The following is a 140,876-nucleotide window of genomic DNA, read 5'->3' as shown; positions in this document are numbered from 1 at the left end:
CATCTATGTATGTATGTGTGTGTATGTGTGTGTGTCTGTGCGTGCCTGTATGTGTGCTAATGATAAGCACTTAGCCATTTGCCTGGCATATGTGAGCAGCATAGTGCACTGTGCGGCAAACCCTTTGAGGGCTTCTGTGTGTGCTTAAGCTCTGCGGCCCCAGTGCTCTTATCACAGCAAATGGCAGACAAATGGAAATGAGATTAGGTTATTTAATCATTAATTAAGCAAAATATACTGCTGAGCTTCATATTAATTATTTGCCATGTTCTCTCAATGTCAATCAGAAGTCACATTTTACATGTACCTAAATTCGTAAATTCATAAAGATGAGAGAGTTTTTTCAACTTACGCCTAACAATGGGCAAAAAAGCAATTAAAAACTTGGCCTGTTTTTTTGCTGTTGCTGCCAACAAATTTTCCACAGACAGAAAAATTTGCTTAAATGTTGAGTGGGTGGCCGGATGTTGGGTTGTCGGCCTGTCGGCCATAATCAGGGCTGTGGCTCGGCCTCTCCCTCCCTCTCTCTCTGTCTCTGAGTGTATGGCAGCATAAAACCTTTAAGCATTTTAGTACCTGCACTCGGATTGTACAGGATTACACTTTGTGTGTATGTGTGTGTGTGTGTGTCTGTGTGTGGCCAAAGGATTATGCTATCTGAACAGAAGGAGGTGCTGGCAGCAAGGAGCTGACTTGCTTTTAGGCCAAACTTGGCAAGCAAAATGTTTGCCAGTTGGCAACAACAGAAAAATCAGCAGCAGCAGAAGCCACCGCAGCCTCTGAGCCGCCGACTGTTCTACTTTTCTAGCATCAATGGCTCGTGACATTGTTTGTGTGCGCTCACACACACTCGCACAGACACATACAAACTGCGTTTATGCATTGTGCAATTCATGAAAATCTGTGCATTAGCAACATTTTCTGGCATTTGTTAGCTTTAAAGCCAAATAAATTGAAAGCTGCAGCCAACTTCACGCACTGCCGCTGTCAACTTCACGCACAGCCGCAGCTAACTTCACGCTTATGCACATTTAATTAAAGCGTTTTCCTGATCAATAAACTTTCGTTAATTGCGCAGCATAAACGCTAACATAGAACTAGGTAAAGCAGCAAAACATGTTTATAACAAGTTGAAAGTGCTCGAGGCGAACGAGCGCAGCTCTTAGATACTCTATGGACGCTGGAGCAGATGAATATAGTTCATAGAACTTGTTTTTGTATGTGCTACGCTGAATAGCTAATATCAAACGCTGCCCAAACAATTGATTAGCCCATAGACAAATATTTATGTACGTATTCATATACGAGCTAGGAGAGACAAGTGAGCCTATGCATAGCTTAGAGCATAGGGTATCTGAAGCATGCTGCTGCTGCTGACACAGGCAGCTGAAAAGAAAAGTGCCTATGAGCGTCAAAGCGTGTTTATATGAGCAGAGAGAGGTGGGTAGACAGAAAGCGAGAGAGAGAGACACAGAGGGAGAGGGAGAGGGCAATAGCTAAGCCAGAACCGCTCTAAAGTAGTTGCTGCTTTTAATGAGAAAGTTCATTTGGTTTATGAGAGTGTCACAGCCAGAGCTTGAAGTCTGAGATTGAGTGAATGACGAATTAATTAAACTAGTTAAATTCGTTAAAAATTAATCACGTTAATTGCTGAAAAAATGGTTGCGATAGGGTATAATGCCTCGGCGAAGCATAAACAGAAGCTAAGATAATATGGATAGAGAAATTTGAGTTTCATTTGTATTTGGCTATCAATGAAACTATATATGATTAGTCTTACAACTTCATTACTTGATAAATATATTAACTGTTAACGTATTCTAAAGTTAAATTTTTACTCAGGTTTTTTCCTTTCCTGTTTTACTTCATATATGAAAATTTGTTCGCTTGCCTCACATGTTAATTTATTAGGCACGGACACGTACCACATTTAAGTTGATAACAACTAAAGTTGTCACACACATACACGCATACATACACAGTTTTCTTGTATATTTATTTTTCTCTTTAACATTTTTTGCATTTTCGGTGTTGCACTTGACATGAATGCAGAAACATCTCAAGATGATTAAAATGAAATACTTTTACCATTGTTAGTGTTTTTCATATATTATATATATTCTAACTGAGTTATTCTCTTTTGCATTCTTCTAATTGCAGCTCCAGTTTGTATTAAAAACAGCCACAAAATTTCGAAAACATCGAAAATGGTCTTCGATTGTGGTGTTTGGTGTGCAAAGTATTTGCTTTGCATATTAAATTTTATATTTTTTGTAAGTATTTCAAATAACAAACTGAAAATAAAAAAAAAATTTGGATTTATCTATATATAGCTTTACTTATTTTTATAATTTTGTTTCTATATGTTTTCTCCAGAGAAAATCATTTTTATGCATTTTTTTTTTTCAAAATATTTCCTTATCAATATTTCAAATAAAAATCAATAACCTAAATAAATATTTTAACTGAAAACGTGAGTAAGTAATTTTTTAGTAAACAAATATTTTTGTAAGCATTTCTCAGAAGAACAAATTCATTTAAATAACAGCGAAATAAAAAAATAAAAACAAATATAATGTGCTTTCATATATATCAAATCAGACTTTTTTTGTGAATTAGCTTTTTTTTGTAATTTTTAAAGCAGAAATAAAAAATGTGCAAATTAAATGATTAAACAACGCATGAAAGATACTTTCAAATATTTCTCTGAAAAATATTTGCGTGAATATTTCCCAAGGGAAAACCGTTTGAGTTGTGGTTTTTCTATTATTTGTTTTTTTTTTTTCGATTTATTTATTTAATTTTTGTATTTTTATCTCTGTCTCTCGCTCACGCTCCCTGCTGGAGCTTTGGTTAAATTGCATTGCAAATTGTTGCGTTTGGAGGCGCGGCTTCAGTCAATCAAGCAAATCTCTGCGCATGCGCAGTTTTTTCCACATTTATGTGGCGGTTCATTGACTTCCAGCAATTGTTGCTCTTGCTCTTGCTGCTGTTGTTGTTGTTGTTGTTTATCGTCATAATCATGAACAACATGAAATGCAATCAACATGACCGAGCAACATAAACACAATCATGTTTTGTGTACGCTCAGTGTTTTATGCTCACAATTTGCATGCCAAGCTAAGCGGAGGGTTACTTTTCCATACTGTGAATTACCTGTGAACACCTTTTTTGATATCTTGCAGGTGCTAGGCACAATTATATTCGGAGTTGGACTATGGCTGGCCGTGGACAAGCACTCGCTGATTGCTCTGCTCAAGCTCGTCGAGAGCGAACGCATTGAGGTAAGTGCTCACAAGCAATACCAGGTGAAAGTCGCGGGGGAAACACCCCAATAAAAGAAAAACCCCCTAAGAGAAGGAAGCCCCCTCCCCCAATCATAATATTATTACCTACTTTTATTTTTAATAAGCGAGCGAACTGCATGTCAAAAAACCAACCCCAAATATAGGATATATCAATCTATTTGTATAGCTCAAATCTAATTGCATAGTCCCCAAACAACATCACGTGCAGAGTAATTGTTGGCATTGCCCCAATGGAAAATTAGACAGAATAGCTCTGGGTAATTAAAGTGCAGCTAGCTATAAATATATGTTTTAATATAGAACGGAAAAGAGCTTAGTAATGCTTGACTAGGAGACATCTTCGTCAGCAAATTAAATAAATTTAATTTAAGCGATTTACCGAAACAAAATCAAACGAATTTTTTATACTAAATTGAGGCCAATATTTTAGTATAACTTTGGTATAATTCAAATAGTTGCTGAGACATTCCAATTATGTCTAAGGCATTCGCTATAAGTAAACTTAAAGCTATCTTATTTATTTATTTTTTTTTTAATTTCATTTTTCTATTAAGGCCCATTTTTATTGAGCAAACTCTAGAGTAAATCGAGCATAATAATAATAATTCTAAAATGATTTTTATCTGCAAATTTCATATGTGCAAAACGTTGTTAATCGAATTCCAATTTTACTAAATCTAAAGTCTTTGAGGGCTTTTAAAGATTGATTTGAAATTAATGAAACACGTGAATAACTTTCAATTAAAGCTTCAACCCAAACCTTATATATATAATTCTCTTATAAACTGCCTACAGTTTGGTAGTAAATAAAAGGTATTTAGGCACATTTACATTATATTGCTCTAGTTTTAAAATGGAAATTGCAATGAATAGTATAGAAAAGTACCTTTAATTATAATTACAATGCATTGCGAGCTAAGCTTTTGGTAAGCACTATAAACCGCAATTTCCGTGACATAGGAATTGCAAACATTCCTGCGGATGGGAGTAGAAATGAAAAGAGATAAGCTCTCTGGTTAGCCTTCATTAGAGAAATTGCATAGCTAATCTACCTAGCAATGAAATATTTGAAATACTCGACTTTGGTATATATAGAGGGAGAGAGAGAAAGAGAGAGCCTGACTTATTGACAGTGGTAAATTCTGCTGCGCAGTTGCATGTCATGCGGCAACCACAGCTACAAATTGAACGAAAGTTCGAGTCACTAATCAACCTACATTGACAGAATGTTGGTAGGAACAGTAAACAAATGCAAAGGCAAGCAAAGTGCATGTCCTAGTTGAACGTTTAGCTAATGAGAAACTGCAATTGAAACCATGTCCAAAGGCTAATTGACTGACTGAACTCTTGCGGCAGTGCGTGGGTGTTGCACATTTTTGGTCAATGAACTGCGTTTCTCTGACGGAAACTTTCAATTCAAATTTCGTTTTATAGATATTTTCGATATTTATGGCCCACACGCTCTTTGGTGAGCACTTAAGTATGTCGTAGCTGTCATTTGTGTGTCAATTGGTTGGGATAACTTTATTTAATTTAATTACAAATGTTGCGAAAGCTGCGCCAGTCGAAAGGTTAATTACAATTACGTATACGCCGCATTGTACGCATGCCTATGCATTTACATACAGGCCGACGAGTGGCTGACTACAAATTCCATTTCAATCATGCCCAACCTTTCTCGCAATACTGACAAACTCTTCTTCATCATTCGCTTGTTCTCTTTTCATTTAGCACTTCACACAGCCTCAGGTCATAGAGCAAATGGCCTACGTACTGCTCGTCATCGGAGCCGTGATGTTCTTCTTGAGCCTCTTGGGCTATTTGGGCGCCATGCGTGAGTCTCGCTGTCTACTCTCCACGGTAAGTGTTTAGATGTTATTGTAAAATAAGCAGAGGAGAGAAATCGATAGAGTGATATAGATACAGATGCCGTATCTTTTGACAACTGTAGTAGATACAATTATATGAGACATTAAAGATAGATATAGATAAGCTGAAGCACAAATATGCAGATGCAGATAGACAGATAAAGAAAAAAACTACACGGATTTAGATACATAGATATAGATAAACATATATATAACCAATGATTCACATATAACGACTCAGATATATATTTTTACGTATACAAAGATATATAGATACAGACACTGAGATACTCTTATTCAAGTCAATTGATACAGATACATACTTATTTTTATATAGGGAGACAGATATAGCATCCCAGTCGCAGAACAGTATCTCAACTATAGAATATAAAAAGATACTCAGAAACTCAGATATAGATAATTTGTAGAACAGTATTTCAAATATAGAAGAGTAAAAGATAAATCACATAAACAGATATAGACACAATATCTCGAATATACAATAGTCCAGGATTCAAAGATACTCGGCTAAAGATAAAGCAGCTTAGCTATGAGTAACTCAGAGATACCCCTACAGATAAGCAAAGTCTCTGTCAGTTCAGATAGAAAGATGCAAATACAGATATATGCATATATTGACATACAGATACAGTATTTGCGCAGCTGCATATACAATTCTAATAGAGTAACAGAGTAACATAGACATACAGATATACAGCCACAGACGTAGCTACATTCATCTCAGCTGTTGCCCAATCTGAGCTGTTGCATCACAAGATTGGCGCCGCGGGAGACATTTAACACAAAAATTGTTATTCATTGCACGTTTATTGAAACGAGTTGTGAATTTTCATAGCTTAAGACATTTGTTATTGGCTTTTCATGGCAGTTGTCAGTTGTCTGGAAAAACGTTTGGCACCCAGTGAAAGTTGCGGCAGTTGTGGGTACACACATGTTGTAGGCCTTCTTCTCGCTGATCTTAACATCTGGCATTTCCATTTCGGAACGTGTTTTCAGCCGCTGAACAAGTGTCGTGACAAGCCCTTCACTTTTGACTCTGTCTGTACTTGAACTTGTGTGCTTGGAATTGTAATTTCACCTGAGCAACAAATAAACATGAACATTTATATTATCTATGTATATGTATATCTAGATATCTATATATCTGTTGAGGGCCCAACCTTAAAAGAAATTTCTACGATAGAGCTCGTCGTGTGTCGGCAATTAATAAACAGTTTATCACTTGGCTTGGCTTGGCTTGGCCATTACGCGTACTTTACACACTATTTATAAACGGGGCTAGACTTAGCTTGGGGCTTGGCCATAGTTAATTGTGGGTGTCACATGCGTACGAAGTGCTTGTGCCCTTCGTTTGAAATGCTCTGAAAAATTTGAGAAATCTGTATGCACAAAATTGAGCGCAATTTGCAGTAATTGAAGCGAGGGCAAGGCCGGCGTGGCTGAGCATGGCCAAAGCTGTCTTAGCATTGCTTATTTTTAGAGAGTGCGCCAATTACCACTCCGGAGTCTCGCGAGTCTCTTTAAAATGCCATTTGCGAGTCGATGTTAAATATATAAAAGCAATAAATGCTCAATGATAAACTGCAGCATGGCACACTGAACAGATTGGGCCATTCTTTTTTTTAGCTGTATTCATTGAGATAGATTCATTAGCTGCAAATGCTGCCAGGCGGAACATGGAACTTTATCAGCCCGAAACCATCGCGACAACAGCGGCAGCTAAAAGCAAAGAGAGCTTATAAAACATGCATAGCAGCATTTCGAATTGACCTTCAGCATTTAAGATTGGCAGCGCGGCCTGCAGCGCACATCTCCATAAATACATATGTGTGTGTGTGTGTGTATGTGTGACTCTGTGTTTGACTGTGTGTGTGCTGGTATCTAACGCATGCTGCACATTTGGCTCAGGGTCAGTTTTATTTTTTGTATGCAATGCGCACGACTCGCCTACATATATCTGTGTGTAAATTGGGTCAGCGTGGCGTATGCGTAATATGCGCATTCTTAAGCATTTACCAACACTGTTTTGCGGTTCTTTTTTTCTGTCAACAGTACGGCACCTTTCTCATACTGCTGCTGGTCGCCGAGCTGGTGGCCGGCGGCCTGGCCATCTTCTACAAGGAGCGTGTGCGCAGCGAGAGCAAAAAGTTTCTGCAAACAACAATCACGAGCTACACGCTGGGCGAGAATATGGATGCCACTTCGCTGATGTGGAACCAGCTGATGGGCAACTTTGGCTGCTGCGGCGTCAATGACTATCATGATTTCGACGAGTCCGAGGCGTGGAAGAACACCAAAGGCAATCGCACCATTCCCGACGCCTGCTGCATGCTGAAGGACGTTGCGCAGCTGGTGCCACGCGACGAGGACTGCACAACCAATCCCAGCGATAGCAACAGTTTCTATAAGAAGGTGAGTGGCCAACGCTGAGCAGATCACTAGAGTTGCTAGCTAATATATTGATCTCATTGCAGGGCTGCTATGAGGTCTTCACTGAGTGGTTGATACGGCAAAGGGAGTTGATCATTGGCGTCATCATCGCAGGCATTGCCCACCTGGTTCTGGTCATACTCGCCTTTGCGCTATGCAAAGCATTTGCCAAATATGACGATATGCGTCTGTAAGTTGAGTTCTCTGCTTAGACTAGCCAAACATAACATAAAACAGGACATGCTGATTAAACCAAGACAGTGAATGGCAGAGTATAAAACAACAACAAACCCTAACGAACATTGAGTTGTGCTCAAGAACTTCAAATGCATTTCCCAGCCCTCACACAAGAAAACAAAAAGAAAAACCAACTTTTACTCTAAAAAAAAATAAAAAGAAGAAAACATGAAATAATGAAACGATAGTTAAACAAAAATATTTAATCACTTTGCTAGAAATGTTGCTCAGAAAATATTGAAAAAATGGAAAACGTTTTTATGAGAAAATGCTAAAGAAAAGAAAAACAAAAATTGAAAATATTGCTACGCATATTTATTTGTGAAGGAAACGAAATAAAAACCTGTTTTGATAGCAGTTTTAGTTCTTAAGTAGTATTCTACTATATACATACATACACACACTAACACACACACACACACACACACACACACACACACACACATACATACATACATATATATGTAATAATTTTTAGTAATATTTCATTTAAAACATGTATGCAAAACTAACTCTTCGCAGAGGAAGCAAGCAGCAAAAGCCACTCAAATGCATCACAAGAAATATAATAAAAACAAAAATGAAAACGAAATATTTGAAAATTTTTGAAACACATCTTATCGATGTGAACATTGAAATATTGTACTTTGTGTATTAGATCGTAAGTCCTTCATATATATATATATATATAAATATATACATAAATATATATTTAAGTTCTAATTTTAGTTGTTTGCTATGGCTATATTCAAGTTTTTAACTACGTATTGAGTAAACGCGAAACATCAACGTGTTTAGCTCTTTTTTTTGTTAAAAAATGAATGTTGTACATTTTTGAATTCTATATATATATTTATATATATATATATATATATATATATATATGTATGCATATTTACACGTACATTATATATATATATATACATATATGTATATATACATATATATATATATAACTATTATTAATGCATATTATAAACACGTATGTCTGTAGTTTACTTAATGTACTTTTGAAAGCAAGTGAAATCCCCTAACTGAAAATTGAAAAATTATATTTAAAAAAGAACACAAATCCAGGGAAAATAAATTCCAAAATACAACAAATTTAAAATGTAAATTTCTTAACGTGAAATAAAAAAAAAAACTAATAAAAAAAATTAAATAAACGAAACATCCAATAAAAGCTAAATGCATTTTGAAAATTATTTTTCATTCGAAAACTAAGAGTGACTGATACTTATCTTGGTAAATATACTCTAGTGAAGTATATAAAGATCTTAAAATCTAGCTGTAGAATCAAAATTAATTTCAGTTTTTCCCAAGTTAAGCAAGTCACAACGAATTAATGGATTAATAGCCATTTATTTATTTATTGTTCATACATTTACATAAAATATATATATAGATATACATATATATATACATATATATATATATATATATATATATATATATATATATATATATATATATATATATATATATATATATATATATATATATATATATATATATATTTATATTATAGCTTAGCTTTTATATTTTGTTCAGTTTTGTTTTGGAAAAGTGGTCAATTTACAACGACCCTCTGCATTGTTCGACCAACCTTGTAAATGATATAATAGTTATTTGTTCATGTTCGGAATAGTTATACTTTGGCTCATCTGTATATGTTCCACACCCGGTTTAAATCGTATGTTTACTTTATGAATGTATAAAAAAGAATCAAAATCTTCGATTTTTCTTAGCTTACGGTTAAGCAGTTAAAATTCACACGCATGCTTAAAAATTAGCTTGGAATGGACTTAAGGAACTAGGCAGAATATATTTATAAATATGTAGTTGTTGCAGTATAAAGATATATATATATCCGTAAGTATTTAAATACATAACTTTGAATACTATACGTAAATAGTTGGAAAGAACGTATGTTCCTTAAACAGATCTTCAAAAGAAATCATATCTTCAGCATGTGTACAAAAATAATTATAAAGATATATATATATATATATATATATATATATATATATATATATATATATATATATATAATTGGTGGTTATGAGATAAAAGATCAGGTTTTTAGGAATAAATATTTGGAATTTATCGTTAAGTACATTTATATGGTAAAACACTTAAGCGAGATCGGAACCAAAGCTAAGCCCGTAAAATTCGTTTAGACACATTGTTGTGTTCAATTCAGCTTGAAATACGTTTAGAAAATGTCTACATTTATTATTATTGTGGGGGCCAAATAATAAAACAAACATTTCTATGGTTAACTAAGCAGGCAGGTCTTCGCCATAGTTCGGCTTGGCCAGGAATGGTATTGAAAAATCGACCATATTGGGATAGACTAAAAACTTATTAACTGCCTCGCACAGCTTGCTCTCAATCACATTCGTTACAATGGACCAATCCACTGACTTGTCGCCCACTTGCGGTTTCGTCGATATCCACAGACGAGGCGGACCTCGAAAGCACATCCAGATGCGATCTGATGGCGGTGGCGGTATATTCAATGTGCCTCTTGCCACCAAGCCCTTCAGATCCACCCGCAACGTAATATTCGCACTCATATTCTCCATGGCTCGTTGGACGTACGGCAGCTCTGAGGCATATTGGAATATATTCGACGTGGCTATACGATCCACAATCTTAAAGATGCGACGAGCATTGCCCGGCGAATTTTGAAAGAACCTGAGAATATTGAAAGAGAGAACGGTTTTAGATGTTCATATACGATTACTGGTTGTTGGCACCTACTCGGCATTATTTGTATTTTCCACAGTTGCGCCCGATGCCATACTCTCCGTTTCCGTTGAGGAGCCACCCGTGCTCTCGGCATCGCTGTCAAAGATCGACTGACTGCCATCCTGTTGAGCATCGTCGGGAGCACCGCGTGATTCCCCTGCTAAATCCTGTGCTGCTGCATCCGGATTGAGCGGCGATGCTTTTGGTTTGCTGCGCACGCGCAACAAATTCAATTTAGTGGTCACTGTAATATTGGCGAAGCCCTCGTAGGTGATATCCGCATCCAGCCAAACACCGCGCTCATCCAGCATTGGCTGCGATATGCGATGGAACAGCATTGGTGATTCACCCAAATATATATTGGTTATGACCACCTCTTCCATGAAACTGGGCAGCTAAAAACGGACAGAGATCAGAGACAGAAATCCCGGAAATTGCAGTGCTTACAACTGACCTTTATGGAATTCAGTTTCTTTTGCATAAATTCCTGTATCTTGAGGCGAAGTTCATTGTTATGTAGACAACTGAAGAGGCAGCGACCCATCAGCACGTTCGCCCAGACCACGCTGCCAGAAGGGCCCAGAAAGAGAGATTGATCTATGCCCTTCCATAACTCGTTTTCCTGCCGCCTAGACCTTCGGTTCTGCAAAGGTAGCAAGAAATTAAGACTTCGGACTCTGCCATAACATCAATAGTATATCTAAAACTAGATTAAATAAAGCAAATAAAAATCGAAACCTACTTTTTTATGGTGACTTCCGTGTCTGTGATTGTGCGGACGTTTGACAGGAATTGTACTTTGAGTGCAAGCTCTCTAAGATAGAAATGATAAAGGAAAAACTCATATGGAAATCAAAATCGAAACGAAGAAGTGACACAACAAAAAGGAGGGCAGCTTGGCGTGGTCAATAGGGCTCTACCTGGTAAGTCGCCATGAATTTGACATAATCCGCCGGATTTCGGGCCACATCAGCGCTCATGATGAGGCCTTCATAGCCCTCGTTATCGGGGTCGGGCGATGCATCCACATCTAATGTCTCTTCCATGACATCGGGCGTAGTGGTGCCTGTTTCATTGGACATCAGTGAATTTTCATCGCTTTCCCTATAACGTATATTGCTCTAAAACAATTCGATTCGATTAACAAAGTAGCAGAACTCGGTAAGATCGCTAGCTCACCTTAGAGCCCTTGGTTAGATTAATGGCCTGTTGCGCGGCGACTGCCTGCAAATCGCTTTCTTCTACAAATTGTGTCATGGGTACCTGCAGCTCTGATTCGTGCACGTAGCCACGACTAGCGGCCCGGAAGCGACGATACCAATCCTCCTTCTCCCGATCGCAACGCGCAAAAAGAATCAGGCGTACCTCATCGCCACATGGCATGGTTATATCCTTCAAGTCATTATCGGGTGTGCGAACTCTATGAAGCTGACGTAGCTGCAAAGCAAATATATTCAATGAAGCTACATAAATTTTAGTGGTACACTTGGACCTACATCAGCTAACATAACTGTATTGGCAAACTCGAGAGGTTTGATGGTTTCATTAACCTGGTTGGGTGTCGAAGGAAATGTAGTGGGATAAGTATCCGCAGTATCGTCATCATCCCCTGGTGTTTGCATGGTACTTCCGGCGTTATTGAGGATCAACTGTATGGGATATTTGCGATTGAAGAAGCTGCAAAGGTAAAGCACTTAAATGAGCAACTGGAAACGCAGAGAGCGGAATCCTTGCACTAAAATCCCTTAGGTCTTCCTTAAGGTGTCTACTCACCGCTTTCTGGCCAGACCCACGGGTAATAGCTCGAGGCGTGCGTCGCGCATATCATAAGATCGATGATCGACAAATACAATCTTGGAGCGATCGATGGGTTTCTCGTTCCACATGCGGCGCTTGGGTATGCGCGCATTGGTGCTAGAGATCTTCAAGGCAGTGCCATCCAGTCGTACATAGACTGCCCTGGTCATGGAGACGGAAAACGTACTGGGATCATAGCTGTCGCACTCATTCATCCAACCCGCATATGTCTTGATGGTCTTGTGCTCCTCGGCGGCGGGTATTTCACATATGGGCATACCCTCATAGTTGGGTATCTGGAAAGGACGACGCTCCGGATGTGTGCTAAACAGCAGAGTGTCAACCACATACCGTATATAGACGCTCAAGTAATTGATCGTGCCAATGAACAATGTGCTGGCTAGGACGCCCCGCCAAAAATCTTTAATTGGCAACACCAGCACCACAATTACGCTGGCGCCCAAAAACAGGAGGGGACGAGCTGCAGTACCAATACCGAATCTACTGCTGAAACTCGCCTCTTGACCATCTTGGTTCCGGGCAGATATCGAATTGGTTTGCAGTGAGGCCTGTGAGAGCGTGTCATTTGTCAAAGGCAACTCTAATGCACTTCGTCGCTTAGTGACAGGATCATCATTGAACTGAACACTTCCAGCTGGCTGCGCTGTTGAATTGGCTGCTGCGCTTGTTGTGGGCGCCATGTCCTCGAGCATCTCAACGCCAGACTCGATTTCCGCATCCTTGGTAGCAAGCAAAATACCACGCTTTGCCTTCCCACAGACCACAGGTATTTCGGGTGCATTGCTGCTGTCCTGCGCCGTCTTGGCTTGATCAGTTTGGTCTTCGGGTGGATTGCGACGTCGCAGAAAGCTGCCACGTACATAATCGGAACTGGTGCTCGTGCCCTGGTCCTTCTTAGTCATAGCGGCTTGTTGCTTGGCCTTCACCCGAGACTTGATGTGTGCAATGCCGCGTCGCAAGCGCGACCGCTCTGTTGAAATGGCAACAGGCAAAACACCAATGTCGGTGCCTCCCAGGGAAGTGCTGTCTACCAGCTCAATCTCTGGATCCGAGTCAGAGTTGTGCTGCTTCTCTACGAGAGCGACCTCCTCGGCAATGCTTGTTGTATTGATCGTTATGCACTCCGTGTCGGAGTCCGCGTCGTTGGTCCAGCCAACTGTTGTCGTCGGCTCAGCTACAATAACTGGAATGACACTTGACGTGTGCTGCTGCGGCTGATGATGTTTGGACGATTTAATCTCTTCGATAGTTTGCGAGACCTTGCCCTTGATTAGCTTCCAGGTGCCAACTGGAGCGGCACCGCTGTCAATGACGGTGCCGGTGCCGGTGCCGGTGCCGCTGCCACCAGCAGCAGCTGTCACGCTGCTAGACAGCGTCGATATCAAATTGGGACCACTCGTGGTCGGCGATACTCCCTCAATGCTGCCCGATCTGAAAATGTATAAGCGTCCAAATTTTAATACAAACATGTCAACTATTCAAAAGATTCACTTGCTTGCTAAGGCACACAATTATTATGTTCGGTACTCGAAACTATAACTAAGCTACATAATACCAGCAAAGCAGAGCAGCTGAAGCTCTAATCTTAATCTTGTGTCTTAGCTACAGACAATAGATAATAAAATTTCGAGCAAAAAGTGCGCAAAATCTATAGTTTGAGTATATTTTAAGCCTCTCTCTTCCTAATCAGGTCACAATTTCGAACAAATTGAGGTGAAAGTATTTAGCACCTTTGGATGCCTCATAAAAAATTAGTGCGAGGTGTTAATGACTTTTAAATAAGCTTCTTGAACTTTATATAGAAAATTTTACATCAGTTTTAGAAGCTAATTAATTGTCTGTTCATAGGAACTTCAATCAACTCAAAGAATAAGCTTAAAGCTTAAATTAAAATCTGGCTTCTAAATCAAACTCTTAAGCTAACTCCAAGCTCAAGTGCCAAGCTGAGGTTTGTTTTAAAGCATGAGAGGCTTCAGGTGCGATTCACTTATTCTAAAAATTTATTTGAAATATATTATCATTAAAACTTGTGATAAAAATGAATGGAATTCTGGTTTTAGAAGCTTTACTTATCAAATAAAAAAAATATATACAAATTATCATTCAAGCCGTCAGACGAATTGAGCAGCAATACATCCCAGTATAACCCCGATTTTAAACATTATCCAGATACAATTATTGAATACACTTTGTTAATTATTCCAGAAAAGTTATTTTTATTTATTTGAATGAAGATATATGTTTTGTTTTCCATTTGTTCTATATAACCTGTCTGATTTTTTACTTTTTATTTTTTATATATATATTTTTTTGTTTTTGGGCGCCCTTTTCGTTCTGGGGATTGCCTTAGAAAAGTTATTGGAATATATTTTTGTGTATATAATCGTAGTTCGTTACGGTTTTACATATTTCCATTAATTATTTTTTTGGTTTTTTCGGTTTTTCTCTTCTTTTTTGTTTCATAATATTGCATTGTATTACTGCTGATATATTCTGTAGTTTCGATTTCGATTTCGAGTTGGTTTTCATTTAATTGGAGCTATGTATGTATATATATGTATGTATATATATATGTATGTATATATATATGTATGTATATATATATATGTATGTATATATTACCATGGATTCTCTAGTTATATAACCTATTTGAAGATTACTTTTTATTTTTGTTTCTTTGTAACATTTAACTGTTTTTAGCTGTTTTTCAATATCGATCGAAGAACGTCGTTTGGAGGCAAAATATGATTGGAAATCGAGAGTTTCAGTATTTAGAAAACTACAAATGTTTTTTTTTCGTTTTATTTCTTTTCTTTTGTCAACTTTAATTTTGTAAAAATTAAAAAATTTTACGTTTATTGAAAATGACTATAAAATATGGAATATTTTGCTAAATTTTCATATATACATATAGATATATATATATATATATATAATATTATTGTATATAATTATTTTTATTTGGTTTACTTTATAGTTTATATATATATATATATATAGATATATATATATATATAGGTTTTACTATTTTTATTTATACTTTTGGTTTGTATAATGCTAAAAAATTATATGCTCTTGCTTGTATTTTTTTCGCTTTTTTAGTTTTTTGTTTTTGTTTTTGAATATTTAGCTAAAGGAATTCATTAATAAGGGCGCTCAATTTTTAGTTAGATCGAAGGACTAAATCTTACAAAAATTAAAAAATGGAAGAGCGGACGCTTAACAAATCGCTTTACAGGCTACTTTTTCACATCAATCAATCAACCAATCAATCATCAGTTATAAAATTCTTGTAATAAGTTTAAAAAGGTACCAAATTGTTTATAACCTTGTTTTGTTTTGCTTTTTTGTTCTTTTTGGTTTCTTTTTGCTTGTTGTCGATCGAAGCGCTTTCCAATTAGAATTCAATTTGAAAGTTAATTGGGTCTTCTTTAAAAATTTTCTATTTAAAAGTTTTGCGTTTGATTTTGTTTGTTTTTCTTTTTTCTTTTAGACTAGCTACAAAACGAAATTCTGTACATAAAAATTGTGCTATGAAAATACTCAAAAAATACTAAAAATTTGATTTACTAACAAAAAAATTATAGGAGCTAAAGGTTTCCTTGCTACTTTAAATTGTTTTTTTTGCTTTTATTTATTATTTTCAATGCCAATTTATTTATATTTAAATATATGTTTTATGTAAACAAAGCAGAGTTTCTTGTTTATGTAATTATTATTTATATATTTATGTTTTTTAATATGGTTTCTTTTTAGCAATTTCTTGAAGCAAATTTTCAAGTTTTGTCTTCTTCAAAAATACAATAGATATTACGTTTTATAAATTTCATCAATTGTACTACGTGTAAATTTCATATATTTCTTTTTTTCGATTTTTATTTTCAAATATTTTTTGTTTTCCTGGCTTTAAATATTTAATAATAAGTTCGAGTTCCAATACTTGTGTTTGTAGTCTTTTTTTTTTTGGGTTTTTGTATATCGTAAAAGTATTTTTTATTTATTTATGTATTTACAATACTTTATAGTTAATACAAAAATAAAAACAACACTAATATTAATAATAGAAATAAAAAACACAATATAATCGGATTTCGTTTATTTTTCAGAATAGCAAAAAGGTTCTTTGTATAAATTGCATATATCAAATATTTTCTTTTATAAACATACTTCAGACATATATATATGTAGAAAATATAAAAACAAGTTAAAAAAGTGTAACACTGTGACGTGTGTGTGTGTGTGTGTGTGAGAACGCAATTGTTTAAAGCTACTAAGCGACTACAAACTACAAAACATATAAAAATATATATAAATATATATCAGATATTTAAGAGCTAGGCATACAAAATATAACAAAAATAATAATATATGTATCAAAGAGAACACTGACATCCGTATGTATACGTACACCTCTAACAAAACTTGTATATAAAACAAAGTAAGAATAAAAACAGAAACATACGGTAGGGCGTATCAAAAGATGCTCTAAACGCAAATGTCTTTGACTCTTCTTCCTTCTCCTCTCCTTCGTCGTCTTCCTCATTCTCATACTTTATCTTTTTTTTTTTTGTGGAATACTTAAATAACAAAGAAAATGTTGCTTAAATCAATTGATAGCAATGCTAAAACATTCCAGTTAAACATTGAGCGTTTTGCTTACAAATTTCTTCAAAGACTTCAAATGTTTATAATTTTATTTTATTTTTTTGGTTTTATTTCCTTCAGTAGTATATATGTAAAATATTTTTGTCATAGCGTATTTATGTAGATTTTTGTAACAGTTAAAGTATAAAGTATATATATATATACATATATATATATATATATACATATATATATATATATATAAATTTATATAAAAGTATAAAAATCTATAAAATATTGAATTTTACTACAGTTAAAAAAACATTCCACTTTCGACCTTTACCAACACTGTTTTTTTTTACTACTTCTTTGTCTTCATCAGTTTACAGACTAGCATTTCTTGACTCAGTATATTCCATTGTTAATAATATTAAAACATTTTACACTACAAAAAACAGGCTGCAAATTGTTTTTGGATTAGATTCTTTGTTTTGTTTTGTTTTTTAAATACAATTAATTTTAATTTGCTAACAATTTTTATTTTATTTATTTTTTAAACAAACAAACGCTTCAAGTTCACTAATTATTCAGTTTCAAAAATATATATATATAGATATAGTACATATATGTATATAGAGTTATATATATATATATACCGTGTCATTTGTTTTTGTTTTTAAATATAAAAATTCTAGAAAATTGCTATTAATTTCCATTACTGTTGCCTCTTCTTGTTGAAAGTATTTTATTATTAAGATTTCGTTTAGTGTTATATTCATTTTCATTTTGATGTAAACAAAGCGCGAGCAAAAATTTGCTAATAGATTTGACTATCGTTTAATATACATAAACATTTAAAAGTCCACAAAGCTTGTTTAATAATTTTTTTAGTATTTTTCTTTTTGTAGTATAGAAAAAATATCGTATTTTGTTTCGTTTGGTTTTTGTTTCCGCTCTTTAAACATGCATCAAAAACATTTTCGTATATAAATTGGAAACTAAATTAGTTTTCACTAAATTTTTTTGTTATTTTTTTCTACATATTTAAAATTTTTTTTAGCTATGTTCAAGTTGAGAATCGAGTTTATATGCATATATATATATATATATATAATTATACAACTTTTTTTACAGAAATATTGCTTTGATATTTCGCAAATATAGTATTATTTCTGTGTACTTTTCTTTTTGGTATTAATTTGGTATTTTTTAAAAGCTAAGTTTTGGTTATGCGCTTTGCAAATTTCTTTAATATATATAACGCAATTAACATATATATTCATTTATTTATATGATATCCCATAATATATTAGTATTGCACAAAAGATTATTCAGATTTCAGATTTCAGTTTTATATATGTTTTGTGGTTGGACTAAAAAACAGTTTATACAAAAGTTGCTATATAAAAAGTTGTCTAATATATCATGTATTAAGTTAAGTATTTATAGATTTTTAATGCAATTTACTTTCCGTATAAAAAACTGTTTAAAGATATCTTTTCTTTGTGTGTTTGTGGTATTTTTTGCAAGACGCTCAGCAAATGAACTTAAAGTCGAATAACTAAGGCAAAGTGTGACAAAAAATATTAAATTAAATAAACAAAAATAACGAACATAATACTGAACACAAGTTATATATATATGACTTTTTTCCTCTATTTTTGCATAGTTAATTATTTTTGTAACTTTTATTCTCTAGTTTTTTACATTTCGAACAAAAAATCTTTCCTTGTTAAGCAGCATTTTAGAAGTGTGTGTCTGTGTGTGAGTGTGCGTATGTGAGTGTGTGTTTGTGTGTATGGAAGTATGTGCGTGTGTGGGTGGGTGTGGCTGTTTGCGTGTGAGTACATGCGTGTATATGCGTGCGTGTGGGGGTGTGAGTAGCTTCGATAATCGACTGAGTAGTTCTGGTGTCGTAGGGTTTACAGGGGAGTATGATGTATCGTTAGTTGTGTATCCGATCTGACTAGGCTCCAACTAGAAATGAGCACAGATTTTATTGCGTTCGACTATCGGCTATTCGATATATCGGCTCAACATCTTGGCGATTGTTGCTTTTCTCGAGAGAGTTTGGAAAAATCTAAGTGAAATTACGAAGCATGGAAAAATCGTAGTGTTAGAAAAAAAAAGTGTTATTAAATTGGAATTCGATTTATCGGCTATCGATTTCGGAATTATATCGGGCAGTATATTGAAGTTAGTATAATGTTTCCAGCTGATTTGTTTATTCTATGTTGGGATCAATTTTGAATATGTATATCTCATTCAGTATATAGTGAAATATGACCGTAAGGGCCTTTTGGCTTGTTTACTCGTACGATTTTCACATGCAACGTAATTTGTCTAGTAGCAAGCATAGTTTCAAGTTAAATTATCCAATTGTATATAATAGAAGAAAGTCTTTAAAAGGAAAATGTTGCAAATATACGATTCTCCTGAGCTAAAGCCGCGAAAATTACTTAATCACCAAGTAAATAAATTATATATATCTTCACATATAATAAGTCGTTGGTCGTAGTACTGAGTGTGTGGCTGTGTATGATAACTCTGATGATTTGAAATGGCACGTTGTTGATAAACGTGTATTGGAAAACATAATATATACGTATATACAAATACACACATATATAGAGCTTTCTCTGTGTTAAACAACAAAAATGCAACTAAAAATGTGGAGTTTACGATCTCTAACTTAAATTGTGTTTCTTTGTGTGTGTGTGTGTGTGTGTGTGTGTGTGTGTTCGTGTGTGTGTGTGGCAACAATTTTTTTTATTTGAAATTTAACAAAAAGTGTAGAGCTTCTCTATTGCCTTGCCTTCCTGGACACGACAATAAACACGCATGTCTAGCCATATATCAATATGCAAAACACTAAAATTTTGTTGTCTCATCTCTCAAATCAAAAAATATAGTTAGGAACTTAGGGTATTTTTCTCTTTTCCGTTTATGACACACCTCGAGCTCATTGACAATTTGAAGACTAGTCTCTAATTCTGGCATATCTATATTTGCGAGGATAGTGTAGATTAATGTGAATACTCTTAAACTTTTTAGCTTCTGTCTTCTGGTGGTCTTGGTAATTGTGTTTCACCTAATAAAATTCTTACTCAATATTCCATATATATATATATATATATATATATTATAATATATATATACAATTATATAACAATGAAACAAAAATTATAAAAAAAAAACAAAAAGGTAAAAAAAAAATAAACAAATACTGTGCTTGCGTTTCGCTTGAGAAAGCTACTCAAAGATTCCAAGAAAAAAGGGGCCTTTCTTCTTCCCTAACTTAAACTATGCTGTTATACGGGCGTAGACCCTTTCCTTTAAGCTGTTGCGCCAGACAAAGTTACCCTAACTGGGTGAGTTGCTACGCTATTGCACCTGGTTTTATGTTAGCCTCGCCTGCGTGTGCTTGCTTGTGTGTGTGTGTCTGTGTGTGTGTGTCTGCATACGTATACAGGATATACGCCCATCTGCATGTGTGTGTTGTGTTGTGTGTGTGCGTGTGTGTGTATGTGAGCTTGTCTTAGATATTAATTACAACTTTCTCCTGCGCTGCGGACGTATTCGTTCGCGTCCTTCATACTCAGCATGCTGGGCACGAGTACTTAGCCGCTGCTGCCGATCCAGTCGATCCGGTCGCTCCTGTCGCGCCTGTGTATGGTTGACTATGTCTCTGGGCATTGCCAGCGCTGCGTCCAACAACCGATGTCGTTGCTCTCTCTGTTGGCGTCTCTCGTCATGCAGCGCGGCCTACCAGCGCCGCCGTTAACACCAGCGAAAGGGCACCGCACGCGGCCGATCGGCGCCCTCCTTGACCAGCGGCTTGTGATACTCGCGACCAGGACGCGAATGGATCACGGCCCAGCAGTGCTCGCAATAGTACTGCAAACAGGTGACGTTCGCGCAGAAGAACGGCGCAAACTTCCCGCCACAGCGCTGACCCTCGCACTCATCGCACATCTGATCGTCCAGCACATAGGGCTTCACCTCAACTCTCTTATCGATGTCGCCGTGCTGCAGCTGCACAAATCGCGCCGAGATGGCCGCTATGTAGCTCTGCTGATTGGAGAAGGCCACACGGCCAGCGCCCTTCGGATACTTCAGCTCGGGATCCGTGTCAATGCCTGCGTAGCAAACGCCGCCATATAGACGATCCATGATCATGGCCAACTCAAATGCCTTCAGTGGGCGTGGCACGCCGCCAACAAAAACTGTCTTGCGCGGATCGAGCGACATGGTTGCATCGAGCACATAGTCCGCATCGGCTAAGCGCCAAGGCCTTATCTGCACGGCCTTGTCCTTGATGGTGGGCGAGGAGACGCACAAATAGAGTTTGTCCTCATCCGTGATGCATGAATCAATTAACTGCTGCACGCTGCTCTCATCCTGGAACAGCAGAAACGCATAGCCCTTGGGCGGAAAATACGACTTCGACTCTGCCTTGTGCGGCCAATCCACGACCAAAGGTCCAAAGCGACGAAACGATGTGGTTATCTCATCCTCGTCAATATCCGGCGGCAAACCGCCCACGAAGACCTTACGGGAGAAGCGCGCCGTGCAGTCGCCAGCATTGCCTCCATTGCCGCCCTGAATGGGCGAGTGTGGTGAATGGGGCGATAGACGCGAAGGCGAGCCCATCTTCAGAGCATTCAAATACACCGTCGGATCATTGCCCGCGGCTATGGCCATGGCATCAGCTTCACTCAGATGCTTCGAGACGCCGCCGCCGCCAGTGAGGCTGCGCATACGATCATTCATCATGCCCATGTTGTCGCCACCGGCACCGCCGAGCGACATGCCGCGCATGTAATCACTGAGACTGTTCTCCATGCCGCCGCCAGCGACATGATGCAGCTGCCCATTGGCGTTCATCATGTTGCCATAGTTGTTGCCCAGATAAGGCGCATCGCCGCCACCTGTAGCACCTGCTGTGCCCATGCCACCGCCGCCACCACCACCACCATTGCCAATGGACAAAGTGGGTATGTTCATGTGACCGGGACCAGGTCCAGCGCCGCCCATGCCATCCATGCCACCGCCGCAACCATAAAGCGCCGTCGGTGAATTGCCCTTGATGGGAAACGATATGCTGCGTCTGTATTTGGGCGAAACGCCCTGCATGTTCATTTGCGGTATGGGCGAAATGCCGCCGCTGCTGCAACCCGCTTGAGAGCCATTATATGGCGAGCCAGCGCCACCGCCACCACCACCAATGCCTCCGCCACCAGGCGAAGAGGGACTGTGTGCACCGCCACCGTCCCGATGCTGGTGCTGCTGCTGTTGATGATGATGCAGTGCACTCAGATTGGGCGACAATTGCTGCTGCTGCTGCTGCTGCTGCTGTAGCTGAGGCGGCGGCTTGCTGAGATTCAGATTGGGCGGCAGACCGCCGCAGCTGCGTGGAAGGTAACAAGAGAGATGAGGCTTTTTACAAGTCGTTTGCATTTGGCTTATATTAAATATTATATATTTATAAAAAGGAGCAATTTGTTCAAAGATTTGCTTCAAATAATACAGTTTTCGAATTTACATATATATATATATATATAGATAGGAGTTTGTAATAAAAAGAAATTAGTTTGTGTATGACTTTTAGGAATATATATATATATATATTTAGCTGCTTTTGCTCTACTAAAACATTGCCGCCCAGCGTTTGAAAATATAATGAAAAAGCAAATTTGAATAGAATAAATATCTATAAAAGATTATATATATTTTTATAAAATATTTGTTACACTGGGCGTGGCTGTCTTTTATAAACGTTTTATTTATTTATCTTTTTCTAAATCAAATCTTGAAATTGCTCCTTTCTCTGTTTCTCTGTTTATAGAACGTTGAATTAAAGTTGTTGCTGCTTTAACGATGTTGTTGGTGTGGCAAACATTGTTGTGGTTGGTAATGTTGTTGTTGTTGGTGGTGGTGGTGGTGGTGGTGGTTTGGTGGTAGGTTGTTTGGTGGTGTGAGTGGTGCGTGGTGGTGATTCGTTTCAATCCAATCAATCAGATTTCATATTTTATTTGTATTTTTGTTGGCAGTTTTAGCAGCACTGTGGCACTGTGCACTCGCTTAATTGTAAACAGAATTCCAAACACTTTACACTTGGCACGATAACGATAAACGATTAACGATACACACACACACATACATTTATGTACAATCAAAGTTTCTTAAGCTGCCCAAAAAGATAGCAACGGCCCAGCATAACAAAATGTGTTAAATAAAGAGGTAAATCGAGTAGATATCGAGAGAGTTATATTGTGGGCGGCAATGGGTTAATAGAAGTAGATATATATATATATATCTATATATATAAATATATAGAGAGAGGCTAAGGCCAATGTTATTAAATTTGAAACTTATTCAAAGTATTGGTTTGTTGTTGCTGCTGCTCGCATCTGTTCGCTAATTGATTTGAGGAGAAAAAAGCGCAGTACATGTCAAACTGTATATGGAAAAGTTTTTAATTTAAAAGGGAAAAGAAGAAGAGCGTAGTCTCTCTTGAATAGATTGCCAAGGGCGAGGGAGAGTGCGAGTTGAAACTGGTAAATGGAGGCTGGGCTGTTAATGAGAATGAAGATGCGGATGCTGCGCGCTGCTGCCGTTGATGAAGATAATGATGAAATGTATAGCATGCTGAAACGTGTACAAGTGTAAATAGATAAATAAAAAAATTAAAGCAGAGGGTAGGTGTAGCTAGCTTTTGCTGCTGTTGCTGTGCGTCTGCCTGGCTGATAAGCAAAGAGCCACGCAGGTGTCGCTGTGCCTAACGTCATTTGCCAGTGTTGCAAAATGCAATTATGGAATGCAATTAGCTTTTCAGTTGAGCGAGAGAGGAAATCGAAAAAGGCACAAACGTTCAAAAAATTGTTATTAAAGATTCAAATCGGAAACACAGCCTGATTGGCAGGCAAATCGAAAAGCTGACAGCAAATAGGCTTGCAAGAAAATCAATAAAGCAAGAAGAGTGCTCTTTGCTGGGGAGTGCACGACTAGGATATACTGAATTTGGCAACTGCGGAGATAATGGAGTAAGCATGAAGTCTGTTGCTACACCAAGGCGTGCAGACATACAGACGGAAAGGTCTTGATCTTGATCTTGATACAGATTCAATATATAGTTTCGCCAATATACCCCAAGCGCGCATATAAAGAGGTATTCAAGTAGGCAGCACAAGCTTAAAGCGCAGACATTTTCAATATTTTAAATGTAAAATGTAAATGGCAAAAACCAGACGTGCGTCTGCCCACACACACACACCATACACACACCACGGCAAACGACCAAGACCCAGACGACTGACGACCCGGCACTTAAAACCAGGCAAAGTTCTAGACGTACTCTCGCAACTGTACACAAATGTGTACGAAACACATGCGACATAAACAAAAGCCCAGTCGGCTGAGTGTAGTGCACTTAAAAAAAAAAAAGAAAGGGTTGAGCTGCAGGTGGAGTCGAGCGCTTTTAAAGCCGGTAGGCCTTGAATGCATTAAAAATGCATAAGTGCAGCAAAAACCATCGCAAACTTTACACAAACTCTCGGTCAACGAACCGTCTGCAATGCCGCGCAACAGGCTGTTGTCCGTTTTCTAACACTGCAAACCAACAAAAAGGAAAAACGTGAAGTTGGCTGCGCGTGCTTATTCAAAAATGCCTCGAATTGTCACTGGACACGCACCAGTGCAATGCTGATGATATCAAAGGGAAATACGTGTAAGCAAAGCCTCTTTTTTTGGCAGTCCGATTGCAGCCAACTTAACAGAGCTGCAGCGCAGCCAACTTAGCGCTACGTGCTGCCGGGTCTTTTAAAGGGCATACGGTAATGAAATTTTATGAGCTATCAAAGAGCAGGTGCTGTAAACGAGAAAAGTGTTTGTTTGTGTGTGTGTGTGTGTGTGTGTGTGTGTGTGTATCTGTATTTATGTGTGTGTGTATTTAATTTGGCAAATATATGCAAATTGTAGCAGCAACAACAAACAACAAAGAGAAGAAGAACGTGTGTTCGAGAGGGGGTTTCTGATCAAACTGAAAAGTTCAGTATTCTGTACGTCAGAGTTGTGTGTGTTACAAGATTTCAGTTGTTTCACTCACCTTTTGCGATTGAAGAAGCCTCCGCCACCGCCTCCGCCATTGTTCCCGCCAGCGCCGCCTTGCAGATAATTGTTGCGCAGATTCACCTCCTCGTTCTGGTTGGCATCAATAGAGAAAGAGAGCGGCGGTTCAAGGGGGAATAACATTTTGCAACAATGAGTCAATAGTGCCAAATGATTTTGCAATCAAATATCAGCGCTGAAGCTAAGGCAACATCTGTCGACAATTTTTTTCTCTTGTTTTTTGGCAGTCTTGGCACACTTATAAATAGCTGCTCAAGTTATTTCAAATAAAACAATTTGTATGACACGAAAATAAAGCACAGCTGATTCGGCTCTCTGAAATTCTTGCTAAAAAGTGAAAACTACGAGACACTAATTAAGACGACAACGAAATGCTAATTGAACGCCGTCGCACGGCCAACTGGATCTCTAATTCCACGCCCTTTTAAATCTGATTAGCGCCAGCCGCGCGCCGTGACGAATGAAAGTGAATCAACTGTGCGACATTCGCCAGCTGCAGCAACTACTGATAACGCTACACAATACAAAATGCACAATTACTAAACGTCTCCAGACAAAAGTATAATATTGTAAGGAACCGAAGAATTGTAGTAAACTGCGTCAAGCAGCTGCTGTGTATCTCTATATTTTAGATACGGATATATATTTTAGATATATTACGGGGAATTCTCGAACATCGTATGACGAATAGAAATGAAATGAAGAAGAGAATATATTGTAATGCATCGCATATATATGGAGCAATGTAAATACCAATTAGATTTTAGTATTAGATTTAGAATATTTCAGGGAATTTTTCGTAGTTCTGAGAATACTTCAGATCATTCTTATCTATTCGAGTTTCTATTTTGGAATGCTATAATACATATCATATTAGAGCTACATAAGCACAGCATATAATATAAAGCTGAAAATATATATTGATACAGAAATACCAACGCTAAATGCCAATTATATTTTAGTACTGAGAATATTTCTATCTATAATAAATGCCCTAACAAACCTAGCTCAAAAAACGAATACTGTCGATAGACTTCAGATACAATATTGAATACTTACAGCAAAGAGTTGCTGCTGCTGCTGCTGCTGATGTAGATGCTGCTGCTGTTGTTGCTGCTGCTGCTGCTGCTGCTGCTGTGAGGGACTGCTGGAGAGCGAATGCGAGTCACAGGGATTCACCAACATGCCAAGGGCAGCGCCCACGCTTCCATTATTCTTCATGCCCAGCAGAGTGGGCGAGGCATCGCCACCGCCGCTAATGCCGCCACTGGGGCTGTGGCTGTGGCTGCTGTGCTGATGCGCTGATGTGCTGTGATGGAACGATTGGAGTATGTCACCGAGCGACTCCTGATTGGCATTGAAGCGGACCGCAATGGGTGTGCTGCTGCTTAAGCCAGGTGGTGTCTTTATTGTGGCAGCCACCGTGGGCGGCACAGCCGATGTGGGCGTGGTGGCCAGGCTACCAACAACAGAAGTGGATGCCGAGCCGGAAAGATTGCTGTTGCTGCCGCTGGCGCTGCTAGTGGCGCTGTTGGCTGCAAGAGTAAATGGTTCTTAGTCACAGCTTAAAATATATTCCTCTCTCGTACAGTCATCAACAGGGTATATACGTACTTTTGGGTAATTTAAGCGAGTCCATGCTGCTGCTGCTGCTGCTGGTCGTCTTTATATGGCTGCACGTGAAGAGCTGCGTTGACGGGCGTTGCGTTTGCCTTAGCCTACATGCAAAGTGGGCCAACGAATCGTATCCAAAACATCAATCAGTAGCAATAGGCAGCGACAGCGACACAAGTAGAGAGGGAGAGCAAGACAGAAAGAGAAAGAGGGAGAATAAAGAATACACATTAAAGTAAATTGAAAAAGGACAGACACAAAAGTAGAGCGAGTTAGTTGGAAACACGTCACACGATTAGTTTATCATATTTCTCTTCGCAAATGTCAAACGTTGTCACAAAGCAACGCGTTAATTGCGTTCAAAAATAACAGAAATAACAAAAACCATTTCCCATTACATTTCTGCGTTATTTTGTTCTATTTATAAAAGCTTTAAATATATTTTATCTACAATTCTGCCGTTTGATGTTGCCAACAGAACTTTAATGGATTATAATATATCATAATTGGCACACAAATTAAAGGGGAATCACTTTATAGGAAGAGTGGGGAAACAATGTTTTTTTATTATCTCTCAAAATTGTATTTTAATTAACATTACTAAGCACTTGAGTAGATAATAAAACAGAACCGAAAACGCGCTGTTTTTGGTTCGAATCCCATGTTCTTGCGGTTGGTTGTTTAGATTATTTGTTATCTATTGAGTGAAATACCCTCGACTTTTTTTGGATTTTAGCATCATAGTTTGCTGACTTAACTACTTTACAAAAAGCTCTTGAACTAACATTTTGCTACTTTTTTTTATTATCTCATTGAGATCTCCCTCTACGAGCCGCAAGTTAAATTTATTCATTGCAATCCGTACTTTATAAGCTGCCCTCAATTAGCTCTCATTGGCTGCCTTCAATAAGCAATCCAAGAAGTCAGGCCGAGTGCTACATTTAAGGTTACCAATTTAGTGGAACAAGCTCCAGGTGATAGAGAGGCTACCTTTAAATATATATATTTTGAGTCAGTTCACTTCCCGCTATTTTATTCTAAGGCTATTCATGTAGGTTCATATTGCACTTCTCATCAGAAACTATTTAATGACAAAGCAAAAGCTCTATATAAATGTTTGCTCTACATAAACAAAATCTACTTCATATGACAATTTCCACTCGACCTTTATAAAGTGCAAGTCTCTTTTGAAATTCATTCACTCATTTCCTAATCTATCTTTTCTATATAAACCCTTTCATAATACCACGAAATTTAATACCCAATTAGTTTCAGACATGGCGTTGACCATCTGATGCGCTGGCTAACTGCATTTGCTTTGTGACGAACGTGTTGCCAATTTTTTATGTCCATACGAAATTTGGTATCAGTGCACGTTTTATCGAGGAACAACGAAACGGTTGATAAAAGTGCCCATTAAATGCGCCTTGCTTGTTCAATTGTTGCTGCCAGCAATCATCAATAATAATAATAAACAATAGCAAATATCAATCTTGATAAAAACAAAAACTAAGCGAATGAGTAATACGAGATAAAGAAAGAAAAGAAAGAAGAAATAATATGTTTTAGAACATGTTTAAAGCTGCAGCCATGAGAGGCGAGCAAATATACTCGTATAACCCATTTACCATACGGTGTCCAATCTCTTGCAAGCTCTATGCACGCACTTCACTCTGAAATTGGAACTTGTCACCGGAAAGCGCCTATTGTTGTAAAACAAGGCAACCAAGCGAGAGGGGAAGGGGCAGAGCGAGTAGCAGCCAGCGGCACGTTTAATTAGTTAAATGCAGAGAGAGACAACAAAATTGTTACGCCACTGAATATGTTCGCTCAGCCATTTTAGAGTCTCGCGGTGCCCCTGCCCCCTCGATAATGCAACGCCTACAACTGAAATTTGTAGAGGGAGTATATGCTTGGAATATAAGTGATGCTTTCTATGTTCCTAGATTCACTGCTAGATTCTTGCTAAAGCTAAAGCATATTTCAGTTACTGAAAATCGCATAGAGGGGCGCTTGACATTTCGAATTTGGTACTCCTACGCACACAAGGCATATTTATTAAGAACGATACTGCATATTTTGACCAAATATAAATCGCTTCTAAATCTAATGTGCTCTAGGAAATCCACCATAGTTTTATACTCAACTCAAATTGCATAGAGCGGAGTCACTCTTCTTCCGTAAAGGAGTTTTGCTCTAGCATAGCTTTAATATAACCCCCTTTTACGCCGTATATTTACCGAAAGGGTATAAAGAGCATAATCAATACAGAAAATTGTCCTACAAACGAAAGAGCGACCCCCAAAAAAGGCAGCAAGTAAGCAACTTGAATTACAGCATAACGCAAGAGGCAGAGGCCGAAGTAGCAATAACAATGACAGTAACGCCCCCATCCTGACTCACACACACGCACAGACTCTCGAGTGTAACATGCCGCCAAAAGCAAAAGCATAGACAGCTTGGCTCACAACCCACAAGAGAGCAAATGCTGTCTGGGAGAGCGAGTGCTGCAGCTATGCGTGTGTGTGTGTGGGAGAGTGTGCGTGTGTGTTTGCGCAAACATATTTATCTGCATTTAAGGTACTTTATGAACAAATAAAAATTATTTTCTAAATAGCTATGCGAGAGGAACTCGGTATTATCACACGTCTGCAATTAGATTTAGTAACTGGGCCAAATTGCCGTGCGAAGTGTTTTCCTCTCTTTATACCCTGTTTGGGGCTCTGGCCTGAGATTTAGGGGTTATTATGGCCTTTGCTTTGCTCAACTGTTTCGTTGCTGCTGCTGCTCGGTCGCTCGCTGGCTCGGTTACAAACGCTCGTGCCCCAATTTCAATTGGTTACGCACAACAGAGAAAAAGGCAACCCTGCTCTACGGGGTTGCTTCGTGAACTGCACGAAATTAGGCCAAATGCTGCGCACAGATATGTAGTTAAATATATATACACACATACGTATATAAATGCATGTGTAGTGACATTTTGACAGGTGCAAACGAGGCGAGCATTAAATATAAAATTCTATTTATTTTTTTTGTATTTTTGTTTTATGTATTTCCTTCCACTAACCTTTTGTACTCGAGAGAATTTCTGTTTGGCCTCGTTCGGCAGTTGGTGCAACGACGCACGAGCGCACACGAAGGCGCGCCACGAAGTCACGAACAAAACTTTCAGGTGCAAGTTTTTCTTATGCCTTCGTGTTTATGTGCGAGTGAGCGTATGCGTGCGTATGTGTGTGTGTGTCGTGCGTTACATTTCCGGGGGTGCAGGCAGGCAGCAGGCCGTCTCACTCACACTTTCGCACAATTCTGTGACGTAGATCGCACTGTATTTTTTCGTTTTCGTTTTTTTTTTGTTTTCTGCAATGGCAAAATTCCTTTGCTGCAGCACAGAATTTGGTTCTCCTTTTATGTAAACGATGCGAGTGTTTGAGGCAGCATTTACATTATGTTGTTTTCGTTTTACTATTTCATTTGTATTTTAAAAAGACATTTACAACGCGTTTGTTTCTCCACTTAAAGCACAGTTTTATAGACAACAAATTATTCACACAACACGCACAGAGCAGAGCACACGACTTTTCATAGCGTAGAACAAAAAATTTTACATTGCACTAGAAATTTTGGGCATTAGGAAACACACAATGTTTACACTAGAATTTTAAGCTTTAATTGCCAATAGATGTAAAATTTATTTAATCTTTTTTTTGTTAATTTTGGAGAAAAACAGCTCGCGTCCGCTCGCTGGCGCGACGATTGTGAGACTGAATTCTAAAACTTTTCGCTACTGCTGCTTAGCTTTTCACAAGCTTGTTTTGTCGTTGTCGCTGCTGTCGTCGCCTACTTTTCCCCGACGCACGACGAAAAATCAATCATTCTTCCTTGTTTTGCTTTCATACGGTGTTTCGTGCTTTTCTGACAGCCCACCAACGACAACAACAACAGAAGCACTAACAGCAGCAGTAGCAGCAGCTGCTCGAAATGCAGCGTTGCCGTTGTGCATCTATACCGATATATGTATATATATCGATAGTTTGCACAATAGTAATTCAAACAAGGAAATGCGCAAAAAAAAAAGAAATTAAGCTTCAATTTTCGTCGCATTACATAAATATCTATGACACATTTATACATTTTATGCAAATTATTATTGCAGCCATCTGGCAACACTCCCAACAATGTATGCAATGGCAACGGCTGAATAAAGTGAATATAAGGGAATTACATAAATGAGCTCTACTTACAATAACAACGCCAACAATGTTCCTGCTGCTGTTCCACAATTGTTTTAGGTATACAACAATAAAAACGGCACAAACATCAGCTGCGGGGTTTTGAGTTTGTTTTCTAATGCACACACGCGCGCGCGATATTGACTTTTGATGTTGTTTTTTTATTTAGGTATTTGGCTTTATGTATTTTAATGTGTTTACAAAATATATTTATGTGCACCCTTTTGGTTTTTGTTACCCTAGTAGAAAAAGCTGTGTCAGGGTTTTTTTTCTCACTTATTTATGAGCATTGCTTTTAATTTTTTTTTTGTGGGTTTTTGTGTTAATTTTTATACAAGTTTCCCTAGACAACTACGATGGCTGCTCAGACAAGCAGTCGACCTGCAACTAAACATTCTATGGCAAGCTTTTCACAGCTGTTTCGTCGCCTATTTCGATCAATTTAAATCGATGTGGCTACACTGGTACGATAGTCAGAGAACGAGCATATGCGCGCCATTTGAGCGATTTAAAATTTCGATAACTGTTTCTAAATTAATATTTTCTCATTTAGGTACACAGCCGTTAAGATTTATAATCTGATTGTTAGCACATACTATGACTTTTGAGTGCAATCAGTCAATTCGGCGTTGTCAGACCGGTTTATGTTTGTTATTGAAAGTAGACAACTATATTGTGTGTGTATATACTCAAATGAAGACCGGTTTTTTGATAAGCGGCTTTATATACATATGAGACTCTTCCCATCAGTGCGCATTCGTTATTCTCAGAACCGAGATGTCGCACGGCTTGCTCTGTGGGTTTTTCCTGCTATTATTAGCACTGGCTAGTGGCTACACGGTGCCAACTGCCAAGATTGAAGTATTTTATCCAAAAGGCTTCGAGGTGTCCATACCACACGAGGAAGGAGTAACGCTCTTCGCCTTCCACGGCAAGCTGAACGAGGAGATGGAGGGCCTGGAGGCGGGCACCTGGGCACGTGACATTGTCAAGATGAAAAATGGACGTTGGACTTTCCGAGATCGCCAAGCTGAGCTAAAGCCAGGCGATGTTCTATACTATTGGACCTACGTTATCTACAACGGCCTGGGTTATCGCGAAGACGACGGCGCATACGTGGTAAATGCATATAACGGCAGCACTCCCATTTCAACGACTCCAGCAACACGAGTGACCACTCCAGCCTACGTTGTGCCAGATATTGACATCAGATTTGGCAACTGTGAGACGCCTAAAACTCTAGCGAATGGCGCTCCAGTTCGTTGTGCAAATCAACAAATCTTTGTGGACGACTTCAATGGCGGCAGGCTAGACGCATCTAAGTGGACGCTGGAACATCGGTTCGCAGGTGCTCCAGACTACGAATTCAACATCTATGTGAAAAATGCACCCCAAACGTTGAGCCTTCAAAACGGACATGTTACGGTGCAGCCGTTTGCCACGAAACGCTTCTTCAAGCAGAAATTGGAGGAGAAGTTAGATCTGGGCGGCGAATGCACGGGCGAGAAACACTCGGCGGATTGTGTGCGAGATCCAAGGAGAAGGCGTGACAAGCTGCCTCCGCTGGTGTCTGCACAATTCTCCACCAAGCAGAGCTTCGCCTTCAAATACGGCCGAGTCGAGGTGAGAGCGAAGATGCCGAGAGCGAAGTACTTGGTGCCACAGCTCTGGCTGCAGCCCAAGGATAACGTGTATGGCAAGGAGGACTATCAGTCGGGCCAGGTGCGCATTGGCTATGCTCGTCAGGTGCCGGGCGGTCAACTGGATCTCTACACTGGCGTCTTGCTCAATGCTAAGGAGCCCTTGCGTTCGAGCAAACTGTGCCACAAGTTGGGCACCGGCGACAGCAACGACGATTGGAGCGATAGCTTCCACAACTATACGGTGGAGTGGACGCCACGACACCTGAAGTGGTTCGTGGATGGGCGAGAGATATGCTCGAAGAGCAGTGATACGGGCGCTTTTAGCGGCACCGTCGTTTCCGACCAAAGACTGCCGAACGTGGACGAGCTAGAGAAGGGCACAGGAATTGCTCCATTCGATCAGGACTTCTATTTGACAATAGGTTTGGGTGTTGCGGGATTCAATGAGTTCTTTTACGACAGAGAGAAACCTTGGCTTGAGCAAGATACCATTGCCATGACGCAATTTTGGAACACTATCAAATCACGGCAGGATCAATGGCTGGATGATGCTGAGCTCAAAATAGATTATATCAAAGTTTATTCTGTATAAAATTTATAATTTATAAAAATAAAACAGATTAACATTTAAATACATTAAATTTAAGTGTTTTTAAATATTACCATAATTAAAATTAATTAATATTATAATTAATATACTCAAATTTAAAAAAAAACCTTAAATTATTTTCTTATTTGCTTTTTCAAAGTTCGATAGTTTATTTAAAAGCTATGGCCACATTACGCAGTGCGCACATCGATAACTATCACGAACAGCTGTGCATTAATTGAACGTGTTTTTGGTAAACTACCATCACTAGTGCTCACATAACCCTCTGCGGCTTTTGCCTAATAGAAAAGAACACAAGTAATTGAAAATATCATTGTATAAAAATGTTTTTCTAACTTAAAGCACGTTTCTGGTTTACAGCTGTACACAAAATGCAAATCACACGTCTTGTGCTGCGTCAACTGAGACGTCAAATCAATGTTCAACGTCAGTACAGCGCTGCTGCTCCGGCTGCAGCTGCCGCAGCTGAGAAACTCGTGCCACCAGTGCCGGAAGGTGTAGCCAAGCCACCTAATCCAAAACTAGACAGCATTGTCAACAACATAGCCGCCCTCAATCTGCTCGAGGTAGCTGAACTTAGCACGCTGCTAAAACAGAAGCTAAATCTGCCAGAGACTGCATTTGCGCCGCAAATTGCGGCTGCCGGCCCAGCTCGTGGTGCAGCAGCCGATGATGAAGAGGAGGCAGCGCCCAAGAAAGTGCAAACCTCCTTCAAGGTGAAGATGATCAAGTTCGATGAGAAACAAAAGGTGGCGCTAATCAAAGAGGTCAAGAATCTGCTCGAGGGCATGAACCTGGTGCAAGCCAAAAAGTTTGTAGAGAGCGCGCCAACCATAGTGAAAGAGGACATTACCAAAGAGGAGGCCGAGAAACTGAAGGAGGCGCTGGCCAAGGCGGGCGCAGTCATTGAAATTGAATAAGCTAAAACTAGTTATTTGTTGTAATAAAAAACCCATACAGCACATCTGCTGTCAACTAAAATAGAAAAACCTATGCATTACCTATGCATAGCTGCACATGTATGAGTGCTAAGAAGTGTTATTTGTAGCAACTTTGTTGCAACTTTCTAGCAAACAATTCCCTGACCACTTTTACCTTTCTGAATGAGTCTAAGCCTTAATTAGTGTACTAACTGGTTGTAATTAGTGCAATATTGCTAATGAAAGTCGTGCGCTATGTCCACCACTAGCCGATGAATGTAATTTCGGCAGTGTTGCCACCAGTGTGCCAGCTAAATCAGTACCGTTACATCATTTTGTAATAAAGCCCAGTTGGAAATGAGAGTGCTAACTAATATAAGTAAAATTCAAATTGAGCGATTAATGCAGATCGAACGAGTCACACTGTTTACTCAAATCCAATCGAAAGCAAGCACGGCGCACTTTCTACGCTGTCCGGGCCATCATGCGAAGTTTGTTCACGCGTGTTCTCAAATTAAGTGCGTATGTTGGTTCGCTATTGGATATAAGCTTGGTAAATCACTTTCATCGACCCGTTCATTTGTTTGCTGTCATTTATAAATGGTATTTTTTTACAGAATGCTCCAAATATTTGCAGCCTCCGAAATAAACTCCACACGACTTTGCCGCCATGGAAAAACTTAGCTTAGGGAGGCTGGAGCAGAGCGTCGCGGTCTATCAATTAGCACCTGCGTCGCTCAGCACCTGCGTCTGTAGCACCTGTATTTCATTGTGGCATAGTAAGCTCCTCAATTGTAGCCTGCCTCAGTCTCAGTCTCAATCGAAACATAGACGCGTACAATACGTTCTCTCTCCCGTCTTTGGGGTAACTGTAAAAACCGAAAGTGGAAGTGAACAACAAATATAAATATATATACATTTATATATATTTATATATATATAGATTTATATTTATATAGTTAATCATGTCGGCTCACACACATTCCACGCGTATCTTGGCCATTGTTGCCATCTTCTTCAGCAGTTACATCGTTGGCATTTACAGTGCGGCACGCGCTAGCCATCAGTTGGCTCCACTGAATGCGACTCACAATGAGAGCAGCTCACTGGATGCAGTGGATGCCAAGGCCTCCTCAGAGACGAGCTTAGCTCGCAGCAGTTCGAGAAATCCTCGCTGTAAGTGAAAAATAAAAATTTTTTGTTGTTGAGTGGTGTTTGTTCCAATGTATGTATGTGGGTCAGTTCTTAATTATCACCCAGTGCGCATTTCCGTGCAGAGCTCTTTAGTCTTAGGCACGCATTGTCACCGCCTGACCGAGCAGAGATTCACTGTTGATACTGGATTTATGGGTTACTTTCTGAAAATGCCAAAAAAAAGGAGATCAAATCTAAGCAGATCCTTAAGCTCTTAAGGAGAAATTTTATAACTAAAATAGCATTCACCTAGTGCGATATTTATATTTTCTTATCCAGTTTCCAGCGGTTCCTGAAGCAGTTCTACTATCTACTTGATTGATGTTTATTACTTAATCCTTCAGCTAAGGATCATAAGATTATAACTACAATGTTATTTACTTTCTTCTTCTAGACATACCTTAAGCAATGTAATATTTTATCTACTTGATTGAAACTGGTGATTCCTCCTTTAGAATATTATAAAATCATATACCCGACAGGCCTAGGTGCTAGTTTATCGCTTCGTATTCTTATAGTGTCTAGACCTACCAAGATTTCTCTTCTACACAATCAGCTAATAGCTGAATACTATAGAAATTCTAACTTTGCAATTTAACCCTATTTTATATAATATTAACAAAAATAAGTTTGATCTATTACATATATATTCCTTGTAGATAGTTATTTAAAATTTCTAAATATGCCTTATATATCACTTCTATACAACTTTTCAGTTTTCCAATATTTGTCTTGATTAGTGATTTCTTAACTTATAAGAACTTATAAGAATGTACTTATATAAGATAAAACGATAAAGATATTCACACCTTGCCATAATCTTACAGGGTTTCCCTTCTACACAATTGGACGCTTCTCCAATGACATTTGTTTGGGCAACAACCTGCTCATGGGCACCTGCATGATAAACGGCGAGTGCACGGACAACAAGGGCGTTGCGGCGGGCAGTTGCTCCACAATAACCAACCAAGCCGTTTGCTGCATATGTAAGTTGACCTAAATACAATCTCATTCAATGCCTAATTCGGCTGGCTCTGGCTCTCTTTTAGATCAACGCACTTGTGGCGCGAGTACCAGCTACAATAACACCTATTTCTACAACAGCAACTACCCGGCGCCTTATGCCGGCGGCGGACGTTGCACCATTGTGGTGAATCCGCCGGACTCGACAATTTGTCAGCTACGCATCGATTTTATGGCCTTGTCGCTGGCGCCACCCACTGGCGATGGTTTGTGCACGACGGACGCGTTGACCATATCGGGTGGCGCCTCACAAGTGCCCACCATTTGCGGCGAGAACTCTGGCCAGCATGTCTATGTGGACTTCAATGGCGTCAGCCCCATAACTATTTCAGTGGCCACGTCTGCAGGTTATACGTTCAATCGTAATTGGCAATTGCAGCTACGCATGATGGCCTGCACCTCGGCTACGTTGGCGCCCTCTGGCTGTCTGCAGTATCACATGGCCTCCTCGGGTAATATTGCCAGCTTTAACTACGTTTCGGCGGCCTCCTCGGCGCTGAACTCCATCGGAGTGCAGGGCACTAGGCAGCTGGCCAGCCTGCGCTATGGCATTTGTATACGAAAGGCTACTGGGATTTGCTCGATCACGTACAGCCAGGTTGGGTCGGATACGTATTCCTTTACGATGACCAACGATGTCGGCGCTGTGGATCCCACGCTGCTGGCCACATCAGCGGTGCAGAGTCAAGACTGCACCACGGACTACATCATCATACCAGCGCCCACGCAAGGCGGCATCAATATGCCCAGCGATAGATTCTGCGGCTTGGGCCTAGTGCCCACCACAACATCTGCGAAACCATTTGTTGTCTATGCTGTGACGGATGCAAATGAGGAGATGGATATATCGAATCGAGGCTTCTATTTGGCCTATTCACAAAACGCGTGTCCCGTGCTGTAGTCGTAAATGATATCAACTATAATAAAAGACTTTAAGAACAATAAGAATCACATAGGAATACATTAACTTATAGCACACATTGGTTTTATCATATAGTTTCATCCACCAATATTTTAAGGCAATGCTTTAAATGTACATTTTAATTTAACAACCACGAGAATGACTAGATTGGGGTAGGACTACGCCGCCATGCGTATCAGATTTTCTATCTCGGCCTGCAGTTCTTTGATCTGTGAAAAAATACGGATTAGCTGAAGACAGATATAAATAGAGAGGTTTGGAGACTTGCCCGATTATTGAAGTGTGTCTTGGTAGCAGTGTCTGCCAGTAGCTGGAACGCCTCATTGTCCACGCGTACTTTGTACTTCTGCAACTCGTTGACCAACTTCTTCAGCTTCTTCTTGTTCGTTGTTTTGATTTGCTCGCGTTTCTCAACTGGAATTGTGAACTCCTCTTTAATGGTGATGCCAAAGGAGCAGAGTGCGCCGGCAGTTGAAAAGAAGTTCAGTTTCTTGGAGAACTTTGAATCCTCATTGAGCAGCTCTAGCTCCACGTTGCCGCAACGCGTGAGCACACCAATTTGCGCCAGATGACGGCGCAGAATCATTTCTGCTTCCTCATTCTGAGCAAAAAGAGATAGCTTCGGGGAATGACGGTTGCTGATTTGATTACGACTCTTCATCTGGCGCACATTGGTGCAAACGTTGACTATGTCAGCGACCTCCGCTTGCAGCTTGGGATCTTGATAGTCCGACAGCTTGAGCTCAATGTTCAGCGGCACATGCTGCAATAGCTCAGAGGCTACGAAGGGTGTAAATGGCGCCAAGGCCTGTAAGCCCCAGCTAAGGCAGGCGGTCAATGTGGCCACGTTCACATAGGCATCATGGCTGCGATTCTTGATCGCATTCTTGGTGGTTTCCTAAGAGCAAAAAGTGCAACATTAGATAAAACCCAATAGAGTAAGGAGGAGACTTTACCAAATACACATCACACAGATTCTGATAGAAGAAGTGCTTCAGAGCCGATGTAGCCATATGGAAATTGTAGTTGGAAGAGCTCTCGGAGCATATGGATAACGTCTCAGCCAATCTGCCAATAATCCATCGATCCCACATATTGAGCTGAACGCCCTCCAAAGTCTCAAATTCATCTAGAGTAATTCCGAGAATTTGAGCAGAGCCAAGTGTAAATCGCATAGCTTGCCAGATCTTGTTGAGGAACAGCTTGTTGGTATAGCAGGTGGTTACATCGAAGTTGATGAAATGATGCTTGATGTTGTGACTAAGCAGCGTGAAGCGCAGGGCATCTGTGCCGCACTCCTGAATGCCGCTTGGAAACATTTTCATCATGCTCTCTGTAGATGTTTTCAATTCTTGAGGTTTGATTACGCCGGCATCGCTTGATTGCTGCAGTACAGCTTTTAAGCTGTCCAAGCTGGCGCCCTGCACCACTTGCTGTGGAGCCACAATGTTGCCCAAGCTCTTGGACATCTTGCGGCCGTGAGCATCGCACACGATACCGTTGAGCAGAATACGCTGAAAGGGCGCCTTGCCTGTTAGCTTCAGTCCCATCATCATCATGCGAGCAACCCAGAAGAAGAGTATATCATGCCCGGTCTGCATTAGATCGAGTGGATATTTCTCCTTATAGCTCTCATTGGGCCAACCAGCCACGGAGAAAGGTAATAGCGATGAGGAGAACCAAGTATCAAGTACATCTACGTCTCGTGTTAATCTCACCTCCTTCGTGCCCAATTTGGTAATTGCCTTCTCCCGTGCACTTTTCTCATCGGTGGCCGCCACCCAGCAGCTGTTGCCCCTGGAGTCGAAGGCCTCGTAGGCAGGCACCTGGTGACCCCACCACAGCTGACGAGAGATGCACCAATCCCGCGAATCCGTCAGCCAGCGCTCCCAGTCCGTCTCAAATGTCGACGGCATTATTTGCAATCTTCCACTCTTCAGCTCCGATAAAGCGGACTCACACATAGATCTGGTATTGAGGAACCACTGCGGAACCATCATGTATTCAATGATATCCTTTGAACGAGAGCATATTGGCAATTGCATGCTGTGCGAGCGCACCTCGCGCAGTAGCTCCAGCTGCTCCAAACGCTGTACGATGCAATCCCGTAGATCGAAGCGACGTTTGCCCTGAAACTCAGGATATGCTTCGTCGATCTCCCCGTTTTCGGTAAAAACACGACGTCCCTCCAGTTTGTGGCGTGTGGCCACCTCAAAATCGAACTTGTCATGGGCTGGCGTTAGCTTAACAGCGCCTGTACCAAACTCCGAGTCCACAGAGAAATCAAAGATTAGGGGAATCGTCTCGTCTCTAAACGGATGATGCAGCTTCACATCGGTTCGATTGCGATATTTGGTATAACGTGGATCAGTTGGATGCACAGCAACCGCTACATCTCCCAACATGGTTTCCGGCCTAGTAGTGGACACTACAATCTCCTCCAGCTTGCCATCATTTTCGAGTTGGGCATCGACAACGCGATAGGCAATATCAAAGATGCGACCGAAGAGGACATTCTGCTCATAGCCGGGCACGGCTATTTCAACAGGTTCCTTAATATCCAAATTTTCCACTTCGATATCAGAGATGGCAGAGCGCAGGGCACAGGACCAATTGACGAGCGAATTACGTCGCGTGATAAGGCCCTCATCGAAAAGCTGCACAAAGGCCAAGCTCACAGCTTTAGCCTGCTGTTCGTCCATTGTGAAGTATTCTTGATCCCAGTCGAGTGAGCAGCCCAGTTGACGCAAATCCTGAATAATTCCTGCGCCCTTTTCAGCCTTCCATTTCCAAATCTCCTCGAGGAAGGCTTTTCGACCAATTTCCTGACGTGTTTTTCCCTTGGTCGCTAACAAGGTACGCTCTACGACCACTTGTGTGGCAATGCCAGCATGATCAGTGCCTGGCACCCATTGCACATCGTAGCCAAGCTGCCTTTGCTGTCTTGCAATCACGTCCTGCACCGTGGCCATCAGTGCATGGCCTAAATGCAAGTTACCGGTTACATTTGGGGGTGGCAGGATCATGCGATAGGGTCCACGATTGCAACCGCTTTTCACCTCGTTTGTGGGCTCCTTTTCACGTTCCCAATATGCCTCCTCAACGGGCTTCGGCTGATAGCCCGAAGCCAAAGGCAATTTGGAGCCTGTTTGCGAAATTTTCATTAGCCGACATATTTATGAATGAATAACGATTTACTCACCTTTGACCGTGCTACAGTGAAGCCGAGCACTGACATTTAGCAATTTTGGCTGGCATAAGTGTTTGTGTATGACTAAATTGCGGGTAACTACTTTAATAATTTGCATTATATCAATTCCAATTTGTTGAGAACCCTCAACAGTTGTTATTATATCAACTGGCAGTGTGTACACAACTTGGAGAGGTTTAAAATATTCAAAAAACACAAAACAGCTGATAGCTAGAGCTGAGAGCGATAGTTTTGCCTTGCTATCGATAAGAGAATCGAATTATAAAGCGCCTAGATTGAAATAAACTGAATTCCTTGACAATTGTTTGGCTCTTTATTGATGTTAACTGCATTTCGTATATTTTTGTGTATAGAAGCGACCGAAAAGAAAAAGAAATGACAGCATGTAAGCAACTCCCGTATAACTGAGCCAAGGCTGGTATTCACATCTGCTTACAATTGCCTGAGCGCCCCAAGCCAGACCCAATGCAAATTGCAACAGCTGCAGCGCTGTTAAATAACGTTTCCACCATAGATACGGGTGTAAACGAGGTCCCAGAGCGCTCAGTGAGTAATATCCGTACATAACGATGTGCACAAAGGAATTCATCAGAGCCGGCACAAAGGCTGCAAAGGCAAGTCTTTAGAGGTATATAAAGTATATGAATTAGAAAACTCACTTGAGCCAGTGGGTATCCATTTGATTACTATCCAGCATATGACAAACATGCTGCTGTGATGATAGACATGCAAGAATGTCAATTGGGACCACTTCTTGCGCAATATGAAGAAGATAGTATCCGTAAATTCCAAAATCTTTGATATATAGAACCACCAAAAAGCGGACGCAAGCTGCGGAAATAGTTCGATAAATAGTTTTACTTCGAATTCTATCATAAAGTTTATCTACGACTTACGCGAATTTCAAGCGGATCATAGCTCACTTGACAAGGCTGACACTGTACGCTATAGTTGAGGGCACGCGATGTAGTGTAGAGCTGCAGGCAAATATAACCATTCAGCAAGGCCATGAACAAATTGTAGCCGAACAATGGAAGGCGCAACTGAAATGCCTTGCGACTGCAAACCGAGAGGAAAGCCAACATGAATGAAAGGGAATATGATGGCATCTGACGGCATACAGCTACCCACCTGGCCATCCATTTGGGCGCAAAGTGCAGCAGCAGCAAGTACAAGGCCAACAGCAAGGCAGCATGCCAAGGTGATGCTACCAATGGCCAAGATTGTGTGCGCTCATCCGCCAGCTCAGCGAACGGATAGCTGTCCAGTAAGGCAATGGATGATGACATGACCTGTCGACCCATAAGAATGCCAAAACGTTACTAACTTCAATTGCTGTCTCTACGCTGACTTTTTATAATGTTTAGCTGAGCAACGATGCGTATATATGTACATATCTATAACGTTTATCTATATATATACATATATAGTGGTTCATATAGTGATTTTCTTTAATTAAAACTCATTTGACCCCTAGAACGAATCAAGCATGACTGAGACTGGACTGAGTTGGGGTCACAGTAGCTACTCTTATACAATATAAGACTATATGACAATGATATAGTATATATATTTGACTTAATATATCCATAGATTATCTTCAATCTTATTTTCAATTTGATAAACTTGACATTTTGCTTGCTTTCAAGCGCGAAACGCTTAATGCATAGTAAATATATGTATTTGTATACTCTATATTAACTTGGGCTAACAGGGTATATTGGTTTTATATAAATGCATGTGACAAGTAACAGTTCAAGTGGAAGAACCCATAAAGTATATGTATTCTTCATTGGGTAGGCGAGCTTATTCGTTATGGTCAAGTTCATGAGGGCCTCTTCGCATGTACGAGCCCGTCGAGCTCGTAGCTAGAGATTTGAAGTTTGAAATATATTACATTATACATATTTACAATTGACTAATAGAGATAAGATGGACAGAATAGAATGCGTAAGCCATCAACTCCTTAAACGGCTCAGGGTATTTGCTAGTCGATTACTCTCAGCCCTGCTCCATATAATTTCTATTTGCTTCATCGTAAAAGTGCAGTTGGCGTAACAGATGAATAAATCAAACGTGAGCGGAAAATTAAAAAGCCAAAATGTTAAATAAACATTTGTCGATGCAACACCAAGACCTGCCTGCATTGGTCCTACACAGCGGGTCAGGTATTTCTATTTTAGCCAAACATTTATGTTACCTGTGCAGCTCAGCTGCTTGCTGGGGCTTGTAAAGTTATCAATGTGTGCGACTCGCTCGTGTTTGGCCACGCTGCCGCCTTACAATTGCTGCCACAAATAGTGACTGCATTCAGCTCCGGCTTCCTTCACCTTCCAGCTTAAACGTAGTGAGAGCATTGCAGTCGGGCGTAATTGACTGCGGAATACTCGTTTAAGATTTAACTAAATGGAATGAAATATTAGTTTTAATGCATTTAAAGTGTCTCAATGGAATGAGCATATAGGCTTAACTGAGCATACCCAATAATTCTTAACTCCTTATCATTCAGAGATGATGAGCCCAATATACTCTTCTTTTACACTTCTCGAACGAGTGGAAGTTAGAGAAAGAAAAGTCTTAATGCTCTGCCCAGCTGTTGTACTTTTAGCAGCCCTTTGGCCCTCTTTACTTATTCTGACTTTGGCTCCATTTTCTATTATTGTTTTCTTTATTTGTATTGCTGTACGTGTCTCTGCACCTAGGGCACTTTGTGACCTACTCTAACTCCATATACCCTAACTCTCTCTCTCTCTGCTCAGCTGCTGTTGCTATGCAGCTGTTAGTCAGAAGGGCTAAGCCTTGAGAGCATTATATATGTATAAAAATGTATATATATATATATATATATAAATATATCTTCTAACTGGCATTGACTACAGCTAGGAGCCAAATAAAAAATGTGTCTCGGCCAAACGTCAATTTTCATTAAACAAATGTCACAAATGTCATAGATTCAAAATGGGCATCGCCAGTGAGTGTCAGCGTAACTGTGTGGGTGTATATATATATATATATATATATATATATATGTATGTGCTCTCCCACATGGACTCTGAGGTTAACCACTTGGCTTTGCTTATCATAGAGCAAAGGATGCTGCCATGCATGCCTCCTTCATATCCTGTGGCTATGCTTGTCCTTTTATCATCTGTGCCTGCCTGCCCGTGTGTAAGTGTGTGTGTGTGTGTGTGTGTGTGTGCTTATGTATGCATGTAATTAAGTTAGTGTGATTGTTGTAATCAGCTGCGCCCACAAATTTAGCTACCACAGCAACTATGCAAACTGAAGATCATTTTGGACTCCCTCGCCTTCTCTCCCATCTCCCTGGACATTCCTTATGGCCACCGCATATGCATCCAGCCATGCAAGCACTCATCCACACATTTTTGATAGATTTGTTGGCTGTGCAGTTCATCATTTGGCCAAAACACCTCGTTCTGCTCGTCCGTTCCGCAATGTTGGCTCTGCCATTGCCAATGCTCGATGTGGTTTGCGGATGCCATTGTGGCGGGAGGGTGAAGGGAGGTCATCGGGTGTCGTGGCAGGACATGGTTTTTGTCAGCTGAAGCTTATCGCGTCGACATTGTCGCCGAACCCAATGTGCTCCACGTGAGTTATTAAATAGATTACAGTTTTGTGTTTTGGGTCGGACTTTTGCATACATGCAGACAATGTGTCAGCGAGCATGTTTTGCACTAACATCATTCAGCTAGAAAGAGAGAGAGGGAGAGATAGGGAGAGTGAGGGGAACACACACAGTTGCGGCACATGCATGAGCGCTTCATGAAATTGAGTTTCTATTTTGTCCAGCTCGCTGCTATTTCTGAAGTCTATAGAAAAGCTTCCATTGAAACTGACCAAAAAATAGTTGAAATTGATACGTCCAATATTATATATAGACTTGAATTTATTTTCAGACTGTTTATGTTTGATAAGAAATATTAGAAAAATAAGTTAGATAAATATATAAAAATTGATAATCTGTAACTGTGGCAGACATGAGAAGAGGTTAACCTTAGCAGCTCGATTACTTGGAAACGTGGTTCAATTGTTTGCTTTGACATTATTTCTGATAAATTATTAATTTATTATTATTATTATTATTATATAAATGTTTTCGTTTTCTTTTCCTTATGTAAACTTAAATTCAAATCAGGCTGTGCTAACGCAAAATTTCGTCACATAGTCTCTTTGGTCACATTTTTAAACATAAATAAAAACAGTCAATAAAAAGTAGGTGTATAGAAATATACAAATAAAAAACTAAATAAAAAATTCAGAAATATAAATAAAAAAATATGTGAAAATATAAAAAAAAAATAAAAAGAAATACATAAACAAAACTTAGATTCATTAGGAAAAAAATATTTTTTTTTCACTTTACTTTACTTAATTTTCACATTATCAAAATATTTGTGATTTTATATACATACCTCTTATATACATACTGCGAGCCTGTGCCTTTAAGCACACTTTCTGTAATGGAATTTGTAAATATAAATAATAAAAAAAAATAATAATAAATAATAATAGTCCAACTGTATTAGAATTTATTTATATTTCTATTTATATCAATATTTATATCAATATCACATTTAGATCAATATATTCTTCGTTTCCCATTGCACATAAATTTGCTTTGTTGCAACAATTGCTGCCATCGAGCGAGTTGTCTATCAATTCTCTGGGAAAAAGTCTCTTCAAGCTTTTCTTTAATGATTGCAGCAAGTGGCACGCTTCGTTGCTTTTGTTGTTTGTTTGTTTGCTGTGGCAAGTGGCAGATTGAAACCGGATGCGCAGACAGGTCAGTGGCATCGTTGGTCCTTGGCCATTGCAACTTGGCTTTGTTGTTGTCCGCAACATTTCCGGCTCAAAGTGACAAAGTGCTCGCCGCTGTATTAAGAAATCATTTTGAAAGCTGTCTCAAAGGATTTATTATTACTTACTATTGGTTGCTGCTGCTGGTGCTGCTGCTGCTGTTGCTGCTATTGTTGTTTGCAGCTGCTGAATGCACACATAAATTGCATAACATGACCTGCTCCACTCACTGCCTTTTGTGTCCCGCTCTTCTACTTCCCTCCCACTCACTCTCCCACCCACTCTCCCCCTCACTCTGTCTCTCCCTTTATCTCAACTTGGACGAATGCAACTGTGCGTGGCAAAGTGTGCAACATATTTTATTTGTATTTCCTGTATTGTTGAGTTGTCGTTAGATCCTCTGCTTCTGCTCGCCTTCTTCTGTGCTTCTGCTCTCACTCCAACTTCAGCTTCTGATTTTGCCTTTGTTCAGCCACTAGCTCCAGCATCACAGCCTGCTCCAGCTCTTATTCATGCTTCAGCTGCTGCTTCTACTGCTGTTCCAACTGCTTTTCCTACTTCAGTTCAAGTTCTTACCTCTTTTCCATAAACTTCTCGTTTTCCAGTTCCATCTTCAAAACCATTTCCCTCTTATACTCTAGCTCCAGAGTCGTCTCCTGATCCTGCCTCCATCTTCTGCACCTACTTAATCTCAAAATCATGTCCAAGCTTCTATTTCCGCTGCTGTTAATGCCTAATTCTCCTGCTTCTGTCTCTTTCTTGTGCTCCGTCTATGATTTCTAATGCATCCAGCTCTATCTTCAGATCTGGTTTCCTACTCTAACTGTATATTCTGATTCAGCTCTATCTGCTATTCCTAGTTCAGTTTCTGTTCCACCTCCTGCTGCTGCTCCTGCTGCTGTATATCCTGCTCCCATTTCAGCTACAGCTGCAGCTGCATCTCCTGTTTCTGGCTATATCTACCTTTGCTGCTCCTTCTGCTTCCCCAGCTCTTCCTGTAGCTCCACCTGCTCGTCCACTTATCCAACTTCGAATGCCGTTGGCGTTGTCACAACACTTTGATACGCGTTATTTACAACACATTTGTCTTGGCTTCGGTTCGGTTGGCTTGCAACCAGCAGCAATAGCAACAGGAAACAACAAACAGCAGCAGCAGCAGCAGCAGCAGGTGCTTTGCAGCATCTTTATTGCATTTTCCTTTTGCTATGCTCACTCAAGTCAGCATTTGAGGTATTATTTGTTTTCTAGCCAACAGCGCATATAAATGGTTTCGAATTTAATTTGTACCCTAAGTTGCGCTCAATTGTTGTTTAGATTGATGAACTCTCCAAAACTGTGAAGTGAGAGAAGACAATCTATTGTGCTCTGAAGTGAGTTGGAAGACCGAAAGTTAGTGCTCAATAGTTTAGCTTATGTGCGGCGATAGATAGATCTTCTGTTGGCTGTAGTATATCAAGGCTGAAGCTGCTTGTTTATGGGATTCAGGGTTCGAATCTTGTATGGGAATAAGTCTCTTAGTAACTAAAGTTTTAGAGGCGGAAATTTATATAAGTGTGTTTTTTGGACTGCAATGTCAGAGGTCAATCCAAGAAGTGGAGTTGGAATTGAAGCTTGGAACGAAAGGAATTCGAATCTGAAATTAGTTTCAGATTACTTAAAAGCTGTCATAAATCTTCTCTGCACTGTTCTCTACCTTCAAATACATTTGAAGAATTGTAGTCTCATTCTTGGTTACCAAATTCTGTTGGCCTGTGTAGAGCTGCCTGCCCAACTTCTGTTACTTTCTCCACTTTTCTTCTTCCCAAAACTAGTTTCATTTGCCAACACTCGACAATGATCATTGAACAGCAACTGAGCAACTGAGCAACTGCAACGCATTAATTTTTGCCGTTATAAAATTAGTTGCAACATTTGCCAATTTATTACCGTTCGGACTGCCTCACGCTCGACGAGCAGAGGGAAACCCTCTTCCAGTCAAATTATTGCAGCCATCAAGCACCTGGCAGCTTCACACTTTCATTTCAGTAATGAATTAAATTAAGCTATGAAAATTGTGGAAACCCCTTAAAGCTACGACAACAGCCACGGCCGTTGAGTCTTTACCCACAAATATTAATTGCATTTTAATGACTTTATTTTGTCGAATATTTTGCCACACAAAAAGCCATTAAACTGATTACTTAGACACAGCCATTGACACCTCAGGGCCAACGATTTTGTTGGACTCAGGAAACTCTGTTCGAACAATCAGGAAGTATCAGAAGGTGCACTGGACGGGTGTACACGATGCGCAGATACCCTAACTAAGAACACTTTCTATATGCATGTTATTAGCATGTTGAATAGGCAGAAGTTAGAGCTTAAAGAAAATGTTCTAATTGGAAAATGCATAGTTCTGTAAGAGGATTTGAGCTCGGGGTTACGCAGCCTGCGTCTCCATACACACATTCCCTCCATAACCAAACTATATGTAGCCGCTCTGTAAATTATTTGTAGGGTATAACAACAAGACAACTCCGAGCTTCTTCAGTGTTCAATGTGAATTGCTTTTCGATCGAAAAATGGGCACCATTTGGCAGCTATGAGAAACGGGCCAACAGCAAACTAAGTCCAAGTGGCAGTTGCACAAAGTAAGTTCTGTGCTGCCTGTGGCCAAAATATATATATATATATATATATATATATATATATGTATATATATCGACCGATGGACAGTAAAACAAATCGCACAGAACTTCATTTTCTGTGCCGCATTTGACATTCATTGGGCAGTGCCATAAAAATGTCCGCAAAGTGCTGAAGGCAAAAGTCGCTCTTTAATTAAGTTATAAAAATGTTCGGCTCATTTGTTCTAGTTTCGCTCAGTCTCTCTCAGCGCTTTCTCTTGGCCTCATCTGGATCTATTTTAATTGCTTAGATTTCTGGTTCATTATTGGCAATAAGCGGGTCACAAAAGTAAATGCTTTTTAAGCCAAGGCTGACGCTTTATGCAGGCAATATTTGGCAGCAACTTTAACATGAAGTTAATTTGCGAAGCATTTTAGAAGCTTTAAAGCTACTGTGAGATAATTATTGTTGAAGCAGGTGCGAGGAATACAGATGTGCATTTGAGGGCTGAGGCTTTCAGACAGACGGAAAGTTATTTAATATTTACAAGTGAAGTTGCACTTAGAGCTGAAATGGCTTAAGTGCACTACTTGAGTTTAATTAAGCTTTCATTGTTTAATCAAGTGTGTGAAAAACTTGAACGGAATTTATTAATAAAGGTTGCCAGACTATCAAAATGTTAATCAGGAACTTTAACAGGCAGTTAAATTAAGCTACAGCTTTATATATTGCAACTTTTATTTTTATAGCCTAGAAAACTGTATTTTTTAACTATAACTTAATTCAGTTCAAACAGCAAACTTTAATTGTTTCAGCTCAGATAAATTTAACGCTGCCAGATTTCTGAAACATGTATCCATAAATTTAACGTGAAGTTAAACTTTAAAGCAGTTAAAGAGCTTAATTGCTTTTGTTGGCCAAGCTTTTATTAGTACTTGTCTTAACTAAATGGCAGACTGCACAAGTTCTGGCTGCACATATCATGAAGTTTAGCTGCCAGCTATCTGCAGACTTTTAATGCTTTATTCTTTCACTTGAAAAGTGTTATTTATAGGAGAGCTCTTTAAACAATGCTTGGCTATATTTTAGTATTTATTTTTCGATTTCAGTTTTCTATTTTCAACTTTTTTCGTTGTATAATTTATGAAAGTTCGCATGAGTTCGTGCAACTTATTTTACAACTTCTTTATCCGTTTCCTTATTTGTATGTATGTGCATGCTTAAGACACTATCTGCCTCACGCTTCTCTCTCCCCCTCTCATACGCAAACTGCAGAGCTAAGCTTAACTGCTTGCATACTAGTTTCAAAGTCAGACAGGGCCAAGGCGCTGCATCATGCTGTGCGTGTGTGTGTTGTTTTATGGTCCAGTCTGTTGTTTTGTGGCCAAAATGCGACCGAGCAACCCGCGTGCACATGAGCAATGCTTCGCCTGCGGCGCTGCGTTTGCACTTTGCTGCAATTTTTAAATGCCTTTCTAATGCACTGCAGCAAGAGCTCCAGCTGCAGCAGAGGCTGGTTCATTGGCCAAGCGCCTGCTCGTAAATCCAGTCTGCTTATCGCAGACGTCAGTGTGTGTGTGTGAGACTGTGAGCATACTTAAAGCAACAATTTGTGCTTTGCTTCGATTTATTTGATTTGAAAATTTAAATTCAGTTGAGATAATGCAATAGAAAGCGACCAAATGCATTTCAGCTGTGCCTAAGCAGTTGATTAAGTAGATCACAAATGCAAATACTCGCATGGAGTTATGCAGCCAGCACAGGCTAACAAAGCAGCAGAAAAGCGAGTTGATTTGCGTGAGAAACTCAAATCAAATGAGTTCGTTTAATATATAAATGAAATGCTATGAACTAAAATTATTTTTGTATTTTCATATGATCTTTACAGCATCCGAAAATAAGACTCCTTCACTCTAAGTGAGCTTTATGAATTTTTAAAAAATCTTTACTTATGCCTAGATTATGAACTGCAGCTGCTGAACTGCCCGTCAAGAGAAGGCGTAGGCAGGCACAGGAACGTCTTAGGTTATATCTCGCTTTGAATGAAAGGTAAAAAGAGTTGTGAGGACAAGAATTACTGTTATCAGTTAACTTAAAAGTTTGTTAAGTTAACTGAGAACAGCAATTCTTGTCCTCACAACTCTTTTTACATTTGCTTAAAATCTTTGCATGCAACTTAATATTAAAGCAACTCAAATACATGCTTTTAACAATTTATAAATTAATCGAAAAATTGCTCAAAAAACTTGAGAGAATTCGAAAGTTGTATTTGCACTTACGCAATTCTGTTGACCTGTGTAATTAAGCAACTGATGGTGATGATGATTATGCAATTAGTGGCAGGTGTAGCATAAGTATGTGTGAGTGTGCGAGTCTGTGTGTGTGTGTGTGTCTGCATAAGGACATCAAGAGATATATATATGTAAATGTATATATGTATGAATGCATATCTGAACGACTCTTTCTCTCCCTCTCTGTGTGTGTACTTAGTTCTGGGCCTCATCAGGTGTTGCGACTAATTGTTTCGCTCTTTGAGTATTAATTCGATGCTAATTATGGCACAACATGCATAACAATAAATGCAATTAATATTGTGTAGTTACAACAACATCAACAACAACAAAGTTATACGCCAATTAAAATTGCATAATATTTGAGCTTTCGTTTTTGTTATGCAGTTCATATATCAAACTCCCTTTTTTCCTACTATTTCGTGCGGTTTTGTTGCTCAATTAAATTCGTCAACAGGTATTAAATTTGCTGGCCACGTCTATTTAGGTATGCAAAGCTAAATTGTATTAAATATTTTGGTAAATGCAATTAGAATACAGCTAAAATCCATCGGCTTTAGCCATTGTTAATTGAGTGCACAAAAATGTTTGTGCGCTAATTGCTTTCGGCCATGGCAGACTAAATTTCCAGCTTAAAGTCAGCCATTAAATTCACATATTTAATAAATATTAAATGCCCAAAAACAAATATTATTAAGATAGCCCACATTATTTGCAGCGAAACTGCACAAAAGCAAAAGACCTGCTGGCAAGTCACAAAAGGCTTTGCTGCAATCACAATGCCAATCAGAAACAAGTCTGGCAGCAAGCTAATAACAATTCCAATTCAGGCTTTAGCAGCAGTTCAAACAGCCTTTTGCAGCAGTCTGGCAACACTCATTAGCAAGCCCATTTGAGAATGTACAATTCCAATTAGAATTAGCAGCAATCGCTTAAGCAAGTGAAAAGTAGATTTGACAGCGGTGTGGCAACGCTGCAGTCGCGACGCCATTTTGGTCTCTGCTGTTCGCCGCAGCAAATTCATTGCATACTTTTGAGCGCGGCTTGCAAATGACATTCGCAGTGTCTTGAAAACTGTGCAATAAAGTTGCTTTCTTATTGGATTTTTGAACGCATTTTCCTTTCTCTTTTTCACTTATCAAATTACACGGGTGCATTTTTGCATTTCAAGTCGCGGTCGCCGCCGCCGCTGCCGCCGCTGCTGCTGCTGCTGGTTTTATGGTTTTTGTGTTGTCAACGCAGCGAGTGGCAAAGTTTTGCTACCTTTGGCAACGCACAATAAAAAACAACAAGTTATTACCATTGCTTTTAGTAGTTTTTATAACTTTTACGACTTTTTAATAAAGTTGCAATGCATTTGCTGTCGCTGGCTGCTGCTGCTGCCGCTTTCGAACGCAAGACAAAGTTTCAAAGCCCCCGCTGGCAGCCAGCGCATGTTGCTTGTAATTTAAGCGCCGCACAGAGAGACAGGCAGAGTGTGAGCTGGAGGCAGACAGAGTGAGTTATACCGTGTCACATGCACACGTATGTCGCTGCATTAAGGACTTAAAGCAAGATGCGCTGACATTCTAAGCTTAAACAAACAAAGACAAACAGCAAACAGCAGCAGGCAGCAACTAGAAGCCAATGATACTGATACTGCTAGCAACTTTTCAGTGGCAGGAATGCTAATTTGTCAGACACACACACACAGCGCAGTTGCTTCTGATTACTGGCCAAAACTTTGACGCTGCAATAGCAACTATTGCCTAACAATAACAACAACTGAGCGTAAAGTCTGACTTGCCAAATGCATTTCGCATCACTTTGTGCTCTCTCTTTCTGTGCCTCTTCCGCTCCGTTGTCTGTTAGCCTTTGTCTGCGGTCTGTCGTAACTTTTGGCCACGTTTTTTGGCTAGATATTAAAATTTAGCCACAAAATGTCAAACAGAAACCAAAAGTTATGTGCAAATTATTTGTGTGTCTCCCTCCAGCGCTCTCTCGCTCTGTCTGCTTCTCGCTTTACTCCAGTTTGAGCCAAATGCATTTGACGTGCAGCAAGTCAAGCGCTCAACGCATAAACTTTGATTTTTATTGAAATGTTTTGCTTTCATGCAGATTTCCGTTGCATTCACTTGTCTCGACAGCAAAGCCCCTCCGACATCTTGGCCAAGTTGAGCTTCAGCTAGTTTTATGTAGAGCATTTTGCTAAATGCTGACATCAAGCTTAACCAGCGTGTGTATTTTCCATATTGCAGTGCATAAGCCATCTGAGTTGCTATAAGTTAGCTATTGTTTTTTACGATGCTCTCATAATGTTGCTTGATTGGCTGCGTGGACTGCTTTTGTCATGACTTTCAATTGATTGACTGCAAACTCTGCTTTTATTTGAGTACATGCAGCGCCTTTCTATGCGCTTTTCATGAGCTTCAATTGTTTGTTTATGAGTGATTTTCTCTGTGTAGATTTTTAGTATAAGTTATAGAGTCGCGGATTTCCCTTTTGCTATCTGTCTCTTTCTCGCTGATTTGTTTTTCTGTTTCTTCTTAATTCAATATCGCTTCATACTTTTACCCAAAATGTTGCCTTGATTTTTATTGAACTTTTGCTCAGTGTTTGACTTCAGCTCTCTCTCTCTAATGCCTGTCCGCTGCTCTCTCTATATACATCTTTCTTTATCTCTCTGTCTCTCTCAATTTCTCCCTACCTCTCTCAGCTTCTTTCAGTTCTCTCAGCTCCTCTCAGTCTTTCTTTCTGATGATTATCCTGCAAGACTTGTCTCTACTATAAATTCCCAACTCCACCCAAGGACACCATTTACATTACCCATTTGAGCACACTTTTTTTGAGCAGTGTATAATTTGTAGGTAAAAGAGATTTCCATTCGCATTTGGCTCTGCATTGGCGTTAACCATTGGCATTTCCGGCACGAATACACCAAATGCCATTGTCGTCGATTGTGTAAATGACGCCGCTGCATATTCGATTGTCGACGGTGGCATTTCTATTGCGGCAACTGGCAGCAATCAGCTGGACGGGCGGACAGCTTGTCGAAATTTGCATGCATTGCGCTAATGCCAAGCTGTTAGCGCGTCTAACTGCCAGCGAAAATTGTGGCGCACTTTTTCGCGACTGTGAATTGCCATTGTGAATGACTTTTAATGAAATTTCATTTTATTTACGCGCTGGACATGCACTTGCCTGGTCATTTAAACAGCTCTCAGTGTGCTGTAAATTGTGTTTAATATATGAACTCTATGTGTATGTGTGTGTGTGTGTGTGTGTGTGTGGGTGTGTGTGTGTGTGTGTGTGTGCAGCGTGACATGCGTATAGCAGCAATTTCAGCAGCTACATGTCTTCAGAGTGTATTGGAAGGGAACATCAGTGCATGAATTTATTCAGCTTTTACTTTGGTTGAATCAAATCTGTGAAATCTTGAGCAACTCTTCAAAGAGTTAAACTTATGGACATATATTAGGTATGTCTAGTCTTAAATGCAGCTAGATGAGCTCAGTAAGAAATTAGGCTATGAAGATATGATTTAAAGACAAGCAGAGCTAAGCATCTGATGAGCTTTTTCTCAGGCGCTTCTCTAACAGAGCAAATCCATGACCAACTTTCTCTATATATAAAAACTATTATGCATGATATATTATTAATAAATATTCCATTTTGGCAAGGCTTCCTTTACATGCACTCAAATCAGGCCGCAGCCAACTGATCAGCGCTCTTCGTGAGGGTATCTCAGAGTCCATCACATGGGCACTTCAGTTTATTGTGTTTTAATTTCAAGCGACATCAAAGAGTTGACGGCGCTTATCGTTGGCAGTTAACAGGTTAAGAGCATGACAAAAAACAAGGGCGGGCAGGATGCGAGCGGACAGACAGGATATGCTCACTTGTGTATACATATTATGCACGTATAATTGGCATGGCGGGCTCTTTGTAGTTAATGCTCGTTAAAGAGCTCTGGCACATTGAACTGGTCATTTAATAAAGCAGCAGCAATCGAGGCTCTCCACAGCGCTCAACAGCTCTCGGCGCCAGCACCTGATGTTCTTTTGCTGGTTATGCTTGTCCGCGGCAAAGTTTTTTAATTACTAAAGTTTTGAGCGCGCTGCAGCTGCAAATTAAATATCAACTTAATATTGTTTGTTGTTGTTGCAATTCGCTGTTCAATTTGAAGTGCGAGCCACGCCCAAAGGCGACAAATGAGACGCGTTTAATGCTACTTGTCAAGTTGACTTATGGCCGTGTTGAAATCTCATTCGCACCTGAAGGCGCGCCCACGCCAGTCCCGCTGCTCCACTCTAGGCCCTGGGCATATCTATGCATTTGAAGCTCTTATGCACAAATGAGCAAAACTTAACAAGCGGCAAAGGACATGCAGACAGACGGAGAGGCCGAGAGAGACAGTCAGGCAGCAGCAGGCTGGCAAACGAGCTGTCTTATTACAGTTGCTTCAGCTTCTTGCTGCTGCTGGCTGCTGCTGGCTGCTGCTGGCTGCTGCAGTCTGCGGTTGCCAGCGTCACGCCATTTGCCTTAAGCGTTAAGCATGCGGTAGCAGCTGCTGCTGCTCATCCTGATGTGCGCCTTTTAAGTGCTTCCCCCGCTCTCTAACCATCTCTCCATTCTCCACCACAACCGCACTCACACACACACACACACACACAGAAGCCGCTCCATGTGCGCGTGTGTCTGTGTTTTGGTGCGCGGAACCGCAAGCGCAATTATTACTTTAAACAAATGGGCTAAGAACTTTTTGTTAGCAAAGTGCGTGAAAACTTATAAGAAAAGGATGCAAAGCACTAACAAAAACACTTGCGTTAGCTTTGCGATGTTTTGATTTGAATAGAAAACGTTTTAACAAGTCGCGCTGTCTCTCTCTCTCTCTCCCTCAGCATCTATCTCTGGCGCTCTGTCCTTTGTTATGGATAGCTTCGAAAAGCGGAGAGCAAGACAAAGCAATAAACAATGAAAGTCGGTTTATAATTGTGAGTTGGGCAGAAAGGGAGAGAGGAAGAGAAAGGTGGTGGTAGCAAAATATACAGAGAGAGAGAGAGAGAGATAGAGAGAGAGAGAGAGAGAGAGAGAGAGAGAGAGAGAGAGAGAGAGAGAGAGAGAGAGAGAGAGAGAAGGAAGAAAAGAGAGCGAGAAAGAGTGAATAAGGGAAACAGACTTATATAGAATAAGAGCAAAAAGAAAGACCAGACAGAGAGACATATAAAATGATAGAGAAGTAGAGAGAGAAATGGCGAGAGAGAGAAAAATAGATAGAGAGAGAGAAATAGAGAGAGAGAAAAAAAATGGAGAGAGAGAGAGAGAAAGGTAGAAGTAAGTAGTCATGGTACTAGAGTTATAGAGACAGAAAGGAAAGAAAGGAGAAAAATAAACCTTGAAAAAGAAAGAAAGAGAATAATTTGGATAGAGAGAAAAGACACACAAGAGTAGGGGAGATAAGTAGGGAAAAAGATATAAAGAAAGGAAGAGACAGAGAGAAAAAGATAGATATCAGAATAGAAAGAGAAATGAATGCCAACAGAAACAGACAGAAAGAGAGAAAGAGAAAGAGAGAGGGCTACAACCAGCCTGGAGCTAAAACTTGCAATAACCTAGATCGCTGTCATCTAAATCTATGCTCTGCACACACTTAAGCAACTTCTATGTAAATATGTGAAACCTTAAAGGAAAAGTCGAATCGCGTAGATTGTCAATTAACACAAAGGCTCCCCAGTTGCCTGGCCGTTGCTTGGCGGTTTGCTTTCATATGATATTCACATAGCAAACTTCAATTACAGCTCTAATGCCATTTGTGGTAGCGGCGCTGGCAAAAGTCGCTTTCAATTATGGGCAACACACACCCAGCTGAGTTGGCCCGATTGCGCATGCAAAGTGCAAATGGTGAGCATCAAAGCCATTTGGTTGGCCTTCGAGTCGCAGTTGCTGCTGCCTCAATCAATTTCAATTTATCAATTTTTACAATCAACTGATTTTTATCAATTTTATGGCGCATTTTAAGACCGCGTTGCCAGACAGCGGCAGACTGGCATGTGGCAAGTGAAGGCGTGTGGAGCGTGTGGCATGGAGCTTGGGCAAAAAGGACACGCAAAGGAAATTTAACTGCCACGAGCCGCACGTCCAGGCTGCTAGCTAAAGTAGGTAGTAGTATGTAACATGTCAATAAAATCAACAAATGCCTCAGCTGCTGCTGCCAACCCCACTTCCTGCTCCTGCTCCCACTGCTGCTCCTACTCCTGCTACTTCTCCTTGCCCTTGCCCAATTGCCATTTGTGCTGCGGCTGCTTATTCCTTTTGCTTCTCTTTTTATATGTAAATAAGCATTTGGCTGACATTTTTTCATTGTTATTGCTGCTGTGCTTGGTGCGTGCTAGTTGCTGGCGCTGGCGCTGGCCTTTGTAACCTACTTTTATTCTGGCCACAATTTCGGCTCTTTAAGAAACTTTCATTACGCATACGCACTGTTGACATGCTAAAATTATTATTTATATATATATATTAAGCGCTTTGTAGCCTGGCAACGTTTTAATTCAACAATTACTTTACTTTTATAAGCTTTTTCAGTTGTCAATACTCGTTCGGTTAGTGCTTAAGCGAGTAGATTTGTTAGCTGTCTGCCTCTACTTTTCCCGCTGTCTGCTAGAGACTGGGCCATTGTTTAGATAGTCCTTAGCTGAAATGAAATTTTTGTAGTATAAAGTACATTGAGGGCGTGGCAATTTGAGTCATACGAAGATCGTGGCAGCTAGAACTGCTCATGTTGTCTGTTGATCTCAACTATAGATCGACTGAAATGGATATGGGGCAGTTTGCAGCTCTACAAATAAATCTAGGCTTTGTCATGAGCGTGTATTAAGCAGTCAGTTAGGCTCGACGGCCATATTATAACTTGTTTTCAGGTGATTGAGCTGGTCAGCTCTTAAAAAGTAATCAAAATTCATGCTTACATAAGCCTTAATGGTCGCTTTGTGCCGCAATTCGATTTATTTAATACTCTTCAAACAAAAAGAAAAAAAAACAATTTTATTCAATTGAAAATGAAAAACTTGATGGCTTTTTATGCGAATGATAAACGTTTGTCTGCCCATCGACTGCGCTCAATTTGATGTATTAAAAGAACTCATTAGAGCAAGTGCGACTGAATATTATTATATTATATGCGAAGCATTAGGAGCTGGGCGCTCTTTGTTGGGCGCAATTAACGCATAATTTGTAGGCGAGGCAGCGTCACATGGCTCTAAAACCTCATTTGCTTGAGATGTATAAAAAGCGGTGCGGCAGGGAGGTGGGGAGGGGGTGGGAGGGGGGCCGGCAAGTCCCACTAATTAAAGTCAACACTTGTTACTATGACCTCATTACACGCAAATCTGCCGGCTCAACTTACCAACGGCGGGCGGTGAAGCCACCTGGTGTATGTCTTCGGCGTGTTTCGACTCACTTTGTCTCTGTACATCCGATACTTTTTCAAGTTCATTAGGGTAATGAAGCAGCCACAGACACGACCCCATGGCTGCCTGCAAAACCTGGCGCTGTTGACTCAAATAGTGCAAAGGCGGCAAAAAATAAAGTTGTGTATGCTTTTAGTTTATGGTCGGCCATAACTGTGCGACTCGCCTGCGCCCTTTTGCATAATGAACGGACACGAGGCGAACGCACACAAAGTTTTTCACAGTTTTCACAGTCGTCTTTTAGGCGCACATGGCCCTAGTCAGAGAGAGAGAGAGAGTGAGAGGGAGACCTAAGCAGACAGACACTTCTCGTTAAACTTTGCCTCGCTTCTCCCTTGCCATTGTCCAAGTGCGCAATTGGCATTCATTTTAATGGCCCACACATACATTCATGCATACTATATATAGTATATATACATATACTATAAGGAATGTACAACTATTTTATCATATCTGAGCCAATTTGCTTAATTAATAATAAACCTTGTGGCCGCCCAGTGGGGGCGAGGCGTCTATTGGACTTTCTGCTGTGAAAGTTCAGTTGAGCAGAAATTTATTATTTTTTTTTTCATTTTATTTAGCAATTAACATAGTTTCTGAGTAGCTATCGATTGCTTAGTAACGAGAGTTTTGTTCATGAGAGAGACTTTGTCGAGTACAGGAAAGTAAGAAATGAAATAATTCTCTAATGATATAATAATGTAGTAAATATATATCATGAAGTTACCAGATGTGAAATAAAAATATTTGAATACATTTATTCCATCTGTAAAGGCGCTTAAAGTGAGCCCCTGAGGGCTTATAACTATTTGGATCTGCAGCTCCAACCACAGAATACAAAGTGTTCGGTGCGCTTTATGGACTGGCGAAGTCATGGTTCATATGTCCTCAAAAATGATGGTGTGCATAATTGTAAAAATTGATTTTCCAGATTGCATCTTGTTAACATTATTGTCCTAAAATTTTCTATCTAATAAAGAACATTTTATTAATATTAAAAATATATTTTTATATTTTAGTATGCTTTAAACTTGTGTAACTATAAAAAAATCGAATACATCAAGTCTTTTTAAATAATGCCCCTCAAGAGTTTCTAAGACAAGCAGCCACATTAATTAATTAATCAAATATAAAATTCTCTAGCTCACAGAGTCTTACTCTCATTTTTTTATAGTTGCAAGCAATGCACAGTGGGTCAAAATATATATACGTCCTGCCTAGAACAATAGCCAAAAGAAATAAATATTGCCTTAAAAATTTTAGCCATTTTATTTCATTTGAGCATTTCTATAAATGGTAATGACTCTACCTATATATACAAAAATTATTTAATTAATTTATATATTTTTAGATTTTCTTTATATTCAATTTTAGTTGTTGGTTTCATTTGTTTTGCAAATATCCCAAAGCCAATTTCGGCTTTATTCATACATTAAATATTTATTTAAGTCAATTATTTTGCACAAATTTTCATGCATCTTGATGGAAGCCTGATTGACACATACAGGTTGCCTGGAACGGCTGCCAACATTTGGTTGCATATTCGTTTCATTTGAGGCAAGCATAATTCATGGCCATAAATAATTTGGTAAGTGCGTCCGTGCAATCTGGCACATGGCATTTGCCACTTGTTGTCGAACGATTGATGACTGAAAATAATATTTTGGAAAATATTCGAAATGCCCAAACTGTGAATATTTATGAGGCATGAGCAAGCCCGCAACTAAATCACTAGAGTCAGACAGAGAGGCACACACAGAGGCAGGCAGGCAGACAGCTCGCTAGACAGCTGCCTGGAAAATACAAAACCGGATGCAGAATTTGGGCTAAAGTTCTTGTCGCTGCTGCTGCTGGCATTTGCATTAAAGCTGCTTATGCATTGCAAGTTGCATTACAATAAATTACAAGCAGTTCGCAAAATTTATGCAATTTTGATTGTTTTCCTTATTATGCATAAGCAGAAGCCGTAGCTTGCGCCAACTGAAGATGCTGCAGAGCAGCTGACAGCAGAGCTGCAGATGAATCAAAATTAAAAATTTAATTAGACTAATTCAATTTAATTCTGTAGTTTTTAATAAGGGATGAAGTTGTGATTTATATACACTAGGTATATATATATATATATAATTGGGCTGCGTTAATCTAGCTATGTCCAGCTGAATGTCTATCAACCTCTTTGTCTCTTCGTCAGCTAGAGATACTTAATTGTTCATAAATACTGTAGCAAGAACAAGCACAGTAGCTACATGTATATATATTATATATATATACATATGTTCATATATGTGTATGTGTATGTGTGTCTGTGTGTGTTATGTATATGTGCTTACCGAAGTTGAAGTTCATCCGCTGAGTGCTAGAAATATTAACACTGCAGAGGATTCAATATATTTTCTGGTCAGGCAAACCCCAAAAAACACTCTTACCTGTTTTTTTAATGAATATTTATAGTAACAATTTTTTTTTATTTTTTATTTTTTGGATCTGACTTGCTAGAATTTTATTTTAAGTTTTTGTTTGAAGATTTTGCCTGCAACGGCTATAAAAGTTAGCCAAATTTCCCACGATTTATTGCAACGTGTTGAATCTTTTTAATTTGTTGTTATTTACACAAATTGTCTACAATTTCGAACCTGCTGTATAATTAGATTTGAGTTTGTTTACGCTTTCATCTAGTCGTATATTTAAGCAGCCAGAAGCCGTTGCTATCTTTGGTCTAAAATAAACTTAAAGTGTTTATGTAATTTATTTCTTGCGCCCTCTTCTCTCTCCCTATCCAATTAGCTGTTTGATATAAAATATGTATAATGAAAAAAGCGACAGGCTGAAGCGTCTGGCACCTGCAGCTGCTTAAGGAAACTGGCATTAAATATGAATTAGCCCGAGACAGTGGGAAGGTCAAAGACAAAGGCAAAGCCAGCAGCAACAACAATAGCAACTACAACAACTAACTACTCGTGCGCGTTCTTGTTGTCGTCCTTGCGCATGCAAATGGCTTTGCTTTTGACGGCCAAAAGGATAATAATATTGATTGAACATTGTATGTAGCTGTATGTGTAGTTGAGTGTTTACTGTAGTTTGTTTGTTTGTCGGTCAAGTTGCCAGGACAACGACATTGAAACGTGGCCTTTGTGTCTCTGTGTGTTCGCCTTTTATAATGGCTTTTTAATTGAAGCACAAAATTCAATGAATAAGCAAAGGGCAAAAGATTTTTCGTGTTTGTCTGCCAAGGCGAAAGTTCAAATGGAAATTTCCTAATTGATTTTAAGCAAGTTCAAAATGTAAAATGCGTGAAACTTTGAATTGAGCTAACATAGTTATTTATAACAATTTAATTTGTAAAGCTTCTTCAAGATTTGCCCATTCGATTGAGCCGTAGAACTTTGGCTTTTGCTAAGCTAATGACACTCACTACGGATCGCCTCTCTCTCTTTCTCTCTCTCCCTTGCCCACATACACTAGCCACATGTGTCCGAGTTTCCATTTTGGCAATGACTTGGGCTGAGTCTGTAATTTTGCAGTTTGTGGCTGACAAGACACACGAGTCTTGGCAGCTGGCCGAAATGCCTTTCGGCAGCCGCAAAGATAGCTCATTATGTTAAGGACGAAAACTCAAGCTGACATCCGATAGCTTGGCTATAATTACACGTGTTGAGGTTACAGCTGTAGCTGGCTGCGTGTCATATTTGAAATTTAACACTGCTTGACTTTGGCTGTCCGACTGCTTCTATCTATATGTCCGATATATATGTGTACATAGCTGGCCTTGGCTAGGCCGAAGGCCTGGCAACGTGGCCACGTTTTACAGTTCAATTATTGTGGCATTTATAATTAAAGTTGCGTGTGACATTTTTCCTGTCGATTTTCAACCTGAATCCCAGTTGCGTGACCGAACCCATGGGAAATGGTTAAACAGGGTATATTGGTTGTGGCGAAGCGTATGTAACAGGGTCAATTATCAGCTCAAGTTCAATTGCAAATGAAGCCTTTGCTTCAAAATGCTTTCCATTTTTGTTTAATAAAACATATTCCATAAAACATTACGATTTAGTGCTAAAAATCTCATTAAAATCCGTTAGATAACGCGTCAGTTATTAATAAAAATGTTTGATCATATTGGCGCTAGCCACTTAGCGTCAAGCGACGGCATTTGCTCTATGCATGTGCGCACACACACCGACACATTGAAATGTACGCATTCCTTATGGAATTCTATTAATAGATTCGTAATTGCGACAGTATTTGTGTCAGCCGATACATATCTGCCTGCACGAGCACCCATACATTCCAATGCGCGTATTCTGTTTGGAATTCTATTAATAGCATCGTAATTGTAAATTGTTGTTGTTGGGTTTTAGTCTTGGTGGAGTGGCTGTGTTGACTGAGACGTTCGTCAATCTCTCACTCTGGTGCGAGATGTCGCGAGTTCGAGTCCTGAAAATGATTTGCTTTTTTCATTCCTGCAATTTTAAAATTAACTTACACTTTTATATTATTTTTTATTTTTTGTATGTCTCATCATGAAATTCAGTGTATCTCCAAGTCCCGCAAACCCTACTAGAGCACTCTGACTTTGTTTTTCTTGCGCGTAGGCGTGGTCAAAGTTGCTGCGCCAACGTAGTTTCTGTGGTCAGCGAAATGTTTGGCTGCTTTGTGTCAGGCCGCTTTTAATTTAAAATGTACGTGACTTGTTTTAATTAGGAACAGCGAACAGAGAAAAAAACCTAAAAATAAAAATAAGTCGAAGCCGAATTTATGGACATTTCTGTTTGTAAACGTAGAGCGCGTCCATTGTTATTGCTACTTACAGCTAGGCAAAAACATTGCGACAGCTTTAAGGCCATAATAAATGAGCATAATGCCCTAAGTGGCTTATGAATCATGTGGCCAATTAAAGGAGTGTGTACACGTAAAATATATATATCATAAATATTTTTTAAGAAACTTGCCCTGTTATTGCCTTCTAAGGTCGAGATACACTATCGCCTGATGCACTTCAGCTGTTGCTCAATATGTTCACTCAATTGTGCATGAGCCATGCTTAAGAAAACAACAACAACAACAGCTCATAATAATAGTGGTCGTGGCTGAAAAGACGACTTACTTTTAAGCTCACAAATTTTCAAGTGCTTTGCGCAAGTTTTCCGATAAAACGGCATAACATGCAACCGCTGCCACAACAAGGCTTTCGGCCAGCTGTCGATGGGCAACTGAGAAACTTGTTAAATAAGACTTCTAAATTCATTTGCTCGAAACGCAGCTTAACACCCAGCAAAGCGCATAAAAACTTGGGCCAAAAAAACGACGTTGAACAACTTCATCAAACGGCGACTACTTCGACTTGTGGTAGTTGCCTTTGCGGCTGTTGTTGCTGTTGTCCTTGTTGCTGGCCAACATGTTTTTTCGGCAATCTGAAGGAACATAAAGAAAATAGTACAAGAGTACAGCTCAAAAGTTGGACAAGCTGCCGAAGCAGCTTAAAGCAAACAGCAGCACGCAGCTGCCAAGCAAGCAACCAACTCGCCTGCCCGCAAAAGTATGCAACACTTTTCGACAGCCTCTTAATACTTTTATTTCTTATGCCCATGGAAAGTGGCCAAAGAGGGTATAGTGTTTCCGACAGCATGCATGTAACAGGTACTAGAGTATGTTTATAAAATATCTATAATTATATATGGGTCAGGGTATCTCCGAGTCGTTCACTCTCTGCTCAGGCGCTTGCTTGTCTTTTTTTAGTTACTTTCGGTTCGGTTTCTTGCTACGTAGAAGTACTTTCATTAAATATATGCATTGTAAATGCTGCTGCCTGAGCCTTGAGCTCGTTGTTTCGCCTGCTGCTTTGCATATTTCAAGCAGCTTCAGAGAGAGAGACTGAAAGGCAGTGCGAGGAGGAGCGAGAGAGTCTGTTATTTGTCTAGCGGCACATTGTGATAAGAAACTTTGTAGAAAAACTAGTTTCATGTTGTCATCTTATGTTCTGTGTGCGCTTGTCAATTGTTCGCGTTGCAGGGTATACGGAGGGCATATTAGCTACGCAGCTCAGCTTGTTTCAGAGTTGGTTTCTTCGAGAGTTGAAATTTTTTTCTCTCGTTATTCCTAACTCAAATATTTATTTATTCTGTAGTTAAAACCTCTCTTTATTTTATTTAACCTCTATTTATTTTATTTAAAACCTCTCTTTATTTTATTTAAATATTAATTTCATATATTTATTGAGTTGACTTCATTTGCATTTGTCTTCGCGCTCTAGGCTTGGCCTCTATAATTTTATTGGCAACCCGCCTGTTCTATTGCTACTGTCTCATTTTCTACTCTTCTTCTTCTGTATTTTTTCTTTTGATTGCCCATCGGACTGCCATTTGCTTCATTGTCAATTGTCTTCATTTCTGTGGACGCTCTTGGACTTGCTTTTATGACTTTTACCCGCAACACTTTTATTGCCCCAGACGTGGCCGGAGAGCTCGGCGGCTCGCCCCTCTCCCTCCAACCGTCTCTCTCTCTCTCCCTCTCGTTCTCACTCTCTCCTGGAGCTAAAAAAATAATGCCCAGCTAGGAACAATGGCGAGTCGAGTGTTTTTACAACTTAATTTGCAGTTTGTGTCGAGAAATTGTAGAATGCTTTTAGGTGTGGCTTGGTTCATTCTGTTATAGCCATTGTGGCTGTTGCTGTTGCTGTTGCTGTTGCTGTTATTATTCGTTGCCTTTCAGTTGCTTAATTGGTATATGGAGTGGAGTCTACCCGTTGAATTAATTTGTGCATATTATAGCGATTATTATAAATAACCAAGCAGCGCGCACATACTTGGCCAATTAAAAGCCATTAGCGAATAGAGTAAACACACAAAAGGCGAGAGCTTGTAGTCTCTTAGCCTAACCAGAAGCTTTTAATTAGCATTAAATTACTTTTATTTACAAGTCAATAAACAGACGGGGAGAGTGAGCGAGGCAGGTAGATAGTGCTGCACCCTCTTTTGGTCAGCCATGTGGCAAGTCCTGTCAGTGCATCACAGCCCCAAGGGACAACATATATGCTATCCATGCGTGATTTAATGCGATAGCAACTCTCTCCACTCTCCCACACTCTCTCTCTGCCTGCCACACTCTAGTTCTGCGCAGCTTTGCTTTTTTGGCAATTAAACGAATAATTGTAGATGCTTCGAGTTTTATGTTCGACCATCAAGGAATTAACAGCTAATTAGATGGCAACACGCTCGAGAACAACTTTTCTTGTCACGACACAGGATCAAGTTGTAAATTGAAAGCGCCAACTAATGGCAGAGTTGATTATTTGCGTGGCTCATGTGGCGTATGCGCAATTTGCTGGCTAAAATAAATGAAAAGCGCGTTCGAGAGGCTTAAAACGCTCAGCGCACAAACTAATCCAAACACACACAGGCACACACACACACACACATAGTTAACATTTTCGCTGTTTTTAATTAACAGCTCAGCAAACTAAATTGAAAAATTTGATTAAAAAGTTTTTCATGCAGCTGCGAGGGCTGCACAAGGGCTGGGCGCACATACAAATAGCAAGAAATGAGATTTTTCAAGTGCACTGAGTGTGCATCCATGTGTGTGTGTGTCCATGTGTGTGTGTGTGTGTGTGTGGCATATGCATTTGGTTTGCTAACGCTGGCTAACAAAGTTTCAGTTTAGTTTGGCTTCACAAATGTTTTAACATTTATTTTATTTGTAAAAGGCAAAAATGCGCAACACTTGCAGCTGCCTGTCGCTGCCTCTGTGTGCGTGTGGGCGTGGCCGTATTAACACTTGTCGTGTCAGTGTCGCATGTCGTCGCTTGCAAGCTGTTAAACTAAATACACGATGTCTGGGGCTTCTGCATGAACTCATAAGCAAAATGTTTCAACTTGCTGCAACTGTGTGCGTGTGTGTGTGTGTGTGTGTGTGTGTGTGTGTGTGTGTGTGTGTGTGTGTGTGTGTGTGTGTGTGTGTGTGTGTGTGTGTGTGTGTGTGTGTGTTGTGCATGTGTAAGTGCAGCGAAGTAGAAGCGCGATTCACTCACGCTTGCCTGCTTTATTCATAGTCAAATTATAAGCAGAGCTGCCAGCGCATGTGGGCGTGGCCTGCAATTAGACTTTGTGTTTTATGTGCAAATATTTAATCTTTTTTTTTCCAAAGTTTGTGCCCCATTTTAATGGGTATCTCGCAGGCAGGCAAATGACAGTTTACTTTAATCAAAACTACTTTCTGTTAGTCACTGCAGCTGCAACCTGAGCAACTGACTTGCGTCTTTCGAGTTGCGCTTATGACAGCTCAAGGATTGCCTACGCTGCACTTTTGGCAAGTGAAATGCAGAATTAGAATTTTGAGCAAGTTTAATAAAGCAAAGTGCAGTTGAGACAGGGTTTTGAGGAGCTTTAACTGTGCTAGCTGAATACTACTGCAATTTTAAAGCTTTCATTTGCCAGCTTAATCAACATTTGTTTGCCAATTATAAAAAGAACTAGAGCTCTTCAAAGCATCTGCTGGGCAGACTTTGGCAATGAGATCAGCCTTACGAAGCTGCAGCTGAAACTGAAACTGAAATTTAACTGTCAGGAAAATCATGAAGCTGAATATGAAATCAATGCGACGCATCAACAAGCAATATAAAAGACCTATTTAATATATATGAAATTGCCTATCAAAAAATTTATAAATTATAGTTTTAATTATTAGTTCCAGTTGCAGCTCATTCAGTTGCCTGCTTCGAACTACTTTCCTAATTGAACCTAATTTGTTTTCAATAATAGCAAATGCCTTGCTTTGCGATATCAATTTACCTGTATTATAGTATTTGATTGCTGTTAATAAAGTCGAGAGGAGCTAACAATGGTTCATAAGCTGCTAGACAGCTGAGAGGCTGGCTGACAAACAGAGGCGTTGCAATCAATTGTTGGTGCGCCTTATCGAACTGCCAAGCAGCGAGCCAGGCCACTGGGAATGAATACCTTCAGCTGTGTGACAAATCAATGGGTAGCTTGATGGATGTCTGCAATCCAATTTGGAGCACAAAATGGAGCCTGCAGCTCAGGGGGTCAGGTGCGATTGTTTAGCATGCTTATTGGCGCATTTGGCAGAAGCAGCTGCAGCTGCTGCTGCTACTGCTGCCGAGTTGCATGCAATTTGCATTTGCGAATACCATGCAAATTACCAGAGCATGATCTATGTGTGTGCACAGTACTCAGTGTGTGTGTGTTTGTATGCAAATACAGAGGCGGAAGTGGCGGCGGAAGTGCTGGGGAATTGAGCATAGTTCGCTGCTTTTCGCAAATTTCGCGGTCGCTTTTTATGCCGAAAGTCAAAAATGGAAGTCTCTGAGGCAGCTACAAAACATTACGCATGCAAAGAATGTGCAACAGAGCAAGATATATGAAGAGTGAAAGAGAGCGAGCGAGCGGTTGGTTGGTTGGTTGTTTTTGGCTTGTTTGCGGCGCCTGCTTGAAATTCATGACTGTTTAGCACACATGCCGCATAATGTTGCATACATTTTGGTGGCACAGCTGCCGCGAGCGCTGCGTCTGTTCTGTGCTGCTGCACTTGTTGTGCTCCCCGCCACACACAGCTACTATTTATGCATTTTCACATAAATGCAGAGTGTGTGTTAGTTGTGCATTTATAGCTGCAACTTGTTTTGCATGCTAATTGGCTTTCGCAAATATCTATCGGGCTGTCTGTCTGTGTACCTTCAATTTGTCGCATGCAGCTCATTAGGCACGAAAACATGCATCTATTTATTTAACTGCTTAATGTGTTCAATTTTATGAACTGAGGCAACACGCCCGCTCACGCCCACAATTTTAAATTTTAAATTATGTTTAGAAGATGCTCCAGCAATGAGAATAATGCCTAATGCCTAATGCCTAATGCCTAATGCCTAATGCCTAATGCCTAATGCCTAATGCCTAATGCCTAATGCCTAATGCCTAATGCCTAATGCCTAATGCCTAATGCCTAATGCCTAATGCCTAATGCCTAATGCCTAATGCCTAATGCCTAATGCCTAATGCCTAATGCCTAATGCCTAATGCCTAATGCCTAATGCCTAATGCCTAATGCCTAATGCCTAATGCCTAATGCCTAATGCCTAATGCCTAATGCCTAATGCCTAATGCCTAATGCCTAATGCCTAATGCCTAATGCCTAATGCCTAATGCCTAATGCCTAATGCCTAATGCCTAATGCCTAATGCCTAATGCCTAATGCCTAATGCCTAATGCCTAATGCCTAATGCCTAATGCCTAATGCCTAATGCCTAATGCCTAATGCCTAATGCCTAATGCCTAATGCCTAATGCCTAATGCCTAATGCCTAATGCCTAATGCCTAATGCCTAATGCCTAATGCCTAATGCCTAATGCCTAATGCCTAATGCCTAATGCCTAATGCCTAATGCCTAATGCCTAATGCCTAATGCCTAATGCCTAATGCCTAATGCCTAATGCCTAATGCCTAATGCCTAATGCCTAATGCCTAATGCCTAATGCCTAATGCCTAATGCCTAATGCCTAATGCCTAATGCCTAATGCCTAATGCCTAATGCCTAATGCCTAATGCCTAATGCCTAATGCCTAATGCCTAATGCCTAATGCCTAATGCCTAATGCCTAATGCCTAATGCCTAATGCCTAATGCCTAATGCCTAATGCCTAATGCCTCTCCTTCTCACTCGATTGTCATTGTGATTCTCATTATCATTACCATTACCATTACCATTATCATTGTCATTATCGTTATCATTGAAGTGTCCTTAAATAGTTTCAACCAAAACTCTACTTGTTTATGGAAACTTTTTGGCTCTCAAGTTTAAGTCTAGCAATCTCTTAGCAAATTATAGAATACAAGTTGCAAAAGGCACAGACCAACCCAATTACAGCCAAAAAACTTTTCATATCGATGAGCTGCTTTGCCTTGCTTCGCTTTTTGATGCAAGACCAAAGCAAAGTAAATCAAAACTGAAATGAGATACACACAAAACTTTCGCCCAACTAGTATATATATTTATTCAATAATAAAACTTTAAAGCGTGCAGTCCTAAGCTGCAAGGCAAGCGAAGCTCCGACTAGCTGCTGCTGCTGTTGTCGTGCACAATGCGTGCACACATGGCGTATGCGTATTGTAATCATGTTGCTATGGCATTTTAGCCGCGCCCGCTGGCTGCCTGTCGCTGCCTAATGCCTAATGCCTAATGGCATTATGCATATTTCATTACATTAAGTGGCAAAACAACGCATAATCAACTTGCGTTCACCCTGTTCCTGACACTGCACACAGCGTGGGCGTGGCACCTAATACCAACCGCCCCTCCTCTAACGCCGTCCACTCAACCCAGCTAATGCACACACAGAAAAGAAGCCTAAATCGTTTGGAGCGCCTGTTGGGGGTCAGAGGAAGTGGTCATTGCCACAAAATTTACAAATTGGAAATTTTGCTGCTTTTCATCAGAACAATGGAACACAGCCTGTCACGCCGCACACCCCTCTAAGCCCCTTCCACCCGGCCAATAGCTTCACGCTGCGTGCACTAATTGTATTGCTAACAATTTTGGTATTTGCAATCCTCGAGCCTTGTAGCTGAACGCTTAAAATTAGTTACGTCAACATTTGGGCAAGTTCAATTTTATTTTGTAGTTGGTTATTTCCGTTGGTAAATTAATTGATTTATCATCGATTTAGTCATTAATCATTGCGAGGCTTAAATGAACTTCCTTCAAGATGATAATGATAATGATAATGATAATGATAATGATAATGATAATGATAATGATAATGATAATGATAATGATAATGATAATGATAATGATAATGATAATGATAATGATAATGATAATGATAATGATAATGATAATGATAATGATAATGATAATGATAATGATAATGATAATGATAATGATAATGATAATGATAATGATAATGATAATGATAATGATAATGATAATGATAATGATAATGATAATGATAATGATAATGATAATGATAATGATAATGATAATGATAATGATAATGATAATGATAATGATAATGATAATGATAATGATAATGATAATGATAATGATAATGATAATGATAATGATAATGATAATGATAATGATAATGATAATGATAATGATAATGATAATGATAATGATAATGATAATGATAATGATAATGATAATGATAATGATAATGATAATGATAATGATAATGATAATGATAATGATAATGATAATGATAATGATAATGATAATGATAATGATAATGATTTTCCTAGCTATTATGATAACAATAATGGTGTTTGCATGGCTTCGAAAAGTATTTTTCAGCTATAGCACTCAGGTGCAGCTGCCAATCAAATATTAGATCATTATTCAGGTGGTTGCAGGCGGAATCTATCTGAATGTGTTTGCAGATTTATTTGCTCCATAAACTGCGAACAACATGTGGAAAAACATAAACAAAATGTTTGCTGAAATATTTGCAAATGAAATGCAGGCGAGAACTGCGAAAATATTTTATTTGTAAATAAAGAGCACAAAAATACCCCAGCGTGCGCTCCACAAGATAGAGATTAGAATTAATGGTAAATAAATAAAGGAAATTAGTCAAATCACAATTCCATTGAATATCATTCATCAGACTATTCCAACTTCACATGCAACTTCCGACTTGAGTAGTCTTTCACGTGAACACCCTTTAGCGATAAGTGGTGTCTGGTACTGAGCGCGTAAGATATAAAACAATTTATGACTCCACATTTGTAGGCAATAAATATAGATCTTTAGTCAATAAATTCTTAATCATTCTGTACTTAATCATCATTTTGTATTTAATTTGCCGTTATAATACTATTTTTCATTTCAATTAATATTATTTAATGGTAATATTTATATTTAAAAACTTCTAAGGAATTCGAAAGTTTTACAACAATTAGATATCATTAGAGAGATAATCTTTGATCAACACATTATTAAGACCATCTAATTATGTTTAAATTACTTTTCTGACTTATTTTTAAGTAAAGATGTACATTATTTTCATTCTATGTTTATAGTTTATTTTTATTAATCATTTAAGGAAAAGTCAAAAGGATTAGGCGCAAGAAATATAAGAGCATACTCATATATGAGAAAACTCGTTATCTTTTATATCTACGTGGGACTCCCTCTCTCTCGCTCTCTCTATAATCTCCTTCTGGGCTTACTTACATACGTAATTCGTAGTTCGTCTTTGGCTCGATTTGCGTTCCAGGCTTTTCTCATGCATGTGGAAACTCCCTTTGGAGATTAGCACATGCCATAAATTCATTTAAGTCTGCCTAATCCTGGCACACACACAACTCTTATATTAGTTTGGGTATTGCTTACAGGGCATAGGGTACAGGGTATATAAGAGAGAGTGAGAGCGTGAGCGACTGTGGGAAAGAGGGAGAGAGAAGAGAGTAAATTTGCATGCAATGCCTGCTGTAAAATTTATTTATGACTTTGTTTTTGCACACGAAACGTTTTGCTGTCTGTGCAACTGAATATTAAAAATGTTTGCATTGTCTTTGAGCAATTTTAGCTTGCAGCCAATGCATTTATCATGAGCCAGCTTAGATACGAAAGTACACAAAATAATTGTATTCAAAGGAGAACAATTTAAATTGCTCAAAGAACACATGCAGAAATCAATAAAAATATTTAAAAAATAGAATCGAAATAGAAATGCAAATAGAATAGAAATTTTGAATAGCATTGAATCTAAACACATGTTTCAACGCTTCGTGTGTGGCATTTTGTATTGACGCACTTTCATATATTTCAGATACTTTCATTAAATATTTTTGTGTTTATGCCATAATTACCGTATTGAGCGCTATTTCTGGCACCACATCAACGCAAAAATATCTAAACAATTTTGCAAAAGAAATAAAAAACAAAAAAAAAACAAAATCCCCATTTCAAGTGCATGATTATTTTTTATTATTTATTATCAATCTCCTGGAAATCAAAGAAAATAATAGAAATAAATCTAGACAAAAAAACGAGCTATATTGTTATTGGTTTTTGTTATTTGCGTATTTGATAAGTTGGTATAAGCGTGCAAGCAAATTGGGCATCGGTCACTTTAAAGAGCTAACATTGAAAACGCAACGAAAAGGGAAAGTGATTAAACATGTATTGAAGCGCGCTCTCGCTCTCTTCCTCTCTATCGTTTCCTCTCTCATAATCCGCTTCTCTTCTACGAAATTCTCTCGCAACGTGCCTTGCTTACATAGAGTGCACATTAGACCGCATTAAGAGTTTGAAGTACTTTCGTTATATCATATTTGATAAAAACACAATTGTGTATATTGTTTACAGTTCCATGCCGCGTGTTCCCCTCTTCCACCGCCTGACAGCGTTTGTTGGGTGCATGGAATCGAAATCAGAATCGGAATCAGAATCAGAAATGGAATCGGCTGCGGCTTTTTGGTTGGACCGCTCGTTCGTGAAACATGTCGGCCCCGAATGATCAGTCTTTGGGACGCGTACTTGGCGTGCAGATCGTGGCCGAGAACTTCGCATCGAAATTCCACTTTCAGTGGTTGAATTAAAAAGTGAATATAAAAAAAAAATAAATTTAATTTGTGCATTTAAGAGGCTTATCAAACTTTGCGGCATTAGCTGGATTATTAAATAATCAACAACATAAAACAAGTTTTTTCCTCTGCCAAGCATAAATACATTAATTCAAATTAATTTTTAACACAGAAATATTCAACATAAATAAAAACTCTGTTGTTTAATATAAACACGATATATTTGTGTCTAGTCAGCTTTTAATAAAACCCGCATATTTAACGACTTTAATTTCACAACAACAAAAAGAAACAAAACATAACTGCGTATTCAAATTAAACGCCAATTTGGCAGCCGGTGCCCAGATCTAGGAGCGATAAAGGGAGACAGCGGGTATTACGGTATTAAGGTTTTTGCACAGTGGGACAGTGCAGCTGGACTGGGCTGACCAGCTGATTTGTATTTATATTTATATTTGTTTTCGGCTTTGCGTTCAATTTGGAGTAGTTGTCAGCCACGAAACGCGCGCGACATGCTATGCAGAGTTCATTAGCCCAGAGTGCGGCTGTGAAAGAGGGTGGGTGAGTGAGTGCGAGTGTGAGAGAGCCGTATCAAGTGTATAAGACATTCAAATAACTAGTTCTATGCTCTTATACGTCCCAACATAATATATACGCACTAAAGCACATGTCTATCTTATATGTATAAGAACTTAGATTTGTCTTATTCAATTGTATTGGTCACTCAGCTGATATTTCTAATTCTTGCATTGTCTTTGTCATAGCATGTTCAGCTCTATGCTCTTATACGTCCCGACATAATATATGCACATGTCATTCTTATATGTATAAGAACTCAAATTTATCTTATTCAATTTCAATGTTGCTCAGACTGCTGATATCTCGCCTCTGGCAGTGTCTTTGACATGGGCCTTGCGTTTACCGTGCTTTCTCTCCCTTTTCTTGAGTTTTCTCTTTGTTATTTTTTGTATATTCTTATCACACGTTATTCGATAATAACACTTAGGGAGAAAGAGAGTCAGAGGGTGATAGATTATGGTATAGTAACTTAATACCTCTCGAATTATTATTGATTGAAAACCTCATTTGAACTTGGTTAGAACTTTAGAATTATATTGCCTTGCTTATAGGGCAACCCCAAGGCCTTTATATCAATTATTGCAAATTTTTGCAAATATTGTTAAATGTGGTAAGAAGCAAATATATATAGCCTCCCTCATATGATTAATTATTGATGTGCATATATTATAAATATATTTTCGTATATCACATTTGCCATATCTTGCATATGCGCAATTTGTTGCTACTTAATTGCAAACGATGATTTCTATCATGGGAAAAATTACTTTTGGAGGGAATATAAAAAATTAATGGACAACAAATTTTTTAATGGGCGAAGAGAGAGAGAGAAAGAGAGCAGTACTAAAATGAAAAAAAGTAATTTGGGATGAATATTTAATGACTAGTCGAAATAGTAATATAAAAATGTTATATGTCATTATAGAATATACTATATGTCTCGGTATAGTTGAGAATTGGACTGGAAAAGAGGATATAACCTAATTGAAAGTATATATATTACCTACATATATATAACATATATATATTTATACCGATTTATATATGTATAGATCACTAAGATTTATTGCACCACAAAGAATTTAGTTGTTACGCCTGATAAGCGACTTGAATAATTGCTTTAAATAAATGTCGCGAAAACTTACTCAAGCTAAGCATTTTCTATAATTGAAAATAGTGGGTTTGCTTTTTTTTGAATAGTTAATATACATTACATTTAAGCCCAATATTCAAATGCTGTACAATTTTAAATTCTATAGGATGGATTTCTTAAAGGGACAATCAGTTAATCGGTAGGCCAAGTCGTTCCATTGTAGATCTTCATCTTGATGGGCAGGCCAAAGAAGTTCGACTCATGTGAATTGATATCGGCCGAAAAATTGGAATAGTCCTTAGGGAAATGCACACATATACATTTGTATATAGATCATATCTGTAATTGTATGGAATACATACATGTGCGTGCGGCGTGGAACCATAGGATTGCTCGGCTTTCAGGAAGGCCAGCACTCCATTATTGACTTCAGATATGTTCTTTGAACAGAAATGTCGATCGATGTTATCGTAGTCCGCGCTGAATGGCAAGCCCTTCTGAGAGGACGAAACGTGTTTTGATTTGTCCGAAGATGCCCCCCTTTGGCTTTTTTGGCTAGAATAATATTTTTGTTTTGGTTTTTTGCCCTCATCATTGCTAGTTTCTGATACAGTATCCAAGTCGCTTCGGCGTCTACGGTAAGTGTCATAGAACGGACACTTTTTCCGTATCTCCTCGCGCTCGTGGTCGATTCTTATTTGAATAGCCTCAATCATGGTGATGGGATCGATGGGATATGGCTCATCCGGTATCTTGCCCGCAAACGCAATATCGAAAGCATATTCATTGAAGTCTTCCCGACCATTAAGCGAATTCTGTATAATACCCGGACAGGTCTGATCCATGACCAAAGCGTTGAAAAATAGCGCATTTGTGCGCTGTATATATCGTTGCTCAGCTGCAGATAGATTATTACCAATGGAGCATATCTGTCACCGGATCACAATCTCTAACTCACGTGTTGTATCATCGATAAAGGGTACTTGTCGTGAATTGCATTGCTCGGATTTGCAACTGGGCCCCGCCTGAGTAGTGCTAGTAATGTGTTTTGGAGTCGAATTCTGGAGGGGCGAAAACGCACCTCGACTTGTGCTCGGCCAACTATCAGAACGAATTGGACCACATGACTGACTGCGATTGGTAGGTGAATACAACGAATTCCCATCGTAAAATGTCACCTGTGTTTATGTTAGATAAATTAATGAGTCCGATTCGAAGAGTCGTATTCAATACTGCTTCATTTCTGTGCCAACCTATCTATATATCTCTATCTATCTGTATCTAATTTTGGCAAAATGAAGTGAGCCACACTTCAGGCAAGGGTATTTACTAGTCGGATATTTATCAGCGTTTCCCTAACTCCTATTCTACTTACATTAGTAGGTTGCTGGACGGAAGTTCTCACAAAATTCGACCTCTGTGGCTGCGCCTGAGGCAATTGAATGTATTCCGTAGTATCATAAGCTTCGGCTACGTCACGCTGATTCTGTTGAATTGCATTGCCTTTAGGAGTTGCTAACAAGGACTAAGTCGACTTTAACTTACCCTTCGTGCAATTAGACCTGGGGCATATGCTTGACTTTGATTCGGATCAGCATGCTGGCAGCATGTATGTTGTTGCTTCTGCTGCTGCGGCAATTGCTGCAGCTGCTGTTGCTGCGGCAGTTTCTGTTGCGGCTGTTGCTGTTGTTGCTGCGGCTGCGGCTGCGGCTGCGGCTGCTGCTGCTGCTGCTGATTTTGTGTGCGCAGATGTACACAGGACGAAAGTGAACAAGGCTGTCTGCTGCTGCTATTCATAGTGCTATTAAGTGTAGGTTCCTAGAAACAATGCCCCAAAGGGAATAATAGCTCGTATGAGGGCTTTCAGTAGCACTCGAATTTCTTTGTGTGCTTGGGGCTCTACTCACAAACTTTTCATAGGTTTGATCGTTCCTGGGCCAGTTATAGGACTGACCCTGTTGCAGCTGTTGCAGCTGCTGCTGCTGCTGCTGTTGTTGCTGCAGCTTTTGCTGCTTTTGCTGGCGCAGCCATTTCTCATAGCTCAGGTCAAAGCCTCTGTCCTCCGGCGGATTTGATGTTTGCGGTCGCATTGAATCATAAGACAATCCATTGTTCGATAATATATAACCACCATTGCTTGGCCTATTGGGACACTGAATGCCAAAAAAAATAATTATGTGAAAGAAGAGTAAATGATGTGTTTATCAGACTGAGCCGCGCCCGTCCGTCTATTCGTTTTTCGTTCCGTCCGTTGTCAGTCAAAATTGTAATTTTAAGGTATTTCCTAGTCGAGCACAACCAATCGGAGCACTTTAGAACTTACCCTTGAACATGATCCCCCTTCTTCATTTGAATGACTCGATTTTCGTTTCTGCAAAAGTTGTGATTCTTTTATGGGTCTTTAGATTAGATAGATTAGGGAAAAGTTTGCTCACGTAGATCTCAGTTGGCTGTAAGCCCGTAAAATTACAGGCTCTTGTTGGATCCGTTGTGCACTGTAGTTAAAGTTAGGTAAAATGAATTTGTTTCGCTAAAGCTAAGTTATCTAGGTGCTCACAAATTTATCGACGCATCTTTGGCAAATGCGTTGGGACCCGGTTTGAGAAGCCGGCGCGCTGAGGGAACGACTGCGCCGATCGCTTGTTCCCTGTACAGTAGATACATTACTCACCGAGCTCCAAAACTCCCGAGGAACTAGCAAGGGCTTTAAGCAAGATAGTTGGAGAAAGCGACTAAATGCTTGGAATACGACAAGAATCAAGCTTAGGTACCTGGACTTGTACTGAGGGTTCGTTCTGGGTGCCATTCGTCGGACTGGTGGAACGGTCCCGTTGCTCACACTTATCTAAAGGATTTTTCGCACGCATATTTACTGAATATCTATGTAAGCGCTTGTGTCTTGTATCCGCGTAACCTCCTTCCTCCCAACTATCAGATCCGCTCTTCGTATAGGTTTGCCTCGAGACGGTTGTTTTTTGATCGTGCTGTTTTTTCTGCGAGTCCAGAAATCGACTCAATGCAAAGTAGAGATCTGCGGGCAGCACCGCAGTATTTCTAAAATAATCCATTCGAGGTATTTTCTTGTCTTACAAAACGTTGATTGTAGTTACAGCTGCTCAGACTACGTCGACTTACATGTGATCTCTACTTAGAGGGTCTTCGTTCCGGATTGTCGTAAGCAAAGATTGGACACAAAATTTTGATTTGCCTTCACGCAATCAATATTAAATAACCATCTTCTAAAAAATTAAAAATTGTGTATAAAATTGAATTTTAAATATCTAAGGAGAGTCAAAGTTGACTACAGTTGGGGCAGAGTTAAATTTTATTTTGATTTGACAGAACAAGACAAGAGCCAGACTTGCTGTATTCATAAGAAGTGTAAAGTCTTACTTCCAGGGTATTCTCTAGGTAAAATTACAATTTTATATTTCTTCATCAAGTTTCAGCGACAAATTGAACTTGTCTGTGCAGGAAAACTCATGATAGTAACCGGCTTATACCCTGTAATCTGCATTAAGAAAAACTTTAAATTAAACAAGCTTTTCTCTTAGCACATATATTTTAGTTAAATCTTAGTTTACTTATAGACTGCTTTACTTAAAGACTGAGCACGCACTTAAGTCTAATAATTAGTCGCATATACCTCGCTGCATACCCTGTTAGAAGAACAGTTCGCCTTTTCATTAGGCAACTGTTTCAATAGCAAACTCAACAAAGGCCAAATCTTTTTTGTTGTTGTCCATATCCGTTTCCTTCGTGCGCATCCTGGCCTTGGGGCAGCCGTCGTGCCACACGGCGACATTGCCGCCCATTTGCTCGGCGAGCTGTGTTAGAAATGTGGACGTGGCATGCACATTATGCGTAAAATCCAATTCACGCAAACTGGCCGACTGGCCGACAATAAAGCGGAGCAGAGCGCGCGGCACTTGCAACGCCTGCGGCAGCCACTTGATGCTGCCATCCGTGGCATCATAGTGCACCATCAGCTGCGAGTGCCAAGCGAACCGTTGCAGCTGCACCACACTCAAGTGGCCAGCCAGTAGACGCGGCAGGCTGGCATCCAGTTGACATTGCAAACGCAATGCCACAATTTGACAGGCAACACCACCGACACAGCGAACACCACCGGCTCCACCGGCACCACCTTTGCCAAGTGCCGTCAGGCAGGCGGATACGGTTGCTGTGGCCAGCGCGCCAGCATTCGCTTTCTCTTTGTCAGCGTTGTCGATGTCGCTGCTGCAGCAGAGGAAGCCTGTCAATTGGCGCAGTTGCGGCAGTTGTGCAATTTCCTTGCTTGCCGCACGCAGCGCGCACGCCGGAATTTTCAGCGTTTGCAACGTTTGGCAATATTCAATGTCGGCCAAGGCTGCTGTCGCTGTGGCGCCACAGATGCTGCCTGGCAACAGCTCAAAGTAACTCAAGCGCGTCAGCTGCCCAAGCAGCAGACCGATATCCGCGGGTCCCACGCCCACACAGGCGCTCAGCTGCAGCTGCGTCAGGTTGCGGCAGAGCTGAGGTAGCTGCCGCAGCAGCCTAACTGAGTGGCATGCCCCGAAGCTAAGCCTTTGTATATCGGGCAGACATATCTGTTTCTCTTGCTGTTTCCGCTTCCGCACACATTTCCGTTTCGATTGCAACCAGTCCGGCAGCTCGTCCTGCCACACATTGAGATTAAGCAGCGCTCGCGTCAGCCTGGCCATGTGTCCGAGCAGCTGGCTCTGCTCGCTGACGCGTAGGCCTTCTAATTGCGGCTCCTGCTGCCAATCGAACTCGTTGGCATATTTACGCTGCCAAATTCGCAGCACCAGCGGACGCAGTCGGCCGCCCAGCTGCAGCAATGCGAATTGGTCCTTAATTGCGAGCTGAGCGCAGATCAGCAGCAGGCAATCGTCATTCAACGTTGTCAGCGTAACGATAGCTAGCGGGGAGCAAGAGAGACAAACACAGAGAGAGAGAGAGAGAGATAATAGACGGAAGCTATTTGATTAATTTCGGCTTAGGCCTTCACTGAATGTTTGCTTTGATTACCGTGCTGCCTTGGCTGCATTTCGATTTCGCTATTGTCTCGACAAAAACGCGCTTCCAACTGAAGTTGCGTTGCGTTGCTGCGGCTTTGTTTGTACTGCACCCTCTGCCTGCAATCACTGTCCCAGTCAGCTGCGACTCCAGCTGTGCGTCAAAGGCGACATCGATACCAACCCGACAATAGCACACATGCACCATTTGTTGCAAGCCCGCGGCGGGCAGTGGGCTGAGTCGTATTGTGTGGATAATGAAAGTCATTAGAGCGCCTTTGGCTGTTTACCTAGCTATTTATCTATATATATATCTTATACCTATCAATACATCTCTCTATAAATATATATATATGCCTTAAAATATTGAAACCTTTCAGAAATTGACAAGAACTTGATGAAATCTAATATAGAAATATTATAAAATATAAAATATGTATAATTTTATAAAATGGAATATTAAAAATTTAAATATTCTTGTAGAAACATTTATATACGAAATTCATTAAATATAAAGAAGTGCTTAGAGAACTTTAAAAAAACCCATCTGTATATACTGAACTCTTTATGTCCTTCAGCTGAAATATATAAAAATAATATTTATATATAAATTTTATATAATTTTTACTCATTTCCGACTTCATCTATATTGATTAAGGGTTTTAAGTATTTATAAAATAGTTTTACTACTAATGATTTCTGTGACATTATAGATAAAAACTTACTCAAGAACTCAACAGTTTTCACTTGATTTTGCCTATATGCTATATATATATATATATATATATCTGATCCTGACTCACATATTATCATATCACATACAGCTAAGAGTATGCATTTCACATAAACACTTTATTTATAAATTCAGATAAGGAACATTTTGAGTGACGCACAGACCACTGTGCCGCTGTTGGTGGTGTTGTTGCTGCTGCTGGTGGTGGGTGCTGCGGGCTGTTTACAAAAATAAACGCAACCCCTGGCCGGCACACGCCCGCCCAAAGTCCGCTCGCTTGCTACTTGAAGCGAAGGCCATCGCAGCTCGATTCTTTTTTATCGCTGTCTGTTTTGGGTTATTTTTAAAAGAGCCGCAAATGAAGTTGCCACATGATAAAGAAATGTGGGCATGTGGCAACCACGGCCAGAGTATGAGCAGATCAGGCAGGCAAGGCAGGCACTCGCCTTGAACTTTGCTTTTTCAATCAGCAGCGCCCGATGGGATAGGCTCTGTAGCTGGGGCAGCCAGTCATGATTTGTTTTTAGCATAATAGTTGTTGGAAGAATATCAAACAAAATTCGAAATTTCCTAAAATTGAGGTAGTTGAAAAGTTGGTTATGGCGACTAGAGGCAATAAGTGGCTACTGCGCTTACCCAAATATCCGCCGCGCTACTGCACGACGCGTGTCATAGGCGCGCCCGCCCGGACAGCAGGCAACACGGATGAGGAGCGCAATCGAAATCGGACCTCGGATGGCGATCGAGACCAGCCCACCAAATATGCCACCGTCTGTTGGCACATCAGCTTGGTCATATTGATTAGCACGATGATCTTGGCGCTCGTGTGGACGATCTATCTGAGCGTGGAATACTATGCCTGCTCGTCGGAGGAGCGTTTCGAGAAGCTGAGACAAGACTTTGTGGTACGCGAGCGCCGTCGACGCGTGGGCGGCAAGCTGAAGTTGAACGATTTCGAGGAAATGGCCAATGCCCGTTTGCTGGCGATTAAGCAGGTGGACGAAGAGTTGCATCACATCTGGAGTGACTATCAGCCACGACCGCATTTCCTATCCAAGTACAAAATGAACGAAACCGATCTGTACAGTGTGCTGCGCGCCATGCCCAAAGGAGGGCTATTGCATGTGCATGATGCTGGCATGTTCCGGGCGGATCGTCTCATTGAGCTAACGCAGTATTCGAACCTGTGGGCATGCGTGGGCAGCGATGGTTCCTTTGAGGACTTCCGCTTCTCCCAAAACTATCCGCTGATCGAACCGCAAGGGGATTACAAATGCAACTGGATGCTGATGAGCAATTTCAGGCAGCAGGACGGGAACATTACCAGCAATAAGCTGCGCGAGTGCCTGACCATCAATTCCAATAGCTTCATGAGCGCCACCCACTTGGCCAATCACATGAGACGTGCGCATCGTCTCATTCACGGCCTGATCACATATCGCCCCATTTGGCCCACTTACCTGATCTCGATGCTCGAGGATTTCTACGCCGATGGTGTTAGCTATGTCGAGCTACGCTCCTCGCTGCCCATTGTGAGTACCAATTCGCTACGACAATTAATTAGTACAAATGCCAACTGCCCTCCCCAGATGTACGATCTCGTGGGTACGAACTACACCATTGCAGACACGGCCAACTCGATTGTGAGCACCACAAATATATTCCGTTCGATACACGATGACTTCATTGGCATTAAACTGATCTATGCACCTTTGCGGGACTACAATGACAGCAAAATGGATACGTATATTTCGAATGCACGGTTCTTGAAGGTAGAATCATGTGGTTTTTGATACTTTCTACAGAGGGCGCTTTAGAGATAAAGATATATGTATATATATATATATGAGTGATGCAGCTAGTTTTAGAGAGACTAAACAGCACTTATTCAAATATTAATAGCTGAGAGCCTTACACAATATTTTCCTTTATCTAAATCTGTAAGATTACATCTCGCATCATACGCTTTCCTTTCCACAATCTGATCTACTTCCGCCTTAATAATCTTCTATATAGTTTTCTGTGTGTTTCTATCCCTAATGTCGTCTTTCACAAGTGAAGAGCAGATATCCCTCATATAGTTTCAGCGTTGACAACCCAATCGTAAATTCCTAACTCAGTCAATGTCTCCTTGCCCTTAGGAAAATTTCCCCAGCTTCTTTATTGGCTTCGATCTGATCAGTTTGGGCGATGAATGCAATATGCCGCCACTTGGAGATTCTCTGCAGCTGCTACACATCAGCAAGGAAATCGACTTCTATTTCCATGCCGGAGAGTCGCGTTGTGTCAATTCCACACAAGACAGTTCGCCCGATACCAATATCATTGATGCTTTGCTGCTGGGCAGCAAGCGACTGGGCAACTCTTTCAAGTTGCCTTTGCACTCGGAGATACTGAGAATCATGCGACTGCTGAAGGTGGCCGCCGAAATGTGTCCGTTGTCCAATCATTATATGCAGTATGTGAATGACTTCAGTCAGCATCCGGCGGCGTATCTGATTGCCGCGGGCTATCCCATTGTGATCGGATCGGACTATCCCTATTTCTGGAATGCGGCGCCTCTGACCGATGATTTCTACGTGGCCTTTGTGGGCATCGCCAATGGCCAGGCCAATTTGCGGTTACTAAAGCAGTTGGCCATGAATTCGTTTATGTACAGCGCCCTAAGCGAACGGGAGAAGCGAAAAGCTCTATCGATTTGGCAGCACAACTGGGATCAATGGATCGCGGGCTTAGTTAGCCAAGTGTAACGCAACCGACTATTTCATGAATTTGCTTCGTTTTATTTTTAAGGCTTCACTGTTAAAGAAAAATTCATTTACATATAACTTACTTCAATAACTCTTTGTCTGAAGCGCATTCTTTGGTAATTGAACACTTACTTCGAGTGCTTTATAGCACATTTCCTTCAGCTCGACTGGAGAGTCATTGAAGGTCCATAAAGTTTTGTGCACTTGACTTTGTGTGAACTACTGTTGTATCGGACGTCACTTGTTAGCCGCTAATCTAATCGCTGGCTTTCATAAATCAAGATGCCTGTCTGATTGGGTGCGATTAGGGCACCTAGTTGCCAGCTATGATCCAAGCCCGAGTGCAGAAAATGTATTCAATCAGATCATTTTGCTTTCCAGCTATCGCCGCAAGCAGAAACACGTGTTAAATCAAAGATAATAATTGTGGTTTCACTCTTTGCAGATAAGGAGCACACGGTCCACTTATTGGTTGGAAAACAAACTAAATTGAACAGCAACAGGTGCTAGGGTCTCAGTCGTTTTACGGCCTTTGGCGCGCGTACACATAAGATTCCTTCGAACAATCTGTGAGAATGCTGCGAGCTAATCTAATCGGGCTATTGTGCCTCTGTCTGTCTCTGGGGCCGGCTGAGTCACGCACGCGGCCCAAAGATCTGACCATTACGAAATTCGTATCAATCAGCAGTATCGGCTCATCCCACGTGGAGTCTCTATTGGGCAACAGTCGGCCCAGTCCCGACACGTATAAGACGGTGCGCAATGCGTTCTTTAACTACGAGGAATCTAGAGCGCTGGGCTACGACCTGGAGCTGAGCTCGCGTGAACTGAAGGCCAACGAAACGATCATGAAGGCCAAGCTAACTGAGTACAAAGAGGGCGAGATAGCACCGTACCTCTTCAAGCCATCACAGCATATCTTCAACGTGCTCGCGGCCATCAATAAGACAGAGCTCTTTCAGCTACTGCAGCGCATGCCCAAGGGAGCCGTGCTGCATGCCCATGACACGGCTTTGTGCAGCACCAAGTCCATCATTGAGCTGACCTACTACGATAATCTGTGGATTTGCCAGCAGGCTGGTGACCTGAGTGCTGCAGCCTTGCGTTTCGCCAAGGAGAAGCCTGACGCTCTGACAGAATCCAATTGTGACTGGAGCCTGCTCTCGGAGGTGCGCGAAAACTATGGCGCAGATAAGGTGGATGACTATTTGGCTGAGCGCCTTACACTGTATCCGACTACAGACTTTCAGGATATCAATGCAGCTTGGTCTAGATTCATGCAAATCTTCCAGCTGCTCGATGGTCTGCTCATGTATGCTCCAGTCTGGGGTGATTACTACTACAAGGCGCTGCAGGAGTTCTACGCCGATGGCGTTCAATATCTCGAATTTCGTTCAACGTTGCCCACAGTAAGTTTTGTCACTTCAAGATTGCGAACAGATCATAAATCTTTGTTTTCGACACAAGCTCTACGATTTGGAAGGCACTGAGTTTACCCCACTCGACACAGTGCGCATCTATGTTGAGACACTGGAAAAGTTTAAGAATAATCCGGCCAACAAGGAGTTCATAGGCTCACGCATGATCTATGCGCCTCTGCGCAACACTAATGCTGAGGGCGTGGCACGTTACATTGAGACCCTCAAGCAGGTTAAGGTAGGTACTCTCACAAGTCGCAGTGGGTCTAGCTAGGTGTAACCTCTTCCCTACCTTGCAGGCAAAATACCCTGAGTTCTTGGCTGGCTTCGATCTGGTGGGTCAGGAGGATGCGGGACGTCCGCTTCGAGATTTTGTTGACCAGCTGCTGGAAGTGCCTGAGGATATTGACTTCTATTTCCATGCGGGCGAGACGAATTGGTATGGCTCGACGGTCGATGAGAATCTGATTGATGCACTGCTGCTGGGCACCAAGCGCATTGGTCATGGCTTCGGTCTAGTCAAACATCCTGTGGTCCTGGACATGGTTAAGAAATTGAATGTAGCCATCGAAGTGAATCCTGTGTCGAACCAGGTGCTGAAGCTGGTCAGCGATTTCCGCAACCATCCCTGCTCTCAATTCTTTGCCGATGGCTATCCGGTTGTCATCTCATCCGATGATCCCAGCTTCTGGAAGGCCACGCCACTCTCACACGACTACTACATCGCCTTCCTGGGCATTGCCTCACAGCATGCAGATCTGCGACTGCTTAAGAAGCTGGCGCTCAACTCCATTCAATACAGTTCGCTCTCTGCTGATCAGAAGTTCGAAGCGCTTGCCAAATGGCAGGCCAAGTGGGATCAGTTCATCGACTTTGTCAACGACGAGACGAATGGTGCGCCCACCCAACAGCTCGATTGACTAGCACGGGTGGTGACAGCGCTTCTGGTTACGTTCTCCCTTCTGAACAACAGTTTTTGGCGCTAGTCTGGTTAATATATCAACGAATTCTGGCCGACCTATCCTGCATGACGAGAATAGACGATATCCCGTTTAGACTCAGCTCTGCAGCACAGTGTATGGACGCTCTTACGCTGCTCTCCCACTCGCACACTCGATCATCCTAACTCATATTCCCATTCACGCTGTTTTACTTTAAGCTAATTAATATTGATTAGTGTTTAGGCATAGTGTTAAGTTCCACTGAGCACTCGACTTCCAAGGTTACTCACGCTAAGTACACTAAGAGTTTTGCACTTTCATTTGCTCTGTCATAAGCATTTGTACTAAAACATTTTGAATAAAGAGCTCGGCTTGCCAGGTCGAGCTGCCGCAAATCCTGTGCATGTTCTGCGCTTGCCAGCTAAAAGCAACCTCAGGATAGCAGTAATGAGCAATGCAGTCAAGCATGGACCTCTCTGCGCTTAGAGATGACAACGTGAGCTCTCACGAACTGGATATGGATTGTGATGTCCATAGCTCCTGATCTGTATAATCAGTGATAAAGCTTACGGCCGTTAAATTGAGCTTAAATTTAGCATGAACTTCATTTAAAGTTCTTATGTTAAAGTACATGTTAAATGTGCAAAGAACATAAAAATGGCGTCTGATAAAATTAATTTTTATATGCAAGGCACTTGCCATAAGGATTAATTTATTCTGAAGCTTAGTCACACAGCTAAAAGTATCGCATAGCCATTATTTGACGTAAAACAGTGGAACACCATGCCAAAGCGCATGCTACATTTACAATGTACCTGATAAACGATGTACTTCCGTACTTGAAAGCAGCATATTTAACCGATTAATAGCGCTGCGCTGAAGTAGTCGAGGCGCTCACGTTATCTGAATTGCATCGCTAAATGATATGCCGTGTGCAATGCATTTGGCAGGCTAACATACGACCTGGGCATAAATCTCTTCTCTTAGCCATTCAGAGTTGTTGCTGCTGCTGAGTGCACAGAAAAGTGGTCGATGTTTAATGAATGTGGAATGCTTTGGGCCAGGGGCCAAAGCAATGATTGCTTTGAGCACTGCTCCAAATGTATCAATTTTACGTGCTTCTGCTTAGCGGTGCTAACAGCGGATCTCACTTTCTTTCCCCCTCTCCAGCTCTCTCTCTCTCTCTCGCTCTGGTTGCGTGGCCCCATTGGTTCGATTTTGATTTTGATTTGAGCTCGCGTAATGAGCAGAGTTTTATGGGGCACAACGCAAAATGCATTCGGTGGCAGGACAGCGGGTTGGGCTTACGCCTCGACGAATATGTATGAGGCCATAAAATTGATGGCCACATATATGTCCGTGTGTGCGTGTGCTGGCACAGCCTGTGGCAGGCTCATCAATTTGATGCTGGGCACAGCCACATTTAATGTGGTGTTGAGGGCGCGCGGGCATAAAAACCGGAGCCGTTCACATAAATAACTAATAAAGTTCGCGTATAGTAGTTGCCGGATGTGTTATCACTCCGTCTCGCTCTCACACTTACCCTCACTCTCTCTCTCAGTGGCAGCCTGCCTCACATTGACAAATGTACGTTGAAAGTATACATTTCGGACGTACTCTAAAAAATTTCAGTTTCAATTCTAAATTACTCTAACAATTATATATTTTATTTATTTATTTTTTTTTGGAAAAACAAAATTATCGAAGATGTCTTCGAGAGCGCAATTGAAATTCTTGCGCTGCATGTGCGAGATGACTGCAGCTCAGGGGTACACGCCTGCAGCGCTGAGCCGCGGACTGAGGGACATCACGCCCGAGGCGTACAGTAGGCTGCGCAAGATACTGATACACATGGAACGCTCTTCCTGCTTGGGGGACAGCTTGGTGCTGTCGTCGCAGGAGTTGGCGGCAAATAAGGTGCTGACAAGGGTCAAGACAAAGGAGCTGGAGGCGGGCTTTCAGAATCCGAGTAAATTTATGCCGGGTCAACATATATTCGATGTGCTGCAAAAAGTAAAGGAGTCTCCGCTTTTTCGCCTGCTGAAGACCATGCCAAAGGGCGGCCTTTTGCATGCCCACGATACGGCGCTGTGCAGCACCGACTTTCTCATTGACCTCACTTACCGTGAGAACCTGTGGATCTGCGTCGGGGAAACTGGCTGTGAGGCAATAGCCTTTCGCTTCTCCGAGTCGAAGCCAGCAGACATTAAGGTTGACGGCTGCAAATGGCAGAAAATGTGCGAGTATCGTGAGTGTCACGGCGAGCAGAAGGTGAGAAGCTATCTTCAGAAGCGGTTCACCATGTATCCCTTCACCAATTTCGTGTCCGCGGATGAAGCCTGGTCTAAGTTCGTTAGCATTTTCCAGTTGCTCGACGGAATGCTGCTCCATGAGCCCGTCTGGGCGGACTATTACTACAATGCTCTCACCGAGATGCATGCCGATGGCGTGCAGTATCTGGAGTTGAGGTCCGTGATACCCAATTTGTATGCTCTGGATGGCTCAAAGCTGCCTTTGGCAAATACTGTGCAGATATACAAAACGCAAACGGAACGCTTCCAGGAGCTGCATCCCGACTTTATTGGCGCCAAGCTGATCTATGCGCCGCTCCGTGGCGTCAGTCCCAAAGTAGTCCAGAAATATGTGAAGAATTGCACTGACCTGAATGTAAGTCAAGAGAGATCAGATTTGCCTTCATTTTCATATTCCTTACACGATCAATAGAAACAATTTCCCAACTTTTTGATTGGCTTCGATTTGGTGGGCCAAGAGGAGTTGGGTCGGCCTCTCGTTGATTTCATAGAGCCATTGTTATCGATGCCCGAGCATCTCAACTTCTATTTTCATTCGGGCGAGACGAATTGGTACGGCACCTCGATCGATGAGAATCTGATTGATGCCATTTTGTTGGGCACCAAGCGAATTGGACATGGATATGCCCTGGTCAAGCATCCTGTGGCCATGGAGCTGGTCAAGAAACTAGACATACCCATCGAAGTGTGTCCCGTGTCGAACCAAGTTCTGCAGCTGGGTTTCGACTTTCGCAACCATCCGGCTTCCATGCTCATTGCCAACAATGTGCCCATTGTGATTGCCTCTGATGATCCTTCGTTCTGGCATGCCACGCCCCTAACGCACGACTTTTACTTCGCCTTCCTGGGCATAGCGCCCTACTCGGCAGACATCAAGTTGTTGAAGCACTTGGCCATAAGCTCCATCAAGTACAGTGCACTCACCAAAGAGGAATACTGCGAGGGCATGGAGAAATGGCAACAGAAATGGGACGAATGGATTGCCAACTTGACGAAATGTGATTTAGAAAAACCTGAATAAAATCGACAAGTTTTGAATTTTTTTTTTATATATTTAAATTTTCATTTGTTTATTATATTTTATATAGTATTATCTGCTTGCGCTTGCCTCCCCTAGAAGTTGTCGTACGATACAATTGATATGGGTATGGATATGAGTGTGCACAAGCTGTGATCTCTCGTAAACTATAGATATATCTATATATTTAACTTGTGGGATATGTTTTACTTTGTGGAACGAGCGATAGTTACTCAATGTCGGCTATTCTATTATCTTGTTTAACTGATCTGTTCAAGCAGAGTCTTCAATGCGCCTCTTGCACAAGCATCGGAATATAAGCATCGGAGTATATAGCACAATTATATAGTTTAAACATACATACAATCAACTCTTCGTTTTAAGTTAAGTTAAGCCATTTATTGTACATCTATATAAGAAAATTACATTTATCCACTTCGACCAACTTTTTTGCTCGTTTGAAGTTTTCCTTTATTATTTTGTGTAAGCAGCTTTCTGTATATGTGTGCTCGCAAAAATACATATTAATGCCATATATATATCTATATATATATATATTTAAATTGATTTTTATTCATATTTCATAATTGAAATATTACAAAATATTGTTTTTGCCTTTCTGCTGTTTAGGTATTTCGTATCGTCAGCTCTCAACTCGCTTTTTTATCCACATAATTACACTTAATGCTTTTTCTTTCAGCTCAAATCCTAAACCATATCCCAAATTGGTTTTGTTTTTTTACAAGCTTAATCTCAGTTTAGTTCAAAATTCAAAATACATTTATATATATATCAATATATCGCTATGCTGTACAAATCTTAGGTTCTACTCAACTGCTTAGCTGAATCAATCAATCATGTTTCTTTTTCTTCTTTAGCTTGGAAAATGTTGCAAGTCTCGCTTGACGCTATGTGCGTTGCTGCCACTGTTGCCCTTGATCAGCTGCTTCTTCTTTCTCTTTTCTTTGCCGTTTTTCCTTCTTCCAGCTGATCTCGCCCACGCCTAGCGGATAGGGTATTATATCTGGCTGTTGTTCCGATGATGAATTTTCCTCATTGCTCTTCGCATTCCTAACATTCGCCCCCTGCTGCTGCTGCTGCTGCTGCTGCTGTTCGACTTCATATCCTGACACATCTTGCAGTTCGTCATATTTGGATTTCAGCTCATTTTGTAGCACCTTGGTTGCATGTAAACGTTCCTTCTGCTGCCCCTTGCTGTGCTTGGCATATTTGGTTGCATTTGAAGGCAGCTTTCGATTTTTGTCCGCGCTGCAAAACTGTGAACAAAGAAGGAAGCTCAATCTAATTGGTATACAGGGTGCATATATGTCTGAGAATTTAATTGAGTTGTGAAATTGATAATAAAAATATGTTTGGCAGCAATTTAATTGTGCTTCAGCTTCTTTTGCATACGTCACTAATTGATAAGAAATGCTTTTATTATTTAAGGCTCTTATGTAATTGGGCTTTGCGGTTATGTGCCTGAAAATACAATTAAATTAAATTGCATTTGCAAAATAATATTGCTTGAATGCACACAAATAAAAGCCAAGGCCAAGATAAGATAGAAAACCACAATTCCACCAGCATTAAGCCCAACTGGGAGCCGCCTTCAGTGGGGCGAACCCCACAGCAATAACCATGAAGACAAAACATTTAACAATAATAAATAAAGTATGCCTTAATCGTGTTTCGCTGTTGCTGTTCCTATTGCCATTTCTTCCAATGGGTCTACCTTTCCAACTGATAAGCGATAAGTGTGCCAGGAGAGCTGCGACAGCACCTCGATAAGCCCTCAGCTCGATCGAGCATACTTAAGGCAAGATAAGTGCGATAAAGCTAATAATATTGGCTAAGAGCGACTATTACTAAGCGAATTACTTAATATTAATATTTAAATTAGTGCTGAGAAAATAAAGTTAATTTCAATTTAAAATTACAATTAATATTAAAATAATTTAAATCTTTTATACTATAACAAAAATTAAAAATAAATTAACAGTTATCAATAAATTTATTTCTTTAAATTTAAACACAATTAAAATTGAGATTAAAAAAAAAACAACAAATTAATGTATATTTTGATTTCAATTACAAATAAAATTAAAATAAAATTAATATAAAAAAAATGATACAAAACTTTTTATATACTTATAAAACTAACCAAAAACATATATTAAATTAAATTAAAAAAAAAAACAAACTCTTAAGAAATAAAAAATATATATTAATATATATAAATAAAAATTTTTGTTTAAATATTTATTGGACTGACCTACATTAAATGTAATATAATCTCTAAAATGTTAATTTAATTAAAAAAAATGTAATTTCAATAAATCAATATGAAAATTTAGAAACAAATTTGAAATATTTTCAACATTTTCAATTAAAATTTAAAAAGGTTCTACAATAGAAATGTATAATTCAATTTAGCATACAAAAAGTAGTCAAAAAGATAAATTTAACTTTACTCAAAATTTAAATTAATTTAAAATAATTAATAAAAATGAAAATTGAGCCCAAAACAAGTAAGTAAAGTTTATTCCGAAGCAAACGACTGCACAATACTCGCTCACGTGCAACAGCTGCGATAAAGTGTAGAGATTCATATCTAGATCTCACAGATCCACAGATTGATGTGCTCAGCTCTTAAGATTTGGATGTTTGCAATTCGAAAACTCACTGTGAACCTAAAGAAATGTATATTCTTTTCTCCCCAATAGATGTAGACTTTCTGAGTAGGTATTCTTATCTAGCAATGGCATATTTCACGTTCCATGTCTCGAGTAGCAAGTCAAACACCGCGCTAAACCAGTTTATCATTTTCACATTGTTGACGAATAATAAAATGTTTACAAAATATTGCTTGATGTCCGTATAGTTCGCTGCTATCAAATATAGCAAAACTACTTTGAGATATGTGAGCTGAAAATACTTATATTATATAGTTATAAAATAGAGAAGCACTTGTAAACTCTCTATCAATTGGCATTGACATTTGCCTTGAGTACGAATAGAATACAAAAACACAAACTGTGTCGCCTATGATTAACAACAATTATAAAAGCAACAACAATGCATTTGAAGGTCAAACTAAACTTGACTAAAACTAAATATATGTATAGACTCTATATTAAATGAACTCTACAATTATGTCGTGTAAATCATATTAAATCTAATTATTTTGACGCAAGTTTTGCCTATATTCTAGAGCAAGTCCAGCGCTTGGGGTCATCGTAATATTAGTTTTAACTATAATTGTCGATCAGTAAGTCTAGTCAGAGCGACACTTAGCTCAGACGCTGAGAGAGAGCACAGATTAGAATATAAAACAGCTAAATTGCGGCTGTTTAACTCAGTGGCAAGCGAATCGCCAAAGCAAACGCTAAAATAAACTCTGCGAATTTGTTTTATAAAATCTAAAAAAAAAAACTAAAAGTCATGAGCACGCGAACGGCAGCTGTGAAAAAGTCGAAGCAAACTGCGCGAATTGTGATCGTTGGAGCTGGAGCTGCGGGCATTGCAGCTGCGACTCGCCTGCTGGAGCAAGGCTTTCAGAATGTTAAGATCTTGGAGGCAGAGAGTCGCGTGGGCGGACGCATCAATACCGTGCCGTTTGGGGACAGTGTGATCGACAAGGGCGCCCAGTGGTGCCACGGCGAGGGCACCAATGCCGTCTATCAGCGGGTCAAGAATTTGAATCTATTGCACGCCACGGGCGATGCCCTAAAGGCGACGCACTTTGTGCGCTCCAACAAGGAGATCTTGAGCGACGAGACAGCCCTACAGCTGGCCACTGCCGTAGAGCTGTCGCTGCCCGTGGAGCCCAATGAGGCCAACGGCTCGCTGGGCGACCACTTGACGAGCAACTATTGGCAAATTGTGGCCAAGTCCCCAACTGTGAATCGTACAGTGGCGCAGGAGATGCTGGATAACCTTCAAAGATTCAGATGCTCCTTCACAGCGTCCGATCATTTGTTTGAGGTCTCGCGCCGTGCGCATCTGGAGTTTGTCAAGGACGAAGGCGAGTTTATGCTCAACTGGCGCGACAAGGGCTACAAGACCTTCCTGCGCGTGCTGATGAATGCCAAGGCGGATCAGCCCGAGGATCTGGGCGTGCTCAATGGGCGTGTGCAGCTCAGCAAGCGCCTCACTGAGATCAATTGGGATGGCTCCGATGAGCTGCTGCTGCGCTGCTGGGATGGCGAGGTGCTCACTGCGGATCATGTCATCTGCACCGTCTCCCTTGGCGTGCTCAAGGAGCAGCATGAGAAGCTGTTTGTGCCAGCGTTGCCCGTTACCAAAGTACGGGCCATCAATGGACTCAAGCTGGGCACCGTGAATAAACTGTTCCTGGAGTATGCTGCGCTCGTCTTGCCCAAGGATTGGGCTGGCGTTAATTTCCTCTGGCTGGAGGCTGATCTTCTGGAGCTGCGCGGCACCGAACGCTTTTGGCTGGAGGGCGTCTTCGGCTTCCATCGCGTTCTGCACCAGCCACGCCTGCTGCAGGGCTGGATCATAGGCGAGCATGCTCGCTACATGGAAACTCTAACTGAGGAGCAAGTGCTCAGCGGTCTGCAGTGGCTCTTCAACAAGTTCCTGCCCTTCGACATGCCACAGCCGCTGAAGCTCATGCGCTCGCAGTGGCACTCGAATCCCAATTTCCGTGGCAGCTACAGCTCTCGCACCACCTACACGGATCAGCTGCGCACCGGCCCCTGGGATCTGGAGACGCCACTACTCAATGCCGACGGCACGCTGAGAGTGCAGTTCGCTGGCGAGGCAACCAGCAAGACGCACCATTCCTCAGTGCACGGGGCCACAGAAACCGGCTGGCGCGAAGCCGACCGTCTCAATGCCTTTTACAGCGCTCGCAATGCATCGTGAGATGGGCGTGACACGATTATTATAAAATAATTGGCTAACAATCGTCTAAGCTTGTGCTGGCTATCGAGACTTTTAGCTCGTTTTCATTTACATTGAAAAAAATATAAAAATAAACAAAGAAACGTAAAAAAATGATTAAATTATTCAATCTATATGGGGGAATAGGGCGAGGGGTATATTTAAGTGTATACAGACATAGAGTAAACATAGCCAATATATTGAAAACAGATGCAGGCTCTATTTAATATATTTCTTACTCTAAGAGCCAGTAGTAGAAAACAGCGAATCTTCGACTCGGAACATACATGAAAATTCATGCTCAAAAATATATTCTTAACAGATAAATCCAGGGTATTACCTAGCTGCCATTCATAGAAGTGCTTTTATTTATTTTTATATTATTTCTATTACCTACTCGGCAATCAATTTGTTAAGTCTCGCTGGCGCAACTGCATAGACACCCTGTATTCTGTATTGGAATCTCTATCAATTTATTTTGAAGCAAGCTCTAAAATCATGACACATTAAAACGATCAAATTAGAAATAAAATTTATAAACATATGTACAAAGCTCAATGCCAAACTACGAGTAAGAATCGAATAAGTAAATGCAGCTGCTGATAACAGAAAGCCACAGCAACAAAACCAATTAACCCCACTGGCCCTTATCGAAACCCAAGCACCAACAGATACATATAAATAGGAGTACTATTTGCTCTGTCTAGACAGTCGCTGGTCGCAGTCGTCACTATCTGTGAACCTGACACAGGTAGGCAGACATTAGTAGACATACACCATGATCAGTTGTCGCCCAGTTGCTATTCAGGCTAGCCTGCAGAACAAGTCCAAGCAGACAGCGCGCATTGTCATCGTTGGATCAGGCGCCTCGGGCATTGCAGCTGCCACACGGCTGCTTGAGCATGGCTTCACGCATGTGAGCATCTTGGAGGCAGAGAATCGCATAGGCGGACGCATAAATACGATTCCATATGCGGACAACGTCATCGATCTGGGTGCACAGTGGTGCCACGGCGAAGTGGGCAATGTGGTCTATGAGCGGGTCAAGGATCTGGATATCGTGACAAAACCGGGCGACTTAACCAACACTTTTCGCTTTCTGCGCTCCAACAAGCAAATCGTCCCAGAGGCAATGGCCAATGTCCTGAGAACAGCCGCCGGCAACTCTATACCAGATGGACCCAATGCCTACGATGGGTCCATGGGTGAATATCTAACCCAGCAGTATTGGCAGGAGGTAGCCAAGATTCCCGATGTGGATCGCGACATAGCCGAGGAGATGTTTGAATGCTTTAAGCGAGGCGAATGCGGCACTGAGGGCTCGGATACTCTATTCGAACTTTCGGGTCGTAGCCACCTGGAGTTTGTCGAATGCAAGGGCGAACTGTTGATCCACTGGCGGGATAAGGGCTACATAACCTTTCTTCGATTGCTCATGCAAGCCAAGGAGAATGACCCCCAGGATCTGGGTGTGCTCAATGGTAAAGTACAGCTGAACAAGCGCGTCACACGGATTAACTGGACAGATGGACAGGCGTTGCCTTGCCGGAATGCAGAAGTGATTACGGCGGATCATGTCATTTGCACGGTGTCCTTGGGTGTTTTGAAGAAAGAACATCGTAGTCTGTTCGCGCCCGTTCTGCCAGTGAGCAAGGTGCGAGCCATCAATGGACTCAGTCTGGGCACCGTGAACAAGCTCTTCTTGGAGTTCGCAGTGCAGCCGCTTCCTCAAAACTGGCCTGGCATTGATTTCCTTTGGATGGAGCAGGATCTCAAGGAGCTGCGTTGTAGCAAGCGCTTCTGGGTGGAGAGCATCTCCGCAGTGCATAGATTTGAAGATCAGCCGCGCATGCTGGAGGGCTGGATCGTTGGCGAGCATGCACGCTATATGGAGACCCTGCAGGATGCCGAGATGCTCGAGGGCTTGATGTGGATGCTCCGCAAATTTCTGCCCTTTGATGTGCCGCAACCGCTGAACTTCCTACGCACGCAATGGCACTCGAATCCCAATTTCCGTGGCAGCTACAGCTTTCGCAGCATCCATACGGACGACCTGAGGACAGGGCCCTGGCAGCTGGAGGCGCCTCTGTTTGATGTTGACGACAAGCCAAGATTATTATTCGCTGGAGAGGCTTCGAGCAGAACCCACTACTCCACGGTGCATGGCGCCACGGAGACGGGCTGGCGGGAGGCGGATCGGCTGAATCTATACTATTCCTAAGCAGCGGCTCAACTTACTGATGTGAACCCAATTTAAAATTTAGACTGAATGCACCACACTAACTAGATCAGTTCACATCAACTGAGTTGGCTAATTCCTAGCTCAAATTTCAAGTATGCGAAAATATATGACACTTTTTGGTACACGCAAACGGAGCTTTTACCTAGCTAGCCTTCAGCCACGTCAGATGTCTGACCAGAGGCCGGACAAACAAGGGCATTTTCTCTGATTGTCGCACGTATCCGACTGGCTGGACCCAACTGCTGCCAAATGGCTGGGCAAAGCCGCAACAGATGTAGCCAACTTGCAGAAGTGGAGGAGGAGCAGAGACCTGTCTCTGCATATGTAATGTGGGGGAGCCTGTATATGTGGGTAATCGGCGAGCAGAGCTGGCTTGGAGGCGTGCTGGCAAATACATGAAACCGGGACTCTAATGCCTTTTGGCCTCTGCGTGGCATAAATTTGAATTTTCAACATTTAGGTAGGAGCGCTGCTGGCACTGGTTAAAACATTTTCCACAGCCCAGGCGAGGCGAGTCCAGTTCATAGAGTCGGGGAGGCGTGGGGCGTGTTTGTGGGCTTGTGGGCTTGTGGGGTTGTGGGTTTTGTGGCATTGTTTTGTCCGGCTACTGCCGAAACTGATTTTTGCCATTGCATTTCTGTTCCTGTTTAGACTTTTTGCATGTGTTAAGTGCTCTGCCACGCCCCCAACTCGCAATAACAGTGCAATTACATTGTTGTGTGCGGCTCGTTCGCTTGCAAATGAGTTGGTCAACATGTTTGGGACCCAGCGTTAAAAATGGTCCAAACTCTGGCCTCCTATGCTCAACTCAATATGCATTCCGTGAGTAGGCGGTTCAGCTACTCATTTTCAAATAAGCCTAAGCAGTTTTTACTTCAAATGTAGGCAAAGAGGTTGGCAGAGAGTGGGCTAGGAACTCTGATTAAAACTGATCAAATATTCATGTCTTAACATTTACCTAAAGCAGGCAGCTCCCACCTCGACGCATGCCTTCTCCTCTCTAGGACGACAGATCCCTCTTCGAGAAATGATTTCCTTTCAACTGCCTTTAAGTCTAATTATTCACCAAGCTTCATTTAATTTTCATTATCAACGCTAATACTCGACTTCAAATAGCCATTATATATACATATATAGAATAACAGAAATTGCTGAACACTTTTATGGGCTTGTGCTCGTAGCCGCTTATCTGGCCCTCATAACTGGGCTGTTCTGGAGCGATAGTAGCTGTTCAGGCGTTCCGCCTCCCGCCAGCCCGTCTCTGCTGCGCCGTGAACCGTTGAGTAGTAGTGTTTGTGTGAAGCTTCGCCCGCGAACTGTAGCCTTGGCCTGCCGCCCACGTCGAGCAGTGGCGCCTCCAGATCCCAGGCGCCAGTGCGCAGCTCATCGGCGTAGGTGGTGCGAAAGGTGTAGCTGCCTCGGAAGTTGGGATTCGCATGCCATTGAGTGCGCAGCCAGCGCTGTGGCTGTGGCACTTCGAAGGGCAGGAACTTGCGGAAGAGCCACAGCAAGCCCTCGAGTACTTCCTCCTCAGTGAGCGTCTCCATGTGGCGGGCATGTTCGCCAATAATCCATCCCTGCAATATACGGGGCTGATATGACACGGGATAGAATCCGAATACGCTCTCCAGCCAGAAGCGTTCACTGGCGCGCAACTCCTGCAAGTCCTCCTCCAGCCAGAGGCAGCAGAAGCCTGGCCAGTCTTTCGGCAGAGGTGGCACAGGGTACTCCAAGAAGAACTTGTCAACCGTGCCCAGCTTGAGTCCGTTGATCGCTCGCACCTTGGCCTCCGGCAAAGCTGGCACAAACATGCTCGCATGCTGCTCCTTCAATACACCCAAGGATACTGTGCAGATGACATGATCCGCTGTAATCACTTCTCCATTCCAGCAACGTATGACTAGATCACCAGCTCCTTCCCAGTTTATCTGCGATATGCGCTTGTTAAGTAAGACTCGTCCTTTCAGCATACCCAGATCATCGGCCTCCTCTTCCCTGGCATTCATGAGCAGACGTAGGAAGCTCTTGTAGCCCTTGTCGCGCCAGTTGAGCAGCAGCTCACCCTCGCAGAGCCAGTATTCCAAATGTCCACGGCCAGAGACTTCATACAAATGATCTGCAGCCTCCACTGAGCTCTCGAACTTGTGAAAGTTCTCGAGAAACTCTTCGGCTATGGCGCGATTGATTGGCGGCAGCTTGGCTACCTCTTGCCAGTATTTCTGCGTTATATAGTCACCCAGGGAGCCTTTGAAATCGACAAGTTCCGTTTGTCGTTCCGGAATCGAGTTAAATGCAATATTTTTCAGATTGTTCGCAATATCATCGGGCAGCAGCTGCTTGTTGGAGCGCACACACCTGAAGGTTTCATAGTGATCCTCAGTGGTCTCCAACAAGTTCAACTCTTTGACCCGCTCATAGACCACATTGCCCACTTCGCCGTGGCACCACTGGGCGCCCAGATCCACCACATTGTCCGCAAAGGGAATCGTATTAATCCGACCACCAATTCGATTCTCTGCTTCCAGCAGTAATATGTTCCTAAAACCCTGCTCCAGTAGCCGTGTGGCTGCAGCAATGCCCGCTGTGCCGGCACCAATGATCACGATGCGAGCAGTTCTTTTTGTTTTGCTCAGAGAGGAGCGTATGGCACTCATTATGCTACTGTGTTGATGCGTAGATCACCCGCACACGTCTGTTCCGCTAGACGTTCGGCTAGCAACTGAATTGTCGCTCAACTTCTTTCAGCTCTGCCCGGCCGACTTTCTCTCTCTTCTGTCAGCGCTGCGCTCTAATGAGCTGAGTGGCTCGCATCAATAATGAGCAGTTGCCCACACATGTTTGGCTTGACTAATCGCTGACGTCGGCGTCACTGACACGCGCGCTCTTTGCCTTTCAGTCGTTCTCTCTCTCCCTCTCTTCTCTTATACAAGCTTTGATGTAATCGTAAGATAAATGCTAGCGAAGATTATTTATGTCAAATAAATAGTAACAAAATTATCTTTGGCAACAAAATATTTGCTTTAGATTTTGGACCTTTAAATAGGAACAAATAATTAAGTAACTATTTTGTGTACGACTTGTTATAGACATTGTTTAGAGGATTAGAAAGAGGGAGTAGAGCGGGGGAATTGAGCATGATGAGTAAATTGAACTATTTTGATTTCGGTTTAGTTTATGTTATTATTAAATAACATATTTCAATCTCTGTCAATCTAACTAAGTTCTTTATATATTTACACTATTTAATAAGTCCTAACTTAACTTTCAGCTTGCTTGTTCAGCACTCGTGCTGCACTTGCCACCAATGCAAACCGCTGATAAACTCGCACATGAACTGAAAGCCACACGAGCATAGCTCTATTGAAACTGTGTGTAACTAAAAAATAATCATGTATGCAAAAGTGTGGGGAAACAATGTAGCAGGCGGTAGCTGTTGCCAGTGGTTGTCGATGGTTGCCAGTGGTTGGCAGTGGTTGTCGGTGGCAGGGCGCTTTGATGAATGTATTCATAAAAATCCAATCATTGCATTCGTACTCGCACTTCCCAAATAGAAATACAAATACCGAATAACTAAAACAACAACTACAATGGAAGGCACGAGGCAGGGCTGAACAGGCATTCAAGATGAATACGCCCAAATAATGGGAAAACACAACAGACAGCTGGGTGCGAACTTTTGCAAACGAGCGACTGACTCTGAACACGGGCCCACAGTCCCCGCCCACGACGCCCACAACACAAAAACAGTCAACAGAAAAAATTGCAGTAATATTTTTTTACAAAAAAGCAAAACAAAACATTTGTGCATAGAACATAAAACGCAAAAAAAAAACGGAATAAACAAAAACAAAAGAAAACAACTTTTACAAAGCAACGACTATTTAATATCCTAAAGAAAATTTATAAAAATATATTAAAAATATATATTTTTATACATTAAAAAAAGTTGCTTAATGATATATGATATAAAATATTTAATTATAATAAATATAATAATAATAATAATAAAATATATATGGAATACTCAACGATTTGTCTAAAAAGGATTTAAAAATATGTACAAACTCATTTTTAGTCATAATTCCCTTTTTTTTAATATAAAAAAATATGTGAATAAAAATGAAGAGTTCTTTAAAGAAGAAACCTATTATAATAAATATATAAATATAACTAAAATACTCAGACCTATTTTGATACTTATATCTCATTTTAATTCTCAGGAATATATAAAACAAAAGTTCTCATAAAAATTGATTTGCCAAACGATGTCGTCATCATCATAATACCCACTCTAAAGGGTATCGTGCACAAAGCAAAGAAAATGCTTATAAGCAAGAACAACAAGAAAAATGCGATTAAAATGACAAGTGAAAGCAATTTTCGTGCAGCTGCTGTGGATAATGGGCCAGAGAGAGGGTAGGAGAAAGAAGGCGCGACTATATAGAGCAGTTGGGGGATAGGGTTGGGGCTCTTGAATGACTGCTGTTTGGCATGGAATGGCAATATACAGACGAGTACGTACAAAAATATGACTACGTTTAGGACACTGGGTATGAATATTACTTCTGCTGCTAGGCCCCACCTGCCCCGCCTGTCCCGACCGCACCGATACTCACATTCTTGCTGCATTCACATTTTAGTATCCACTCGATGGCAACGAATTTATTCTCAATTTGTATTTGATGTGATTGCAGAAATTCCTGATCGATGGGCTCCAAGCCAATGGTGTTCCATAACTGTCCTTCCGGTTGCCAACTGTCGGCTGCCTCGTCCTGTTGCATGCGCTTTTGTACGTAGTTAATTGGATCAACGGCATTTAAAGGGCACAGCAGCTCCACCTGTACGAGAAAAAGAGGAAGAAAAAAAGAAGAGAAGAGAGAAAGCTTGTAAATGCAACGAGTGGAAATCAAGGCAAGAGTTACGCTCCTGTCTAAGGGCAACATTTTAATAAATCGGAAATTGCGCTCGAGAGCGAAAGAGCAATCGGCCCGAGCTGCTAAATCCAGTTTGACAGCCATCTTCAGCTGCAACTGCAGCTGCCAATTGCAATTGCAAATTGACGTTTTAATCCAATTCGCTTTTTAATTAATACTCAAAGACGGTCAAAAAGTTAAATCCAATCAAATAAACAGCAATAAGGAAAACATTTCAATTTCATTTGTGTCACATGTCAAATGCTCTTTAAAAGTTAATTTTAGGTAACATAACATCTAAATTGATAAAAATATATAGGCATTTATCTATATAAAAATATAAGCACATTAATTTAATTTAATTTAATTAATTAATTCTTAAATATTTTTTTATATTTGACACAAAAAAAATTCTAAATCAACAAAAATTTTAGTCCGAAAATTTTTAAAATTGATTTCTGAATCTTTATTTTTATTATTAATTATTATTTTTATTTTCAAATATTTTTAAATATGTTTTCCTATCTAACAAAATTTATTTAAAATTTTTAATTGAATTCTACATTCAGTAAAAATAAATCTGCATTTGAAAACTTTTCAGTTCGCCTTTCTTTATAGGGTATTTCTTGCTGTCATCAATAATCAAGAATTAATTAATTAGCATCGCTTGACTTGCATTAAAATGAACCTTTGAGCTAATTAAGTAATGCAATCGAATGGAACAACTCAGCTAAAATCGTGATTAAGACAGAACTAAGACAAAACACAGAACTTACTTGGATTGTTGTGGAAACAGCTGGAATGCAGCACTTGGTGCCCCGATGGCAGCTGCCGCACAGCTTTGGACGATAGAGCTTACGTGAGACGCACTCGCCCAGGCGAATCCGAGCAGTGCCCAAGCGCTGCAAGCTGCGGCACTCGTGACCCTTCTGTGGAGATGGCAGATAGTAAGAAAACAGCAGCAGAAACATCACGAGGCAAGGAAAACTCACTCTAATTCTGTGTGCGGGCTCCTGTTGCATATCGAGCGCTACGCCGTGGCCATTCCTCTTATGATGATGCAGCTGATGAAGCTGGCTTCTGGCCAAGTTGTTAAATAGTCTATTGTGGCTGTTGGCATTGTTCTTGCTGTTGCTGTTGCCGTTGCTGTTGCTGTTGCTGTTGCTCCGCTTATTGTCCTGGACACATCTGCGATTCTCGCAAAGCCGTAAATTGCTCAATTGATGGCAGCCGGCATGGGTGCTCGTCTGCCTTGTGGCCATGCCCAGGCCACATGCCCGACTGCAGGCGCTCCAATTGCCACTGATGCTGCTGTTGTGGCAGGTGGCGTAGACTACAATAATGAGAAGAGGAAAAAAACACAGTATTGCTAATGTTTATGATTGGCTGCCTAATGGCCCGAGTGCTTACTGTGGCATAAGTAACTAAATGGACTGCTTAGCAAACCTCTTTGAAGTAAACTCAGTCGCAGCAACTACTAAGTACGTGCAAAGGCAAGTAGGTCAGCGAATCATTATTTATTTAACCCAAGAACTCGGTGAAGCAGCAGACATGAGTCAGAAATGTCCCCCTGCTAATGTTTGATTAGGCTTTATCTGCCTTCATCATTCCACGCATTTTCCACTTAAGCAACATGGAATTAATTTGCTACTATCAGCGTGGATTTATTGGCATTTCCACTGCGTTTTCAGTTGTGTGGCTAGAGCTACATTTGCTTTTCAAGATCTTTACACTTGCATACCAATTTATAATGCATTTATAGATCACGCTCATTGCTGTAAATATCCATGGGCTTGGATTGTCTGACACTCCATGACAAACTTAACTTTTTATCTTTATTAAGAGCAGCTGCACTCACCCCTATCCGAGCTGGGATTGCTTGTAATCTGCTGAAACCCTAAAGTTGGCATTCAAGAAAGTTCTTTTATCTCTCAAGAGCTGTTAAGCCTTAGACTGTACCATCTGAGTGCCTACCTAGTGTTCTATATAGTTTCTATATATTAAACAGAATTTCTACTCGTCCAGTGAATGTTGCTAAGCAATTAGTAAGCAACAGCTGTCTATGTACATACAGATATATACATCATTAATATATATATATATATATATATATATATATATATATATATATATATATATATATATATATATATATATAAGCTCGTACTTCAACCATTTGATGAAGGCGTTAAGCCCATTTCGAGTAAGGGCATCTTAAGAGCGCTTAATAATCTTGTTTATTTATTGCATTTTTGCGCGTTTAATTAACACTTAATCCTTGTGTAAGTAATTATGCTGCTGCTGCTGTCCATTGCCTCTGGCAACAGCAATAACAACAACAACAACAACAACAACAACAACAACAGCAAGAGCAACAGACGCTCTCGACTGTTGCCTTGTCATGGAATAATTCATCTTCATAAATATGCGTTGCGCTTTTGGCTGGGCGCTTAAACAGCATTAAGTTGTGCCAGGGCATGGCAACTGGCTACCCCTGGGCGCCATTAGCACGGGACCATGGCCAAGCCGTAGCCGCAGTTACAGCCGCAGCAACAGAGAGCAGTACAGCAGCAGGGCTGGGGCCATAAACGCACTTATAAAACAATAACAAAGCCATGGACCACGGATCTCGCCGTTGGCTGAGACGCAGCACAAACAAACACAAACACAAACACACACACACACACAACTTACCATCAGCTGTTGGATTCTCACAGAGCCACATTTTGCAACAGTGGCCGGGTACCTCGACCAGACGCGGTGATCTGCATGAAATCGTGTCCTCCGGCGCCGGCAGCTGCTCATTGGGACACAGCGTGGAGCAGGCATGGCGACCATTCTGCAAACAGTGAAGCAACATTAAAATACATTCAATTTCGGCAGAGGGTAGCGTGTGGCTGTTGTTTGTTTGCCACACCCGCAAATAAAGTCATATTAAAGCGCATTCCCTATGTATTGGCCAAAGCCGAATCTGTTTGTCTAAGCCCTAACTAAGTTTGGCCTTCAATTAACAGCCTTTTTCGCTTTGCTAACCAAATTGCATTGAATAAATTGTCGACTATTTGCATGGGAGTGTCTGCGTGTGTGTGTGTGAGTGTGTGCGTGGTGGTATCTTCGCCAATGCGCCATGATAAACGGCCGCAGCAGGCAATAGGTGCGAACACACTTGCACACATATAGCCATGTAAGCAAATTTACACACACACACACACCCATACATTACAGACAAATGTGCGGTCATTAACCAATGCCAAGATTTTGTTTCTGACCAGATTTAGACAATCCTTTGCATGCTTCTCATATAATTGCGCGTAAATCTCATTTATGAGCTTTTAGCTGACTAAGCTATAATAAGTAAATTGAATAATAAGAATCTGTGTGGTATATAGCACAACTAAAGCTTAACAAAATGTACTATAATTATTGTGGGATTAGCATTGCCATAGTTATAGGCTATGAGCAGCTCTGTCATTTGAGGCCTTTGGCTAAGAGAAATTGTCAGCTGGTTAGAAATTTCCATGTGAATCATTTTTATTGAATTCAAAAACATCTCAAATACTAGACTATAATTTCTGACCAACTGCAGCACAGCATAATATCTATAGATATTGAGATATATATTTATATATAGAAAGAGAGAGGCTCTATAATAATCTGCTGGCTTTCAATCAGTCTAAGCATAAGGGTTAAACATATGCTAATAGAAATTCATAGAAATAGCATGTTGCACCTTATAGCTTATACGATGTTAACATATCAAATTATGACCACATAAGTGTTAAATGTTAACCCATATATAAAGCAAAACAATATTGCTCAAGTTCCACATACAGACATAACTTTTAATCGCTGCTCACAAAAGTATTTCTAAATACTATATAAGCTAAAGCTAATCCTTGTACAGGTTCTCTCAATCTGTAGTCACATAAGTGTTAAATGTTAGCCCTTATACAAAATATTTGCTAGCAACAAAGCTAAAAGGCTATCACTGCAACTGGCTGCAACTGATGCTTTTTAGTGCAACTGCATTTGACCTTAAACCCAATCTGTGGCATGTTATCAAGCATTCCGCCTCGTCCGGCTCCGCGCCCTCTACTTACCTCGCAAACGCATTGGGTTTTGCAATCCAATTTAAATGTGGCTCCATGTGCGAATGTTGTGTTGCCAACGCTGCAATTGGCTGCAAGCGGCCCAGGACCAATCGACATGCCCATGTGACAGGAAGCGAGACCAATGCCAGTTCCATTGTTGTCATGCAGCATCAAAGAGCCGATAGCAGAGCCAAAAAAAAATAAGAAAAGAAAAAAACACACACATTTTTTTAGAGAGCACCGAAAAAATAAGAGAGAAAAAGAGAAAATAAATCAGCACAAAACCGAGCTCGAAATAGGTTTAGAAATTGAATTGAACGCAACGGTTAGAGCTTTGCGGCTTTGCAGCTAATGGCTGAGGATAGGAAACAGGAATTTAAAGCTAAATATCTGTCTGTTCTGGTTGAAGGTTGTGTAGTGGGAATGTCTTTATGTGTATATATATATGTATATATACATATATATGTTGGGTATGTATCAGCTGCATAGTCCAGCATCATTTGACTCGTTATACATTCCTCAATCATAACATTATCAAAATCATATTAATTATCAAAAAATCTTCATAAAATTTTCCAACTTATATTTTTGGCATTATCACCTCTTTATATAATCAATTCATCCACATCAAGCCACCTTTATATATGTAGGTCTCATACAAACACAAGTCTTGTTCACATCGATTAACCCATTTTAGCCGTCTTCCATACGATTGACAGCACATTAAGTTCTTTTGGGTTAAACCTTTCGGTCCGTCAAGATAACTATTTTTAAAGCAATTTAGCTTGTTTCTTATAAATAAATAAAATAAGTTAACATTCCTTGCTGCTGCTCCCTCAGCTTATCAAGACGAAGACGAACCAGCAGCAGGCGACAGTAAATGTAGCTGATGAAAGCAGTGGAAAATTCTTGAAATAGCTCACATTTCGTATGCAAAAACCTTGTCAACTTGCAAATTAGCTAAAATCTAAAAATATTCTAACCAAAGTCTGCACAAATTTACAAAGTTTAAATATAGAAAGGTCGCTAAAAGCCAATTATAATCATACCATATCAACATAGCGTAGGCCTGCATTAGAAATGAGCTGTGGAAAAAGAGGTCAACAAACTCCTCCATTAACAAATCTGTTAATTGACATCGAAATCCTCAACTCTATCAATATATAAAGGAAAAAAAACCTGTGTTGCCTATATACGATTATATGATTACCAGATAGAGCTCTAGCTACATCGGCTTGAATTACATTGGCCTTAAGTCTTAGCCTTTTGGCAGGCTGGGAAATATCTTACAGATTCTCACAGCTCTTTCCTTTGTATCTCAGCTATTCCATTAACAATTCTGTTAGCTGACATAAGCACTCTCTACTATATCACGTATAAGGCGCAATAGACAATCTAGCCGCAGTAGACATATGCTAACAATAGAGTTTTTCCATTTACCTTTCTCCAACCACAAAAGTAATTTATAAGTAAAAATCCTCTTTTCTCATTTCCTGCTCTTGGCAAGCTGTACAAAACAGCTTGTTTTCTGCATTATTCTCTGCTTGTTTTTTTTCTCATCTGCTGACATTCGTAAAAGTAATTTTGGAATTGAATGCTGTTATTGCCATAATTACGCTGCCAAGTCTTGTTTATTACCAATTCGCTTGGCTGTGCTTTCTCCCCAGAGTCGTTTCATCACATGTCAAACGGGAGAAAAAACGAGAAGAAAACCAATTAATATCAAAGGAAGCCACAGTAACTGTTATAAATTCTACACACACACACACACACATGCGCGTGTGTGGGTGCTATATTTGCGAAGCAAACAATAGACTTTATGTGCGTTTGGGCCTCATCAAAATTGATACTGACAAATGTTTTGGTTTACGGGCAACCATTAGGCCACAAAAGTTTGCTTTTGCTTTTGGTTTTTGCATTTGGAGCTGCCACCGTCAACAGGCCACAAATATGTCTAGCCGCCAATCACAATTATTCGGATTTTGCGGCTGGCCCAATGGATATTTGCAATTTCACAGTTACACAGGAATTTACACAGATACACAGAGCGAGAGAGAGGGGCAGATAGAGGGAGTGAGAGAGATACGCCTATAGGTACTTTATATCTACGTGCTTCCACTTTTTCTTGGGCATATTCGCGAATTGATTTTCGTCGACGACGTGACTCTGTTAGCCAGGCAGCCACGGCAGCAGCATCATCATTCATTCGCTTGCTGCCATGGTTAATGCGCAAATTGGCTTTGAACGCTTGCTTGTAATATAATACACGCACGTGGTCGCATATTTATGTCATTAGCAATTAGATGTCTATGCGCTGCTGGTAACTTGAGCTGCAACTACAACGGCCTGAAGTAGTGTTGCCTGGCGGCAGGTGAGATTCTTACACCTTTTTACTTTGTGGCTGGAACTGTGTCATTTTCGAAAGTGCAATCTTCTTGATGTACTTTGGCATACACACAAACATACACAGAGGCAAGCAAAGGCTGTCTGCACAGACACCCACACACACACTGCTTTACATAACAGGTAGTAAAGTTCAACGTCTGTGTGTGTGTGAGTGTGTCATTGCTCTTTACAAGCAATCGCTGTTTACCCTTAACGAATCGAGCTGAACAGCACAAGTGCATCAAGCAGCTGAGCCTGTACAACGGATAGTTACCCTAAAAGTATGCAACTTCAGTCCAAAGCCAAACTCCTATAAGTTTCATAGCCATACATTCCTCTTTGGATATACTTTTACAGGGTATGCCCGCCTTTAAGCCGGAAGTATACAGAGAAATTGCAATGCGAGCACTTTTATCTGCGTTAGCTGTCAACATTTAAGACTGTCTACGCTTTGCTGGAGTGTACTTAAGCAGTTATGTGTGTCGCCTTTCGTTCGTTCAGCCGTCCTCTTCTTCGTCTTTTTTTTGTGGGCCGCCTTATCCCGGCTATAACTTCATGTTATGCATTATACTTGCTTGTTGTTGCTCTGTAATGTACTCGTTCTTCGCTATTGTTTACCTTGCGACAAGTTCTTGTCATCCTACCCCTTTGTCTGTGCCCCGAAAAAAGTGTAGCATAGTTTTTTGCGTCCAGTGTCCGACGACTGCTTTTTGTTTGGGGTCATCATCGCTTGTCTTGGTGCCTGGTTTGGGGTCACGTTTGCACAGTTTATTTGTTTTATGCCAGAGGGCCGTAGTGTTTGTTTTACTTAGACTTTTTTTTCGGATTTACTTAAGTCGTTGACGACCATGACCAAATAAAGTTTCATTTTGTGCAAAGATTTACAACACTCGAGCGTGTGTGCGACAACTTTTGAGTGTCCACTGTCCAGCACACACACACACACACGCACATTTAGAGACAGAAAGATCGTTCAATAAAGTCTAAGCTCGAAAAATGCTGCTAGGACAACGCTGCGTATGCGCAATTTTATTGCAAATTGTGTATTCAATGCTTGTTTGCTTGGCACTTGATATTAGCAGCCCCACAAAAGGCAATTTCTATATGGCAAGCAAAGTTTCAAAGCAAAAAGCAGGAATTAGAAAGGAAGTACTGGAATAAGTGCTATAAGCAGGCCTTGACTTAGCTGAAGTATATCTCAAATATATCTAACTTCAACTTTGTTTTCAAGTTAGACTCTTTTCTCTCTCTCTTTTTGAGACATAATTAATGTCATGTGTTGAGAATGTGCAAATCTTTTGCAGTAAATCTTTTCGCATGTTGTTTAAATAAGAATTGCTCACGTTTTGGTAAATTTATTTTTTGTGAGTTTATTTTGTCAGGGCTTTCATGGACACACACATAGACACATACATACATGGGCTACACGCTCCACATTTTTCGTGTTTCGATAACTTTTTCAGAAGTTACACGCCCCCTGACGCCCCGCGCTGCGCCTTTAACTGAAAAAAGAACAAGTTTTACAGTTTAAATAAACTTGTTCCGCTTTGCCTGGACAATGCATCAGCGCAGCGGGGAGCGCTGCTGGCAACAAAACGTGTGGAGCATTGATATGCGCCCATGGCACATTCACACGCACACACTCACACACACTGGGCGCTATGTGGGGTGCGCTTTGGCACCAGCAACAGCTACGAAACCCACAACAGGCGTCGAGAGCTCATGGACGCACAAACTGTATTGGCATTTGACTCAAAACTTTTGGCTTTTAACTGCAGCAGCAACAGCAGCAGCAGAAGAGGGGAGCACTGGAAGCTGATGCTCACACACCCATAAAACATATGCAGCGATATGGCCCGAAGCTGAAATTGGTTGGTATTTGTTGTAGCAGCCGTATTGAAAAGTTTTTGGCACAGTTCGTGCTGCTGTTTAATTTTGAAAAGCTTTGCACGACAACATGTGAAGAAGCAGGCAAACATGTTGAATGAATTACGTTTATATGTTGTGATGAAAACCAGCCAGGGCAGGGAAGTGGGTGCTGCAGATGGGGGCCAATTCGACAAATAATAAAATAAATCGATTAAAATCACTTTACTCCCAAGTTGCCAGCTAAAGGCAGACAATTTTTAATCAGATTAGGCCAACAATGTTTCGGCGGGAAAGCAGACGAATCTTTAAAACTGTTTTGAAGTTGAGTTGAGATGGAGGCATATTTTTAAAGACCTGAGACAGCCAAATTCTTAATGTTATTTTAGAAATTGTTGTCAATGGAATATTAAAAAGAAAACTTCAACAATTGAGTTTTATTTTTTTTTTATATAAAAATTATATACTTCTATTAATATTTATATGATTTTCGTTTTTATCCCTGCCATAAAATATATTCATGATAAATATTAATGTATAAAAAATAAATAAGTTATTCTGCCTCTACACAAACTCTCTTAGATTATGTGCTTTTACTTATATTAGATGGAAAATCCGTCGACTTGTGCACACAGTTTGGTACATAAAAATGTAATCAATGCCCTTTGGAACACTCTAGTCGCTTTTATTTTTTTGATTTTTTGCTAAACTTTGGCTGCTTCGCAGAATTCTTTATTAAATAAGTGGGCAAACCTTTGCCTCTCATTTGCTTTTCCTGGGAAATATCTTATCCTCGTTTACTTTTTTCTACTATTTGGTTTCTTGGTGTTTTCTTTCTTTCTCTTTTGATTTTGCCATTTCGTGCGCCCTTAAAAATGAATATTTATTTGGCTAACAACACGAGAAATATTTAAAATTGATGGCTGCCTAAATGGGAAATTGTCTGTCCAACTGTTTTCTGTACTTTGCTTTACGAGTTTCGTTTCGTTTCGTTTTTTTTTTTTTTGAGAAATTATTTTTGGGTTGATTTGAAGTGCCTTTGATTAATGAAGCGCAAAGTGAATGTAATTTTGCAATTTTCATTTGAAATTCATTTGATTGCAATTTGCTTAGCTTAACGGCAGTCGAAAACGTATAAAATAACTAAATAAATGAACTTACCGGGATTTATATGCCTTGGCAGCTAAATCAGAGAGAAACACAAAGAGTGAGAGGGAGAGGGAAAGAGATGTTTTGTATGCAATGGAATTCATATATATATACTTGGACTACTCACTCTGATGACCTTAAAACCTAAGCTCAGATTCGCTTCGACTCCAGCAATGAGACTATTACCAAATATACTCAGCAATGCCAGCAGTATCAGCATTTTCTGCAAAGAGAAGATATATAGCGTGGAGGATGTGGTTAGCGGGCGGTTGTTTAAAAAAAATGTTAAAGAAAAACAAGTAAGACTGTTCAGAGCTTAGAGATACCCTGTACAGCATCACTTGCAGATGTGTTCAACAAAATTTAATTCGCTGTATTTGTGTTTACTGTAGCAGAAGCTATGTATAGTAGGTACGAATTATGCCTAAATTGCTCAAGTTTTATATCGCTGCTTATCGATTTTATGGGAGTACATGTTATCGATAAACAAATAAGCAAATGTGATCTAGTTGTAGAATCTATAATGTATATATTGTGACTCTAACTCACAACTAAACCCAAGTAGCTCTAGATTGACATCGATTATTATCGCTTTCATGTGAATAATCAATGTTATCGATAACCAAATTTGGTTTTCTGAATTATAGGAGGACTTATGTCTTTAACCAAGTCTTAGCTTATATTCTTTCAAGATCATAGATCGTGCAGACAAATTGGTCTAGCTAGATCGACTCAACTCTCGTCCTGTTTGGGAGTACATATGCTGAATGACTTCAGCCACGCCTGCTTTCGTCTGTTACATACACTTGCACAAAAACAAACTATCCTGCTTATACATTTTCAATGGGTTCCACAATGGGTATAAAAAGGTCGAGACCAGACAACAGCAGCAGTAGCCACAGCCGCAGTCGTCGACTTTATTAAGGTCAATTCAATGTCTGGCTTGGTTCGTTTTTCTTTTTTGGTTACGGCTAATGGTTACGTCTATGGAACAAGGTCTAAGGTTTGTATTTTGCATTTCCATTTGAGTTCGCTCTCTTTCTCCTGTGCTTCGCACGCCTGCAACCGAAACAATTTTTATTATTTATTATTATTGTGCTATCTGGCCCTTTGTCCGGAGCTATAAAAACAAAAGGTGGCAAAGGCGGACTTGTTAAAAAGAAAACCTTAAATTAAGCAAGAAATATAAAAAGAGCAAAACAAAGTGAGCAGTGTTAAGCTCTATTTATATAGAATTTTGTCAGCTCAAATGCTGTAAGCAGCAGCTCGTGTTAAGGGATATATATATCGCTTAAGTATGATTTATATAATGACTTTTTAAAATTACAATGCACAAATACATTGTTAAGTGTGCACACACTCACATATATATACATACAAAAGCGAGAAAAAACTCATTAAAATTATTTTGCAGTCATGCGCAAGAATCTTAAAAGGTATTTAATTAAACTTTAATAAATAAATATATGCACCGAGAGCGCAACGGCATTACAATATGGGGGAAAATATACAGGGGAAAGAGCGAAAAAAAAAAAAACAAAAAACAAAAAACAAAAATTAAAATTAAAATTAAAAAGCAAATATTATGAAAGCAGAGGAGTAGGCGTGGCAACGGAGAGCAGCTCGTGGCATAAAGGTAACTTTGCCTTTAATGCGCCAGTTTTCAATTAACGTCACAAAATCGCATGTCGCTAAGTGGATAAACAGGCTGAGCTGAAGGGTGGGCCAAGGGAGCTAGAGCAGGGAGCCGGACTCGCTGGGTAGCTGGACCTAGCTGAATGCATTGAATTCTCGATTCATTAAGAAACTGCATTTGCAGTCCATGTCGCAATTATCGTAATTACAATGAGCGATGGGGCAGGACGACATATATGTGGCCGTATAACGTGCGAACGCACCATGCCAACAATAATAAAGAGCTAACGAGCCGAACACCAAGTAAAAGACAACAGCAGCAACAACAACAGCATTAACAACAGAGCCAACAACAAAGACAACATTGTCATTGACACTTTTAATTGCAGCTACGCACAAAGAGGAGCAACTTTTATGCAAGCAGATGTGGGGCAACATATTATGTCATATGCAGGGGATAGAGAGTAAATATGGAAAAGTGAATGGGAGGATAACAAGCAGCAGCAGCAGCTGCGGCTACCAGCTGAGAGATACGCTGTAAAGTCAAGGTATGCTATATAGAAATGGAAAGTTGAATGTAATAGAAATGGAATTACTTTAATGACTCTTTCACTTATGTAAGCCTCTATGGAAAAGCTAACAAGAGCTGGTAGCAGCAGCAGCTACCAGCTGACAGATGCGCTGTAAAAAGAAGGCATAAGAGAGTCTATGAAACTTATAAGTAAATTATAATATGAATTGAAATAGCCGGAGGACATTGAGGTTGCATCGCCTTTTTCATGCTCAGACTTCTAAATACTCTATAAAAGCAGAACTAACTAGGATAGTTATATAGAAATTTAAACGACAGCTTGAATTTGTCTTTCTATTCAAATTATTAAATTAACAGATGCGCTCTAGGCTTCACGCCCATCTATAAAAGCAAATATAAATTTAGATATAAAACAGATATAGAAATAGAAAATTGATTATAATATAAATGGACTTGCAAAACTCTTGCACTTCAGAAATTTCTGTCATTTCCATAAAGGAAAACTAACAAGAAGCAGCTAATAGATACGCTGTAAAATTCAGATATTTCATAGGCAAAAGCCAACAAATAGCTGCAATATAAAAGGCAACTTTCAACTACTAAATACCTTGAAAAAATCAGCATCAAGTAGAGAACAGACTTAGTAAAGCTGCTCAATTGCTGCGTCATGAAAAGTTTTCGAGCCAAGGCCTATATGCCTCACTTGCCACTTGGGCAACAGCGTATGCTAAGCACCCAAACTGTTGCCTGTCTGTTGTGTGCTTATAATTATGACGAAGAGGGCAAATTCATCAAAAACAGTGCTGAAAATCCTGAGGCCCTGGAGCACAGCAAAAATGAAAAATTTTGTATGTCATTTCGGAAATGAAAGCTGAATGCCTTCAAACGAAAAACGAAACTGTCGACTCAAAAAGGATGTGCAAGGAATAATAATTGAGGAAGCTGCACTACAGCCACAGCCACAGCCACAGCCAACGCCACAGCCACAGCTTCATGGAAATTAATGAATAACCCGGACTAAACTAAGACAAAGCCCAACCCTAGTCGCATCATGCATGATTATGACTTAATAAAGTTAAAAAAAAATAAATAAAGATGGCTTTTAAAGTTGCATAAAGTGATTAATGTCGACGACAGCAAAGATCCCTGACAGGCTGTCTGTTTAAAGAGCTTGGCCCGGCTGAATATGTTTTTTCTCTTTTCGTTTTGTTGGCATAAAATTAATGATATACAACATTTTGTATAAACAAACAATTAATCTTTGTTGAGCGGCGCCCTAATGGCACGCATTAGCTACTAATAATTCCCATTAAGATTTCAGTTTACCAAAAGACTGATGGCATTTTAAATAGGCCAGAACTTTAGAGGTTAATGGGAAACCTATTATGCAACTGATTTATTTGGGACTATTTTGGAAACGCGGCTTTTAGTAGGTGAAAACCTGTTTGTAGAGTTTATATCGATAGTAGCTTGTAGATCGATAGTTGCTATCGTTAGTATGACTCATATCGATCGATTACAGAAATCTATTTTTATTCGAATGAGGCAACTATTATAAAACTTGGTCAAAATTTTCTAGCAAAACAGCTAAAGATGGAAGCTAAAGACTATTTGCAGAACTCGGCAATGCTTGCCATATATCGATAATTTATATTATTATAAATGAAGCCTATGTCAACTATTGGAAATTCACATGCTAATAGGAAATTCTTTATCAAACTTGTTTAGTTAAGAGTTGGGTAGCTGTTAAAACCAATTGTAATTCCTAATAACAGTATTGGCATACATATCGATAGTGTCTAAAATCGCAGATTCCTAAGCAAAAAGTGTTTAGTAGATAATGAACAGCTGTTTCTAGTGCTTACTCATGCTCGTAATACATCAACCGTGTTTAATCAACAAATTATTGCTACTAAGCTAAAATCGATAAGTTAATATCGATATCTTTATTGCTTCACCCAGCATACTTAAGATATGACCCGAAGGTCTCCCTTGCAAAATTCTCAAGCTCTCCACATCTAGCTTATTTCTCACACACAACACAACACATATTATCGATAGGTCACAATGCCATTACTATCGATAAAAGTATTTATATGAGCAAACAACTGAATTCCGAAATCCTATTTGGTAATAAGCTGTAGTCAAGCACTGATAAACTACAGCCATGCACGACCACGTCCTATCAGTCAATGGCAGCTGGCACGTCTAAGCTCATCTTTTTTTGGCCTAAGCCATTGTTAAGCACATCCACTTAACCGTGTCAAGCATCGATTTATAGCGCTCTAGTCCACTTGATGCCCGGTAACGCTTGTTACTCAGCACTTGCTAAAGCCGATCGGCTCTTAGTTTTTACGCTTTGACGAGACTGAGGCTGAGGCTGAGGCGCTGAATTGATTGATTTGTGCTGTAGTTGGGCCCGCCACGCACCCACCCAGCAGCCCAATTGCCAGTTCAACTAACCCGGAATATTGACGCACAGTCATAAATAAAAACACTCAGATATTCATGTCGATGGATATTGTGTGTGTGTGTGTATGGGTCTGTTATTCATCGGTTGCCTGCGGCAAACGTTCCAAATACAAATTGTATCACTTAATATTTGGACTTTTTTCTGCTGCCTATCCTCTATGCCGTCCCCTCACTCCCCCTCCCTATCTCTCTCTCTCTATGGAAGTTGCACTGCTGACGCTGTCTGCTATGCCAGCTATTTGCAGTGGGAATGACTCTTGGTTTGTCGTTTCGAGCATTTTGTTGTTGATTTGCGTGTTGTTGAATAATTGATGGAATGACAATCTTGCGAGATGTGTCAGCATTGTCGTCGCCAGCATTCTATCCAGTTGTTATCAAGCTCACGGACCCGTTGTCATTGTTGACAGCGTGTGTTCGGCATAATAAGAGCCTACGTTGCATTATAACATACTCACACACACACACACACACACACACACACACACACTTACTCACAATCTCAGCACGCTTATGAATGATGAGCAGTCAAACAATCAACGCTGGCTCGATGGAAAAAAATATGACATGAAATCAATAGCGACAATGAGTTTGAATAGAAATGTGATTCAGGCACTTCTGCTAAGTAGACAATTTCCAGCGCTTAAGTATTTAAGTAAAGCAAACAAAGCATTTGTCTTCATTCGTGTTGAACGGTTGGAAGTTTAGAGCGTATAAATTTCATTTCTGGTTAATTGAAATTCATTTGAGCAAATCAAATTAAGTCAAAAGTACGAGCACATCCTGGCTACGTGCTGCCACACAGCCAGACAGGCAGGGAGACTCAGAGACTGAGAGACTGAGCGAGCGTGGGTCCTTCAGGCAGCAAGTGATTCATTCATAACGATAAATTAAGACAAAAAGTCTAAACAGAAGACGACACGGCTTGCAACATGGCAACGACATCGAATTGCCCCCTGGGAAATACTTTTATTCAAACTTTATTGTATTACCGAATGGCTGGGGCAGCCTTTTAGCTCCAAATGCTGTCGCACACACACAAACACACACGGTCACATAAATATCCTTAAGCGGGGCAACTGAGTCACATTTGTTGCCGTAGTGGCACGTTCCAGACATCTCAGTGTGTGTGCCACACTCTAACAGCAAACCCTCATCAGCATTTTAGTTTCACAAAGAGGACGCAACAAAGATAGAAAAACTCAATTACAAAATATCAGCAGGATCGCAAATAAATAAATTAAGGCTACACAAATCAGCAAAGAGCGTTCGCAAAGTTTGTTTAAATCGAAATGAAATAGTGACACAGCCGCTGCCATAAAACCAAAAGCAAATACAAAGCCATTGCCCACACAAAAGCAAAAAAGGTTAAAACAAATATTTATGCAGCAGCCCAAAAGCCCCACAGCAGATTGGGCCACAAAAAAAAAAAGCATGTAAGAACTTTGCTGTCGGCCGGAACTAGCTGTGAGATACTCGCTCAGGCTGTGGTTAAATCTTATTATATATTCAGATTTAGAAGCAAATATAAATAGTTATAGCTATCGGTACATGTGTACAAAGAGAAACTGATGCAGATTAAGATACTGAAGCAGATACAGTTTGTGAGATAACTCAAAGCAGATGAATCTCATATCTATCAGAGATTGTGTCTAAAAGCAGATAAATCTACTCATATCTATCAGAGATACAGATTGTGTCTAAAGCAGATAAATCTACTCATATCTATCATTTCCGCTTTGCCATAGCTCCAAAAGGGCGTGTCAATATCATTTTTAGGCTTATCTGTAGAGAGCTTTAGTGTGTATTAAATGGAAAACCTTGTTGAACTTAGTTCTAAAATTGTATTAAAATTTTGTATTTTAAGGTTAACCAAGCCCTATCTAGTATGTGGATATCTACAAAACTTGACTTTCTTGCGCCAAAACTGTAAAGGAATTAAGGGTTTTCCTGATAGAGATGATCAGCAGAGCTGAAGTTATAATTCTTTTCAACATACCAGGCAACTAAGAGCAGCTGGCATACATATAAATAATTTTCGAGATTTTTAAATTTCAAGTCGTCAGTGAAAGCACAAAAGCACAAAACCAATATACCCCATTTTCACTTATTGAGTGAGTATCAGAACGAATGTGTGGAGCTCACATGCTGTATGTAATTACCAGACGTAGTCCCCAAGTACAGCTGTGCCTAAGTACATAAACACACACACAGGCATATCTATTCATGTGTGTGTGAGTGCAGCGTACGTGGCTTTATGCTTAAATAAACATTTGTCGTCGTGGTCGCTAGCTACCTACACACACACCTTTAGCTACACCTACACCTACTTTCCCTAGCCCGGCTAAAACTCGTCCTCGTGTCTAGTTTACATAGCACCCAATGGCAGTCCGTTTGCCTGGTCAAAGCCAAATGGTTGATTGCATAAGTTGATGGTCAACACATGTCCAAGATATATAGTGCCGATACACACAGACACAGACTTATATATATATATAAAGAGAATTCTATTTTGCCTGGCTTTATACTCACGTGTCGTTGCTAGTTGCTTCTGTGCTGCTTGCATTGGCTGCTCTCTCCAAGGCTAGGTGACTACTTGCCTGCCAGCTAAGGTGTTGTCTGTAAAAGGTAAAAAAACGTCATAAAATAGTTATATGTATGCGAGTCAGCTCGTTGGCAGTGATTGCTTTTAAGATACTTAAACAGATAAAGAGTTACAGATTCTCACACTTTAGATAGCGCTTAAATCAATAAGCAGCGCATTCCATCTAAATCGAATCGATTTAAAACGTCCTCACCAGATAACTCGTTTAAATCGCACCATTACAGCAGCTAACGAAACAAGTAACCAGGCAACTTGAGTAACTCGAGCACTGAGCATACATTTTGTTGGATCATAAACACGATTTGAAGGCACAGACGGTGTCAGATAAAAGCAGAATCTGAATGTTTCCTTGATATCTAAGTAAAGTAACAAATTAATAATAAATGAAATAATAATAAAATTTGTAGATACCCTACCTAGAGAACTGTATAATATGCATCATTTTTTCCATACTCAGACAAATAAAATAATTTTTTTTTATTTTTAAATTGATTCGATTGAAGGGAATATAGAATTTTGAACTTTACCCAGATTATAGTAGCCACTTAGTCACTTTCCTTATCACGTATGCAACAGATTGCTAACAATTATATTCCATAATCCCGAAGAGTGCAACCCATAATTTTCTCATTTATTGAGTAGAACATTTCAATGGAAAGTCCCATTGACTGACACTCGATTTGATAATTTTACAGATTGAGAACCTAAGCCGAGCACAATTAGAAGCTGACATGAAGGGGACGACAATTACAAGCTGAAGTCAAGTGCTCGCTTAACTATTGACCTGGGATACCTTTATTTATGGTGTAACCCGGTCGAGCTCTTGGCTTATGTCCTTATTGCCAACACTTGTGCATTGTGCAGTTCGCATTTTAATCAATCGATGGCAAATGCACAGAGCATTTGCCAATGACACAGGAGCACGTGCCCTAAACTCAATCGGAAAACGGAAAATGCCATTGGAAAATGAAAAATACTGAAAATTGGAATTGGCATTGGAAATGTTTCGACATTTTTGTCAGCTAAATGCAGCACGAAATGCAATGCCAAACCAACTGACAGCACCGAGCAAAAGAAAGAAAGATCCTTGAGCAGAAAGCAATGACTGTCATTAGCAGTGTCATAAGCAAATTACATAACATAAAGCCAAATCGAAGAGCCAAAAATAAAGTACAGAGCAAAAAAAAAAACATTTTTATTAAATTGTTTTTTTTTTTCTGTTTTGTTTTGTTTTGCCAGCGCTTGGCAAGGTGTTTGTTATCGTTTGTTATATTGCTTGTTGTGTAATGTAATTTATATATACACACACACAGACACACATGAACAGAAACACAAATATAATGTCATAAACGCCAAGGACACAAAGGCAATTCCGCATGACATTACGGGCAGACAAAACAAACGGGCGATACAACAATGGGCAGGACGAGGCAGAATCAGAAGGAGAAGGGGGAGGCAGCAGCGGGGCGAGTTGGCGTAAAAGCCAAAAAGTACGCGCTTGGCATAAATGATAAGCTGGCTACGCAGCTGGATGACAACAGTGGGGGCGTGTCCAGACACAGAGTGCGAGCGAGAGAGAGAGAGAGGAAATGGACACGCAGGGAGCGCCCACAATTTGTGCGTCTGTGCGCTGGGCCTGGCTGCTTGGTTGACTTTTGAATACTTAACAGGATAATGAAATGTCAAAAGTGCGCAGGAGGCATGTCCTGGCGCGTGTTGTTGCTGCTGTGGCTACATTTTTATTGTGTCCATGCCTAAGTGAACGTCATGGCGTGCCGCGCGCATTAAATCATAAAAAAAAACAGACAGAGAGAGAGGAAAAAAATATATATGTATATAAATATGGGCACATTTATGAAATATGTGATACACAGCCGCATCTCACAGGAGATTCGGTTGGCCATTTTATGTTTACATAAATTTAAATTGACACAAATGCGCCGGCATCGGATTTCAACCGGTTTCACAACGGACATTTCCAAACCAAACAAGAAGGAGTGCAAAATGTATATGAAAGTGATAAACTACATAAATTATGTCAGTTTGCTCGCACTTATTTATTTTGCTGCTTCACATCAATACCGCATATGCGTAAATTGAATATCAATTTATTCCATTTTGTTGCTATTTAATATGAAGTGCACTCGAAAACAATAACAAAAGCCCCAACAGTTACTCTAATCAACAGAACTTGGCCTTAAGGCAACTTCTGCTCCATATCCCAGCGTAGACAACCCCACTTTTGTGGCAGTTGCTATGGCTCCGACTATGGCCTGCTGATTGTTTCCTCATCTCTTTCTTCTGCTTCTCTTTATATTTTTGTTTTGGCCACATAAAAGTTGTTTCCCCAAGCTCACAAGCGGGCCTCAATCAATGGCAAGAAAAATCTGTAATCAATAAAGTAAATGGCCAAGGCACTTCACATCCATGTGTGGCACATGTGCAAACGTGTTTTTGATGCGCCCAACTCAATATGAGCAGTAGACTATATCGCGATTGGTTTTGCGAAATGAAATCAAACTTCCAGCACGACTCATATAGATTATTTATTAGTATATATGAAGTATCTTCGTACCTTGACGTGTTTACAAAAACATATTTGAACATACATTTATGTAAATACATAACTTCATATGATGTATATAGGAGATGTACATACTATCATACATACATACCAGACATACCATACATAGCGTGTATGACATTCATACATTCATACATTCATACATTCATACATTCATACATTCATACATTCATACATTCATACATTCATACATTCATACATTCATACATTCATACATTCATACATTCATACATTCATACATTCATACATTCATACATTCATACATTCATACATTCATACATTCATACATTCATATATTCATACATTCATACATTCATACATTCATACATTCATACATTCATACATTCATACATTCATACATTCATACATTCATACATTCATACATTCATACATTCATACATTCATACATTCATACATTCATACATTCATACATTCATACATTCATACATTCATACATTCATACATTCATACATTCATACATTCATACATTCATACATTCATACATTCATACATTCATACATTCATACATTCATACATTCATACATTCATACATTCAATTCATACATTCATACATTCATACATTCATACATTCATACATTCATACATTCATACATTCATACATTCATACATTCATACATTCATACATTCATACATTCATACATTCATGTATTCATACATTCATACATTCATACATTCATACATTCATGCATTCATATCTATTCATGAGAATCTCATAGAACGGCAATGCTGTAAAATACATTTGATGTCATTCCACTGCAGTAGAGAAAGTCATCAAAAGAGCAAAGCTGCCTCCCACAGTTTGGTCCAAAAAGAGCATACACATAGGTCTACAGACACACACACGCTCACAATTCGACATGCTCATACAGAACAAATCACAATATCAGCATATATATGTATCATATATATATATAAGCTTCCACCACGTAAAAGCTGCCACAATATCAGCTTTCTCGTTCACAGACTCAATCAGCTCTATACAATTTCCAGCTACATATGTTTCTCACTTCAGTGCCAAATCAAGTCAGGCAACTAAGCAAACTTGACGTAGAATTCCTGTTTGTATGCGTGCACTCATTAATTTGGACATTTTTATTAATTAAGTAAATTGAGCTAGCAATGGGAGAGTGGAGCTCGAAAGAGCACTTAATGCATACTAGGCGTATACTTGATTATTTGCAGTGCTTTAGCGTGCGCCTCGAAGTAGGCAACATTAAATAAACTTTCGCATAACGTTCAAGTCGTGGCTCTAGGACATAAGCTGCGTCAAGTGTTGGCGGCAACTTTTGTGCCGGCCAAGCAAACAACAACAACAAAAAAACACGAAACACGCTTCATTTGGTTAATGAAGCGTGAATGGAGGAGAGTAGGGTGTCCCGGTTAAGGCCGCCGCCGCAAGTCCTGACTGTGGGCCATTTAGATTTGTTGTTTTTTTTTGTAATTGAAATCAAATTTAGTGAAATGTGGAGAGCCGCAATTCTAATTACGCTTTACAATGCCTAACAATTTTATGAGCTTGAAGTTTGGAACCTGCAAATTATGTGTGGAGCGAGGCCAAGAGGCAGGCTTGTTTTGATTCGTTTATTGACTTTTCATGTTGCGCTGCCAATTATGCGTCGAACTCGAACTACAATGGCGCCGCAAACTTTTTGAGCGCAATCTTAACGAGAAAATCTGTAAATTACACGCCCAGCGCCGACGCTGGCGACGACCAACTTTTGTGGCGTGCGCAAATTTTCCAAATATTTATACACCTAAATAGATTTGATGGCATAATTGAAATTTGTTGTTATCGCTGTGCGCGGCGAGCCTCGAGCTCTCGCCGCTCTCTCTCCCCTCTGTCAATACTTGAGTATTTGTGTACAATTTGCATAAACTCATTGCCGGACGAAAGTTTATTAAAAGCGTCGCCGAAACTTTGCCGCCTGCTAATAACAATCATAAACATGGCTCAATGTAAAATGATGAAGGTCCTTACAAATCTGACACATAGCTTACAGGGCCGGGCCATTGAGCTGAGTCCTGTTTTCGTACTGTGCCTCCAGCTGCCGCAATTTGGCTCATTTGCCACAACAGCAACTTTTGTGTTGTCCAACAAATTTTGGATCATTTAAACTATGCTTGAACTTCGCTTTCTGCCTGGCTTTGGCTCGCGTTAAAAACTTTTTGCTTGAACAAAGGAAAACACAAATTGAATTGACCTTGTTGCTCTGCACGCTTAAGGCTGTTATAGATTCTTATTCTAGATCTATATTCTTTGGGATTTCTAGGAATTGGCATCCCTTTGCTTCCTACCTGGGAGCGTTTCTGACCTTACGAGCAAAAGTTATTTAGTGAACCCACCCCCACATGCCTATATATTAGATATTTCCTTTGAGAGAGCTTTACCATTTGCCTGCCCAACTCTGTAGTTACTTCCAATTAATATATTTGGGAATGGAAATGGGAAATGAAAACATTTAGATTGGAAACATTTCCATTTGCTTTGCTTTCATATAGGGTATTCGCAAGTGCGCCCAGCCCCACCTGCCTCTACAACCTGCAGTGGGTAACTGTTTAAGAGCTGATTTTCTTGGAAGTGACAAGTTTTGCGCCTAATTGGCCTCAGAGTGTGGGATGTTTAGCTTCACTTGGGAATAATGATGCGGAATTATGCTGATGTGTTTTGATTGGGACTTAAGGGCGCAGCAAACGAGCAAGAGAAATGAGCTACGATTAGCTGCGTGCATAGTTGGGGAGTCTGGCCACAGACGGGAGTAGCCATTCATTTTTCTTTAATTAAAAGTTTCTTTTGTTTTTTCTTTTTTGTAGCACATATTTTGCCCTTAAATGAAATTAAAAGCAATTCAAAGCAAAACTTTAAGCATGATGTAAAGCCCTAGAGCATGCGATTATATTAACTACGTCTTACAAATTGCTGATTAATTAACTCTTTGTTGTTGGCATAAACTAACTTTGAGTTGAACAACTTTTTGCCCCGCAGCTCCCTGCTACAGCGCCCCGCTAGAGCTTCAGCTAAACTCTCTGTGCACTTAAAGCAACAGAGTCGACCATTTAATGTGCTTACATTCATTTAATTTTAAATCTGCGATAAAGTGTCGGCTGCTTTAAGTCTTTGGCTCGGGCCCAGCCCTGGCGCCTTCTGGCCACTTGCCCGTTCCTTTTATGGGGCGACATAAAACGCAAAGTTGTCGCCGTGTCGCGAACGCAATTCTTTACACACCGAGTTTTTGCAGCCATTTCTTTTGAGAGTTTTTTTTTATTTTTCCTCTGCTGCTTGCTCTTCTTCTTCTGCCTTTTTCTGGCCTTTTGCGTGCTTCCTGTTTTGTACGCGTTTTCTAGATTACTTTTATAAGTGAATTTGTTGCGGTTTTCCGCAAAATTTACAAGTACGTGAGAAAATTAGAGCTTAGCGTGTTGGGTTGGCGTTGGGCGCCTGTCGCGTATCCTGAGCCGCTTGTTGCTTTCCGGTTACAGCGCTTTGCTAGCTATTTCTCACCCTCCCTGCTGCTACGGCTGCTGCTGTTGCTGCTGTCTCTATTTGAGTTCAACGCTGCGTATGCTTAATATTGCCAAAAATAAACGCACATTACTAATACGCCTAGTTGCAGCCAATTGGCGCAAAGCAAGTGCGAACCGAAAGCAAATTAGCAACTTCCAGCAATTTAAGAGCTGCTATAAATATATATATGTACATATAGATGTGTATTTGTCTGTGTGAGTAAATTTTTTTCTGCTTAACGCGCTGATGACATGAAAATAAATTCGATGTCTGACTTGAAAATAAAGTTTCATTCTCGCTTTGCTCTCTCGCTCGGCGCCATTGTTTCTCATGCGTCTGTCCCGTGCTGGCAGCAGACAAAGTTTTTGGTCTTTCCGCCAAACCTCGATGTGCTCGCCTTTTCCCTCTTGCCACGGGCTCATTCTGGCTCTTTGGCAATGTCTGTGGGTGCGAGTGCGGTTAGTCTGTATTTGCAGAATTGTTAGTTTCACGCTTTGTTTGTTGAGATTAGCTGGCAGCACGAGAGGGCACGCTCCACGCTGCCACCTCCAACTGCCCCCTCGTTTCTGTCGTCTTCCTACTCTGCTTCTTCTTCTTCTGACAGGCATACGCGCTGTGCTTTTGGCAACGCACAAAATAAAAGTGTGCAACTTACTTTACTTTATTTGCGGCAACTTATGCCGTGCCACGTCGCTACACTTGTTTTACGCTGCTCTCTATGAAAGCATGCGAAAGGCTTAGCAAACTGCTCGTGCATCTTGACAGCTAACAGAGTAAGGTATTGACTCCAGGCAGGCCAAAAACTTAAGCATTTCTATAAAGTCAAAATAAATCTTTTTTTTTTAATTATTTAAAAATGTTATATAATTCTTATTAGATAACAAATAGATTATAAAGCGTATTTCATGTTCGTTTTACCTTTCACAAAAGTCATTTTATACTCGCTTTATTGGCTGTGTTGTTATACCCTGTCAATGGCTAGTTTCTAGTAGTGTCTATTGTTTTTATGAAATGGTATGTAACAGGCTGAAGTATTTTGCATTGACTAATCTGGAAGGCAGGCCGAATCGCTGCAGCTATAGTATTAAGTTTAAGCAGCGGACTATAGTTATAGTTATAGTTATAGCTCCTTAAGTAGTTAATAAAAATTAAACCAGATACATGCTAGAGATATACATCAACAACAAAAGTCCTCCTTGGCAAAAGTCATCTAAGACCTTGAAAGACTTTCAAGTCATCATTTATTTTAATCATTTTGATGTGAAATTTAATAACTTTCTGAATGGCCTTTCTCATAATTTTTAAACCTTATTCAATATGAAGAAATTCTATTTAAAATTTTAAAATATATTTCGAAATTTTTTAAAGCGGAATTTTACATTATTTTTTGTCTAAATTTGTCGAGCAAATATTTTGAAAACTGAAATGCTAAATAAGAAAGAAAAGATTAAATGAAAAGAGTTTATAGCTTGAGGAAATCATCATTAAATTATCATTAGTTTACCGTTAGGTTAACTCTTAGTCGAGCATGGCCCAGTGCAGCACTCTAATGTGTTTTAGTTGTTTTTTCCTGCACAGCGCAAAGTTTGCACGTGAAAATTGCGTTCGCAATTCCTCCTCTGAGTTTATGTGTCTGTGTCTGTGTGTGAGCTTGTGGCAAAAATTCGCTGGCGTGTGGAAAATTGATGCTGCTAGTGAAGTTTTTGGCTTTTTGAACTGACAGCTGCGATTTTTATGCGTCACAGCCGCCGACGCGCGCCCGAAACGCAGCTAGAAAAATAATTGCGGAAGCCTCGCCTAGACTCGCCCAGCCTCGCCTCGCCTTACCTTGCCTCGCCTAGTCACGCCCCCATGGCAAACTTCAACTAAGATTTTATCTTGCCTTAGTTATTTAGCTTTATGTGGCATGTTAAGCACTTGCTGTTCCAAGCAGACAAATTATGTCAGATTTGATGAACAATATCAGCTGGGAAATATATTAATTTGTTATTGTTATTAAAATAGTTTAGCAAAACGGAATATTTGGTAATATTTTTATATATAGCACTGCCTTTACTTCTAGAATAAATTAAATATTTTAACTTGAGCTTTAGTTTAATATAAAATGTAAATTTATTATAGCGCACAATGCAGTCTTTCAACTAAATTTGCATTGCATTAATGTAATTTTATAAATGATCATTAATTTTTTAGCAAACCGTGAAGGACAACAGCCAAAGCACAGGCAAATATGCTTGCTCTCTGTCTGCCTCCCAGTCTCTCTCTCTCTCTCTGTCTCTTGCCTGAGCATAGTCATAGTTAATTCACATAGCTGTGCCGGCTCAGGCTTATTATCGATTGCATTTTCCAGCCGACTGGCCCGCAATGAGGGGCAACAATCTCACAGGACGCGCGAGCCACGTGTGCCATGTAAGCTACAAGCGTATAATACGCAGAAAGAGATGGAGCTAGATAGTGTGAGAGTGAGCGAGAGAGTGGCGCTTCCTCACTTAATTAGCCAGCGAGTTTATTTATTATTCACTGGCACCGCCTGCCAGCCTAATGAATCACAAGTTTCCTGCATTTTTTTTCACTCTGGTTTTGTTTTTGTTTTAGTGGATATTTTAATTTTTAATTAGCATGCAAAGCAACAACAACAACAACAACAACACCACCAACAACTGCTGATGGACGAAAATAAACGACCTTGTGCGAGTAGTTCACAAGTATTTTATTATAAATGTAGCTTTTGTTTGAGCTTAACCCGCAACGGCTGTACAGGTGCACCGAGGCCACCTGCCATATAATAGGAAAAATGTGTTAAGCATATTAAATGGTTTCACACACACACACACACATTTAACCAGTCACGGCACACATGCAGATAACTTTCACAGCTAGATCATTACTCAGGCATGTCTGTTATGCTAGTCAAACTACCTGGTTCTGTCTGCCCCACCTGTCTCCAACCACACACGGCCACAAAATGACAGTTTACAACGTTTCGCCCCCTGTGATACGAAATTTATCAGCTCTGCAGCTGCTGCTTAATGTTGTTGTTGTTGATTATGTTAGTCTTCCATTTGTTTTCGGCTTCGACTCGTTTATATTTAACATGGTTTTTTGGTCCTTCTGCTTTTTATGCTGTTCAACTTGGCTGCATTTCACTTAGTTTTCTGCACAATTTAATTTTGTTGTTTTTGGTGTTGTTGTCAGCTTAAGTTGCTTGCTTCATTATGCTCTATTAAAGGGTATTATAACTAGCATATGAGACACGTGCTGGAACCAATGCATATATATACAGATATATAAAGAGAATATATATAGTGAAGCTATTTTTGTTGATAGCTTAGAATTACATCTTGTTATATTGTTTAGATATATATACCATATATAAATATATATATAGTAGCTAAAGAACCAATCTGCTAATATTAGACGTAACTTGACGTGACATTTCAGGTCAACAATCGTAAGTCCAGTTCTAATATTAGAAACTTTTCCACAATTCTAGATGTCTTAGCCAGCCTGTCTGCTATGCCCAATTAACCTATTCTCATTAGGGCACAGGCCTCACCTACCTGCACTCAGCTTACAGTTAGCAGCTAGCATTTGCCACATCCGCAAGGGCATCTATACTTCAGCTTGTCCTTGGCTTTTCTCTGGCTGTGTTAATCTCTGCAGCTCACAGCTTTTGGCACACAAAACTAGTTTTATAGCTTGTGGAATACCCAGAACCATGGCCGCAACCGCACAATTGATTGACTGACTTTAATGTGGCTTTTCGCACTGACCCTCGAATCACGTTTCCCATTTTTGTGGCTGCTGCTTGCAAAAATCAACGTGATGCTTCGTTGCGTTTTGGGAAGCAGCAGCTAAATTGCATTACCAAAATAATAAATCAATAATAAAATTTTTATTTTTATTTTTTTTACATTTTTTTCTTTTCGTTCTGGTTGGTATAAATGACTTTACTGACAGTTGGTGGCGTCGCCTTTGTCAACGTCTGTCTGTCGATTTTATGACATAATTCAATTCATTTTTTCTCTTTAAATTCATTTTGCAACAAATTTGCGAAGCGAGGCAAATGCTTTGCTGGCCAAATTGATTTTACGACATTATGCGACGAAATTGTTGAATGACTGAATTCAAGTGATTTAGCCATTATTGATAAGTAATATTTAGCAAAGCATTTGCAAGAAGATGAAAAAAACTCAAGGTAATTGAAGTAATTCCGAGAATTGAAATCGCATCATATGGAATCAATCAATCAACTTGAACAAAGCATGAAAATCAAGATGGAAAAAGGCATTAAAGAAGTATAAAATATTAAAGTTAATTCCAGCATTTAGATTTCCATTGAAATAGCAGAATTTAGTGACGAGTTGAGCTCGTATAATAATATTAAAATATATTAAATTATAATATTAGAATATTATAATATGGGGTAAAACAAACTATCTGAGTGAGCTATAATATTCGCTCAGAAAAATAAATTTCCTGTCTGAACGAATAAGAAATTGAAGAATTTTTAACATTTAAATATCAAATAAAACAGTTCAAATGAAAAATAAATGAACAATTAGAAAAATGTAATAAGGAACCAATTCAGCGAATTTCTGCTTCAACTACATATACACATATATAAACTCTATTTATATATATAATACATTTATATATATATTTTAAAATATATTTTAAATATAAATATTTTTGAAATATAAATATATACAAATAAATATTTATACATGCATGTTAAGAGAAGAGATTCTCTGCCTATGACAAACACTGAGCATACTGAGCACACTGTGCAAATAACTTAACTATATCACAATAAGAAAATGCTCTTAAATATTATATATTTTATGAAATATATAATAAGAGCCTACTCTTACTTATTTCGTAATAAACAATTTTAAAGAGAACAGCACAGCATGGGTATTCGACTCTTAACCTAATAAACATTGCGAAAATTAACATGAAAAAATTTCTAATGATCATTATCGTTAATGATAATTAACATTAATAATCATGTACATCATTAATCATGTACATAAATGAACATTTTTCTTAATGATCATTAGCGCTAATGAACATTATGAGAAACTTCATTATCATAATAACATTTAGTGCTTATTAATAATAATTAAAAGTAACTAAACTACAACAAATTATACATTTTTAACTCTTAACAAATATTTAATATTAATTAAACAAATAAACAATGTTTAACAACAAGAAAAACTTAAATATATATTTAAACATTTATTAAACAAATACAAATTATTTAAACTTAAACAATTTAACAAAAAAAAACTTAAATTTATTCACCACTTGCACTGAACAACACGACTGACCCAGTCCAGGTCATAAAGTTGACTGATCGCCACAGCCGCTGCAGCGCCCTTTTATACCTGAAAGTCACTCAAGAAGCAACTCGAACAGAGCTGCTGAGCCCTTTTTGAGTGAGAACTTACACTCATTTGAAATTATCTTAGAAGCAGAGAAATGCGAATAGGCAGAGCACACAACTTTACTTTCTGGTCGTTAATATATATGCTATACATATATATATATATATTACATAATTTTTCATCTGTTTTCGTACCTATATTAGTATATAACAAACATAAAACTAAATACAAACTTTTAGAGGCTCTAGCTCTTGAGCCGTACGAGCTCTTATATATATCTGATCTCAAATATTGTCACAAATAACTAAACTAAAGAAACTAGAAGTTGAGCCAACATATTTACGTAATGAACAAATAACTAAACTTGATTCAAAGAAAACAACAACAACTCCATCAGTCTATATATAAGCAGTAACTTACTTAAATGAAATATATATTATTTTTATATATATATTTTAATATTTATATACATAGTCACTACAAAAGGTACAAACAAATATTCTCTACAAAAAAACTTTTCAGGCTTTCACATGTGCCTTAAATTTGCCCAGCTGCTTAATAATTTAAACATTAATTACTCAAATTTAAAAGCTGAAATCAACTTTTGGAAGCATTGCAAACACAGCTAAAGACCAAACACATGTCAGAAGTTTGCAGAGCCTAAAATCTCCACAAAGCGCTTCAAGCCAGCTGTGCCTCAACTAAAGTGGCTTTTTCTCTCTTCTACATTTTTTTGTCGTTTTGTTAATTTTATTTGCATGTTCTTTATGCCATTTTATTTATTTCTCTATATGTATACTTACATATATATTTATATATATATATATTTATATTTATATTTATATACATATATATTTTACATTTGTACGGAAGCGCCTGCCTTTTATCGTTTAGCTGGCTGCTGTCTTTTACTTTATTTTTGGTTGTCGAGGCTGCTAGCTATAAATTTTTGACAACATTGAATAGCGGCAGCGAGCACCATGTGATTGAAACGAGCAGCACACGCACACACACATACTACAGTGGTAACAGACAGCGCCAGGTAGCAGTAGCAGTAGCAGCAGCAGCAGCAGCTGCAATTCAACTAAATCGACAGACACAAAAAAGCCTCCTAAACAAAATTGCTCGCGGGCACACTCACACAAACACACACTCACACACACACACACTCACACACTCACACACTTTGAAAAATAGGCAATGTGCGGAAATTTTGATTTTTCGCCTGAGTTGGCAACGCATTGGCCGCTGGCAGTCACAGAGTTAAGTAGTTTAAGTCAAGCTTCTCTACACACACACACACACACGACGCTCGCACACACACGCACATGCATGCCTGCTCATCGAATTCAAATTAACTGGTGCATACTTTTAGGGGCGCTGCAAAACGCCGTTACGTGCCTTAGCTGAGACGTAAAAGTTCCGCGCATTCCCATTCAAGTCAATTTATGGCAGCGCGCGTCTTTTATATGCTCAATTTTTGCTTTTTTCCGTTTTTAGCATTCTGTCATTAAGTCGACAAATTGCTTGTAACATTGCCAAGCGGCATTAATTAGAAAAGCAGTCGTAAAACTCGAGCAAAATGCCAGCAATCACAGATGAGAAATTAAAACTGTGAGCAACGTTAGAGATATGCGCATAAAAGGGAGGTAAGCTGTGCAGCGAGTACAAATTGGAAGCGAACTTAAAAGGTGTAACGCTATATTTTTAATGGGACATAAAACATCATAACATTTTACTGTAACATGTTGCTTGAAAAATAAAAAATTAAAAAACTTATATTAACTTGAAAATAATTTTGTAATAAATGTTATATTATTATACAAATTATTAAAAATAAAAAATAAATATTTATAAAATTTTTAAATTAAATTTGAAATAGTTTTCGGTTGGAAAAGATGACAAAAATATTTATATATTTTATTTATCTATTAAATAAATTTTCTTGTTTCCAAGCTACAGTCGAACAATTTTTTATAACTTATTTCCAATATTTCTATAAGCTCAGAGCTTTGTTTGTTCAAAACTTTATTAATTCCTGTTACTGCGACGATTTGCTTTCAATTCAAATGACACGTGAAGGATTAGCGGGCATTAAGCACATACACGCACACACACATACATACTTATATATATGAAATAAAAATGAGAATACAATCAAGCTAAACTATTAACACCTAAACGTAGGTCTCGCAATGGCATAAATCAAAATATGGCTACATAAAACATTTACGCCTGAACGCCTGCCTGGCTGGCTGCCACACACACACAAGTGGCATGCCACACAAGCACAATAGCTGTAGCAATAATAACGCATATTGTTAAATAAAAATGACCTCCCATTTGTGTGCCACGGAAATGTCTAACACTGAATGAGGTAGAGCAACAGCAAGAGCAAGCGGCACACCCACGCAACTGGTTGGCAATTTGTTTGCGCCCACCGAAAGGAAAACACTTCAGTGGCAAAAAATGAAAGCGTGTCGATATGGCAAAGGCAAAGGAATAAGTTTTATGTGCCCCGCTGCCCAACGATATGATCTAAGCCAAGAGGCAGGCACACATACGCGAGTAGCACATGTGCAAACAAATTAAAAGCTAGTCATAAAAATATAATTATATTGTGGCCCGGGTTAAACAAACAAAAAACAGCAACAAATACTGGGGGGAGAAGGACTGCCTTGAAACAGCTAAGTGTTGTTGAGCAGAAGATGGGAGATTAGCCAAGAATTGGTGCATTCAATGTGTACGTATACCTTAGCTATATCTATAGGCAACACTTGAAATATACGAGACATATAATAATAATAAATATAATAATAATAATATATAATAATAATAATAATAATGAAAGTTTGACATCGATTCTAATCAATAATAAACATCATTCATGAACACGCTTCCAGCTCATAACTTACCTGTTACTAAAACTAATATGCCCAACAAAGCCCTTTTCAATATGTACAGGGTATAAACAGTCGAAAAAAGCGAAGCAAAATTGATAAAAAAGAAAGAAAAAAGCCAAGAGACAAAGGCAAGGGCAAGCGGCTTAAGAGCCAAAACTTGAGTGGCAGACAACAACCACAAAAGCAGCCCCAACAGCAACCACAGCAACAGCTACAACAACAACAACGGGTGTGGCGCATTAAAAGCAACTTCCAAGTCATTAACCCGTTTATGACGCTTAACATGGCTAAGACTTGGTCGGCCACAATAAAGCGGCAATAAAATGGCCCACACGCTAGCATATCAGTAGACACATGCGTGTGTGTTGGCCAACTTAAAGTGTTTAACGGCTCATTTATTGCGAGCTCTCAAATTTTTGTGCAGTTGGCCAGCAAAGAAATGGCATTAAATGTTATTAAAATTTCTTACGATCTGAACGGTATAATATATTTATATATATATATGGCCTCAAACGACCAGGTCTCGAAATTTTGGTTAATCCTGCAACAGCCAATTAAATTGATAAAAACAAGGCGGCAGAAAATGCTTGAAATATTTTATGGTCTCACTTAAAGCTGATTTCCGCTCTTGGCAAGAAGCATATATAAATGGCCTTAATATTCATATATATACATATATATATATATAAATATATATATACATATTTTGTTTTCCTATAAATGTTAAGCCACAGAGATAACCGCATTTTGATAAGGCTCAACCGCAAGCTAAAACAACAAAAATAAAATATAAAAAAAAAAGATGTAAAAAAGTTCAAACAGATTTCGCTTTCTTTAACTTTCGAGCTGAACATACGATATTTTTTTAATATTTCTACAACATGGGCTTAAGATTTTTATATGTTTCTATATCGATTTGGCCATATTTATTTCTACGACTTCAGCTGCGGCTCGTGAACGTCAGAGCAAAGCCTAGAGTCCGCGGCAGCTACCAACATGTGTGGCCTTTCTCACTCTTTACTCCAACAGTGATGTACTATGGAACAAATGAAACGAACCTCAAGACAATTGAGGTCGAATATAAAAATATTCAAAGCTCTATTCATGCCTCTCACAAAGGAACTCAGAGCATTTGATTAGCTGCAACAGTTGCTTCACAATTATTGACTTTCATATTTTATCATATTTTAAAAATGAAGGACTTAAAATTTCTTGCATATCAATTAACATTTTGCCCACTAAAATGTTAATTTCGTTCCACTGTGCATCGGTCGCTGACTGTGTGGCTGTGTCGCTTGGTTGCGTCTGGCCCAATGCGGCTTAGGCTTTGTTGGCCAACACTGGCACACACTGATACACTTATACACACACTCACACACGCACACACTTTAGCCTGCTGAGACATGGCCCCTTACACAGGACGCACTCATATTATGCTAATATTATCCCTTGTCAGTGTTTTGTGGGTTAAGGACAGTTTTATGCATCCACACACACGCACACTCATAAACTTGGCACACACACACATACACACATGTGCCACACTCGGACAGCTGCTTTAGTTGCGCCTGTGTGGGTGTGTGCGTTTGCTTGTGTGTGTGCGCATGTTAAATAAGCGTAATGCCGCCATTATTGGACGCATTACAAACAAAATGAAAGTGTGCACACAGCGAGCCTATGACACTCTCTATACAAGTGTGTGTGTGTGTGTGTGTGGTGTTGTGTTGTGTGTGTATTAGCGACTTAAAGCCTTTATGCATTTCACATGTGACGGCTATTTTTGGTCGACAGCCGGCGAGCGACCCAAACAGTCGCTTGATTTAGACCGCAAATTTGACTGCATTAGCAACGACAGCTGCAGCTAATTATCAAACTAATTAGCATTCAGCTCAAGTAGATTATAATTAATAAGCATATTGTGCCAGACGTGTCAATGGCTTCAGAAGCATAGCTTATGATGCCGAGACAAAGAGTGCGTGAAAGCGTGTCTTTTCTTTTTAGAGCACAAAAAGTTAAAGCCAATTAAAATTTCATAAGCAAAATTTGTAGGCATGATAAATGTGGCGAGGCGTGCTTAAAACGTAGCTGGCGCTTTAAGATGCTAAAATTCATAGTTGCTTATACATTTATGTGGCCTAAGCAATATTTGAACTAATCTGATTATAATTTCCAATTATTTTTAGTTCCATGTTCCATGTTCAGTTCGCTAATTAATTTTCATTGAAGCCCTACACCATCAAAGTCCATTATGAAAATATAATAATAAAAAAAAAACCAACTGCAAAATTATAAAAAAAATAAGTCCCTAATCACTTAATCATTTCAGAGTCTTCTCTTTACGAGCAAAGCCTATAAAATAAATAAAAATGGCACTAAGCTCATCTTTAGCTTTGCCAAATGCAAATGAGAAGGGAGAGTCAGCTAATCTGGGTCGTTGGCCAGGCCACAATTACCCGAATCAAGCGTTTCGATTTCGATTTCGATTTCCATTCTACACACAACTAAAAGGCAATTTCCTCAAAACGTGAAAAGGGGGCCAAAGTGATTTGCCAGAAGTTGAAACTTTTCGACAATCGACAAAAACATGAAGCCAAAAAAAACAGAGAGATAGAGAGAGAGAAAGAGAAAACTAGTTGAGCAGAGGAGAAGACACAGGCTCAAGCCTGATTGAGCCTTGATTTTGGTTACGCTCTTTGCCACTTCGATTTGCGTTGTAAAATTTATTACAAATACTTGCCATGTGTAGGCATTATCGATTCGCCCAAACATACACAGATATATTATGTATATATAGAGATATATAAGGCAAGTATATGCCATATATTGGAGCTGTGGCAAATGAATGTGCGCTGTGGCGCCACTGTCACATTATGGAGACAACGAAGCACACAAGCGGGACTCGTATACCAGCTCGATTAAAAGGCTGCAATTGCAAAGAGACTGACCTGGACAGCGCATAATGCTGCATAAGCATTCTCAATAAAGCGAAGAAGGCAGTTGCGCAAAAACTGCGATGTCAGTGAAGGAGAGAGAGAAAGCAACCAAAGAAAAAAGGAAAAAAAAAAACAAAATATTGCGGGCAAAATAAATTTAAGTATAAATCATAATTTAGGCAAGTCTCTAGAGATGAGCTCTCAGCGTCCGACTGCGGCTGCTGCCTTTACTTCCTGCCTTCAAAGTGGGCTGCCTTTCTCCTCCTTGCTCTTCCCCTTCCACTTTGCAGGTATAATACACGTCTATATGTATCGTATATGTGTAATCCCTCAAAGCGAAACAAAACACTGGCATTCGGAACGCCTTCAGCTGCTCTGTGTGTGCGTGTGGCATGTCTGAGACGAGCCACAATTTATGCGCTTCGTCGCCTTTCGTCTACGCCAAGTGATATGCTGGCTCTGCATTGAAGACCCAGTGCTGCCCCCCATCCCACTCTTCGCCACTTGCCCCAACGCAGCCTCAATTTATTTTTCGCATAACAAAATTTTTGGTTTCTGGCTGCTCAATGTAAATTTATTGCGCTATGCATAGTTAAAGCAATGCGCGTTTCGCAGCATCGCGATCTAAGTCGAAGTCAGATTTTCGATGCCTTTCCAGCTTACTTTTATTACTAAGCCAGCGTGCTGTACTTACGGCCTTACACTTTTCTATAAATCAAGATTTCTCCATTTAGTTTCTGATTTTACATTTTCTTCTACTTTTTTTTTGTTCCCAATCAATTTACATAAAAATATTCACTCACACACAAATGTTGATTGAATACAAAACAAAAGTGGAAATGTTGCTATTGCTTGGTGTTGACTGCGTGATGCTCTCTCAAGATGGAAGCAAGTTTGGAATTCGAGTTGAGAAGAGCTCTCACTGAAGATAGAAGTAGATAGGTAGATAGATATAGATATGTATAGGTATATTAGATTAGATAAAAAAAGATGTAAATACATATAGATAGTTAAATATATATATATATATAGGCAATTATAGATGCTTATATATATATAGATACATATAGATACATTATGATAGATATATATACCGTAAAAAATTAGTCTATCTCTAGTCAAGCTTTGAGCTGAGCTCAGCTCGACTTAGCTGCTTCGTTATGAAGCATAACTTAATAGACTGTATTATAACCTAAGTATCTATACACATTAAAAAATTCAATAATATATAGATTCACAAATTTAGCATGCCCCCAGGAGAGGTATTCCCTCACAGCCTAATAGGCTGGCTTCGGTTAGCCCATATACTCCTTTTCACTCTAGAAACACTAAACAAAAACTGTTGCCGCTGGCGCTGCTGGCGCGGCGCAGTTTGAGAGTTGTCATTGAATGGGAATGAAAGGGAAAGCAAAGTACAGTGGCTGCTGGCTGTCAAGCAGGCGACGTCAATTGCCAAAGCACTTGACAAGTAATTTACGGTGGCTGCTGCTGCTGCTGCTGCAGCAGCTAAGCAACGCGACACACAAAACAATGTCAGCTGCCGCCGTCGCAGAAACCCTAACTCACTTTTGTCCTATTTATATTTGGCTTTACGTAAAAAAGTTTCGGGTGTTTCGGTTATTTCGGTTGAGTTTTATTTGCGCGGATTTATTTGACGTTCAACTTTTTCACTTTTTCTCCTTTCTTTTCGCACAACACATGTCGGAGCACATTTAAGATTTATATACTTTTTTTGAGAGTCCTTTTTCTGGCATGCAGCACATGCATATTGTGGCATGCAACGCTTTTCATGGTTAGCTGCATGTGAGAGTGGTTTTTCCATTTTTTTTTTTTTTTGCTTTAATTGTCAGCTCAGCATGAGAGCCAGCGAGCTCAATTGAAAAACGCTTTGAATGCAGGCGAATGCCATTAAAGCATTTGATGTTATTAGCTGAGCTTTGCCATATGAATGGGACTTTAATATGAAGAGCTAGTTGGCCTCAGCTTAAACTGCCCCAAGATGCACGCCTAACTAAGCATAAAATATACAGCATTTGCCTTAAAGACAAACAAAAGCCAAGCGGAAATTAGAAGAGAAAAAAACAAAAGGCGCTCGAAAAACGGGCAAGCGGCGACCTTTTATTGTTACCTTGGCCGCGACGTTCTTAGTTTTTGCCTTTTTTTAAATTATGCAAAAGTATTTTTGCCTGAATGTGAAAGGTGAGCTCACACACACAGGGAATTTTCCGCACAATAAAATTGTTCACACTTTTTACGCTAAAAAGTTGTGAGCTGCAGCTAGATTCCTGACCGGCATGTGTGTAGCTCACAGATTGCCCTATAATATATATATATATAGAGAACGAGAGAGAGAGAGAGTATATATAGTCTGACAAAGACTGGAGCTAATTTTAATTAAAATGGCTTTAAGAGCTACTTTGCCTCAGCGTATGCACCTGGCCTGACTGAGCTGCCGCGTCTGCTGTTGTCGCTGTCAACAAGGCAAACAACAACATCAAAGGCTGCCCAGATTAATATGCACAAGTTAAACAAAACAAAAACTTAAACTATGAATATTTTTGAAGTTCAGCTAAGCTAAATGCACCTGGGTTCTGCCACTCAAGCTCAAAGCCAGAGCTCAGGTTCGCAGTGTCTTTAGACGCACGTAAGCACGTAACAAATCTTTATAGAAAAACGCAAATGCAGCACGCTGCAAAGTATGCAACGAAAAAAGAAGCTGAAGGTGCAAGGCCAATGTGCAGATGGAGCTGAGGCTGCAGCTGTAGCTGCGGAGACATTGCAAATGTCAGCAGGTGACAGTGGCTGTTGCGCCTTGAGGCTGCCATAGTATGGCACTCTTAAGGCATTTGTCTGCCAGCTGCCGGCGGCAGATCGTGCCATAAATGTCAGCGCGCATTGTTGCAACACGAAGCCAGCTCAGCTCAGTTGAGTTCTGTGCAACGCATTGGCATGCCACGCAGCTTTGCACAGTGGTTGACAATGAGACGACGCTGAAGACGATTTTTCTGCTGCTTTGATTTTGAATAGCTCACTTACACACTTAATAAATGTCGCCAGATGCTCGACTAGGCCAGAGCGTGAGAGGCGAAGGGAGGCAGCGAGAGCGAGACAGAGTTAATGCTATGCAAATTTAAATTGCCATCTAAATGGTCCTTAAAGTTGCCAACATTGGAAACTTTCTTTTATCTCGCAGATTATATCATTACGCATGGCATATAATAAGTCAGAGCAAAGCTCCAGCCTTAGAGGGGATATATAGAGGCATATGTGTGATACCCTGTAAAAGTTTGCATAAATCCAAAGCTGCTACTTGGCACAAATTATATATTAGGCAAAAGTAATTTTAGATATAGCTTCCATATATCTATAAATTTAATAAATAAGCAGTATCTGCCAGATATACCCTGTACAATTTATATAAAACGTTATATGTTGATTATAACAAAATATAAATTGTCGAAAATGTTTTTTATATTTATATTCAAAAATGTACATAAAAAATACTATAAATAGTTATACATATGTGCTAAAAATACCCTGCAAAAATTAATAATGCTAAAATTTCTTATTAACAACAAATTTTAGATTCAGCAAAAGTTTTACATATTTAATAAAGTTGAGTATAACAAAAGCTAAAGTCATATATGCTAAAAATACCCTTTTAAAATTAAGATTCCTTAAATATAAAAGAAATGTAAATATTATATTGACAACACACTCTGCAAAACCTGACAAACTCAGCTTTTATCAAAAATGTATTCAAAATTAATATACAGGGTATAACGCTGCTTCTCCATATCCAGCATAAGCTATTACGCGTCTTTTCTATTAACAACCAGGAAAAGGACTTTAGGCAAGTCACATGTAAATTTATTTATTGACTCGCCTGCCAGAACTTGAGCAGTCGCCCCTTTGCACAATTTTTTCTTCATTTTTTTTTGTAGCTTATGACTTTCACTTAGCTTTCACTTGGCTTATTTACACACACACAGTCTCAGCTACACACCCTCACACACACATGTTGTTGCCTTTAGGTGTATGGTAATTGTATTAAATTTCAATAAACGTGTATCAAACGTTATGAATCGTCGCGTTGATTCGCAGCAAATTATAATTTCTGTTGCTCTTTTTGTCAATACCCTGTAAACGGCTTTCAGCGCTTATGCAATGTGTAAACCCTTTTTTATTGTGCTGGACTTTTATTGCTATTTTTGCTGAGGGAGGGTGGGGGCTACACATTGCAATTTGGCTGGCAATAAATTTTGTTGGCAAGACAGCGAAATGAGAAGAAAAGCGCGAAAAAAGAAGAAGAAAGAAGAAGAAGAAGAAGGAGAAAAATATTTAAATTTTTGTGTTGATCGCATAGCGCGCTTTTTGAGGCTTGCAAAGGGGCAAACAGTAAAAAATCTGCTTAAATGTACTTCCGTCATAAAAAGAACGGTAATGCAGAGCCAACGCCAGCGGTTGGCTCTGTGTGTGTTTGTTGTGTTGTGCGACTCACGTAACCCGAGTAGCAAGAAAAACCTTTTTATAAATGCTGCTGCGCGGCTTCCGCAAAATAATAATAAAAACAAAAACACGCAATGGAAACACCCAAATGCCACCGACGGTGAATACTCTTTGATTAAAGGCGAAGCGAAATAGGAATTTTTCATTAATTTAAATACAACAAAATAAACATATATATAAATAAATTAATTAAATCAACTTAAAGATAAAGCATCCTTCTTTTGTATTATTTCACTATAAATCCATTTTTATACATTTTAATAAATTCATAAGTCACATTTTTACTTCCAAAAATATTATGGAAATAATTTGTATTATTTTATTTTTATTTTGAATATTTTAAAAAAATTTTATTTTATTACTTTCATTTATTTTGATTATTTATTCGTATCTTACTGTAATTTGAAATTTATATGAATTTATTTGTAATCATTTCATATTTTACTTATATTTTAAATATTTCAAAACATATAGTATAATTTAATGTTTAAATATATTTTTTTAGTTTTTATATATTTTAAATTTATATAAAAACGTTACGCATAAATTTATATTAACTTATTTTACGTCCGAATTTAGGTTTGAGCTGATTTAATTAAATTTGTGCATGCTGTGAAATATATATATATAATTCATAGTAATACATATGTTCATAAATGTAAGTATAGTGTTTTAGTTTTTCATTTTACATTGTACAGTGTCATCAAAAATTTGTACACATTTATTTTACCACCGATTTTATCTTTAAGCTGATTTAATCTATATTTTTTTACAAACTTTTTATATGTATTCAAAAGTGTTTTGTTTTTCAAACGGATGTATACATTTATATATATATATTTATATTTATATATATTTATATTTATATACTTTCATGTTTGTTCATTTTACAATTTATTTTTAAGTTTTTTTACCTTTATACTATTTTTCTGATCTCATTAAAATTATAATGTTTTTATTTAACACAAAAAAAACATACTAAAAATATATCAAATAAAACCTAAAGCTGCATTTATATTTACATTTAAGTTTAATTTAATGCCAGAATTAATGATAATTTAAAATCACATTCAGTGTTGCGTAAATGAAATAAATGAATTAATTTATGCAGCTAAAATAATTCAAATTCATCAATAAATAAACGAAATTGCAAAACTATTATAATGCCAACGTGCAAAGTACGGAAAAAAAATGCCAGACAATGGCCAAAGTCAAGTATTTTAATGCTCGATTGTTTTATTTGCTCAAGCAGGAAAAGTTTTGCATTGGCTTGAATTGCCAGCGGAAAATGTTGAAGCTCTTGATGCTTCACTTGCTTAATTTATAATTTAAGCTGATATTTCAACAGGATATATGCACATAAATTTATGTATATATATATATATATATAGACTTTACCTTAGTTTTGGGGTTTCACTTGTGTCTGAGTATTGCGGTTGATGTTCTTGTTGCATTCATCGCGTGCCACGAACTATTGTTGCGCTTTCATTGCGGGCTTGTACTTAAGTGTATTTGGCTTGTTATAATTCGCACACACACACACATCAATTAACCCAGTTGCCAGCACAACAACAATAAACAGTTCAAGAATGCGCCAAGTTAATTTTCTTGGAATTTCTGCTGCTTTGTTTCTGCACTTTTTTTCTTTTTTTTGAATGCTGTAGCCAAGTGTATTTCTACCTCAGCTCACACACATGTACACCCGCACACAGACACATACGGAGAAAATTACATGCTCTTAACACTTTAACCGGCTTTTTGCTACTTGCGCCAAAAATCCAATAAGCGCGTGTCTCTCGTCTGAAACGCGTTGACTGCCCAACAAATATTACACATACGCCGCGTGGCCGCTAGTGAAACGTCCAGCAGGCACGAATGTCAACAACGAACTGAACAGCTAGCATCGCCACTGCCGTTCGTCTGATTTGGCCGACGATCTGACGGCGCATGCGTCACTTTTACTCAATGAAAAGCTTCAAGCCAAAACTAATACCGAAAAAACAACAAAAGACGAAGCGCTGCATACTTTTCGGAGTGCTCCGTGTAGCCTTGTTGCTTGGTGTTGTTGCTGCTGCTGCTGCTGTTGCTGTTGTCATTGGTGTTGTCGTTGTCAGCGCCAACATAATCATTGGCGCGTGTTGCTCACTTGTAGGCAGAC

General features: G+C 39.8%; 16 protein-coding genes and 1 long non-coding RNA gene across 21 annotated transcripts in view; 9 read left to right on the top strand and 8 right to left on the bottom strand.

The window, feature by feature from the left end:
* LOC111592734 (tetraspanin-18) overlaps positions 1-8,117 on the top strand; it is a 20,295-nt gene extending 12,178 nt beyond the window's left edge. Inside the window, exons 3-7 of the mRNA XM_023305126.2 lie at positions 2,161-2,273; positions 3,186-3,284; positions 5,040-5,168; positions 7,250-7,609; positions 7,672-8,117. Coding sequence (XP_023160894.1) covers positions 2,208-2,273; positions 3,186-3,284; positions 5,040-5,168; positions 7,250-7,609; positions 7,672-7,821 — 804 coding nt within the window. The 5' untranslated portion in view covers positions 2,161-2,207 and the 3' untranslated portion in view covers positions 7,822-8,117. The remainder of the gene's footprint in view (positions 1-2,160; positions 2,274-3,185; positions 3,285-5,039; positions 5,169-7,249; positions 7,610-7,671) is intronic.
* A 1,809-nt stretch (positions 8,118-9,926) lies between these two features.
* LOC111592738 (translational regulator orb2-like) lies at positions 9,927-31,390 on the bottom strand. Of its 4 annotated transcripts, none has more exons than XM_023305133.2 (12): positions 31,006-31,390; positions 26,765-26,868; positions 26,210-26,685; positions 25,128-25,222; positions 12,392-13,867; positions 12,115-12,295; positions 11,798-12,055; positions 11,539-11,739; positions 11,361-11,432; positions 11,073-11,261; positions 10,631-11,013; positions 9,927-10,564 (listed from the first exon to the last, which is right to left on the bottom strand). In XM_023305133.2, the coding sequence occupies exons 2-12, from the start codon at positions 26,787-26,789 to the stop codon at positions 10,147-10,149; spliced, it is 3,774 nt and encodes a 1,257-aa protein (XP_023160901.2). In that variant the 5' UTR covers positions 26,790-26,868; positions 31,006-31,390; the 3' UTR covers positions 9,927-10,146. The 4 variants fall into 4 exon arrangements, with proteins under 4 accessions (XP_023160901.2, XP_023160902.2, XP_023160900.2 ...); XM_023305134.2 differs by lacking the exon at positions 31,006-31,390 and adding an exon at positions 30,259-30,280; XM_023305132.2 differs by lacking the exon at positions 31,006-31,390 and adding an exon at positions 29,832-30,252.
* Positions 31,391-31,506: 116 nt separating this feature from the next.
* LOC111592739 (gram-negative bacteria-binding protein 3) lies at positions 31,507-33,228 on the top strand. The gene has a single exon (XM_023305136.2). The coding sequence runs from the start codon at positions 31,771-31,773 to the stop codon at positions 33,226-33,228; it is 1,458 nt and encodes a 485-aa protein (XP_023160904.2). The 5' UTR covers positions 31,507-31,770.
* A 224-nt stretch (positions 33,229-33,452) lies between these two features.
* LOC111592752 (50S ribosomal protein L7/L12) lies at positions 33,453-34,210 on the top strand. The gene is made up of 2 exons (XM_023305148.2): positions 33,453-33,543; positions 33,607-34,210. Exon 2 carries the CDS (start codon positions 33,618-33,620, stop codon positions 34,164-34,166), a length of 549 nt encoding a protein of 182 aa, XP_023160916.2. The 5' UTR covers positions 33,453-33,543; positions 33,607-33,617; the 3' UTR covers positions 34,167-34,210.
* Positions 34,211-35,131: 921 nt separating this feature from the next.
* LOC111592741 lies at positions 35,132-37,342 on the top strand. The gene is made up of 3 exons (XM_023305139.2): positions 35,132-35,342; positions 36,188-36,346; positions 36,410-37,342. The coding sequence occupies exons 1-3, from the start codon at positions 35,132-35,134 to the stop codon at positions 37,282-37,284; spliced, it is 1,245 nt and encodes a 414-aa protein (XP_023160907.2). The 3' UTR covers positions 37,285-37,342.
* On the bottom strand, positions 35,267-35,690 carry LOC111592742. The gene is made up of 3 exons (XR_002750982.2): positions 35,610-35,690; positions 35,423-35,524; positions 35,267-35,340 (listed from the first exon to the last, which is right to left on the bottom strand). It is a non-coding gene; the product is annotated as an uncharacterized LOC111592742 (long non-coding RNA).
* Positions 37,343-37,387: 45 nt separating the features above from the next.
* LOC111592740 (valine--tRNA ligase) lies at positions 37,388-40,780 on the bottom strand. Its single transcript, XM_023305138.2, has 4 exons — positions 40,508-40,780; positions 38,262-40,450; positions 37,574-38,203; positions 37,388-37,514 (listed from the first exon to the last, which is right to left on the bottom strand). The coding sequence occupies exons 1-4, from the start codon at positions 40,611-40,613 to the stop codon at positions 37,464-37,466; spliced, it is 2,976 nt and encodes a 991-aa protein (XP_023160906.1). The 5' UTR covers positions 40,614-40,780; the 3' UTR covers positions 37,388-37,463.
* Positions 40,781-40,838: 58 nt separating this feature from the next.
* LOC111592737 (elongation of very long chain fatty acids protein 4-like) lies at positions 40,839-42,751 on the bottom strand. Its single transcript, XM_023305131.1, has 5 exons — positions 42,717-42,751; positions 41,648-41,808; positions 41,413-41,575; positions 41,176-41,347; positions 40,839-41,122 (listed from the first exon to the last, which is right to left on the bottom strand). Exons 2-5 carry the CDS (start codon positions 41,803-41,805, stop codon positions 40,839-40,841), a joined length of 777 nt encoding a protein of 258 aa, XP_023160899.1. The 5' UTR covers positions 41,806-41,808; positions 42,717-42,751.
* A 29,393-nt stretch (positions 42,752-72,144) lies between these two features.
* Positions 72,145-85,165, top strand: LOC111592730 (adenosine deaminase 2-A). The gene is made up of 4 exons (XM_023305120.2): positions 72,145-72,234; positions 82,835-83,798; positions 83,857-84,045; positions 84,107-85,165. The coding sequence occupies exons 2-4, from the start codon at positions 82,965-82,967 to the stop codon at positions 84,725-84,727; spliced, it is 1,644 nt and encodes a 547-aa protein (XP_023160888.2). The 5' UTR covers positions 72,145-72,234; positions 82,835-82,964; the 3' UTR covers positions 84,728-85,165.
* Positions 74,057-77,102, bottom strand: LOC111592728 (formin-J). Its single transcript, XM_030225563.1, has 11 exons — positions 77,024-77,102; positions 76,660-76,942; positions 76,446-76,592; positions 76,324-76,383; positions 76,212-76,259; positions 75,796-76,041; positions 75,434-75,706; positions 75,264-75,374; positions 74,847-75,066; positions 74,251-74,786; positions 74,057-74,185 (listed from the first exon to the last, which is right to left on the bottom strand). The coding sequence occupies exons 2-11, from the start codon at positions 76,753-76,755 to the stop codon at positions 74,081-74,083; spliced, it is 1,842 nt and encodes a 613-aa protein (XP_030081423.1). The 5' UTR covers positions 76,756-76,942; positions 77,024-77,102; the 3' UTR covers positions 74,057-74,080.
* Positions 77,399-79,174, bottom strand: LOC111592731. Its single transcript, XM_023305121.2, has 2 exons — positions 78,920-79,174; positions 77,399-78,809 (listed from the first exon to the last, which is right to left on the bottom strand). Exons 1-2 carry the CDS (start codon positions 78,936-78,938, stop codon positions 77,575-77,577), a joined length of 1,254 nt encoding a protein of 417 aa, XP_023160889.2. The 5' UTR covers positions 78,939-79,174; the 3' UTR covers positions 77,399-77,574.
* LOC111592729 (adenosine deaminase 2) lies at positions 80,124-82,454 on the top strand. Its single transcript, XM_023305118.2, has 3 exons — positions 80,124-81,171; positions 81,229-81,411; positions 81,781-82,454. The coding sequence occupies exons 1-3, from the start codon at positions 80,239-80,241 to the stop codon at positions 82,387-82,389; spliced, it is 1,725 nt and encodes a 574-aa protein (XP_023160886.1). The 5' UTR covers positions 80,124-80,238; the 3' UTR covers positions 82,390-82,454.
* Positions 85,166-86,379: 1,214 nt separating the features above from the next.
* Positions 86,380-88,085, top strand: LOC111601109 (adenosine deaminase 2). Its single transcript, XM_023317555.2, has 2 exons — positions 86,380-87,415; positions 87,473-88,085. Exons 1-2 carry the CDS (start codon positions 86,456-86,458, stop codon positions 88,079-88,081), a joined length of 1,569 nt encoding a protein of 522 aa, XP_023173323.2. The 5' UTR covers positions 86,380-86,455; the 3' UTR covers positions 88,082-88,085.
* A 606-nt stretch (positions 88,086-88,691) lies between these two features.
* Positions 88,692-140,589, bottom strand: LOC111601120 (putative mediator of RNA polymerase II transcription subunit 26). 2 transcript variants are annotated; one of them, XM_023317575.2, is made up of 11 exons: positions 140,117-140,589; positions 124,808-124,946; positions 116,801-116,887; positions 109,760-109,855; positions 109,645-109,666; positions 104,242-104,321; positions 102,836-102,980; positions 101,134-101,474; positions 100,918-101,070; positions 99,845-100,066; positions 88,692-89,355 (listed from the first exon to the last, which is right to left on the bottom strand). In XM_023317575.2, the coding sequence occupies exons 4-11, from the start codon at positions 109,850-109,852 to the stop codon at positions 88,987-88,989; spliced, it is 1,425 nt and encodes a 474-aa protein (XP_023173343.2). In that variant the 5' UTR covers positions 109,853-109,855; positions 116,801-116,887; positions 124,808-124,946; positions 140,117-140,589; the 3' UTR covers positions 88,692-88,986. The 2 variants fall into 2 exon arrangements, with proteins under 2 accessions (XP_023173343.2, XP_023173342.2); XM_023317574.2 differs by lacking the exon at positions 124,808-124,946.
* On the top strand, positions 91,428-93,088 carry LOC111601118 (spermine oxidase-like). Its single transcript, XM_023317572.2, has one exon. It carries the CDS (start codon positions 91,523-91,525, stop codon positions 92,966-92,968), a length of 1,446 nt encoding a protein of 481 aa, XP_023173340.1. The 5' UTR covers positions 91,428-91,522; the 3' UTR covers positions 92,969-93,088.
* LOC111601119 (spermine oxidase-like) lies at positions 93,558-95,373 on the top strand. Its single transcript, XM_023317573.2, has one exon. The coding sequence runs from the start codon at positions 93,765-93,767 to the stop codon at positions 95,205-95,207; it is 1,443 nt and encodes a 480-aa protein (XP_023173341.2). The 5' UTR covers positions 93,558-93,764; the 3' UTR covers positions 95,208-95,373.
* On the bottom strand, positions 96,300-97,910 carry LOC111601117 (spermine oxidase). Its single transcript, XM_023317571.2, has one exon. The coding sequence runs from the start codon at positions 97,880-97,882 to the stop codon at positions 96,425-96,427; it is 1,458 nt and encodes a 485-aa protein (XP_023173339.2). The 5' UTR covers positions 97,883-97,910; the 3' UTR covers positions 96,300-96,424.
* Positions 140,590-140,876: the final 287 nt, after the last annotated feature.

Source organism: Drosophila hydei, unplaced genomic scaffold (assembly GCF_003285905.1).
Source record: "Drosophila hydei strain 15085-1641.00,03,60 unplaced genomic scaffold, DhydRS2 tig00008135-arrow-pilon, whole genome shotgun sequence".
Classification (NCBI taxonomy): Eukaryota; Metazoa; Arthropoda; class Insecta; order Diptera; family Drosophilidae; genus Drosophila; species Drosophila hydei.
The sequence above is the reverse complement of the archived record's forward strand: the minus strand, read 5'-3'. Positions and strand labels throughout refer to the sequence as shown.

What these genes read in the sequence shown, in the direction of transcription:
- LOC111592752 (XM_023305148.2), top strand. Translation starts at nt 33,618, where the DNA reads ATGCAAATCACACGTCTTGTGCTGCGTCAACTGAGACGTCAAATCAAT.
- LOC111592738 (XM_023305133.2), bottom strand. Translation starts at nt 26,789, where the DNA reads ATGGACTCGCTTAAATTACCCAAAA. An exon ending in ATACAGTTATGTTAGCTGAT is followed by an intron (nt 12,056 to 12,114) that starts GTAGGTCCAAGT and finishes TTTGCTTTGCAG; the next exon opens with CTACGTCAGCTTCATAGAGT. An exon ending in GAAAATACAAATAATGCCGA is followed by an intron (nt 10,565 to 10,630) that starts GTAGGTGCCAAC and finishes CAATATTCTCAG; the next exon opens with GTTCTTTCAAAATTCGCCGG.
- LOC111592728 (XM_030225563.1), bottom strand. Translation starts at nt 76,755, where the DNA reads ATGCGTGCGAAAAATCCTTTAGATAAGTGTGAGCAACGGGACCGTTCC. An exon ending in AAAGATGCGTCGATAAATTT is followed by an intron (nt 76,384 to 76,445) that starts GTGAGCACCTAG and finishes CTTTAACTACAG; the next exon opens with TGCACAACGGATCCAACAAG. An exon ending in TACAGCCAACTGAGATCTAC is followed by an intron (nt 76,260 to 76,323) that starts GTGAGCAAACTT and finishes CAACTTTTGCAG; the next exon opens with AAACGAAAATCGAGTCATTC.
- LOC111592740 (XM_023305138.2), bottom strand. Translation starts at nt 40,613, where the DNA reads ATGCAAATTATTAAAGTAGTTACCCGCAATTTAGTCATACACAAACAC. An exon ending in ATCTGTGTGATGTGTATTTG is followed by an intron (nt 38,204 to 38,261) that starts GTAAAGTCTCCT and finishes TTTTGCTCTTAG; the next exon opens with GAAACCACCAAGAATGCGAT. An exon ending in AGACACACTTCAATAATCGG is followed by an intron (nt 37,515 to 37,573) that starts GCAAGTCTCCAA and finishes ATTTTTTCACAG; the next exon opens with ATCAAAGAACTGCAGGCCGA.
- LOC111592730 (XM_023305120.2), top strand. Translation starts at nt 82,965, where the DNA reads ATGCTGCGAGCTAATCTAATCGGGCTATTGTGCCTCTGTCTGTCTCTG. An exon ending in TTCGTTCAACGTTGCCCACA is followed by an intron (nt 83,799 to 83,856) that starts GTAAGTTTTGTC and finishes TTTCGACACAAG; the next exon opens with CTCTACGATTTGGAAGGCAC. An exon ending in AGACCCTCAAGCAGGTTAAG is followed by an intron (nt 84,046 to 84,106) that starts GTAGGTACTCTC and finishes CCTACCTTGCAG; the next exon opens with GCAAAATACCCTGAGTTCTT.
- LOC111592737 (XM_023305131.1), bottom strand. Translation starts at nt 41,805, where the DNA reads ATGTCATCATCCATTGCCTTACTGGACAGCTATCCGTTCGCTGAGCTG. An exon ending in ATGATCCGCTTGAAATTCGC is followed by an intron (nt 41,348 to 41,412) that starts GTAAGTCGTAGA and finishes CTATTTCCGCAG; the next exon opens with CTTGCGTCCGCTTTTTGGTG. An exon ending in ATGGATACCCACTGGCTCAA is followed by an intron (nt 41,123 to 41,175) that starts GTGAGTTTTCTA and finishes TTGCCTTTGCAG; the next exon opens with CCTTTGTGCCGGCTCTGATG.
- LOC111601120 (XM_023317575.2), bottom strand. Translation starts at nt 109,852, where the DNA reads ATGCTGATACTGCTGGCATTGCTGAGTATATTTGGTAATAGTCTCATT. An exon ending in GCCAAGGCATATAAATCCCG is followed by an intron (nt 104,322 to 109,644) that starts GTAAGTTCATTT and finishes GGCCGCTTGCAG; the next exon opens with CCAATTGCAGCGTTGGCAAC. An exon ending in TGAGAATCCAACAGCTGATG is followed by an intron (nt 101,475 to 102,835) that starts GTAAGTTGTGTG and finishes TCATTATTGTAG; the next exon opens with TCTACGCCACCTGCCACAAC.
- LOC111592729 (XM_023305118.2), top strand. Translation starts at nt 80,239, where the DNA reads ATGGCGACTAGAGGCAATAAGTGGCTACTGCGCTTACCCAAATATCCG. An exon ending in TACGCTCCTCGCTGCCCATT is followed by an intron (nt 81,172 to 81,228) that starts GTGAGTACCAAT and finishes TGCCCTCCCCAG; the next exon opens with ATGTACGATCTCGTGGGTAC. An exon ending in CGAATGCACGGTTCTTGAAG is followed by an intron (nt 81,412 to 81,780) that starts GTAGAATCATGT and finishes CCTTGCCCTTAG; the next exon opens with GAAAATTTCCCCAGCTTCTT.
- LOC111592739 (XM_023305136.2), top strand. Translation starts at nt 31,771, where the DNA reads ATGTCGCACGGCTTGCTCTGTGGGTTTTTCCTGCTATTATTAGCACTG.
- LOC111601119 (XM_023317573.2), top strand. Translation starts at nt 93,765, where the DNA reads ATGATCAGTTGTCGCCCAGTTGCTATTCAGGCTAGCCTGCAGAACAAG.
- LOC111592741 (XM_023305139.2), top strand. Translation starts at nt 35,132, where the DNA reads ATGTCGGCTCACACACATTCCACGCGTATCTTGGCCATTGTTGCCATC. An exon ending in CAGTTCGAGAAATCCTCGCT is followed by an intron (nt 35,343 to 36,187) that starts GTAAGTGAAAAA and finishes ATAATCTTACAG; the next exon opens with GGTTTCCCTTCTACACAATT. An exon ending in CCAAGCCGTTTGCTGCATAT is followed by an intron (nt 36,347 to 36,409) that starts GTAAGTTGACCT and finishes GCTCTCTTTTAG; the next exon opens with ATCAACGCACTTGTGGCGCG.
- LOC111601118 (XM_023317572.2), top strand. Translation starts at nt 91,523, where the DNA reads ATGAGCACGCGAACGGCAGCTGTGAAAAAGTCGAAGCAAACTGCGCGA.
- LOC111601117 (XM_023317571.2), bottom strand. Translation starts at nt 97,882, where the DNA reads ATGAGTGCCATACGCTCCTCTCTGAGCAAAACAAAAAGAACTGCTCGC.
- LOC111601109 (XM_023317555.2), top strand. Translation starts at nt 86,456, where the DNA reads ATGTCTTCGAGAGCGCAATTGAAATTCTTGCGCTGCATGTGCGAGATG. An exon ending in AGAATTGCACTGACCTGAAT is followed by an intron (nt 87,416 to 87,472) that starts GTAAGTCAAGAG and finishes CACGATCAATAG; the next exon opens with AAACAATTTCCCAACTTTTT.